This window comes from Melozone crissalis, unplaced genomic scaffold (assembly GCF_028551555.1).
Source record: "Melozone crissalis strain CALT ecotype California unplaced genomic scaffold, PUWL_Pcris_2 ptg000033l_1, whole genome shotgun sequence".
Classification (NCBI taxonomy): Eukaryota; Metazoa; Chordata; class Aves; order Passeriformes; family Passerellidae; genus Melozone; species Melozone crissalis.
Genome location: NW_026535811.1, coordinates 13,291,375 through 13,435,553, shown reverse-complemented (window position 1 = coordinate 13,435,553; position 144,179 = coordinate 13,291,375). Strand labels below are relative to the sequence as shown.

General features: G+C 40.1%; 1 protein-coding gene across 1 annotated transcript; it reads right to left on the bottom strand.

The window, feature by feature from the left end:
* Nucleotides 1–25,834: 25,834 nt before the first annotated feature.
* Nucleotides 25,835–109,303, bottom strand: CHRM2 (cholinergic receptor muscarinic 2). The gene is made up of 2 exons (XM_054282021.1): nucleotides 109,118–109,303; nucleotides 25,835–28,222 (listed from the first exon to the last, which is right to left on the bottom strand). The coding sequence occupies exon 2, from the start codon at nucleotides 28,181–28,183 to the stop codon at nucleotides 26,786–26,788; it is 1,398 nt and encodes a 465-aa protein (XP_054137996.1). The 5' UTR covers nucleotides 28,184–28,222; nucleotides 109,118–109,303; the 3' UTR covers nucleotides 25,835–26,785.
* Nucleotides 109,304–144,179: the final 34,876 nt, after the last annotated feature.

Here is a 144,179-nt window from a genome sequence, read left to right as displayed (position 1 = left end):
TGTGGGGCTGAGCTCTCCTCAAGGGTGAGCAGGCAGGAATCCTTTGTGGTGTGTGCCCAGTGCAGGGCATGGCCCACAGTCCATGTAAAATGTGTCTTTTTGGGCTTAGCATTTCTGTCTTGAAGCAAAATTTATTTACAGCAGTTCAAAAAGGACACAAAAAGTTCTTTTTAATATGTGTCAATAATAATTGCATCTACCTAATATAGACTTAGGTGCATGTTCAGTCTAAAACAGAGGTAAATAACTCCTGTTTTTCCAGGGTATGAGTCCTTGTTGAGTGTGCTGGAGGAAACTGGAAGTTGAAGCATTCTCTGCCCTTACACTGAATTACCTGGGACTCTCAGCCCCACAATGTAAATGCAATGTACCTGGCTGATTCACTGTCAGTTCATTAATTGATAAAGAGCTGACTTCTTACCCAAAACTGAGCTTCTGCAATTTTCATGGTTGCTTAATGGAAGGGACCAAAGAAAAGCCAGCCAAGGCCTGTGGGCTATTTGGAATTTGAATATGACTAATTTTTCATTCACAATTGAATTAATGCAATGCACTCTGCACGAAGAGCAAAATCACGTGTTGTCCCCAAAATAGTTTTTAGATGACTTGAGGGCAGACAGTTTTGTTCTTTGATTGTGTAAACTTAGGACAATAAAAGCCCCAAGGGATCCTAGAGGGGACATGGCTTGGATACTTTGTGCTCACTAATTCCAAGTGAAGTGTCATAGCTGCAGATTAGAAGCATTCACTAAGTTATCAAGTTGTTTTAAAAAGTTTGTGCTATTTCTGTGTTTTTCTCTTACTTGAAAATTCAAAGCTTCACTAAAGCAGAATATAGAACATTATTTTAAAGATTTGTAAATGCATAGGAATATATGTTATTTGAGATATATCTTCCAGAGTAGAGTAATTTTTGTTTATGTGTTGTTTTTTTCTTGTAGGATACTGAAGATTTGCCAAGATGGCACATCAGACTGAGTAGACTTCTTGTCAAAGTGAATGTGTTCATTAGTAAAGCCATCAATCAATACTAAGCTTTTTGGTAAGTCCTTCTAAAGTGTAAGACCTTCTAAAGGGCAGTGTAGGAAATAATATGTGGAAATCATTATGGATGGAAGATAAAAATGGTGACAGTAATTTTACATAAATGGGAAACAATAGTGGCCACTTATTGCCAGAATAACTTACTGTATTAGGAAGTTAAATAACTGGGACACTTTATGGACACAGGTCAGAAGAGTTTAGTCTGTTCAAAAAGCAGCTGATTTAATTTTATAACTTGCCTCAATTAAAATAAAAGAGTACTCTGATATTCTGCCACCTTAAATAACATATTTATTGATATAACTTTATGCAAATAATAAAAATAAAAGAAAGACGACCATGGAGAAAATTCTGTCCTTCTACTAATCCCATGCTCATTCAGCAGAGGAACAGATTCTCATCTTTTAATACCTTAAAAACACCTCTGTGACTCCAGCTCAAGAATTTAAGTTGCTTGGGTAAGGTTTCTGCCCTAGTACATTAAATTCTTTAGAAAGAATCTTTGCATTTACATTGTATAATCTTTCACATCACATGCACTTTCCAGTGTAATTGTTGGCTGCAAACCCTTTATATCTCTGTGAGACAGGATATGGATGAGGTACTATTTACTTATTTAGTCACTGCATTGCAGTTTGAAACAAAAATTCTTTTTATCTCTTACAGTGGCTTGGGGTGGGTTACTTGAACTCTCTTGGTTCTCAGCTAATGTCAACATGTGGGAGAAACAGAACCTGTCTGGTTCATGCTCTTTTTTGCTCAGAAGTTAATTCTGCTGCGTGTGCAAGGAATGTGCAGGGCTGCCAAATGGATAACCCTGTGGAGACTGACATTACAGCTTGCTCTGGGGTGCTTGTGCCTGGGATGAAGCAAATTCCAGAGCAGCAGGGACCTGAACATCTCTGAGCACAGTCTCTCTGATTTCACCGAGTGTCTCACAGAGTTCTGGCCTTTCATCCAATGCAGAACGAAAACAAGGTATTTTCTAAAAATGGAATCCCTGTTTGATATTAATCTAGTCCCAACATATTCCACTGATCAGGAGAGCATTGCTGGAGGAAATGAACTACCTCAAGGCTGGATTCCACCCCCTCCTTAGCTCAGTCTGCCCAGTAATTTATGTAGTGCTTAGAAAGAGCAGCCAGGCATTACTTTAAATGGAGGGAGACCTGCACTTGTATTCCTACTTAAAATTCATCACATTTCTCCCTGAGCCATCACCTGCTCTCTGTGAAAGCTTGGAACAGGCTGTCTGAAGTAAACAGGGTTCATTGGCTCAGCTCAGCTGGAGTGCTGCTCTCCACAGACACCAGAACCACTGCAAGCTGCTGAGCTGCATGGCAGGGTTTCCACTGCTCTGCTGCCACCCCACCTTTCACAACATTGCCAGTATTTTACTCACCTTTTGTATTCAGCCTAACTCACACAGTGTTCATTTTCTGCAGCTTGTCAATACCAGTTTTAGGGGTTGTTTGTAAAAGAGTCAGAAGGGAGTACCTCAGTAAAAAAAGGAAAAAAAATCTTATTTTACATTTTTATCTGTTTTAGGAGCTGAAAATTGAGGGGGAAAAAAGGATGTTAGACTTGAGTTTAACACACTTTGCTTTTTCCCAGAATATGATGCTAGCCTTTGAAGATTTCCTTCCTTTGGGGATTGTGTCTTCCCCCTTCCTCAGGAGCCTGGATCAGAGCTGTTTGCCCTTGAAGGCTGCTTCTGGTTAAGAGGAGTTGTCCTCCCACGCTCTCCAGAGCTGCTCCTGCTGAGGATGAGCGAATTAAAAAACCAAAAGCACTGTGAATGTCAGAAATATTATTTTCCTTGTGATAGTTTAATGAGGTTACAGCTTATGGTAATCAAGAAATTCCCCACTCTGCGAAAGAGAAGGGGTTTATGCTAATCTGCTGTGATGCTGATTGTTTTGCAGAAATGATGTTGTGCCTGTGCAGCTGCAGCCTCAGCCTGTGGCCCGTCACTGCTGGGCAGGGGGGTGCAGGGCTGGGGTTGTGAAAGGGGTGAGAAAGTCACCCCTGTTTGGTACAATCTGTACAGGTGTCTCTTATAGGCACTTCATCAAAGTTCTTCCCTCTGACCATCACCTCAGGGCAGGTACAGCTCTCTGTGTGATCTCTTTGCATGTGCAGTGAGTCGTGAGACCAATAGCAAATCACCCCCCTTTGAAAGAAACAATTCTATCTAGTGAAAATCTTCCTGTTGAAATATAATTTTATGGGTATGTTAGCTCTCTCCCTTAAATATTGCTTTCATTAAAGCTATCTGTTTTCCCTGGGAATTTTATTTGCATGTATTAAGAAACATGTAAAGCGAAGAGACAGAGCTTTCACTACAGTTAAAAAGTAAGAGGGTTGAGAAGGCTGAATAGAAATATTTCAATTGTGAGATTTAAAAAAAAAAATCCCAAATATCATGACTTTAAAATTTGATCTCTAAAACTAACCAGGAACATATTTAAGAGAAAAGTGTAACAGTTTAACCAGTAGAGATTGAGATAGCCTGGATTAGCCTGCAATCACAACCCTTGTGTACATGGGAAACACTGTCTTGTTTACTCACAGTGTGCTTTCCCATGCAGGGATAAACCTGCTCCTTCTGGCTGGGCTCTCTTGGCCCTGAAATTCTGTTGGCTTAGGGGAGATGAACAAAAGGCAGAGGAGAAAACACAGCTTGTTACTAGCTGGCAAAAATGAACTTTGGAGAAGGCTGTATTTCCAAGAAAAACTTTTTGGGTGTCTATAAGCAAAAAAACCCCAAAACTGAAAGTTATTGTCTTCTGAAATGGAGGGATAATTCAGGAGTTAGCAGCACTGTAAAAGTTTCAGGGATTGCTCTCTTGAGGGATGGAGTTTGCTTCTTGGGAAAAGATGTGGTGTGAATAAGCCTCCTGTGCATTCAGAGCTAAATTGGAAAAAAAGACACTGATGAGAGTCCTTCAAGCTGACAAATTACAAGTGTTCTACTGGGTCACAGAATCACAGAATGTTCTGTGTTGAAAGGCACCCACAAGGTTCATCAAGCCCAGCTCTGCAGGGAATGGCCCACCCATGGATCAATGCCACAACCTTGGTGCTGTTAGCACCATGCTCTGACAAAATGAGCCAGGGGGATTCTGTACTGAAAAGAGAAACTCCACAGAAACCTGCATGCACAAGGTGTAATCCTACAAGACTGCTCATGTACACCCTTGAAAAGCTGCACTGTATAGAGAGGAAATTGAGACTAGAATTTCATAAAGTACATGCCAAACAGAAGAGATTCCTTTGTACACCCATGTGACCTGGGGTGTACAAAGGAATCTCTTGCTCCATATTAGCAACAAGTACTGCACAAGTTGGACAATCATAAAAAAATCCACATCAAACTTTAAATGCTAATATGTGCTTGAGACAAATAAGAACCTGGCTCTCATGTGATTTGGGGCATACAACAGCTGAAAAATGCCTTTACCTAAAAGAATTGTTTAGGACTTGGTGTGCTAAGTGCCTATAGGCACACATTCTTTCTCTATGCCTGAGGCACAGAGATTAAATCTGTATTTTGGGAAAACATAGGCAGACCCTCCTCTCAGACATAAAAAATCTCCTGTCTGGACTGCTTTTTGTTTCTTGTCACAGAGAGAGGGAGAAGGCTGTGACTCCTTTCAAAACTGCCTGCCTGTGTGAGGAACTGAAGCTGCAGGAGGAAAGAATGGTATTAATGCCAAGTTCCAGAGCAAAAGAGGACTTTAGAAGATGTGGGATGCACCACATTTCTCAGAGGCCTGGTTTTCCTGAGTGGAAAAAACAGGAGGTAGGTGATTAAAAATAGAAATCTTCATGGAGATTTTGGGAGCTGCCTTTTGATATGCAGGTAAGGGCAAATCTCCCTGGGTCTCCCTGGGTTTCCTGGTGACCTGCTCTTTGTCCTGATCCCTTCCCTTTGCACAGTTCCCTCAGCCACAGCAGCTGTGGAAAACTTGTCTCCAGCTGGAAGGATGAGGTGTGTGGGAGCTTTCCAAAGCTGCCCATTGGTGATGGCACAGGGGTCTCAGCTGAACAGCTAACCCATTTTTTTAATACAGCTAAATGCAAGGTTGTTCATCTAAGGGATGAAAATTTTAGGCTTTACCTAAGTAAGATAAAGGCTGTGTTTAGAAATCATGATTGAGATAAAGGGCTGAAGCATCAGGGTGAATAATCTTTGCAACATGAGCTCTGAGCAAGACAAGAGCCTGAGCAGTCCTTTATTGTGTATATAAAGATCAACCACAAGCAGAGCCACTGCTACCACCACTTGCACCAAGACTGGACGCAGCTTTTAGAGCACGGCTGGTATTGGCTCAATCCCTTGTGTTACTGTGATATTTTATGAAAAATCCCTTTGCCAGGATCTTTTCTCCTGAGAAGCTGGGAAGCTTCAGCTTCTCCATGTTTTGCTACTTTGGAATGTGATGTGGAGAATTGTTTACCCAGCATGTGAATTGTTTTTAATTAATGGCGAATCACAGCCAGCTGTGTCAGACTCTCTGTTACGAGATTTTATCAGTCTTTGCTAGCCTTCTGATGTCTCCTTTCTCTTTCTTTAGTATAGTTTTAGCATATAATTTTCTTTTAATGTAATATAATATAATACTATAATATATATCATAAAATAATAAATCAGCCTCCTGAAACATGGAGTCAAGATTCTCATCTCTTCCCTCGTCCTGGGGACCCTCAAACACCGCCACACCCTTGGATTAACAGAAGTAACGATTTGAGATTCATGCTTTGAACTTGGGTGATTTGTACACATATCAGCCACGTTCCTAGAAAATATTTGCATTGTTGGTTTAATCTCCTGTAAATCCATGTTTCCATGGAAAGCTTTGTTTTACATTGTTTTACATTGAGAAAGATGTTTCAAATAAAACAGTGTTCCAAGTCAGCTGTGTTTCATATTTTTAAAAGCATATTGACAAACTGAGAAGTCTAGGAAAGAGCTACAAGGAGTACTGGAGTCCTGGAAAATCTTTTTTACTGTAAAATGTCTTTTTCGTTTATCTTTAAGGGTAAATGGTGCCTGTTCACTGTAGATAAGTGCCTATGAGAGGAGCAGATTTACTAGGAGACAACATTTTAACCTGAAAGTATAAAAATCTGCAAATGGCTCTAATGGCTGGGAGTTGAGGCTACTCAAATTCAGAACAGAAATCAATGGCAAATGTTTAAGCTAAGAATAGTCAGTCACTGAATCATCTTTAAGAGAAATTGATTATACCTGCCAGCAAACCTCTCACTAAACCAGGATTATTTTTAAAATGTCTCAAGATTCAGCAGAAAGTTTTTCTATAAAACCAGTTGTAATTCAGGTGGAATTTCTGAACTTGCAGGGTGGTAACTCATGGTATCTTCTCTGCAGAAGATCAGGGTAGATGACTATTGAAGTTAAGGTTTTGCAATTCTTTTCTGCCTCATAAGGTAATCTAAAATTAATGATAATAAAAAATACCTGGTCAAACAAAATGTTTTCTCTCTAGATATTCTGTTAAAATCTACTGAAATGAAACAAGGCTTGTTTTTCTATTCCTTTCCTTAATTTTCCCACTTACTAAACTATAATGTAGGTAATTTTTCAAAGGTATTACTTTCTTTTTTACATTTTCTTTAAAATATTTCAATTATTCATTTAAATTTTTGACTTTCTTTTTTTCCCATGTATAATTTTTGAGAAAAAGTTGACAAATAGCTCTGCTTGACTCAAATACGTATTTTATTTATGTCACCCCTAAAAGAAACTGTGCCTTATCATCTGAGCTCAAATGTTTGTTAGGAATTTGAGAAAAGAATCTGAACTCACACTCTGGTACATTTCCTCACACTGAAGGGCATGCAAAGCCTGGGTTGACATGTCTCTTTTTTCCCTTGAAGATTAGTTAAGTAGCAGTCTAAGTTCTAGAGAGATGACAGAAAAAAAGTTGTAGATTCTTGTTTATATGGATATTCAGTAGTTATGGTTAATAAAGAGTAGCAAATTGCCATGATAAAGGCAGATAAGTAGCTGATGAAGGCTAATTAGTATCAGACCACCTCTGCTAAATAGGGTTATAGCTGGCTAAAAAAGAACACAAATGCTGAATTTCACCAGTATTAGTGATGATTTCAGCACAGGAAATTGATTATCCTGTCCAGTTTCATTCTTTTTCTAGTGAGAATTTTATAATTTTATTTTAAGCTCCCTATACTCATGAATGTTTCCACAGAGATGAAAGGCAAAGGTTATGAGAAGATTTTAACCATAAATATGATTTTCTTTCAAAATATTTTTTTCTTTGTTTCCTACTAAGCATGGCACAGATAAGGAAAGCTCCCAGGGATATATGGAATTTGTGCACCTAAAAACACAGAGATGGCATTCTGGAGTGGCATCCCTTGTGCTTTCTTACTGTGTGGTGAATCCAACATGCTGTTAAAAATGCAGTTCCTTGAACACTCCTTCACTTAGTGTAAAATGAGGAGCTTGCAAGTGAATTAAGTTTCAAAGAAGGTTCAGTATGTGCTTTTGATTGTCTCAGTGTCTGTCTGAATCACTTCATTTCTACAAGAAATAGTGACATCCAAAAAATGTCTCAGCTGGATGACTGTAGTAATCACATTTTATTACTTTCAAAAATTTTCGTGTAGGGACTTCAGAAGAGAAAAAGGGTTTAGAATCCACCTTCATTTGTGTTGGCATCTCATTACAGATAGTCCTAAAAAGGAACAGGTTTCCAATAACCCCTGAAGCTTAGTTTCAAGGAAGATTCCTGCCTGCAAGGAAATGAGCTCATGTTCAAATGCAGTCTCTTGCACAGTGAGAGCATCACCACTGGGATCTCCGGGATTTCAGAAGCCTGTGGCCCTGAGCGCAAGGCAAAAATCTTTCCTGAAGGTGAAAGCTCAGAGGTAGAAGGAGTGGAAAGAGGAAGGGCAGGGCTGGGGAGGGTTGGGTGTGATTAAGAGCTCAATTTTTATTCAAGAAATACTGCTGAGTGATTTATCATCTCAGCTTCCAGACCTATTTTTGTGTAATTCTGATTAGTCTGTGTTGTGTTGGTGGTCAGCTGTTGGATCAGGTTACAGAACTGCATTTGTGTCCTGGTTTCAGCCAAGGCAGAGTTCATTTCTTCTCCTTACAGTGCTGTGTTTTGGATTCTGAATGCCAGTGGTGCTGATAGCACATTGATGTTTTGGAGTTTTTGCTAAGTCATGTTTATGCTAAATCAAGGACTTTTTTTTCCCCTTTGTCATGCTCTGCTCATGAGGAGCTGCACAAGAGAAACTGGGAGGGAGCACAGGAGGGACAGGTGACCCAAAGTGACCAGAGGGATATTCCATACCACAGATTGTCATGCTCAGTGTATAAACAGGGAGGAGTTACCCAGGAGGGTGGCTGATCTGGGCTGTGGAAGGAGGGCAACAAGGCTGGTGAGGGGCTTGGAAAACAAGCCATGTGAGGAATGACTGAGGGAGCTGGGGGTGTTTAACCTGGAGAAGAGGAGATTCAGAGGTGACTTTATCACTCTCTACAATTTCCTGAAAGGAGGTTTGTAGTAGATTGCAAGGCAGTGTGAATTCTATTTGCCATGTGTTAGAGGTGTGGCAGTTATCTTCTGTTAATTGGGCAGTTTTCCTTATCTCTTCCATAAACCAGTCCTCCCTCCAGGGAGAGATCTTCTGTTAATGGGCCATTGAGTGTCACTGCACGACTGATAAGAATTACATAATCCCATTGGGAGATGCGCTGCCCAGGGGGAGGAGCCAAGCATTCCTAACTGGATATAATCTGAGATTTGGGGGCAGCAGAGTAGCTTCTCCACTGGATTTCCCAGAGGAGCAGCTGCCTCTTCCACTGGATCTTCAGAGGAAGACTACACCTTTCTACAGGATCCCTGCTCCAACAGAGCCACACCTGACACGGCAGGAGGACTGCAGCCACAATTCCAATTGGACTGCTACCAACACCCTCACCCACAGGGTGTCAGGTTGTGTTCTGACTCTGTCAGTGTTTTGATTTACTGCATTGTTTATTTTTTTTATTTTCTTCCCTAATAAAGAACTGTTATTCCTGCTCCCATATTTTTGCCTGGAAGCCCCTTAATTTCAGATTTATAACAATTTGGAGGGAAGGGGGTTTACATTTTCCATTTCAGGGGAGGCTCCTGCCTTCCTTAGCAGGCACCTGTCTTTCCAAACCGAGACAAGGTTGTGGTCAGGTGGGGTTGGTCTCTTTCTCCAGGCAGCATCTGACAGAACCAGAGGATACAGTCTCAAGCTGCACCAAGAAAAAGAGAGGTTAGATATAAGGAGAAAGTTTTTTACAGAAAGAGTGATAAAGTTCTGGAATGGCCTGCCTGGGGAGGTGGTGGAGTCACCATCCCTGGATGTGTTGAAACGAGACTGGATGTGGCACTGGTGCCATGGTTTAGTTGAGGTGTTGGGGCATGGGTTGGACTGAAAATCTCCCTTTGTAAGGAGCTGGGTGCCTTGGAGAGGAGGACCTGAGTGCTGCTTGCTGGGAAGGAGTTGGTTTCTTGTTTAACTGGAGGCAGTGAGGAATAAAAGAGGGCTTGAGAAGACTGAACCCTTTCCTCTAGTTTGTATTTCTAGGTACAATTTTTTCCCCAGCTTGCTGCTAGTTTCTTAGACTTGAAACAATACTTTAGTGGACCAGGAATCCTTGTCTACCACTAGAAAGCCTTGGTTCTTATCTCTGTCTGTCATGTCCAAGAAGGCTGAATTATCCATTTCCATTTAATTAATAAGAGAAGCAGATTCAGAAAACATATTCTTTTTTTGTTGTTTTTGATTTTGTGGTTTTATTGTTTTGTTTCTGTTTTTTTTTGTTTTTGTTTGGGTTTTTTGTTTGTTTGTTTAGGTTTTTTTTTTTTTTTTTTTTTTTTTTTTTTTTTTTTGCTCAACAGAGTGGCCACTTTTCAGTTCAGAGCACTGGTAAAAAAAAATAGGGGGAAAGTCAGTGCTCACAGTTCTCCCTGGCAATATCTGAGGCCCCCACAGGTATCTTCTGCCATGGCTGAGTCTCCTAACAGCAGGTACCCAGCAGGTAAGGAGTCATTCTTTTGTTCCACGCTTGTAGTTCTTAAAAAATAGGAAAAGTTTAGCCAGGAGATGTGAGGAGACATTGCTGACAGCCCCTGCTGACTGCAGGACTGGGAGAAGAACTGGGAAAAAAGTGAAAACTCATGGATAGGAACAGATGAATCATTGAAACAAAGCAAAATATGATACAAATATATATATATATATATATATATATATATATATATATATATATAATACCAAATACCAATTATAAAATGTGGCATTCACATTCTCTGGAAAAATCCCTTCACCCAGGATTTTTCTCCTGGAAAGCTGTAAAGCCTCAAAGAAAAATGAAAACAATAATTATCTGATTTGCTTATCCTGTGTTTTGCTCCTTTGGAATGTGTTTGGAGATTGTTTACCCACAGGTGATTGTTTCATTGGTTTCAGCTGTGAGTTGTTTGAACTCATTGGCCAATTGGGGCCAAGCTGTGTCAGGACTCTGGAGAGAGTCACAAGTTTCCATTATTCTTTTTTTTAGCCTTCTTTAATTATCCTTTCTGTATCCTTTAGTAGAGTTTAGTATAGTATTCTTTAATATAATATAGTATCATAAAATAATATATTAGCCTTCTGAGAACATGGAGTCAGATTCATCATTCCTTCCTGCCATGGGGCACCCTGCAAATACAATATAACAATGCTAATAATTGTAGTGAAAAGGAAAGAGAGGGAAATAAAGCCCAAGAAAGGCACAATTCAAGTGATCACCACCTGATGGCCTGTCCCTGGGCAGGGATGGCCACCCCTAGCCAGTTTCCCCCTAGTTCATGTACTGAGCAGGATGTTCTGTGCTGTGGAACGTCCCTTTGGTTATTTTGGGTCAGCTCTCCTGGATTTGATCCCCTCTAGCTTTTCTGCACCTGCTTTCTGAAAAGTCCTTGAGTTTGGGTAAACACTACTTAGCAACAACTTAAACATCAATGTGTTAACAACCTAATTCTCATACTAAATCCAAATCATAGCCCTGCAACAGCTCCTGAGAAGAATATTAACTCTGTCCTAGCTGAAACCAGGATGGACATGCAGAACAATATTTTTTTATGAGTTTTTGAAAGCCAGCAGATCTTGTGGATGAACAGAGACTCTCCATGGTCAGCACTCTGCAGGCAGAGGCAGCTCTAGCAATGCAGCTGTAAGGCTTTAGGCACTGGGGATGTTTTACCAGCTCTCTACTTCTTCCCCTACCTCTGCTCCTGTCACTGCACAGGGAGTCTTGCAAACCCAGAGTCCTTGCTCAGCTACCATGTAAGTTCTTATCTCATTTAAGTGTTTTTCTCTGACATTTTGTATGGCTGTGTCCTTATGGCTAAGAGCTTGGGTATCTGAGGAATGTTTTGTTGCCTTCCTGTGTCATAACTTTTGCTGAAACTTTTGGACTGTTTGTTTGTTATGTCAGAAGAGTGGGCACAGGGGACTTGTGGGGGCACATTGCTGACTTCTGCTGATGATGTTAGCTTACTTTGTCTCCTTGCTGTGGTCTAGTGACCTGAAGTCAATCCCCTTTCTCTTCTGCTTTGTTCACTACAATCTCAGGATGAGGGATGTCATAAAGCCAGGATGGAAGCTGCTTTACACTACAGAACATAGCTACAACTATGAAAAAAAAACCACTAAACTTGTATATTATTAGGAAAAACAATCAGAAAAAGAAGTCATGTATTGTTTTCTTTTCTGAACATAAATGTTATATCAAACTCTTTTTTTTTTTTTTTTTTTTTTTTTGTTGCTGGTCTTAAAATCAGTTTTATTTGCAATGTGTTTGCTACAATTGCCTTTTTCACATACACCAGCAGCAAGCTGTTCAATTAAGCAGTGAAAATGGGATAGCTCACTCAAGTTTCCTCATATTTCCCTTGGAAAGCACCCAATACTTTGGGCTTTTTGACCAGCAAACAGGATTTTCTCCTGGGAGCAAAGACACAGATAATTTTTTCTGTGCTTTGTTCTCCATGTTCCTTTCAAGCTGTTCCAATTTCCTCTCCTATTCCCAAGGACCATAGAGCAGCCAATGCAGGTAGCTGAGCACAGAGGGATCAGGGAATTTGGGGGGTCTGTGCAGCATCCATTCTGCAGCAGGCAGTGCCCACGAGGGGCCCCAAACCCGCTGCAAATTCCTGATTAACACACAGCAGCATCTGACACCTGATGGCTTTGTGTGGGAGTTCCCAGTGAAACATCCTGATGTAATAACTTCTGCAATTGATGGCACCTCTTGGAGCCCTTCTGGTTGCTTTATTGATTGCAGGCTGGTGCTAAGAAAAACGCAGCTCGTGGGTGCTGGAGCTGTTTATTAGCCATTAATAACCACGTGGGTGGACAGCTGCATTGTGCTGATCAATGCACAGAGCTCTGCTCCTGAGGCAGGGGTGCAGAGGATTTGGCACCCAGGCTGTGCAGGGAGAGAGGAGACTTCTCTTCTTGCCTACAGAGGTTCTTCTTGCCCTTGCTCAGCTGGCCTAAACTCTTACAGGAGTTGATCCCTCCCAGGTGTTTGGAGAGGTGTTTGTGCCAGGCATGAACCACAGGCTGTGTGCTGATGCTGCACCACGTCCTCCCAGCTAAGGAAATGAACAGGACAGCAAAAATCCCCATACAGATTTTGAAAAAGTACTGCCTTTCACTGTTTCATTTTCAAATTTATGAGGTTTAAAATAACAGATTTTTTCTTTTGCTCTGCTCAAACCACACTCATTGCACAATTACTTTGAATGCAAATTTTAAATATTGAGAAATGTATTTGTACTGAGGAGACAGTAGTTATTTATACTTCAGCTTCTGTGCCTGATTTTATGATGTCTAGTATGTCAACATCCTGGCCTTCAGGTTTTTCAGTTGCACATCTGTGTATGCTCATGAGGCAGACACACAAATAGTAGGGACATTGAAATAGTTTTCCAACTCATGGAAAACTAGGAAAATATTTTGTTTGTTTGTTCCAATCTTGGAACAAAAGCTTGTTTCTACAACTTTCCATGAAATGAGAAATCCTGAAAACGGCTTTCAATATTTTATGTTATACAGAGCATGAATTTCATTATTTATTACAGCATCATTTAGAAATGCATATAATAATCAAGCAAAACCATGACATACTCAAAGAATAAATGATGGAATTGTACTAGATGAAATTTTAATTTTGCTGAATTTTTCATTTCTAGTTTTGAATTGCTTTTCTGATGCCTATGTCACTACAAGTATAATACTACACCCACCTCTCCCTCCTCTTGCCACTTTCACTCTAGAATCATTTACCGACAAATGTATGGGTGAGATGTATTCACAAATGGTCACTGGGCTTGTATTTGCTTTGAAGATTAATTTTGAATTTATTTTCAGATAAGCTACTGACCTCATGAAAACCAGCAGAAATTAAAGATAAAATTCATAATGCTCTTTCTATAAATTCAGTATTTCATCTAGGTTCTTCCTTTAAGTGCTTTTCTTTGGGGCAGCAGTACCCACAGATGTTAACATATTTTGTCATCAACAGGTTGGGATCACTCCTAGCCATGGAGAAATTGGAGGTGGTTTCACTGGCCTGGAGATGAGGGGAACTTTATCTCATTAGAAGGTAATCAGCACTGTCTGGGTCCCTGAGGAATTACTATCTCATGATCAGGTCCATAACCTGATAGACAGAAAGGCCCTTGGAGGAGGTTTCCTGGAATAACAGGCAAAAGGCAATAGAGCAGGAGATAGGGCGTGCAATGGAAATTACTTTAAACCAGAGAGTAAAAACCAGAGTCCCAAGGCTCCTCCTGGCAAGTTAACAGCCAAGGGTGTATTTTTTAAATTCAGTATATTTATTGCTTATCCATCACAGTCACAGCCTGTATCCAGCATAACAGGAAGAGCAGTGGGAAATTGAATCCAGATCAGTTATTTTCCCCTTCTATAAAAAAGGCAAACTTAGAGAGGAAGGGGTGGATGGAAATGGAAGAAGTGCGTGTAAACTACTGCCTGTCCCTTCCTTTGGGTGATTGTCACATTGGGCCTTTGCAATCAGGTTCTCAGTTCCCTTTGTAAGGCTCCTCTCACTTCAGGTTAGTATTCATGTGTGGTGATGTTATTGTGAAGTGGCTTTGGGGTGATGTTACTGTGAAGTGGCTTTCCTGGCACCTTCAATGGGGTGCATGCTGATAGGGAGTGATGGAGAGGAGAAAACGTGATGGGGATGTCAGATGCTGTTAACAGAGCAGTCCTGCTCTGCCCTTTCCAGCTCCACTGCACCAGGCTGGAGCTCTCTGCCTTATTGCTTTGTTCTCTTCTCATGAAGTGCCTTTGAGAGGGATGAGAAGGGCAGGTCCATGCCAGCCATGACCATTGCACCCAAAGCACCATGGCTGGCATGGTCTTTCCCAAAGGAAAGAAGGCTGTTCTCCCATGCCCTCAGGAAACTTAGCTCAAAGGTGGCTCTGCTGTGCTCAAGGACATGCAGAACTTGCTGCTGTAAGGACCAAATGCTCTCCCAGAAAAAAAGACCATAAGACCATAAGAACCAATCAGTTTTATTTTTTCCCCATATAGTTTGCACCTTTGCATAATGGATTTCTCTTCTTTCCTCCCCATCTCATTTTTTTCCCAGCATAACACCAGTTATTATAATTATTGTTACAGCTGCATCTACAAAACCTATGAAACCCTGGGACTGTGCACACGTGGACTGAGAAGCATCTTGTCTAATGTAGCTGTTCAAATGAGGGTTGACTGAGCCTGTCCCCCTGGCTCTCCCCATCATCAGTATAGGCAGAAAATACTGTATCCAAAGAGGCCTTCAACCCATTTAAATAAGGTTCCTTAAATAAGGGAAAATTATGTTTCTACATTGCCCCTAGGAGGGTGTCCTACTTTTGGCAGATGAAGCGTGACATGCCCCATCTTCATTTCTTGCTGTGGCTTCACTGTTCTTTGCAAACACCATTGACTTTCACTTTCCAGCCCTTTCCACCCTGTGTCTGCCAAGGGATTAATACATATTTTAGTTTGTCTCTTTTAGAGTACATATTCCTCTTTGCAGGGTGCCAGGCATTAGAGGAGCACCTCTGTAAGTGTTCATAAAAGCATAATCATGCTGATTGTGTGCTCTGGATTAACCCAAGCATGCCCAGAACAAAAATCGTGGTCATTCTGTGACAGTGCTCACAGGGGTTCTTGGATGAGGCAAGAGACAAGAATGTTGACTCCATGTTCAGAAGGCTTGATTTATTATTTTATGATATATATATATTATATTATAACTATACTAAAAAGAAATAGAAGGAAAGGTTTCCTCAGAAGCTAGCTAAGCTAAGAGTGGAAAAGAAAAGAATGATGACAAAAGGCAGCTCTCTCGGACTCTGTCTGAGATAGCTCAGTCCTTGATTGGCCATTAATTATAAACATCCAAGATGGGCCAATCACAGATGCATCTGTTGCATTCCACAGCAGCAGATAACCATTGTTTACATTTTGTTGCTGAAACTTCTCAGCTTCAGCAGGAAAAATCCTAAGAAAGGATTTGCACAAAAAGATGTCTGAGACATCATTCCTGTTCTCTATGCAATGCTATGGAAACCTGCTTATATCTGTTCTAGCCTGGTGCATGCTTCTGGTTGGCCACTGCTCAAGGCGGTGCATAAGCCATAAAACTTATCCCTTTTTTTTCCTAGAGCATTTCAAACCCAGAAATTCCTTTGAAATCACAGAATAAGCTGAGTTGGAAGGGACCCTCAAGGATCATCGGGTCCAACTCCTGACCTTGCACAGCACCATCCCCTAGAGCCACACCATGTGCCCAAGAGCATTGTCCAAATGCTTCTTGAACTCTGTGAGGCTGGTGCTTTGACCACTGCCCTGGGCAGCCTGTTCCAGTGCCAAATCACACTCTGGATGAAGAATATTTTCCTGATATCCAACCCAAACCTCCTCTGACACAACTTCATGCCATTCCCTCGGGTCTTCTCACTGCTCACCACAGGGCAGAGATCAGTGTCTCCTCTTCCCCTTATGAGGAAGTTTTAACTGCAGTGAGGTCTCCCCTCAGTCTCCTCTTGCTTTACCCATCCCTCTAAAAAAAATTAACAAATCAGCATTTTACAGCAGGAAAAAACTTTCACTACAAAGTTCCCAACCAACTCCATTATTTTGTAGTTGCCTAGTTCATGTCTTCTCATCATGAGCAGAAGACTTCAACCCTCCCTTTTATAAAATAATGGTGACTTTTTTTCCATATAAGGAAATTACATTCCCTGTAATGGAAAATATACCGATTAAAACACTTGGAAACTTTTGGTTTATTTGTTTCTCATTTTAGAAAGACAGCATGACGAAATCTGGGATTTGATCTCCATATTTGATAAGTCTTGTTTATATTTTCTGTGGAACATCCTGAACATCCACTATTTTAATAACTAAGCCTGTATACACCGAATTCTGCTCTCATCTTTATCTCTTGGCTACTGGCAGGAATGCTGAAGCCTAACCCTCCTGTTGAAAGATATTCAACCTTGGCAGAAGCTTAGCTCTTCCTACCCAAAATGACAACCCCAGAGTATCCTAATTTGTCCCAAATAGTGCAACTTTTACAGATTTTTTGATCCTTTTTGCTCCTGGCACTGCTTGGTCTTCCCGTCTGTAATGGGAGCTAAGGTAGGTCTGTGCTGGAAAGGTTTAACTGCTTTGACCTTGCTTCTATTCTTTCATTAGGCTGCATATTAGTAGGATGAATTTTGCAAAACCACAGATCCATTGTGTCTCTAGTTCCAGAAAATGATTTGGTGCAGCTGCCATTGGCAATGCTTCTGTTTAGGAATATTGCTCCTGTGCCATATGGATTTAATAATCTCTGCTCAGCCCTGTTTATAAGTGTTTTTCAACTGCAGGCAAAATGATAGTAGTGATTATGGGGGGAGTCAGGAAAAACCTTTGGTTCCTAAACTAAATGAATTTACTCCAGAGTTTTTTGAGGCATTCCTTCTTATTTCTTTCCCTCTTACATTGCTTTGCATTTTTAAGCCAAAGGCTTTGATTTCACAGTGATTTATTTAGCATCTTTAGCAAGCTGTTAATGAGAGAGAGAAACCTGGAGAGGTAGATGAGACTTGTCAGAGGCAGGTGAGGAAGAAAGGGGCAGGGAGAGGGAGGAAGGATCAAAACAAGGAAGTAGAGGGTGGCAAGACAGAACAAAGATTGAGAGCAGAAGGAAAGGGGTATTTTTGTCTCTCCAATTCTTGGATATCATTCTTGCTGATTTTATTCTTTTTCCCCCTTCTGTGTATTGGCAGAAGTGAAGTTGGCAAGTTCCATGGAGAAGAAGGTGTCAATGTCCTGGTGCTGCCAAGTAGGTTCCCATGTCTAGATGGTGCATTCAATGCTTGGCAAAAGGCCAGAAACAGTGTAATGGATTTACTAAATAACAACATTTCTCTGTATTGATTTTCTTAGGGTGCTCCCAGGACTCAGGGTGAAGTAGGTAGCTAAACTTTACCTAATTTTTTCTGCTAATAAATGGTCTCAAAGAGAAGCGCTTTATAAAGACACTTCTGGCCTGGTGGCCATTGTCTCAAAATGTCTCTCCAGAGGGGAGATGATGTGCATTATTAAGTATTACATTAACTGCAGATACTACTGGCTGTACTTGAAGATTGAGGTGGTAATTTTTATTGTGCTAAGCATAATCCTACTCTTTTAAAGAAAAAGGTAACTTTGCTCACAGCCTGGTGGTGAAACTGTGAGTGTGAGTGAATGGCTCAGGCAGGTAATCTGACATATCCATGTATTTTTTCTACTGTCTACAACCAGCACTGGCAAAAAAGTATTCAAAATATGCGTGGGAAGACAAACAAAAGTTTAGCATCAGTGCTCTGAATTTACAGGTAGCCTTAGATATGTGTTTCTGCAATGTGGATCTTAAATACATGTGCAAACAAGAAATGTGCATGCTGAATATAGTTGTGCCTTGGGAAAACAGATTTCAGGTACCTGCTTGTGTCTCTGTTGTAAATCTTACAAAAAAATATCTTTTGACCATCAGAATCTACCCCTTAAAATTTTCCCACCTTGCAACCTTTCAGTAGAGTCCCTGCTCTTCAGGGTGCAAGGGGGCTTAGATACAGGACAAGTACAAGTAAATAAATATATTATAACACATCAATTTATCTGATTTCTCTGAGACAAAGGCAGGTGGAAAACTGGCTTTTCTAATTTTCATTGTGGAAAGGTGCAGGTGAAGAGGGATGGTGAAATGGCTGAAGGTGAGCTTGGGCTGAAGAAACAGTAGAGCAAATGGCAGAGGCAGAAAGTCTTTGGCAGAGAGGCTGAGACAGGTTTAAAGCCCTGTAAAGCTGGAAACAGTGAAGATGCTCAAATTTTAGAAAGGAAAAATTAGGAAAAGGAAGCCAACATAGGGCACTTTATAAAAATGTCTTTTTTGGAGCAGGTGGATGAAAGTATCCTGACCCAGACAGAGCTGATGCATCATGCCCAAGAGATCCCCCTCTTCAATCACTTGTCAAACTGATGGGCTGAGTGTGCTCCAAAAACCAGATTTACCTGGGCAGTCATGGTCCCCAGTCACCACCATTGGATCCCTTTGCTGCTTCTGAGCCCTGTCTGCTTCTGAAGCGGGGATGAAACAGTGTCCTGGGACCCCGAGAAGCTGAATATGCACCTGATTTCTTTATTTCTTCTCCTAGATTATTTCTGAGCGTGCCATGCAGACAGGTTTGCATTCATAAGGCAAAGGGAGCTCAACAAGTCCTTGGTTTTTAGTGGTGCCATCTCCCCTCAAAGTTAAAATTTTATTTTGCTTGAATGTAACAGGACAGCTACAAAAGAATCTTACCTATTCCTTTTCAATACTGGGATGACAGAAATATCTGGAGGAATGTTTTATTGGAGGTCCTTGTCAGAATGTTCAAGAGACATTGTGGTTAAAGTGACATTTTCTGAAGGAGGAACAAAGATGTGGACAAAACAAGAAAAATTGAAGTTGTACTTGAGATCCTTCTTGAACTTCACATTTGCCAAAGAAGTCAGGGAAAATAAGCTTAGAATTTTTTTCCTGATTACTACAGACATTCTCAGCCTTTGGCTACTGTAGGAAAACCATTTTTCTCCATCTATCACCATTACATTTCACAGAGTAGCTCAGTCAGTAGAAAGATTAAATAAATAGAGATACCACATACAAACACATTTTTACTATTATAATTCTCTGTTTAATGCAATGCTTTAACTAGGAATACAACTCAGCAGAAGTACATACATATATATTGCATGTAATTTTATTTGTCACTTCAAAATGTTTCAAACCCTCATAATCTTATTCCTTCATGGCTTGTTTTGATGAAATACCTTCTTTCTTCATCTTGCATAACAAATACTGCTGAATAACACAGACATTTTTCCTCCAAATGACACACAACATTACATCCAAATTCCCAGTTAATATAACTTAATCAAACTTTGCTTCCACTGTATGAATGTTGTGTATAATATATGTTTATCTATACAGCATATATAAATATATATCTATAATGTATATATAATCAAGTGGGTCAGCTTTACACAGCTAACCATAAACTTGTGCTTATCTTAGTCATATGAGATCAAATGTACGGCATCAAGAATTTGACCAGTCCCCTGCTTGTAGGATTCTCAGTTCCTGGTTTTACCACATGATTTTGTAGATCACATACATGTAATGCATTCCTTCTTTCTTGCAGTAGTATTTTCTTTTGAAGAAAAGAATGCAGGTTTTAAATATATATATATATATATTTATAAATGAATAACAAGTTTTTCATATTGTTAAGTTAAAAAAGATCTCAAGAAGAGATGAGGTTCTTCCTCATACATAGAGCTCAAAGCATAATTTGACATTCATTGTAGATATATTTACATTATAAGCTTATCTGGATAGTATTACACATAATGTATTATTTTTTACACAGTCAAGATATGGTGTTGGTCATGTTAAAACACACTATCTAAAGGTATTTACAAACTACTTGTCTCTAACTTACCAACCACCTCAGCTAAGTGGCACCAGAAATAAGGGATGGGACAGAAGGATGTCTGTTGATTGGCAATCGTGGCACTCCCACCAGTGTTTTCATTACTTTTGCTGCCACTGCTGCCAGGGTGTGCTTCAGGGAAGGGCTGTCTTTGGAGTAGAGTGGAGAGACAGAGTCTCCAGAGGGGCAGGAATCCCCACCTCCTCCCTGAAGCCTCCAGCAGCAGAAAGGCAATCCAGCTGTGACTTGCTTGTCCCTTCACCAGTCAGAACACACCAACCTTGCTGCCCTGTGCTCTCTGCAGTGCTGTCAGGTGAGTCAGCCCAGGTATTGAACACTCAGTGTTTAATATCTTAAATTCTTAAATAAATTCTTCCTTCCAAGGGCACTGTAAGACAGGCTGTGATCGCACTGCCTCACGTACCACACAGGGCTGCTTTTGCCAGAGTCAGAGCACTTTGGGACATCTCAGGGAATGGTTTCTGTGTCCTTCTCGGCAAGTATGATCCAGGAAAAAAAAAAAAAAAAAAAAAAAGAGAGAAAAAGAAAAGAAACTCACAGTGGAAAGACCAAGAAGAGTAGTTACTGAGTGGCACTCTTCAGGTAATGCAGAACTTTGGAAGGCATAAAGACACCAGAATTTATTTTCTTTTATTTGGTTATCACTGGAATGAAATGTGTTTAACAAATCTACCCAGTACTCTGAAATATGAGGCCTGGGAGGACTGATATGCTCATGTAACCCACTGGCTCCACAGTGCAGCAAAAGAGGCATTGCAAAAGGAGGGAATAAAAATATAGGAGAAATAATTGCATTGGTTGTGGTAGATGTTCAACTCAGCCTTGCTGTAATTACATTCTTAGGTTTGGGCTCTCAGTGAATACTCTGCCAGTAAGCTCATGAATGAAAGGGGATTCAAGGGAAGGCAGGGCTGCCTTTCTGTGGCACAGAGCAGAAAATTAATCCGTGCATGTGGCAGGATGATATCCCACTAAGAGCACATTCACTCTTGGACATTGTCCACTGTTGTGCCTAACACAGAGATAGCACAACTGGGGAGCAAAGGAACTGATTTGGCTTTGTTTCATTGAAGGGTTTGTTTTACTTCCAATTTAAAACCTATGCAGAAAGGATTTATGGAACTTGCCAGCCCACACAGTAGCTTGGGCTTCAGTGGAGGAGGATGCTGCATGCTAGGGAAGGCAGTTTTTGGGTGGGGTTAGAGAGGTTAAATACCAGCATTCACAGTGCCTGAAAGGCAAGTGAAACTACAAGCCTGAAGCTGTAACACAGGTGACACTTGTTAAAGTAAGAAGGAAAGATTTTTGGTAGAACTGTGGCAGAAGAGGCACAGTTCAGGCAGAGAAGAGAGGCCACAGAAAATTAAAGGCCATCTCTGAGGTTCCTTCAAGGCAGGGTTCTCTACAAACTTTAAAAAAGAAAGATTCCTTAAAAGTCCAGAGTGTTTTGTAACATACCAGAACTGAAAGAGCAATATTGTATAGAAATCATACCCTTGTAAGTGTCTGTAGTGAAAGAAAAGCTAAATTCTTTTAAGCCTCTCAATTTTTACCACTTGCACTGCTGTCATCTGGGACTATTAAACTCCAAACTCACTGTTAGCAAACACTCCCCATGCACAGGGCCAGAGTTTGTTTTCCTGCCTTTTTTTAATGTAAAACTTTGAATTCTAGCCCCCAGAAACTCCACAATTTGTCAAAAAATGAAGATTTTTCCAAAGAATTTTTAGGGGAGAGAGAAAAAGCAACAGCATGGTTCTACTCCACTCCTGCCCCCAAGCTGCATTCATGCCAAGTTTCCAGCAAGTTGCTGTCAGGATGCTTTACCTATCCAGTCCTGCTAGGCCACTGCCATGATTAATTTTGGGGCATAGAGTGGCAAGGAGAGATGCTGTCAGCAGAGGTGAAAAATTCAAAGTGTGCCACCCCAGCACCAAAGGAGAAACTGGGAGCTATGTCCTGAGGCAGCACTCGCTCATCCTTAGGAATTCATTCATTGGAATGAAGAACAGAGATCAAAATCAGTCAAAATTAGGGAAGGGGACAGTGAGTTTGTTAGCAATTCCCATAGACAGATGGACACATTGAAATCTATAAGGAAGTAAAACATAAAAACAAAAGTCACTGCCCTCCTGCTCCTATCCCTGGATGAGAGGCCAGGAGCTGCTGGGCCACTTCAAGGGTCTCTTCAATGGTGTGTGGGCTGTTTTCACCACAGCCGCACTCCTTGAAGGCACCTCTTCTTGTCAATATGTTTTTCTCCACCAGGAGAGTATAAAGCAGAGGGCTGATAGATTTAGCACTTGCTTTTGTCCCCTTCATGCTTTGTGAATGCCAAACAACTGATCTCTCTGGGCTCTGCTTGAACACTCCCATCTCTGTGAGCTTTTGTACAGCAAAAAAAAAAACAACAAAAAAACAAAAAAAAAAACCAAAAAAAACCAACAATGAAAGAAAGCAAGAAAAAGCAATCTGACCTATATAGATGTGCTTGTTGTCTTTGGACTGCTTTTCATCAGGCAAAATTCAAATACAGTGCTATCTTTCAATAGATCCTATGATTCCAAATAAATCAAATGAAAATCTCAAACAGAAAGAATGCTGACAAGTTTTTCTTGGATTTTGTTCTCACTGGAAAACGGATTTCAAACATTGCTTCAGCTTTCTCGCTTTCTTTCTTTCTTTCTTTCTTTCTTTCTTTCTTTCTTTCTTTCTTTCTTCCTTATTTTTTTCCTTTTCCTTTTCCTTTTCCTTTTCCTTTTCCTTTTCCTTTTCCTTTTCCTTTTCCTTTATTTTCTTTCTCCTTCTTTTTATTTCTTTCTTTCTTCTTTTCTTCCTTTCTCTTTGACCACAGACTTCCTTAATACCCAGAAAAGTTGCCCACTGGATTGATGCATCTCCAAGTTGCTGCTCTCTTCCTGGAGCATGAAGGTAGGGCTGCCCCATGAATGTAGGGCTGTCCCATGACAACACAAATCACTCCCTGTGGGCTGCATCTTTTTGGAAATAATGAAAGAGGAAGAAAAGAAGGGGGCAAGAAGTTCTAGCTGCAGTTTTTTGTTGTCGGTTATAATTTTTGGGGTGTTTTTGCTTTTTCTTGTTGTTCTCATGGGTCATATGCACAGTGTGCTGGGTTTCTATGTGAGACAGAAGTGGCCAGCACAGCACATGGTGTGGATGTGCTGCTGGGATCCTCTGGCCAAGCTGAAGGTGGAGATGAGGCAGCTCCAGCAGCAGGGCCACCCTGGGGACCACAGGGTGCAGGTCCAGGGAAGCCGAGGTTACCCAGGGAGAGCTGCTCTTCAAGACTGACATCTACATCCTGCAGATCTATCACTCAGGAGGAAGTGAAACCTGGGGAACGTGGTTTGGGACACAAAGGAAAGACATGAAAGCTCAAAGGATATTCAAGAAGAAATTATTTTGCGGTTCTGGACCATTAGCACATTTTTGTCTTACTGAGCCACAACCACCTGAAGACTCAAGAACTTCCCAATATCTGAGGGGATGTTCTGCCTCTTCTCTGCCTTCAGGAGGGGTGACACAGTGAAATAAGTGTTGGCTCTGCACCTCCCAGCAGCTGACAATGCACACTAGGCAGACAAGGCTCCATGCAATACCTTGAATATTAGTTGGTTATTTTTCATGTATATAAACCGTGTAGGGGTGTGTATTTGCATGTTTGTATCCATACATAGTTGCACTATGTCATCTATTTTTACACTGTTTAATTGTCTGCAAATATAAGTGTACCATAAACTGTTACAGGGTGGAAACACAGGACTGTGTGTCCTGCAAGCCTTTTAAATATACTATAACACAAATCAAAACATCTTCTGAGATCAAAAGTGAGGGTGGTGCTGGGGAAAAGTGCTGGAAAACTTCCAAATTATGTTTTTCCTTTGCTTGTATTTTTTTCATGAATGCTGGCCCCAAAATACTTTTCTTCCTGTGGTATTTTGAGTGTCATCATATCACATGATGAAGGATTATCATTTCAATCTATCTGCCAGAATTCTTAGCCTGTAGGAGTGTCCTTATCTGTTAGACTAATTCATTATGGACAAGTGATAGCTTCAAATGTGAGAATAAGGGATTTGCAGGCCTGCCAGAAAACCAGAGTTTTAAGATTAAGTATGGCTATACAAACCATTATTTCCCAGTTTGAGTACCTGAACTATTGATACCCACAGCACTTGCTGAAGGAAAGAAGCAGGTGTGTTTCTTTTATGAAACCTTTCTAAAGAAGTCAGATGTAGAAATTGAACATATTTGATTTTATTTTATCTTGGGATTTTATCTGGATTTTTCTAACACTCTAAGAGACTGAACAACCTAGGAATGTGTAAGTCCTTCCTTTGACCTGTCAAGATAAATAGTGAATGAAGTTTTAAAAGGCAAGCAGTGCTCATTTTGGCAAGCTTTGTCATGTAGTTATTCTTTCTTACAAGCAGGAAGATTAAAACAGTGATAGTAGATATGACTCAAGGCAAGTGAGGGTTGCAAAATTAGATCCCTGGCTGTATAGAGACAGTTATATTAGGATGAAATCACTAGGGGTATAAATTCAATGACTTCATATTAAGACATGTTAATCCGGAATTTAACATGGCCTTCATTTACTGCAGTTTAATCCTCCTCATTTTCACTTTCTGCTGGGAACTTGTGCTGCAAAACATGAAAATTGTCATGATACCAGAGTGCTTTGACACTGTCTTCCATTAAGCTTGTCAAATGTAAAACTTAATTCTGCAAGATTAATTTCTCTGTAATCTCAGAGGCTGCTATTTTGAGGCGCATTTTGGAATACTGCAGTTGTTGCATGAAATAAAAAAATGAATTTGTGTCCTGTTTGGTGGGTGGCATTCACTTCAGAAAAGAGATCCTCAGGACATTGTCTATGCTCTTTTTGGGTAAGCATTGTCTATGTTCTTTTTGGTAAGAAAACATATAAATGTACCTTTGTTAGGGCCTGCAAGTTAGAGGTACTAAGAAGGAGTAAATAAAATGTGCATGACTCCCAGACAATCCCTGTTTTCAATAATCTGATACCCTCTGACCTGTCCACAAAATGTTTTGTTTTGCTACAGTAAATACCAAATATTGTAATACTAAATTCTTTGTTAGGCAGAAATGATCTAAATTTCACCTGGTGTCGAGTAGCAAAACATAATTGAACTTACCCCTTGCCAAACTCCCATCAAGACTACTTTAATATCTGTTTTTCTATAATCACAGTTTTCCTGTCTGCATTTTTATTAGTGTTACCCCTTGCCTTACAGTCAAAATATGGCTCTCATGTAATACAAGGCAATGTGGCCAGTATCTTTTCCAGAAAGCAAACATCTTGTGCAGGATTCACCCAGAAAGGACCCCAGTTTCATACTAAGGGCTTAGCAGAGCTTGATCCAGGTGGGTATGTCAGTCTATCTTAATTTTTACCTCAATAAATTAATCATAGACTTATTTTCTGACAGGTTAAGAGCATGGTCATCTAATATTAACTGTTGATTCTGTGATGCCTCAACATACCTCTTCATCTGTACATCCAAATTTAAATGGATATAGCTTTTCATTTTTCTAGTAATAATCTTATTTCTGTTCTTTAGCTGAGACCTTTTTTTGACCACCATGGTGGCTGACTGGATGAGACCTTTAAATTTACAGCTTCTTTTTTTTGATGTTCAGTCTTGCCCTGGACAAGTAAGGTACAGAAAGGAAGAAAAGGCTGATGAAGGTAAAAGACAAATCCACAGGTTGATGTCACGTGATGAATAAAGTGAACAAAATTGTCTCAAAAGCTTTGGTTTACATGGATGCTGAAGAAGTCTTGGCATGTAGCAATCTGGACGAGACCAAGTCTTTTCACTTTGATCTTGACATGATGAGGAAGTCACAGAACAAAAGCCCCTGGGATGGGGCAAGCAGCAGACTTGTAACAATATACAATGATTACATGTTGTGCATAAGAAAACTTTCAGAACTGATGTGGTTTTGGAAATGGTGGTGTCATAAACAACAGAAAAAACTTTCATCATGATTTACCTAACATTAAGCTTCTTACATGACAGTGGCAAAACAACTTTAGACAACTTTGAGCTTTAGAAAATTTCTGCCATGATTGATTTGGATTATGCAATGATCTTCCAAACTCCTATGCCTCTTCCACACAGTTATTATTAAAATTTTTTTTTTTTTTTTTTTTTTTTTTTTACCTGGATGAAGACATAATAAACACACACAGGAAAAAACACAAGAAAAAGAGAATGAAAGAACAAGTATTTTACACAGAATGACCAAAAATCATAGACTTTAAAGCCCTTCTGCAGAATACTCTCAGAAAGTAAGGAACTGTGCCTCCAGTCCACATACTTGAATAATTTCTCAAACATCCCCGTGTCCCAAAGATTTATTTTCATTTATTAAAAAAATGTTTTAAAGTGTAGTCCTCAGGGGTACAGCCAATGCCCCTTATCAGTATTTCCACTAACATCCTGGATTGCACATTCCATAGAAGACCATAAAGTGCTGTAGCATCAAAGGGTTTTTTTGAAATTTAATTTGGAACTTCTCCACCCTTTCCATAATTATTTTCATTATAATTTTTACCTTGTAGCTCCTATATTCTTGTAATGACACATGAGAAGGTCCTTAAAGGTCTTCTTGAAGGTGGCGTTGCAGAGCGCGTAGCAGGCGGGGTTGACGGTGCTGTTGATGTAACAGAGCCAGTAACCCAGGGTCCACACGGTGCCGGGGATGCAGGATGTGCAGAAGCTGTTGATGAGCACCATCACATTGTATGGGGTCCAGGTGATGATGAAGGCCAGGAGGATGGCCAGAATCGTCCTTGTCACCTTTTTCTCTCTAGAAGGGGGTGGTTTCTTTTTGGCTGGCTGCTTTGTCATCTTGACGATCTTCCGGGCCACGCTGTTCTGCTTCTCCTCCCCGTTCGTGCCTACGATCTCCACGGTAGTGTTGGTAGGGGCACAGCAGTCCCCCTTTTGGGACTTGGTGACTATCCTGATGCATGTCAGCTTGGAGTTCTCTGCTTTGACATGGTCTTGGGAGGCAGAAGCTTGCCTGGCATCTTTGGTAGCTTCATCCTCTTTCAAGTTGGAAGCGACTGCACTGATGGAGGTGGAGTCATTGGAGCTCTCCTTCTCCCCTTGAACACAGTTATTGGTCACAGTCTCTTCACTGGTTTTTCCATTCTGAATTTTGCTGTGCTCCAACCCATCCCCGCTGGTCGGGATATTGTTATTGTTTGGTTTCACTATTTTACCTTGGACAAGGCTGGGGGAAACTGTTTCTTGGTTTTGGGCAGCTTCCTTTTTTCCTTTCTTTATCCGACTCTTACTGGCTCGGGAGATTTGCCAGTAAAGGACAGTCATGATGATAACAGGCAGGTAGAAGGCTGCAATGGCAGTGCCAAAAGTGACAGCAGGGTTGGAAAAAAACTGGATGTAGCAGTCCCCATCTGGGACAGTCCTTCCTCCCACAATGAACTGCCAGAAGAGAATTGCAGGGGCCCAGAGGATGAAGGACAGCACCCAGGCGGCTGCGATCATCATGCCGGCCATCTTCGTGGTCCGCTTCACGGGATACGTCAGGGGCTTGGTGACACAAAAGTACCTGTCAAAGCTGATAATGAGCAGGTTCATTACTGAGGCGTTGCTGACCACGTAGTCCAGAGCCAGCCAGAGGTCACACACCACGGGCCCCAAGGGCCAGTAGCCTATCACAGTGTACAGGGTGTACAGGTTCATGGAAAAGATGCCGATGATCAAGTCAGCGCAGGCCAGGCTGAACAGGAAATAATTGTTGACAGTCTGGAGGTGCCTGTTGACTTTGATGGACACCATGACCAGGATGTTGCCAATTATGGTGACTAGGCTGAGGGACCCTGCCACCAGGACGATGAACACCACCTCGACAGTTTTATAGCGGCTCTCCAAGGCCATCACATTTTCAGAGGAAGAGTTTATGTACGTTGAGTTATTCATTTCGCCTCTGGTAACAAGATACCCACTTACAACTTAAGCCTGCAGAGGAAAGAAAAGAAAACAGATACCATCAGGAAGTTAGCCCCTTTGCCTTTAAGGAATGGATCCAAAAAAGCACGACTTGGCAAAAGTTTAAAGCTGGAAGATGAATTCAGGAAAAACCAGTCAGCTTTGGCTAAAGGAAACACAGTGTACAGTTTAGGAATAATAGAACAATAGGCTAGCTCTAAATATGTGAGAAAGGCACACTTTTGGACTGAAAACTACATTAAGTTCTCAGATGTCTTTTTCTCTTTGTTATTTTTTAAAACTAATATTGACCTGAATATTTTGGAACTGAACCTGCATATTATTTTCTTTCTTGCTGACAAAATAGTTCACTTTGCTCATTTCAAACCCTATTCCAGACAAAAAGTCTGGACTGGAGGGAGTGTAACATTGTTATAACCCAAAGTGAAGCTGTGATCTACTGAGAGACAGATCACGGGAAGGAGATTTCTGTTTCTGTCTTTAATTTTCCACCTGGGCATGCTTCTGTGAGGTTTATGGAATGGTTTTTTATCATATCTCCCCCCAGTTTTCTTACCCTGCAGTTTCTTTTTCAGGCAGGACTTACAAAGATTTTGTCACTTCATCAAAATAATTAGTTTGTCAATAAACGGTCTGTTGAACTTAACAAACTTCATAAACTCACCTTAGTTGATAATTTACCTATCTAGTTAGATGCATATATATTTGATTTCTATTTTTTTTCAATTTCAGTAAGATTAAAGTTATTTTTTACTTACTTTTGAGTATTTGTACCTGGATAAGGGATTGTTGTTTGTTTGAGTGTTTTTTAAACATGTTATTATCTTTTGATGCTTACTTGATTGCACTTCTCCCATTATTTTTCAAATAACAATATTTTTAATCTGCATCACATAAAGCTAAAGCAAAAAGTCTGAAATAGACAGCAGGGTAATGCTAAATAAAGAAACAGATATAAATAAGTTCTGTTTACACATAGCAATTCCTTTTGTACCCCTTATACCCTACTGACAGTGCTCAATAAATAGTAATTAAATTGCTAGTGATACACATTTGATAGAAGACTAAGAAAACAGTGCATGCTTTTGCCTCCAGGATATATTCTATCCTTTTGTGCATCCCCTGGAAGTCAATAGAATGCACTAGAATTGGACGGCATCTGAGTGCTCATTATTTATGAGCTGTGCTCAAGGGATTATTGAAGCATGAAGGCCAGATGTGACAGGGAAGTTTGAGTTTTTTTCTAATTACAATATTCTGCTGTTTTCCCCCTCACACATAAGGCATCACTTCTTTAAGGAGTCTCTAAACATGGTGGTGCAATCAAAGGAAGACAAAAAAATAATCTATGTATGGTTCCTCTATACACCAGGGATTAGAAAATTCTGCTCTGGTCCCTCTGACTAACCTGCTGATGCACAGACATATGCAGTCCACGTCACTTCAAAGGAACAATGAATTTTTACTGTCATTTCAGAACTGTGCTTTTTATTTTTTTTTCACTTTTTTTTTTTTCCAGATGCAAAAGAAAGAAGATGATGCAAAATGTCAGCACAGTGGCAAAACCCCTTCTGAACTCTGGGAAAAATAAGCAAGCCTGTCTCTGTGGAAAAGTCAAAATGCTAAACCAGGGTAAAAGGTTTTTTGTCTGAGGAAACTTTGTAATCTTGAAATTTATACTTAGAGAAATACAACTGGCAGAGGGTGGGGCTCATGCATTTGCCTTTGCTGTCAAAAACAGCTAAAATTTTTTTGCCATTTCTATGTTGAAGTGAATACATGAATAAATAGAGGAACATAAGGCTCGACAGACATTTATTTATTGCTATCTATTTACAGGTACAACACTAAAATCCTTGAGATCAGGTCCAAGATAAAATGAGGAAGAAGAATGCTTTAGTTAAGTGTGTGCTTTGTACATTAAGAATAGGCTGAGTGGAATGTAGCAGAATTTCTTCTCTGTGCAAAAACATGCACAGGACACCTTTAATATATAGGACTGACATTTCAGCAATTCCCAGTCTATTTTTCTCCCAAAGCTTCACTGCTGAGCAGCTGGTTACCCAGTTAGATGTGTAAGGCATCAATTTTTTGGACAAGCTAAGAATTTCTCCCAAGCAGAATTGTTTATGGAATTGTTTATGAACATTCTTAGGAGAATGCATTTTTAATGAAGAGGAAAAATCATGCATAGAGATGTATTGATAAAAAAAAAAAATCAGCTGAAGAAGGTTCATGATCTGGTGCACTGCAGCTACCTCTGGTGACAGAAAGTGAGTGTGGGAGCAAAATGGAAATGAGTAAGAGTGGATTAGAGATGAAAAAAGTATGCTTTGTTATAAGGAAACAAGTGTTTCTCTACAATATATTTTTGAAAAACTGTTCAGAAGTTCTATTTTCTTTCCACTGAATAACAAAATTAATTTAAAAAACTTGAAACTTGTGAAACCAAATTACCATTTCCCAGCTGACTTTATTCCTGAGTCATTTCAGGTGAAATTTTTACCCATTTTCACTAGAAATATTGGCAATTCAGTAACAATTCCCTTGATTTTATGGGGATCTGTGGGATGCAAGGAGATGGATGAAAGCTAAAAGCTGATCTTACTTGCTAGGAATAGGATTTCATTGTGTTAATATGAATGGAAGCAGAGCAAAGGAGTCTCTTTCTCTCTTTTTTCATAAAACCTTTCAGCCCTTAAGAACTCTGGTAACTCTGGGCTACAAATTACAAGGGCAGTCACAACTTTCTGAGGTACAGGGAAACATCTGCTGTAAAACATCCAGTAAAAACTTCCCTTTGCCTGCCTCAGTGTGATTGTAAAGTGAAGCATATTCTGCTGTGCGTGTTGATGAGAGGGTGTAGGGCTGGAGAGACAAATCTGATTTCCACTGACATACATGGTCACTCCTCAGAGTACTAAATAACCCACACAGAGGCAGGGGTGTGCAACCTTCCTAACTCAGGAGCCCCTGCAATGCTCTGGGCTCCCTCCTGCTGGCTCCAGCAGGGCTGGTGTTGGAACCCAGGGAATTCCTCTGATTGTCCTGGATGGCTCCAGCCCCTACCAGGGGGCTCAGAGGCCTTGGCACAGAGCCCACGACCCCTGTGCCTTTGATTTTGACCCATGGAGCAAATTACCACCTTTATATGAAGAATTACAAGCCAAGAAAGTTTAAGAAGAATAATAGTTAGTCTGTCACAGGGTGAAAAATACATTTTGGGATTTTTAGAATGGGGTTCAGGAGGCAAGATGGAGGTATTTGAGCGTGTCCAGTCTTTCTCCTTCTTCTTCTTAGCCTCCATCTTCGGGGTGATGGTGGCCCTTTTGGATTGGTTTAAGGTAGAAACTCCCTGTCTAACATAGGTGATAGGTTATTGGGAAGTTATGGTAAATAATGTACATGTTGTTTTTAGTATAAAAAGATAACACTGCTTCGAGGGCGGGCAGTGTGCCATGAGCTGACCTGCCTGACAGACCTCAGCAGGTTGGAGAAAGACTGTATTAGATAAAAAATAATAAACAACATTGAAAATGAGAACAGAAAAATCCTGACTCCTTCCTTGACTCCAGGCTGGGAAAAAAAGGCTTGTAGGTATCTCAGAGTCACTGTGAGCAGCAGAGATTCTGAGAGCTGGCACCAGGTGCACAGAGAGGGCTCTGTTTCTCGTCGTGGCTGCAGCACTGCCTGTGCACTGCTGCTGATTCTGTCCTGCCAGAGCCCATCTCCTGCTGCAGAGGCTGTGGTTATGGGAGCAGATGTTATTCATCAGGCAGACCTACGGGGCAGAGGCATTTTAAGGTAATATGACCTCCTGTGTGAGAAATACCAGATCTTATTCTTGAACAAACAGAGCTCTCCTCTGCAGGCCCATGGGTGTTTGTGTGAGTTGCACAATATGGCACTGGCTCCCATGGGCTACCATAATTTATCCTTCTATACTAAGTGCATTCTTGCTGAACAGAGAATACCCAGAAAAGGCAAGGAATGTCTCTTGTGACCTTAAAAGCAACCGAGACAATTTTCTGAAATATACTTCAAAATATATATGACTTTTTGGAGTGGAAACACCATAATCACTGCACAGAAAATGTACGAAGCCAAGAAGTCCACATACAAAATAATTAATTGTTTGATATTTGAGATGTTCTTAGGAAACATTCCCAGTGCAGTAGTTCCTCCCTCTAAAGAACTCACAGTACTGAAAATCATTCCCTTCTATTGACTGGGCAACAGTTTAGGGCAGAGCTGGGGCATACTTAAGCATTGCATCCTGCTGAGTTGTGCTTTCCACTTACCCTGACAGGAACACATCCATTTGGTGCAGGCAAATTTTGTAGCAAACATTGTAATTTTAAATTTAAAATATATCTCCAACATCTGCCACAAAATAGACTGCAGAAATGTTTGGTATATTGAAAAAAATGGCTGATACATCACGCCTGTCAGAGTTTGTTAGACAAACTCTTCTTCTGTATTGTGCGTTTTGACAAGTTAAATTTAATGGATTTGAATTTAAAGGATTTCATGTCTTCTTTGAATTCTCTGAAACCATATAAAGGTCAAGACATGAAAGAGGCAACAAATGATCAGCACCTGAGACTTATATTTGTGATTTAAACAGGATTACCCAAGAATGTATGTGCATTGCCATTCTGAGGGCACATCTAAGCATCTAAGTCTCAAGCAGAAGGAAATATACTTCTTTAATTTTCTTTTTTTGATCTAGTTCCTCTTCAGCCCCAACCTGTGCAAAATAGATTTGATGTTTGCTGTAGTAATAATGGAATGTTTTTTTCCTGAAATGATTTTTATCCTGAACTGATTTTGATTCTAAATTTCTTCTTGGTACGATTTTAAACTCACGGTGTGAAAAGAAAAAGAGAGAAACAAAATGCCTTAATCTGTAATAAATATCCTAGGTCTGTTAGTCAGAATTTATTGCAGACCTTAAGAGAGAATACATATATATATATATATATATATATATATATATATATATATACACACACATATATATACATATATATATATATATATGTATGTATATATGTATGTATGTATGTGTGTGTATATATATATATAGTCTGGACTTTTGGTAAAAATGCATTTCAGAAAATACCCAAACACCTGAAGACTAAAATCTTCACCATATTAACTATCTTCTGCAATCCTTTTGAAACTAGAAACATCTTTGCTAAGTGTTACTGTCTTGGTGTGGTCTGTTATTTTTTTTTTTCATTTTCATGCACTTTTGTTTATCTCAATCAACACATGTCCTACAAAAAAGTTATTGTGTGGGCCTGCTTGGTTCTTCTTTTCCCCATCTACTTAAGAAGGATACCTAAGGGCAAAATTAAAAATTTCTGCACAGATCTTGATGCAACAGGTAGATCAGAGTCAGAAAATATTTAAAAAAGCAAACCAGCAATGTGCCACAAACAACAACTGAAACAAGGCAAAAATGAAAATATTCCCCCAAAATCAGCAGGGGACTGAGTAGGTGCCAATGCTGGCACCAAAATGCTGCCTCAGGGCACGTTTGGGTCTGAGGGTTTGTAAAGCTGTAAACTCCAACTTGTACACTGCTGCTCCTGTAGGCTAAAACTGTAGAGAAGGGAATACAGAAAAACTATATAGAAGTAAATACAGTGTCATGAGCCCAACTTGTTGATATTAAATATGACATAAGAAGAAGTGTAGACAGCATAATAAAAAAAACCAGCCAAACAAACAATAATCTCTCTATTTTGAGGAAATAAATAAAAATTAAAAAGGTAGCTTTTCCTCAAAGATCTGATAACAAAGTATTTCTAATATATTGGTACCACTGTTGTGATAGTCACCCACTGGTACTAAGGCACATGGAATATTACCTTTCTGATAGTATAGCTTTGGCTGCAGATATGTTTTTGTTTTTTGGGACCTGTGTAATCAAGAGAGAATTTGCATTCTGTCTTTGGGCAGCTGATACCATTACAAGCTAAACTTTGCCTTCCACTGCGCTGGGCGAACCTGAAAAATATGCTTAATACACATGGCTCAGTCTAATTGGTTTTGATCCACAAAAAGGAATTTTTACCTCCTGGACTAGAGAAGATATTTTCTCTAATAATAATGTCATAATATGAGTACATGCCTCCTTATTCTTGCTAGGATTATAATAAAAAAAGTTGGTTCAAAATTAGTGAGAAAATAACCAATTCTCTTGGTGAAGTTATGGGAGGTTTTCCTCTCTGTTCTTGTGGAACCATGAGGTTTATCCAAAGGATAAAAGTGACTGAGCACAATGGTCCATGTGATTCCTTCTGAGGAATGTCATTCCTTGAGTCCCACCTGCAATCCTGTGCACCTCAGCTTGTCAGAGGTGTTGCACAGTAGAGGGAGTTTTCAGAATAGCAATTGGAAAGCAGAAGGTTTCAGTATTACATCTCAGGCAGAGTAAATAGTTAGGGATGCTCTTGCTGTTGAAAGCTAGAAGAGAAGAGCATTTTTTATGTTTTGTTATGTTTTCTGGTTTGTTTTTTTTTAGGTAGCTGTGAAATATGTCTATTGCTTAAGATCAAAATAAATTTATAATCCAGAGAAATCAGAGAAAAAAGAAAAAAATATTCTTTACAGTGTGAAAGGCAAAATGGAAGCATCCCACAGCTTTCTCTAGAGGGCTGTTAAATGGATAGGATCTCCATCTAGAGGCACAGATAAGCAGCTGCCACATGAAACAGTCATTTCCAGCAGTAGAATGGCTTAAAAATATTTTAAAAACTTTTTAAACTCTCAGGCAAAGGAGATCCACATTTTATTGAAATTTAAATTTTGTTATAATTAATGAGAAGAGATATAATTTGACAAAAACTTGAAGCCATTACAGTTAAATATTCCTGGAGCAAGCAGTCTGGATGGAGAAGTATATGACCTGGGATAAGCTCTGTCAGTCAGAGCATGGTTCTGATAACACCACAGTTGTGGTTGTGATCCCTGGATGGACCATTCACTTAAGACCTGGTCTTGGTGATCCTTGTGGCTCCCTCCAAATCAGAATATTCTGTGATCCAGTTAGACTGGGGCAACCCATGCACAGAAATGTACTAAGGCCTGAATTTATCCACTGCAACCACCATTATCACCATTATTTAGTCATAATTTGGGGATGACCCAACTCAAAAAGTTGTTTCACAGAACACCATAAATGGGTTGGAAGAGTGTATGATGCCATCAAAAGGTAAAAACTGGGGACTAGCTCATGCCACCCACATTTCATCAGTGCACCTATACTGATTTCTGCAGGCAGAGGTTATGGGACAGATAGAAAAGGGACATAAAAGTGAGGGATTTCAGGAAGTGGCTTCTCCTTTCTGCCTCGTGCTGCACCACTGCTGCTGGAAGTTCACTGAAGCTCCTCACACCCATCAACCAAACCAGTTTTATCTGACTATAGCTATCTTTTTCAAGCATTTTAGTTAAAATAGTCATGCTAGAACTCAGACTGCAATTATACCTATCCTCAGCCATGAGAAAGGTTATGTCAGCAGAAGAGTTATTGAAGTTTCTGTTCAGATTGAATTGAAGATCATTGGGTTCAAGGGTATCTCTTCTGAAGAAAAAGTGTGGTGCGAGTTAAATAGTCCCTCTGCTGCCCAGCACAAATTGGAGGCACAGAACTTCATAATCCTCAGATCACCTATCACACCTGTGCTGTTAAACACAAAAACCTTATGAGAGCTCTTCAAAGTCCCTGAATGAGAAGTGGTGAAGCTGGTGAAAGAGGAGAAGGATCAGAAAGCTGATTGAAACCAACTTAACATACAAGCAGACCTAAAAAAATCCCCCCAAACCAAACCAAAAAGCAATGAACCAACCCCCTAGACAAAAAAAAAACCCCAAAAAACAACAACAACAAAAAGCAAAACAAAAAAAACCCCAAAACCCAAGCCAACAAACCAACCCAAAAAAACCCCCAAAACAAAAACAAAACCAACAACAACAAACAAAACACCCCTAAAACGAACAAAAAAATCAAAAACCAAACCTCAGGCTTTCTACTCTTTCCTGGTTTATTTTTTTTCTTTTTTCTTTTTGCAAGAGCCTGTAGGAATATTGGTCATGAAAAACCCCCAGAGAACTGCAGTACAGTACAGGGAGGGTCTTTCAAGGAACCAGGGATTAACCCTCTCAACCTGCCAGTGAGTCCAAAAAAGGTTCTGTGATATTTCCCTGAATATCTGCAAATCCCTCCAAGACATAAGGAGTCCTTTTGGGATCATGAATAAACCCATGGAGACTCTCACTGTGTTCATCAGACAGAGTCAGAGTAGAGGGCTTCTGACAGGAATATTAACATATGAGAGCCCAAAGAGACTCTTACTGAAGCTAAAGAAAATCTTTCCTTTTCCCAAGGTTGTAAATGGTGTAAGTACCTGGTTTTTGCATGGGATTTTCTTATTCACTCACAAAGATCTATCAGATAATCCTCAAATCTGCTTTGGAAACTACCTTATTTTTTTTACTCAGCAAATGCTTTTAATATTCCTTTAAATACCATCATGGTCAGTCTTATATGAAAGTCTCAAGAGCCTGAAAATCTAGTCTGTTCTTCTGTGTCCATAAATTCTGGGGCTTTTTACACATATTCCATCTTACTTAACAGCTTACCTAAGATGTAGATTAGGAGCACAGGAAAGAATGGTGACTCAGATATAATAGGGAATGGCTCAAATTCTTTGCAAGGATTTAAACATATATTGAACAGAAGTTCAAACTTGTTTCTGAGAGGGCAGCTAATTTTTTTTTTTTTTTATGCCTGTATTGCTGCAGTCTGCATTTTAAGCAGTGAAATACTGAAGGAACTTAATTAGGTCATTTCCTTACCAGAAAGCAGTGATATCTAAATTTCCAAACCAGAATCTATACTTCCAAGCTCACTCTGCAGTCTGAGAAAAGTTTGTGAAAGATGAAAAGAGAGGCAATGCCTAACAAATTACTCATAAAAACATTTAAAAATCTAAAATAAAGTGTTTGCTACAGCTAATTATAAATATGCTGATCACAACCATGATTGTTTACTGTGGGACTCCACAATCATCTCTCCTTTTGTGAACAGAGAATCTCAAAGATGACATAGTTCTTGCCAAAGGAAGGAAAGATTTATTTAGTAGTTTTTCATAGCTGCTGCATTAGGGTAGGTTCCCTAAGTCTGACTGTGCTGTGTTTCACTTTATGACTGCTACCAACTTTAATTACACAGACTATAGCTACAGACTAATTGTGTTTTGACTCTATTACAGGTTTAACAAATCTGTGTCTAAATCTGGCTCTGATGCATGGGTTCAGATATTGGTACTAACATGCTGCAGCTACTCTTAGCAAGGTAAAATACCTTAGCTTTGCATTAATTTACCAAGCCTCTGTTAAAAAGTAATGTAATGTATAGCAAGTTTAACTTAGTAACAGGAAACTGAGGGACTTGTCTCTGACCATGCACCTTCTGTAAAAATTATATTAATCATCGCAGGGTCAGGTAGACCAAAATTTATAAGCAAATACTCGCAAGCTCTCTGCACGTTTTGGTTTTTAAAGAGATGTTGTAAAGTCTGTTTGCATCAGATTTTGACCACTCTTAAATATTGACCAAAATAAAATAATGGGAACATTTGAAACACAGGGTTTAAGAAAGATTAAACTGGATTATTTGAAGCCAAAAAATTAAAAACCTGGGGGCCATTTACTAGCACAGGATGGAGAAGAGCAGGCCATTACTCTGCGCACAGATCTGCAAACTTCACAAACTCATCTTGTCACTTCAGCAATGAAAAAAATTTCCACTGAGTGATGGTGATGAATGTATTTGATGTCCCTTGCATATTCCATTAAATTTCAAACATGAGTTTTTAATTAAAAGAGAGAAAGAGGTTGATTTTAAAATTCAGAGACCATGTCATTGTATTTACCACATGGGAACCTCTTTTACATTGTGGCAAAAGCACCATGTCAGCTTCATCACAACTGTTGGTATAATGACTTGCTGATAAATCAGCTCTTCTGCCATTTGTGGTGTTGAGGATCTCAAACTCTTTTTCTTACAGTCCTGAAATTCCACAGTTTTGCTGTGCATTACTCTCTGCCCTTCTTTGTCAGACTTATCTGTTACTGTCTGCAAGTTTCCTGCAAGTTTCTGCTTCTACCTCTCCACCTTTCCACAGCACACATCTAAGGAAAAAAAGACTACTGACTAATATATTTCATTTTTTGAGGTCTCACTTTACCCTATTCTTCTGCAGCGGTCCACTTCTCTCAACCTAAATCCATCTTTACATAACAACTCTTTAAATTGGGACTTAGTGGTAAAGCAAACTTATGGGAAGTAAAATTAAATAGGAATAGTATCTAGCAGTGTACCTAGGGAATAATCTCCTCCATCAATCTGCTGTGTCCTGAAGTGTCATGTTGGAGATTAAATCCCTCCCACTGTGCCAAGCAAGAGCAGCAGAACCACCCAGCAGTGTTTGCTGCATTGCAACGTGCCTCCACACAGCACCTACCTGAAGAGCAGACTATACCTAGGGAAAGACACACAAGGATGTGGGGCAAGAGAAAATAATAAATGGGATGAATGTGAGAAAGAAAAATGGGAACAAGACTGAGGCATGTATAATAAGTTGATTAGAAGAAGGCAAGAAAAAGACTTCTGCAAGGGCATTCACACAGGCTCTTCAAATTGTCACCCCTTAATGCCTGTTTTCAGTCAGAATTCCTCACTGACCTTAGTTTCAGTACCTGTCTGTATTATCCCATGACAGCCCACAGAGAGGTAGGGTAACATTTTTTCAAGCCTTGCACTTTGAACAGTATTATGGAAACACTGAAGTGACTTGAAGTTCTGAAATCACACCTCAACTGTCATTCAAATATTTAAGTTCTCAAATCCACTGCCATTAACTGAGACTTGGCCTACATAACCTCTTCAAGGAAGAAATTATTTTTTTCCAAAAAGTTATAGTCTTTTTTCATAATCAGAAATTCCAGTGTATTTATTATACTCAATTATGTGCTCATAAGCTGGTCACACCAACACAGCCACTGCCCAGAGGGGAATTGGATAACCCCTGTGGGAAGGCGGGATGAGGATGGGAGGTGATTTTCCCCTGCTGAAATCTGTGTCTCTGTGCCTCTCTCGGAGTCAGAGGCTGCAGGAAGCCTCAGTGAGCCCACACTGATTTGCAGATGATGTGTTCCCCACTCGTACACTCCTTGTGGAGCTCTTTGAGAGATCTGTGGCTCAAAGGCTCATTTCACAGCTCCTTGCTCTCAGTCACTCACGCTGTAAGCCTGTGACTTCAAAGGGACAGCTGAAAGGAAATGTTTGCAGGGAAAAGGAAAAAAAAAAAAGAAAAAGATTGTCTGCTGGTCCCTTTTTTTCTGTTCATGATATAACAGGCTTATGATGTTTTGGTATAACTGCTTCTCAGTGGGTTATTTTTCACTTCTTTCTATACAAAAACCACAAAAATCCCTGGCAGTGAGAAGGAAAACAGCTGTGTGATGCTTTCATCTTAGAGTGGGCTTGTCAAAGAGCGGGCAAATGACTTTCCATTCTCTAGGCAGGCTCCTTGGGTCAAGCTGGACTGATGTCCAAGCCAGTGTCCCCCAGTTTTTCAGTTTATCCCTTTCAGCAGCAGCACATGCTGAAGCACTGCTGCTCCCTGCTGCAGACCCAGTCACAGAGTAAACAGAAAAATCTGTGAGGGCTCCTGGTGCCCTTTCAGGCTGTGGGCAAATCACTGTCATGACATTTTCTCGTTTCATAGTGTAAATGAGGTTCAGCTCTAAATTCAATACTTTTTAAGGCTTTAAACATGTTACCTACAACATCAGTGTCCTCCACATAGGTAAAGTCCTGAATGTCTTTAATGAAATTTCTAAAGCATTTTTTGTTTGTTTGGGTTTGATTTTTGCTTTTTTTTTTAGTATGTATAAAATTATATTGAAGTAGGATTAGATTTTTTTCAGTTTTTAATTAGTTTGGATCTGTTTGTTGCCCTGCTCTTGATCTGTTGTGACATGCAATGCAATCCCATTGAATGTTCGAGGCACTGAGCAGCACTAAATAATTAAAATGCAGACACTCTTATTTGTAGAAAGACATAGTGGAGGGATTTACAGTCAGGTTAATGTTCAACCTCTTAACCTTTCTAATGTTAGGGTTGGAAAATGTCCTTTAAATGTAATTATCTGCTTCTGTACATTTATTTTGTAAAAGAGAATTTAAAAATGCAAGTTTTCTTCACAGAGGTCTTTCATAATTTTACATTCACTCATAATGATTCTGGTCCTCCTAAACAAATGCTATCCAACCCACCCTGCCACTGACATAGACATTTATTCTCTTCCTAATTGTGTAAGTTTTGTATATCTCAGACCTTGTGATTCAAGGGATAGTGTGCTTTCTCCTTAACCTCACCAAAAGCATTTCCATGGTAGCACATCTGCATTGCATCACCTTTGCAAAGAGGATCAAGCATCCAAAAGATGGCATTCACAAATAATGTAATTATATCTGGTAAGAAGAAAAAATGGATCTTGTGATTTATTCAATTCATACCTCCATAGCTCTGCACAATCTCTTTATAATTGAACATAAGAACACAGTTCATAGCTATTTTCAAATACAGGTGTGGAAGAGAGATTAAGAGAGCTGAACTCTTACACTTTCTCTGGAAGAATCTCTTCTTGTTGCCCAGTAATCCTCACAGGTGAAGAGAGGTTGTCTCTCTACATCAGGCAGCGAGAATCTGATGCTATTTGTCTTGTGAAAACCAGAGTCAACATGACTTCAACTCCCATGTAAATACACATGGACTTCAAACACAAACAGAAATTTGAGTTTCAGGCATTCTAGCAAATTTGTCATGACCTGCAGCACATGATTTGTGATACTTTCTGGTTTTTTCAATATTGGGTAATGTTTTAGAGCAAGTAAATGGTGATGTAGCTTGTTCTGGTGTCTGGCTGAGAATAAAGATGATGTAGTAAAAAGAGGAAAAAAATCATACATTTCCTAGCTTCTCTTTCTAAATCTTGTGATGCACATGGTCTTCTGTGGTCAGGAAGTGGTTCATTCTACCTGCCTTTGTTAGGGTCAGGATAAAAATAAAGCTTTTGTAGTGAATTTGTATAAGTGTGCCAGAAGTTTTGGTTTTGCAAGGCTCTATGCAAGAAGTGACAAGAGACATTTGAGATTTTTCTCTGTCTTAAAAAAAAGTTCATGAAGTTTTGAGACTGACAAGGTAGTACTATTAATGATGGGGAATGTCAAGTAGTTTAGTGCTTCACCTTAGACTTTTTGTTTTCCTTTTGTCCTCCTATTTTTATTTGAGGAGGTGTTATATCACCAAGAGTGACTGCAACTACTCCAGCAAACACAGAAGTTTGTTAGAGGTAATCACAATTCAAGTAATCATTTTTCCTGCTTCCTTAAAATGGGTCTGTTCTGCAACAGATAGAAAATCAAAAGCTCATAATGCCTTCAAAGCATAATCTCTCTTTCTCCATGCGTGTATGTAAAGAATAAATATTTATGATCTGTTGTAGTTTTATTATTTCCTATCTTTTAAATTCTTTACTAATATATTTCTCAACATGCTTGATCTGCATTGCATTTTTTCCTCTTTATCTGTTTTTCTTGTCATTGTGTGCACAAGGGGTTTGGGCAGAACTGTGAATATTAGACAAAGGAAAATAAATCCAAAATGATCAAAATTATATGTGCTAATCAACAATAACCAGTGTTTCTGTCAGAACATGCACACCCATTGAATGTACAGTGTGTTTATGTCTCTCCTCTATATTGTTTGGGTATGAGATTCACAGAATTAATCTGAGCTCCCTCTGTAGCTAACAGAGCTATCTATTCATGACAAAAATACTCAGATAATATTTGCTTGTGCTCGATTCACTTCATCTGCTCTGCACACAAGCTACTTTTGTGCAGGTTTAGAATTAATTAAATATCAGGCTGCTCCTGAAAACAGCAATCACTGGAAGGATATTAGAGAGTGTTCCTGGATTGAGCTGTGAAATTCCACACATCAGCACTGGCCCTGGAAGCCTGACTTCAGAGATTGCTGAGAGCAGGGCTCCACTGTACAAGCTGCATTACTCATCCACACTCCAATTTCAGAGCCTGAAATCTTATGGTAAATTGCTCTGAAAAAAAATCAATAGGTCAAAAGCCCTGTGTATGCCAATGGCAAAATTTCTGTTGCTTTTGGTAGGCTCATGACTATTCTATGAAATAGGCAAGAAACAGGATTCGTGTCTGGGGACTAGTCCTAGTTCATTGTTTTATTAGATCCAGAATAATTTTCTGCTCTTCCCTGCTGTCAACTGTCCTGGGATCACCCTTGCTATTCATCACTTAATAGAAAACTCTGCCTTCAGTACCCATTTGTAACATTACAAGTGCCCAACCAAGCATTTCCTTTTTCTGAAGGACAATATTTCTCTTTTCTCTCCTTAGCACATGGTCATGCAAAACTATCTGGGGCTGTGACTCTTGCCAGTCATATATAGTAAACAACATGACTGTTATTGGCATATATATCTTAAAAAATTTTTGCAAAGAGTAACATTGGTTTCAGGTTTGGAACCTAATGAGCTTCTGATGTTCTGGAGCAGCAGATACTCAGCTCTGCTTTGCAGACTGCTTTTCCAGGTGTATTTGCTGGATAGTGCTCCCCTACTTTTAAGCACCTGCTGCAGTTCACCCATCCTGTTTATGCCCCCATGGATATAACTATTGTAAGTTCATAAAGTAACATGGAACCTTACCTGATAAAAGGACTTGGTAAATGGCAGAGACTAGTAGAATCATCATTTAAAAAAAGAGTATAATAATTGTCCTTTGATGATTGTGATAATCAGCAGAACAACTGAGGAATTAAATACCTTTTTTTCATTCACCTATTCTATGGAGGAGATGTGGCCAACAGGTTTTCTTTATAAATTGGAAATTCAAACTCTGGGAAAAGCTGCAGGGAAAAGAGCTACTGGGATGTCATGGGATGGGATGACAAAGACAAGGTCATCACAGTACAAACAGGAGGAGAGGAAGGAAATTATATGACTGCCATGGGCAAGTGTTCAGACTTTTTGTTCAAGTGAACAAAATAAAATAGACATAAGTCATCACCATTTTTACTCATGTCTTGTCCCTTAAGTGAATAAGACAAAGGAACAAATAAATAACAGCAAAACAAGATGAACTCCCCCACGTTTGTTCTCTCACCTCCTAAACAAAATTTCCTGTAGTAGAAACATTAATACAAGACCTTTGGTACAAGTACTGTTTTTCTGTAGCACCTGTATGCCACTCCTGTGGTTTAAGGTAATGGAAAAACTCCCAGGTAACTGAATATTTCCCCCTGCTGTAAAATCTCTGGGTGGCTTAGACCCAACATTTAAAAACACTTCCAAATGTGAATAACCTCAAGATACCACAGGCGGCCACATCTAACAGTTTAACAAAAGGCCACTAATTAAAGCTCTCTCTGTGCAAAAGGAAAGCAAAAAACAGAGCTCTTTGCTCCTTCTCAAAAGAAAATCAATGGAGACTACAGGGAATTTCTTAGAGAACTGTTGGATGGAAGACTGGTTCTTTCAGCTCAGTCACTGAACCCACACAGAGTGGCTGAAGTGGTGCAGGATTCCCTAGGGCAGCAAGGCTGGGGATAAGAATCACCATTGTGACAAACACGGTGTTTCCTCCTTCTACTCACATTGCTTTTTGCCCTGATCCTCCTAAGTTGTACCACTTTAGGGGCAGTGGCTCTTGACCATTGCTTTAGAATATCTCCTGATTTCCCATAGAACAGAGAGTATGTCCAGGGATGACTGTGCCCAGCAGATCAGAAGTATCTTTAATATAGAGAATTTTAATTTTTTTAAAAATTCTTTTGTTCAGTAACTGATGCATCTTGGAGAGTAGTTTGAGAGCAGACCATATGTCCAAGATCAATGACAAAGGATGTACTGTCAGACAGAGTGAAGCATGGGACCTGTGAGGGAAGGCTGAGGACAGTGAGAGTGTTTAGCCTGAAGAAGAGATGACTGTGGTAGCCTGCCAATACCTACAGGGAATACCTAGTTAGAAGATGGAGCCACTCTTTTTATAGTGGTGTATAGTGGGAGGATGAAATAAAGAAGACAAAATGTTTTGATGACATTGAAAGGAAAAGAATTTTACTATGACACCAGCAAAGCCTTGGATGCAGATTTGTGTACAGGCTCCATCCTTGGAAGTTTTTCAAGACACAACAGATAAAACCCAAAGCAACCTTGTCTGAGCTCAGCACTGACCCTACTTTGAGTATGAAATTGGAGTGGAGACTTCCTGAGGCTGTATTCACATGAATTAATCTATGTTTCTGTGATTCTAGCATATGCCATGAAGTTTGAAGGTATTCTGGATCAGGAAAGCAGGAACACAAATACCTTTAATATACCTTTAATATGGAATCAGACATGATGAAAACAACCCATGTGATTTTGCAGAAAAAAGCCTGTGAGAAAAGCACAATGGAGACAAAAAGGAACCAGCATCATGCAGATGCTTGGCTTACTCAGAGTAAGTCAGCATCTGATCTGCACCAGAATTAAATGCCCTAAAGTTTGTCGAAAAGGAGTCACCTGCCTGCAGTTTGCAATCTGCTGAGAATTGCCCAGAACAATTCCCAGGAGCTGAAGCTGAGATGACCCAGGGAATCTGAAAGAGAGCCCCCTTGCCCCAATTTCTACAGTTCTGACCTGTTGTTGACCACTAGACAGCCTTTGCAGCCAGTTTGCAAAGAGAGACCCTGAGGATAGATGCAAGGGCCTACAGGGAACAGCTTAAGGAGTAAAGATCAGATCTTAGAGGTCTGCCTGATTACAGCATTTTCCTGGAGAAAGGTTTAATGAGAGCAAAGCTGTATGCTGGCAAAATTTCACCACAAGAGCAACTCCTCAGGTGCACACCTCAGCTCATTCCAAAGCAAAATGGAATCAGTGTAATCATTCACTTGTGCTTCACAGTGAACCATGAGTGAATCAGGCTCCATGTTTGTCCCTACCCCTTATTTCTGTTCTTGCCCTACCACAAGTTCACATAGCTGTTGAAATGAATCACATCAGGAGATTCCCAAGCCCTGCACTGTCTGCCAAACAAGTGCTGCCTTGTTCCTAAGCAAGAGAAATGCCTGTTTTGGCAGGCCCTGGCAGAGCTGTGGAATAGCAGGATCACACAGCAGTAAGCCTTTCCATCTCCATTATGTGATACACATCTTTTGCCTCCCCTCCAAATTGCTTTTACTGGTGAGGGTGGCAGCTGTCCATCTCTGATCCCAAGCATGCAGGTCTGGAAGGAGCAGCTGCTTCCTCTCAGCATAATAACCCTGACATGAATGGAGTCTGCAATGATGATGCAGCTGAGATCCATTTTCCAGTGTAAAGGCTCAGCACAGAAGCATCAAGTGTGCCAACCACATACAGTTCAAACTCAAAGGCTCGTAGGAAGGTAGCCAGACTCTTTGGGTCATCATTTCTGCTGTTAACTTGGCGGTTCTGTTGTTCATCCATTGTTGAAGAGGATGAGGGTACAGAGATTCAATCCATTTAAAGAATAGTCATTTCACTGATGCTCTGTGAAGATACCTCCATAATTAGTCCAGCTCTAACTACAACCCAGCCAGACCAGCATTCTCAGTTTTTTGGCTGCCATTATAGTATCAGAAATATACTTTGCAAAATACTTGAGTATGAAAAATAAAAGTAGAAGGATGTGCTTTGGCAGAGCTGTTACATTAGAAGTGATGATGATATTGCACATGATAACACAGAGCTTTTGAAGGAACAGGGTTTTGGCATAAAAGCAATGACTTAGATTGAACTTTTCTGCAATCAGTGTCCATCCCTGAAAAATGTGGGCACAGCACATCATCCCTGACCTCAAAGGCATGTGTGGCACCCAGAAATGCTAATGCTTATGGCAGTCTATTTATCCATTCCAGTCTCTTGTCTGCCCATTTTTTTTCGTCATTTTCCTGCTCCAAGTTTATCTTGCAACTCAGAGCTCAAAGATCTACAGGTGATGTCTCACTCACCTCAGAGCAATTCTGGTCTCAACAGGCAGGCCAAGACATTAGAGCTGGTCTAAAACTTCATGGCTTGCCACAGCTCAAGGCATGGAGGACACCTGGAGGCTTGTTCACCTTTTCATTTTCTTCTCTGTTTACAGGCAATGAACCAGGCAAGCACTGGGGTTTTTTTAAGCACATTTTTACACAGAGCCTGTGCTTGCTGGGAAGTGGCGGGATTTTGGGGCACATCACTGATGGCAGGCATTTCCACATAAACACACAGAGCTTTGGCTAAGGGAGAGTTACAACAGTGCTCAAAGAGAAAGGAGAAAGCAGTGTCTAAGAAAGGAAAAAGGGAAGATAAGAGGATTCATTTTAATGCAGTGGAGCTGAGCTAAAACCTGGATCAAAGCCTTGAAATGATACCATGAAGTTGGTGGAAGCCTGGTAGAACTGGCCCAAGTGAGACTGCTAAATAATAAGTGACTCATTCTTATAATTCCCCCTCTCTTTCATCTTTGTGGGCTGAAGGTAAGTGGATTCTTATTCCATTCCTACATTCAGTGAAACCATAAATAAGCAAGTTATTAGTATTATTACAGCCCCAACTATAATAATAAAATCTGGCAAGGGCCTGAAAGGTTTTCAGTAGTTTCACCAAAAATAGCAGGAACAAAAAAGAAGCCCACCACCTCCAGCTGTCATCAAACTCTTTATATATTAAACTACTCCACAAAGACGTAATATTGCCAATTGTTATATAGTATTGCCTCATGGATACCAGATAGACTGTGTCATCATAACCACATCCCTTTTGCTTTAAAATTTCTGTCAGTGAATCCAGTGACAGAAAAACCCCCTGGAATATCTATACATTCTGACTCATTAATTCATCCTTTTCCCTAACTGCTTCTCTGATGCCATTTGAAATGAAAGTGCTGAAAATTTTCCAAACACATTTTCTTCTCTAAAGATTTGATGCACACCACAGTGTTTTCCATCACTTGCATCCACTAAGCTGTGCTCTGTCTCTGTTCTGTCATTTGCTGTGCTCCCAGGAGATTAACCAAGATAAGTTATTTAAGTTTTGATGACTCTGCAGGGCTGCTTCCAAAGTGGCATTTTTTTTCATGCTAATTTTTTTTTTCTACTTGGAGAAAGTGTCTTTCCTTCTGGAACAAATTTCTGAAAAACATTCTGCCGGGTGTTTTCTTTTCCTGCTAATCTTTACCTCCAGTGTTGTAGACATTCAGGAAATTTAAGAGAGAGTTCTGAGACCTGAAGGGCTGTGGTGCTTAGAAGGTGTTGAAGAAAGGTCTTGTCAGGGGGTTACCCTTTGGCTACAGAGTAAGTCTCTCTATGGTTGGCTGTTCCTTCTGAAAACACTCATGCAAACTTTCTAAAGGCTGCCTTGAATCCAGAAAAAAATCTTCTTTATGACACTTAGATGATTTCATTCTTTCATGGCATCTTAGATAACTGAAATACCACTTTAAAGTATACTTTAAATGGAGAAGCTCACGGCTTTAAAGAAAATCACAGTTATCACATGCCTTGCAAGAAATTGGACATTATGATAACTATTTTGAATCCTGGGAAAGAATTCAAAGTATGGGTGCCCAGAGGGGTATAATTTTTTAGTTATTATTTTTTGATTTCCTGGCATATCTTATAATATTCAATAGAAAAATTACTAGATTTCTGCTAAGAATATTGGAGAGGAATAAAATAATATCCAGAATATCGTGTATAGGAATAAAAACCATGCCAGTATCAAGTCATGTGTCAGTGTGCAGTTCATTACCTGGCTTCTAGTGGTGGTTACAGATTTACTGATTAATTACTACAGAACAGTGAAGGAGGGAGTTTTCACACCTATAGCAGCTGATGTTTAACAGGGGTACCTAAGTGAGTAGCCTCACCTTCAGCTCTTCAGTGAATGAGGATGGGGAGGTTCCTTCACAGTCATTTGGCTTTTCAGATCTCTGAATCAGGCACCCAAATTCTCCCTGCTCTCTCTAAGGCCCCAACCCAAGCATCTCAGCTGCAGCTGAATGGAGCATGAACCCCATCCTGCCAAAGAATTGTGCCATTTATTCTTTGTTATCCAGTTCATTCTTAGGGAGTCTTTCAATATCTCATCCTTGTCTCATCTCTCCTCCACAAATTATTGTGCAACCTGACGTGGAAAAAACAACAGCCAAACAAGTATGTTATAACTGCAATGAGGGGAGCATGGCAATAAAGTTTGCCAGCCAGCCTCCCTCATGAGTTGCTTTTTATTGTGTTCTGCTGTTCTGTCATCCCCCTAATGCTGCCCATTCATCTTGTGCTGGGTTACACACCTGCCTACACCCATGTTCTCTTGGGGCTGGAGAGACCCAGCTGTGCCCACTCATGTCAAATATACTGTCTCACAAAAATAAAAGTGTTCCCCCACAATTTTTTTGCCTTTTTGTATCATTGCTATGGAATAGATGATTGCAACTGGACAGTCCAAAAATGCCTTCCTTGGAATATGTCAGACAGCTAGGCATCATTTATTTGAGACGCCAGGGCAACATCAGAGGGATTGAGGGTTGAGAATGAGAGATATGGTACAATCTAAGCAGTGTGTAGTGGCACTATAACTGAGGGAAGATACAGGGAAATGGAATTTACCTATGAGTAAACCAAGCAGTGTAAATGTGTTGGTACTCCTCTAGTGTAGTAACATTCACTAAGGAAGGAAAAAGCTGTTTGATGAGGTGAGGAGGGGGAAAAAGAGAAAAGAGAAAAATTCAAGCATGTTATTGTAGAAGATTATAGTGGTAATTTTTATGAAAGCAGCCGCTCAATTTCTCAGCCAGAGTCAAACTGAGACAAAAGGTCAGTGAATACAATGATGGCAGTTCAGTATCTACTTCAATAAGCACCAAAGTGACTTTGCCCTCTGCAATCTTTCAGCAGGAAGAAAGACTGCCTTGATTTTTTTTGCACTTAAAGAAAGTAAATCATGTCCACCTCCAGAAAGTTCAATAAACCTTTCTGGTTAACACATTTTAGAAACTCCAGTCAAACCATCCAGTTAATCTGAAATCCTAAAGCAGATGCTTTGACAACTCCACAATATTTATATCTTCTAATCCTGTCACTACAGCAGGCAGAGACTTTCTGTGCTTCACTATAGAAATAGATTTCCTGTTTCTTGTTTTTCTGTTGACTCATAAAAAAATCCCTGCTATAAAAGATCCATAACCAATTTACATCCATCATTTCATATCCTGGTACAATTATGGTTTTTATTAGCTCAAAAGTTACCTTAAATGCTTTGTATTTTCCAAGAAGTAGGTAATTAAATAAATAAACAATTTCACTGCAAGGGAAAGGAAAGCTTCATTCCAGTATTTACCCCAAAGTAGTCTAAAGAACTGGTTCCAAGCTGTATAAAGACTATCCTGGGTTAAGATTCTTCTCTCTGAACATTTAGGATAGAAAGGTCTTTTACCTCTTCTGTCTCTGCTAAGGTTAATTTAGGTGGTCTACTGAGACATCAGAGACTGCCACTGTCTAGCTTGAAGAGAAAAAGGAGAGGATGCAGTAATCACATGAAATGCACTCTGTGTCACAGAGAAGTTGAACTCAAAGCTTATTTTGCCCCAGTCCTCTCAAATAAGGGACTTTAGAGAAATTTGAAAGTCCACAGATGTGAATCTGGTACCAGGAGCTGGATTTTCACATGCTGCACATGTGGCTGCAGAGCTCACTGCCACAAGGGTGGTTTGCGGTCTCAGCATCATTTACACAGGACTTAAGGTGTGGATTCACAAAAAGTACATGTAAAACCTTCATAATACAAGTCTGCAAGACTACATGCACAGGGTGATGGCATTCTGGTTCTGACTTGCCCGTGGCTGGATTTCCAGGACAATTTCTAAGCAAAACAGCTTACACAGACTTTTTTTTGTCTTTTTTTTTTTTCCTAGTTACAGCTATTACTGCTGTTTGTTTGGGACCTTCCTAAATAGCTGATCAGATTTGAAGCTCTAATGCACACAAGCAGAGGAAGGATTAGAAACTCACTGGGCAAGTCCTGTGTTTTCATGGTCCAACCCTATTTGGCTATCACAAGGTGTACCTGACCATGCACATCTTTCAGCCTTTGTTAGACCTTTAGATCTCCCAAATATGGTGGGTTTTTTTTTTAAAAAAAAAGTGCTCCTATGTGCTCCAGGGTCCCTCCTGCTCTGAGGGTGAGGCAGGAAGGCTTGGAGAAGATAATGTATTGGCTTTTGTATCTGAAGGTACTTACACTGACATAATTGCAATTATTAATACTGCTGACAGGATGTGCCCAATCTATAATTTGAGGTAATGTTTGGCAACTTGAGCAATACGAATCATGAATCATTCATTAAGTGAGCAATGCATTTAATGAGTTAGAATTAATTTTTAGATGTCCTCTGTCATTTTGTTGTGTAATTTAAGGTCACCAGCAGTATTTTTTGTATATCATAATTTCATTGAGGCTTATATGCAACCTCCACAGTGAAAATATATTATTTGCTTTAGTTTAAAATTTTTTTTGTTTAGGGGAAAGACTTTGGGAATGGTGCCTGCTTGATATTTCAGATCCTCTTTGGCTCTAAATTGGCACAGCTATATTGAAGTTAGCAGAGCCCTACACTAAAATAAAAAAAAAAGTGACAATGGGTCTTTGAGCAGGGATTTGTTTTCTGTTCAATATGTTTTCAGGCTGCCTACCACTCAACCAGGCACAAATACATTCAAATTAATTACATATTGGAAAGCAAGGCAACCCTGACAGGAGGGAGAGAAATGATGCATCTGACTCCATGGATATCAGAAGGCTAATTAATTACTTTTTTATATCATATTATTCTATACTATATGACACTGTATCTAAACTGAATCTGCCAAGCACCCAACTCAACTCAACTGCCCAGAATGTCGTGACTGTCAGCTGACAGTCCTGACACACACACACTCCTGGCCATGATAATCCAGGGAAACAAAACACCATCACTCTGAGTAAACAATCTCCATATTGCATTCTACTTTAGCACAAACACAGGCACAGCCAATGAGATAAGAATTGTTTTGATCATTCTTTTCTTTGCTTCTCTCAGGTTCAGAGAATGCGAATCCCACAGTTACAGTGTTTTTGATTGCTTCACTAAAAATCCTCAAAGGTTGTTGGCCTTAGGACGTGGTACCATTGCACTGTGTCAGCCCAAAATTGAGGGGTTTAGGCAGAGGAACACTTCTGAGTTATAAGGCACCTTTTTCTCCACTGACTTAGGCTCCATTTTTCTTCTGGTATATCCTAATAAATAACTGAGAAAATTCCCCTCCTTTCTGCACAGTTTTGAAGCTTACATTTTAGTTGTAGATGCTCTGTCTCTGGAGACAGCCATCCTCACACTCCATCACCAGAGGAATGAAGACAAAACACCAGCTTCCTGAGAGACCTCTGAGATGTCTTTAGCTGCATAATAATTGATGTTTTTATGGAGTTCCAGATCATTTACTGATATTGAACACTTCAGTGGTTTAATCCTTCCTCACACAATGTGTAGACAAATAATAGCTTGATAGCATTCATCATTCATGAAAGGCAGACGGAGCAGGCAAGCCAGCATGAAAATATTTTAATTATACTTTGTCAGAAGTATATCACAGGAGATGAGTGCTCTTCTTTCACCAGTTTCATTTGGAGAATTTTCCCAAGTCTAAATTTATTTGCTATTAATTGCACTTGGGTTCAGATGCTGTATTTCCAGAAGGCAAGAAGAAAGTGAGACAAGATAAGAAAAAGTAGCAGAACACTACAGAACTTAGGAGAGCAATTTTTTGCTTGAGACCAGGTTTGGAAATGAAAAAACTTCCTAGAAAACAGCAAGTGGTATAGAAAAGAGGATAAGACAAATCTCACTTTTCAGTAACTCCTTTCTTGATGCAAGTTTAATTTGGGGCAATACTACAGAGTGCCACTGGACACAAATCAGCAGGGCTAATCCACTGCAGAAAATCTGCCCTTTGGTTGATGTTCTTCAGCACAGCATGTATTCTCCAGGCATTCCTTCTTAGCTTCCCAAACTATATTCATAAAGTATAAGTATCTAGAAGTGTAAATGAATCACACGTGGGGTTGATAAGTAACACAGAAAACTGCCATTCTGATAAAATAAAATAAAAGTAAAAAAGTTATGCCATAATTTTTTTTTTTTCTTGAAGCTGAATCCAAGTTTACTAAGCCAGAGGGAATTTTTTTAACTATGTTTCAATAGTTTTGGGATTGAGCCCCTGGGAAACTCTGCAAGACAAAACAGGGTTAATGATCACTATACTGCTCAGCTTCTGCTTATGCAAGTATTATTATTTTTATGTTGTATGAAACAGCATTTGATAAAGGTTGTCAAAATTATTTTTTCTCCTGTGCAAAAGTAGTATTGCTTTTATGTATGACTTCTGTTATGTTACTGGTGGCTTATCTTCTGACAATATGACATGGTAGGAAATACATGAGAGAATCAAAGATAAAAAAAAGGGGTAAAGCATATAAACAATTATATTTTCTTTCTTGTCACTGTTATCATAGCATCATAGACTGCAGAGTCCTCATAGTGCTGAGATAGTTGGTATTGAAGGACTAAAAATAAGACACAAAGTGTTTACCTGGCCTTTGGTGAATGCAGAAAATGGTGAAAGATTTTTCTGTCACCCTGGTTGCCACTTGAATGTCTCAGAGCAAGAACTAAATAAAGGAATTCCAAGATGTAAGATTTCTAGAATTTGCTCTATTCTGCTACCATTTAAAGCCAATAACATAGTGGTGAGGTCAGGGAAGCAGGACAGGGAATTGAAATTCCCATCCTAAAATCTCTACACATTCTACCAAGGTAATGGGATCAAGCCCCAGGTTCCCACCCATGCACCTTGTTTGACAGCAGCTCCAAAACTTAGGCATGTATCCAACATGTAATTCATACAAACACAAACATTTTTTTAGTCTTGCCAAGGTTTTAGTGTCAGTAAAATTTCCCTGCAGTGAGAAGCAACAATTCAATTAAATGTTGCATGAAACTATTGCTTTTCCCTTGCTGTACATTTGCTGACTATTAATGCATCCTGTGCTATTCAACTCAAGGTAGACAGACATATCTATTTAGCTCTATTTAGCCTTCCCAATGTAATTAATTTAATTTTTATAACTCTGTCATGATTGATATAACTATTTTCTTTGCCAAAAAAATTTCCTAGCATCTTCAGTTCCTCCTTACACTGAATGATGTAAAATGTCTCCCTCAGTGGGAGGAGGGAAGATGTTTCCTCAGTGTCTTTAGATCTTCATATTTCTGTATTTTTCTTTCTTAAAGACAAGATAATTGAAACAAAAGACAAGAGAGCTGAAACCACTGTGGCTGAGACATTTAACTCTTCATTTTATTCACTTTCTCCCTCTTCAGTTTTATGTTTCTCATTAACAAGAGAGCCTTAATTGGTTTTTTTTTCCTTTCCCTAAAATGGTTACTTTGATTTTAAAGCTGATGTTTGTACATGGATGCACCTGAGACTGCCCATTACATTTATCAACTCTGTACATAATGTAATTATTTAGGAGTACATTAGAGCCTTACATATTCTATCTTGACTAACCTAACCACTTCCATCAGCTAATTTTGCCAATTCTATATTTCCCTTTTGCCTATTGACTTCATTAGGGTGCTAATAATTGCAGCTAATTAAAAGCAAATATTGCAGGCAGTAATCCATTTATCTGTTCAATCTTATACTGAGGTTTGGCAGTCATTATTTCTGTTGCCTTACTGTCTCTTTGGGAAAGCCTTTTCTTTGAGAGTGTGGGCTCTGAGAAGAGCTGAATAATGGAGGTGAAGAGCCTTAAAGAACATAAACCAAGTCTTAACAGGACTTGGGGGTATTCAGGTACTTCAAAGCCTGCATGCTATAAAAACACATGTTGGTCTGAATAGCTTCTCAGTCAGAGAAATGTGGAAAATTGAATTATCTCCCTGTAGGAAATATTACTAATTTGTTTTCAGCCCACACTGATGAAATTTTGACATCTCAACTATTTGCACATAAAAGAAAGTGGAAAACAATCTCAGTGTGGAAATATTGGACTGCAAAATGTTTTCTTTCTTGACCAAAGAGAAGATTATTAATCTCAAAAGGCTGATGTGTTTGGCATTCAAAAATTTGTGCAATACTACTGACAACTGGATATATGAGTGTTGGGATTTATTTTGATTGAAATGTTTATTTGTAATGTTCTATTACTAATATTACTTGGAAAACATCCTGTTTTCTTTTGTGGTAGTGTATTTTTTTTTTATCTTCTACATTTTAAAGGAAAATAATAATTCAAAAGATTTTAGATAGCTTCTCCGTTTCCAAAAACAAAAACAAAAACAAAAACAAAAAAAAAAAGAAAAAAAAAGAAAAAAAAAAAGAAGGAAGACGTAATATTTGAGAGAACTCTCTTTTGGTTGACTGAAGACACAGAGAACATTCATGCAAGGACATCCATGAAAATGCCTTTCCTGGAATGTGCCAGAGGAGGGGCATTTTGAAGAGGTTTCTGTATGAACTCAGAAATTCACTTGTTTTTATTTGATTATTTTGGGCCATAGATTATTTCTGACATGCTGGTTAACATATTTTCTTAATGTCTTCTATTTTTCATTTTCATGAAAACGTTTTTGATAAATTATGTGCTCTTTTATTTGCTGTAGTTGTTAATAAAATATGGGAGGAAATAGAAGAGAAAAGCTTGTTTCAGTGTGGAAATGGAACCTAAAACCTAGTAGAAGGAAAATCCTCGTTTTAATTTCAGGTAAACATCTGTGCAACTGGAATAACTTGATTTTTTTTTTTTACAACTGCCACCAAAAGAGAAATTTGATGAAACTAAATGTTCAAGTTAGCTTGTTTTATTTTAATTATATTGGCTTATTTGGAAGAGAGAGCTCTGTGGCAAAAAGCATGCCACCTTTCAGATTTCCTGAGGACTCCAACTCCTCTGTGCCACCACAGGCAGGGAGCCCATGGTGTTCCCATCCTCACTGCAGGCTTGGCTCTCAGGAGTCATTGGGAAGAATTGTCAGTCACATTACACATAAATGCTTCTTTTGGATTTTGTGATGACATTAAAGGGGACCAGGGTTTTGTCAGACATTGTCATGTGTGTTTTTTCTGCCTATAAACAATAGGTTTATGTCCTGTAAGCTGATGGCTGATAACAGCAGAGGCTAAATGTCTATGTATTTACAGAGTCTCATTGAATGGCACTGACCTTCTGCCTTCTACCTTTTCTGACAAAAATTTAATATTTTAATTAAACTTTTTTTACCTCCACCTCATTTTTTTTTCCTCCCTAAATTTGGCCTGCATGAACCCCTGAATTGCTTCATGCTGACAGGCAACTTTCTCCTGGAAGTGATGAGTTTGTGCTGGTACCAGTGGGACTGGCGCCAGATGGAGCACAGGAATATGGGTACCACAGTGCTGCCCTCCTGAGCCATCTGAGACAATGGAACTGGATTTTGCATTTTTAGTGATTAAATATGAGGATGCCAGATCAGGGAAACAAAATCAGCAGCGAGTGAAGAATGTGGCCACAGAGTGAGCTACAATTAGTATTTTGTGTTTAATTTACTCCCTACTCAGGTTGGAGCTACTGTGCTTTCAGAACTTACCAAACTGCACAGAGAAATAACATCACGAAGACATTTTATATTTTAAATTAACATTGGCCTTCCATTGACCTTTCAATCCTCTTGGGTTACCCAACTTCACATTACAAGTGTTCATCTGCCTTGCTTCTATCCCCCTTCATTGGTTGTGTAATTGGAAAAATTCAGCCCAACTGCACTCCTGTGGTTTGCCTTTAGTTGCTCATACTGACAACTCTGTGGAATATTGCAATATACTGCAGTTTAGAAAATCACTTGTATACAATGGCCTTTCATAAATATCAGTTTTGAAAGCTCTTCAGAAACTGTGTGGGGTAGATAGGTTAAAATTGATTTTGCAGTCAATCTAAGGAAGCTGGTGAAGGCTAGGGTAACCCATAACGAGTTAGAGGAATTTTAACAACTGTAGTGTAAACAGTTCTGTGCTAAGCTCTACTCAAGCAGCAGGACTTCGTATTTCAAACCATATTCAATCCTTGATTCCTACTTATCGTCTCTCATATCTTGTTTTGGGAAATATGGAGCATTTTTCAAGCAAACTAGACTTTTCAATGAAAACTGGGTGAAATACAAGGTTGTAGTTTGATTTTCTGAAATGTTTGACTGTTGGATTTTAAGTGAAAGCAATGAGAACTAGAAATGAAGAGGTTCTGCCATAGGTTACAAGTGAAAAACTCACACTTTCATAGTTCAAGTCCTGGTACCTCGCTTCTTGCTATGGTAAGAGCAAACATATCTCTGGATGCTTTGCCACTTGAGGAATGTTTTATTAGAGTTAATTAAAATCTACAGATACTTAGGAGACCACTAATCTCCCTCCTCCTTCAAAATCAGAGCTGAATTCACAAATCTCTTTTTATTATGGTCCAAACTCAAGCTAAATTCTCCTCTGTGGGAATTTACTTGAAGAAAACACTGTAAATTGGCCATCTGTTGGATTAGACATTCACAATCCCACATCCAGAGTGCTTCATTGTCTCCTTCTTTCTTGCCTTCCTGCTGTTCCTTTTTCAAATGCTAAAAAAGAAGATCTTACCCCAGAAATCCAGTAATATACCTGAGGAGACAGATTCTCCTTTGAGGGCAAGTCCCTTTGGTTCTAATTCCCATGCAGGCTTGTTTTCCATCTCTTCTCCCGCTCTGGGACTAGGTGTGGGCATCCATCTTGTCTCTCCATGGTTTGTCTTTGCCTCACTTTTAAAACCTCGAGTGCTCTTCAGCAGAGGTGAGAGATTTGGGCTCCCTTGCCTGCTGAGCCACAGAGAAATTCTGAATATACAGAACCTGTCAACAGCAGGCACTGCAGGTTGAAGGTGTGTGCTTAATAATCAGCTACTAAACCTGTAAAGGCTTCTAATTGAATTGCTAAAACCGCAGAAGGGAGGGCTGGCCTTTGTAAAATAGTTCCCACCAAAGATGTTTTTCTGCTCCTAGGGCTTCTCTTTTTAAATGTTTTCATTTTTCTGGCAGCAATTCTATTCTCTATTACTGCAGTTTCTCTTCAGTGGTTAATCAGATTAAGCAGTTTGAAAATTCTTTGCTGTTGAGCTCTGGAGTTTTCAGCTGTGCAAATGGTAGGGGATATTGAGAGAAGGGGAAACTCTGGAATCCCTGAAGAGGTGCTGATACAGGGATCAGACCCTTTTCCTCAAAGCATCACTCTTCAACAATTGAACTGCCTTTTTTCAGGGACCATGCTGTAAATAAATGTCTGCTGCTCCTATTTCCTACAGCCTGTGGCTACATTGATTCCAGCACCCCAGCACTGCCTGCTGCTCTGGGCTCTGGGTACCTGCCAGGGCCAGGAGAGCTCTCGTGTTTCTCATGGTGCCAATCATCTGTGTGCCTGTGCATCTCACTCAGAACACAGATGTTCACTTACTCATCCAGTTTGAATATTCAATCAGGTAGATTTAGGGCAGTCTCATCACAAAACACAGATATTTGGTTGAGCTAGGCCTATAAGCCTTTCCCCTCACTTTCCTTCTGCCTTAGGATGAGAGGCCTAAGGGCTCATACATGACAGTTTCAAGGAACTCTTAAAACAAGAGCTAATGGGAGCAAAAAAGACTGTCAGTTATCATAAAATCCACAGGCAAAACTCCAGAAAATGTTTAACAGCAGATTTCAGGTAGGTGTCTGTCACAGACATTTTATGAAAAATCCCTTCCTTAGGACTTTTTCTCCTGAGAAGCTGAGAAGCCTCAAGAACAAAATGTAAACAATGGTTATCTGCTGCTGTGGAATGCAACAAGTGGATCTGTGATTGATCTCATGTGGTTGTTTCTAATTAATGGCCAATCACAGCCCAGCTATCTCAGACTCTCTGTCCGAGACACAAGCTTTTATTATCATTCTTTCTTTTTCTATTCTTAGCCAGCCTTCTGATGAAATCCTTTCTTCTATTCTTTTAGTATAGTTTTAATATAATATATATCATAAAATAATGAATCAGCCTTCTGAAACATGGAGTCAAATCCTCGTCTCTTCCCTCTTCCTCAGACCCCTGTGAACATCGTCACAGGTGTCATCTGAATTATCCGATGAAAGTGAGTGTTTCTCTGCAAGCACATTGCAGGGATGGCTCCTTATACACTTGCTGCTAATATTTTGGCTGCTGAAATCAGATTATTTGTCTTTGTTTTAATTAGGTGATGTTGTAAGCTGTCTAGGAGTGAAAAGTTGCACAATTGCAACTGGTACAGCCATACAAGGGAATTCAGATTGATTTCTGAGACAGAGAATTCTGCATCCTCTCACTGGGAGCAGGGATGAGAGAGGAGTAGGACACACCGTTCTAATGTTATTGCAGAAGATCACCTAATATCCAAATTCTGTGCTCTCTTTGCCTAAATCACCATAGAGAAGGGCTTTATATTGCATTTATCAATAACATCCACTGTGCCTTGTTCACACCTGCTTACACCCAGCTGAGACATATTTTATCTGCTGAGTTTAGCTTTTGAGATCTATGGCAGAAAATTCAGTTGAAGGGTTACATCAGCTCCATGTTTGGAGCTGTACCAAGGGGTAACATGGATTCTGTTCTTCAGCCATTCACTGCTGCCATGCTTGGACATTTTTCCAACTCTACTGGTGAATAAAGCTCACTCAAACTCTATGAATACACAGTAAGCACATACCAGCTTAACATTCAAAATCATGGCACACAGTAATGCATCACCTGGGAAGGTGCCAAAGAACTGAATTACAGTCTCTTTGGTTTCCATTGCTGATACTTGAACTTAAAAAAAAGAGTAAATACTGCACCTCTTTTTAAAGACCAAACTGAGATTAGGATAACAAAATTTAAAAAAATTAATAATAGAATGGTTGAGGTTGGAAGGGACCTCTGAAGGTCATCTTGCCTGCCCTCCCACTCAAGTAGGGTAATATAGAACAGGCGACCTTTATGCAGCTTTAATCAACTTTTGTTTTGAAGTTTTTTGGTTGCATTTGCAGTAAATGACCCTCCAAGTGCTTAATTGAATTTAGATAAGCATCCAACAGCTCAAAATTCTCACTGAATATAAATTTAATTTCTCTGAAACTTGGTAAACAAACCCTACTGAACAATCTCATGAAAATCACTTATTTTATCACACTGGAATAAAATGGAGTAGAAATTAATTTACTGGATTGATCTCCATTTGTTTACCAGAATTTGAAAAGGAGCTGGCCTCATTCTTTAAACTATTCATCACTTCTTTATTTGTTATTTCTAAGAGTTCCTATTTATTCTGCTTTTGGGCTGATTTGATTAGAATAGTCCTTATGTCCCTCTCTTGATTTTCAAGTATGGATAAATAACAAAAGGAAAAAATCCCACATGAACCCAATCTTTTCATAATTGCAAGTTGAGCTTATGTTATTGAGAAGGAGTTGCAGTTCATTAATCTTCTCCTGTATTCACAACCACAACTTTCTCCAAGTTTCAATTGCTTTCAGGTACCAGAGTTCATGGCCAAACAGTGATTGGAACAGAGAGATTAATCTGGGTCTCCAATGTATGCAGACAGCACACCTGCTCAAAATGTGGCACAGGGAGAGGAAAGGCACAGAAACCCATCCTGCCTGAGAACTGCATGATTGTCCTGACCATCATGAAGTGTTATCAGCACGTCATAACCTAATGGGAAGCAACAAGGTGAGGAGTACAGGGTGCCTGTAGAAAATTTTATTAAACACATGAAAGACCAGGGGAGTGCAGCGTTTTCAACACTCTGCTTGTCTGAACTGATGGCAGCACTTTTTAAATCTGTTTCAGGACAGACCAGAACTTCCTTGCTTTGGGATCAGGGACCCAGCAGTCCTGGAGTGTGTGCCTTTAAAATGTTCAGGGCAAAGTCACCAGCTCAGATAAAGCAGTATAACTGCATTGTGGCTTTAATTCAATTATGTCAGTCCCTGAACATCTTGCCCTTGAATAGTTGAAGAAGGAAGCTCTTCCCTCTCAATGACTTTATCAACTAGATAGATAGGCTGGAAGAAAGGAAATATTACTGTCTGAATTAAAACTTAACTTATTATAGGGGAGTAATTAAGGGATAAAATCATAGAGGGCTACATTTTCTTTCTCACCAAGAAATCTCTGCAGCAGGGTAAGGGAAGACATCAGAACCTTACTGAAGGCTGCAGCATTTTAATTTCCATGGTCAGTCACAGACAAGAAGTGTCTTAGAAAAGCTTGTGTGCTTGCTGTCCCTGCAGAGGACATTCCATGGCTGGAAGGCTGGTATAAAAGAGATTTGTTGTCTGTGCTTCCTCCTTGAAGAGGAGAAGAAAGGTGACAGAAGCTGACTCCCATTACAGTTAATTTGCCTTGAGAAACTCCCTTTGAGTATAAACAGTGAGGACACCAATCTGTTTCTAAAGTGGTGTGAATTAAAATAAAAATAAGAAAAGTTTGCTCATGACTTTTTCCAAAGGAAAGCCTAGAAAGCCCATGACAGAGTACATTTTGGAACTCAGGTTTGAGCACAGTAGCTTTCCTGTTCATGAAATTGCCCTCTCTGCATATTTAATTTCTTTTATCTTTATTTCTGGTTAAGGGAACACTTGTCAACCTCTATAGTTAATAATATGTTACAAGAAGAATCCCATTACACATTTAGAGATTTCTTAGCCACTCCTGTGTTTGTGCCCTAACATTCTTCAATGCAGCTTCCCTTTGATTTAGATCACAGGAAAATAAGTTTTGATCTCCTCTCCTTGCTCCTCCTATTGATCTTTTGGCTTGTTTATATCTGCTTATACTTAAACTCTATTAAATTTCCTCTTGACTTCTTTTTTTTTTTTTTGCCTTCTACTTCCAGTCATTGGCTCTGTTATCAGAGGTTACTTTATGCACTGATAAAGGCATTCTTTACAGCTATCTGAAATGCCTCCCTAGAACCAAGCTATATTTTGACTATCCCAATTCTTATACTTGATCTTGCATTTAATCACGTGCTTAAAGGATTGCAACCCATCCCAAAACAGATAAACTCTCTGAATTTCAGTTCACTTGCATCCATTTCTTGTGCACAGGATCTCTATCTGGCATGACATGTCCCACTTCTCAGAAGGAAACCATTCTGTCTGGGGGCAGCTTTGGTAATATTTTTACTGGTTTTTATTCTGTGTTGAAAGTGATCTAGGACCCTTTAAATGTTCCTACAGAAGTGAAACTCTGCCAAAAAGCTATTAGCAGGCCAGGATGCCTTTGATTCAGGAACCCTGCTAAGTATATTACTATTTTTCCTCTACGATTCTAGCGGCTGACATTATGGAGCTATTATGTGACTCTGTGGAGTCACAGAGAAGAAGCATGGTGAATCACAAGGTATTACTCGTTTTCAAATGTGGTCTGGTATGAAAACCATCCTACCAGAACCCCTCACTGCAGTTTGCATGGAAAATGTTTGTAGCAACATCCCTGTCAGCATTCCTTGTCTAAGAAGGTATTTTGTCTTGCTATGAATTACAGGTAGTCTTTATCTGACAGTAAATTTTAAAATATTTTGAATCTGTTTATTGCAAAAATGAACCAGCAATTAAGTTACCCAAAGTTAGGTGTTAGTGGTTCAAGAGTGTTACAGCTCCTTGAGCACCTCTGCTGTATCAGAAACTCACTTTATAAATGACCACACCATATAAAACAGCAAAGGAGAGAAGGAGAAGAGGAGGATGGGAAGGAAAGCCTCTTTCCCACAGGAAAGCAATCCCAGCTAAGCACAAGGATATAATTCCCTGACCCTGCCCGGGACCTAAAATTGTCAGGAGCTGGCTCTGAATTGGAATGGAGTGAAACAAGAATAGTTTATGTTCCAATTTATGCAGACAGTTCCCACTGCAGGAAGGCGAGAGAATGCGTTCATCAAAATATGTTCATCAAAATATGTAGGAATCTTGTAAAAACTGAGGTTTGGACCTGTGGCATTCTCTGCAATCTGTTGTCAGGGGACTGGAAGCTGTAAAAGCAAAGCCCAGTGGGGCAGCCATGGGTGGCTGGTGCTCCTGGATAAGCTGGGGCATCCCTCTGGTGCCTTGTGCCAGCTGTTGGGCACAGCTGCTGCTGGAGCTGCTGGGTGGATACACCAGAGGAGCCAGAGTGGGACATGACACATGGAACTCTCTGTCCAGCTTCTGTTTGGTGTTTGCAGGGAAGGGATCAGCTTTACCAGTCTTCCCAAGTGGTCTATGGTGGAAGAAAGGTTCTTCCTGAAACGAATATGACACCTGACTGCAGTGGTTGCTATAAGAGAGAAGTCCTGTGGTCAGTAAGAAACTCATTGCCTCATTTAACCACTTATGTCACTGGGAATGCCTGCTAAGCTGCCATTCCTTGGGGGGAAATGAATAGCTGAGAAGGAAAATGGCCAAGCTCAACAGCACAAATGATATAATTGCAGAGCATGTTAAAGAGGCATTATTAAGTGAAGTGGGCTGGATGATTTACTTCGAATCTGCTCAGTGAAAATTTTGCACTGAGAGACATGGGGCAGTGCCAAGGTTAATCATCTGCATGGCTTGTCCATGGCAAACACTCCCTGCATGGACATCTATCTGCTCTTTAGGACAGAGAAACCACAGAGCAAGAATGAGAGATCAAACCCTCTGTATCACATACCCAATACAAAAATATATTCTTTTACATTGCCACATGGTACTAATGAGACCACAAAGTTAACAGAGCATGAGGAGAACAGCACACCATCTCCTACATGGAGTTTGCACTTTAAAGCACCCTGGGGCATGTCTTTAGATGTAAGAAAATTTGTAGAACCTAACTAAGATGTGTTTTATAAGTAAGAAGTTTCTGCATGATTACACTGCTTATTAAAGATGCAAAAGATTGAACTGCTCTTCCAGACTGTTTGATTTCTTAAGACAATTTGGCATCACTATTTATGGCTGGTTTCATGTTTGTCAGGGAAAATACAATCAATACTTGCAAAAGTTTCTTGAATAATAAAATTCAGTACAATTCCAGAGATTTAATCTGGTCAAGAAGGGAAAATATATCAGCTGGATTCTTGACAGTGTTAGGGAAAAAGAAGAGTTATGCAGCCAATTTCACAGAGACAAGCATGTTAATTCCATTGTTTATAGTAATTGTCAAATTCAGCTCTGGTTTATGAAGGCTTAAGCATTTGTAATTCATTAAGTGTCTGCAACAGTTAAGGTGTATTTTGCAGGTTATCTTCTCTTCAGAAAAATAATTGTATTAGTCACATTTCTGCACAATTGATATTCATACTATAAGAAATGCTATCTTACAATAAATGAAATATTTATAGTATTTTGAAATATTCATTGGTCATGAAGAACAGAAGGCAAGAAGGGACAAAGACCTTGGATATTTCTATGACAGAATTACTGTATGCATTCAGAAAGTATTTTGAAGTCATTTTAAGAGTTATTGCAGGTTTTATTTTAATATTCTAGATGTACATAAGAATTTATAACATTTTAATGTAAATTTCTTGTTTACAACAGTAAAAAAAAACAGTTTAGTTTTAAAATATATTAGAAAAACAAATAGCCATACAAAGCAGAGCATTGGAAGAAAATATCCCACTGAATTGGATTGAAAATACTGCTGTTTCTATTACTTTTGAAATATTCACCAAGATGCAGAATTCAGGACTTTTGATAATGCAAATTATGGAGCTTGCTTGGCATGTTAGGTCTGTGTGTTTGAAATCCCCTTCTAGAAAATACAAGGGTGGAAGAGAACTGTGAGGAGGAAACACCTTCCCTGTGGGAAACAGAGCTCCCTGTGGAGCCTGTTTTTCCAAAAGAAATGATTCTCAGCCCTCATACCTTGAACACGCATGGGCTGGTCAGGCAGGGAGAAGCTACACGCTAAAAGCAAGGAAGCATTTGGGAATGATTTGTTCTTTCAGCCTTTTGCTATGGAGGATGATAAATGGGGACATTTAATGGTTAGGGATCCTTGACTGTGTAATACACAGACTGAGACATAGCTGAACCCTGTTTAATGACATTTCTAGCAGTGGAGGGCTTGTCCCACACACTTTACCTTTGTGCAATCCTCTCAGTTGCCAGTTTTCCCCTAAAATCCTGATGGTTAGCAAGGTTGGCATAGTTCAAATAGGTTTCTGCTTGCAATTTCTAGCATAATTTTGGCTTTCTTCTTCCATATGAATTATACAGAGGGGATTCCTCCAGAATGTGGAGCCCTGCTGCCTTCACACATGAGCCTGATGGACACCTCTGCCCAAAGTCCTGCCCTGGGTGCTCTGCTGAAACAACACTATTTGAACATCAGGGTCATACTTTATATAAAGCTGATGAAATGAAATTATAGTTTAGGCTTCATTATAAGCAAACTGTTGATTCCTTTGTCCCTTTATGTGTCCCCAAAAGTCATCAAAGAAAATGTGGCTGCAACCAACACCAGCTCTAAAGAAGGCAAAGAATTTCTTTTTCAATGAGCAGTGATGCCTGGAAGAGGCAGCTCTTAGCCATGCCCTAGGAGATGTGTGGTGCTCAATCATATCTGAACTTAGTGTTTCTGGTCACAGACCCCTTCCTCTGGATACCTGTGTGATTAAAGACCTAATTACATTGTTTTCCCTATCCTTAGTCTGTATGCCCCAATCTGACATTAGAAATCTCATTTGTTTAAGCAAATGAAAGATGTCTGTCCCAGCTAATTAAGATTTGGCAACACTGCAGTAGACATTTTTCAAAGAAAACATCACTCCTGTCTTCTTGCCAGAGGCAGGTGAATGTGATCTGAGTGACAACCTGACTGCTGATTCTGGCTTAAAATTTAAGAGAGTGTTGTGAGCCCCTACTGTGGAAGCACAGGGGACAAAATATCTTGGCAGTGACAAGCCTTTTGCAAACTCTCTGCACCAGCAATGCCAATGTTTCAAGACTGTATAAAATTCAAAAATAAAGGTCACTAAGGAGCAGCTGATTGCAGAATTTGAATAGTGCTACTCTGAGAAATGGAATCTCACAAAAAAGCTTATGTTTCTGTTTGAGAGTTTGTAAGTGATATTATAGTTGGCCATTTTTCTTCTCCTCTCTTGCCTGACAATAAATACAATGAAATTCTTTTAAATTCCATTATAATTTCCCTACCAGTTGTGGCAACCTCACTCTCTGCCAAGTCTGTTGGCAAAATTCCAATATGCAATTGGGGAAATCCATCACTTATAGCAGCAGAAATCTTGGTAATGCCCACTCATAAATAGGTGTAATTGCTATTGATGAGGTGTGCTCAAGATGAAGACAGCTATCAAAAGTGCAGCACTAGAAACAGTGTGGTTATTTTAGATGGGGATTTTAACATCTTTTGTCCAGTCAAACCTAGTAGGAGAAGATAAATAAGTAGATATTTGAAATTCAGAAGCAGAAAACAAAAGGGACAATCCTTCTGGTTTCATGAAATTGAACAAGACAAGGAAATCTTTTGAGAGGGAGAGGGAAGGAAATGTTAACTGTTATTAACTGAACTGTGAATTACCCCTCTTAAGAACAGAAAAGTGGCAGGTCTGAGGAAGAAATCCTTTCAGAAAGTCCACACATGCTGAAGCACAGAATTTAGTTACAGTTTAATGCCCGGATATGTTTCAAAATGATACAGTACTGGGAAAGAAATAAAAACATCACTGAAGAAAAATGAACAGAAAATTATTCTATAGGCCATCAGACTCTAAACTGTCCCTGTTATTTGCACTGGTAGAATGGTGCAATAAAAAGCATCTAGATTTGGAAAGGAGCACAGAAAAAAAAACAAACAAAAAATAAACCAAAAACCAGAGACTGCACAGTGAGGGTAATTCAAAATTTAGGTTTCCAAAGCTGGTAGAATCATTAATTGGGAGTGGGAGAAAGGTGCAGATGAGAAGGAAGAAGCAGAAGAAAAATGGGTGTCTATGCTTTGTACAGGTTTTGTGTCACTGTTATCTGAACACTCACAACCTCACCATGAGATGAATTATTTCATCCAATCACACTCCTGAAAATTGAATAATGAAAACTTTCCTGGACAGTGGAAATGAAAAAAACAAAAACAAAAACGAAACAAAAAAGCAAGCAACCAAAAAAAAAATCCAACCAAAAAAATCCCACAAAACCAAGGAAAGCTAGTATAGTAAACTATTTATTGCCTTTTTGTGCTTTAAGTAATTAAATTTTGACATTATAATGCATGGCTCAAATAAGCAGTTGGATGATAATTTACACCTGGTATATTCTGTTGGGCTGTGTTCTACTGGGCTCAGTCTTCTGTGGAAGAATCAGCAAGGAATTTTTCTCCTCTGCTTTCTAGACCTTTTCCCCGACTCTGCCACTTACTAACACTCAGATTCCACATTTGGTCTCATTATTCCTGGGGCCACAGATGAAAAACCTTTAATCTTGTGAAGGCAGTGTGGAGGTGCCACAGCCTCTGAAAAAGCCTGTGAGGGTTGGCAGCCCTGGTCCTTCCTCCTGAGACCCTCAGTGTGGGCACCCTGCTCAGCACCAGCTTTGTGCCTGGTCCTGCACCTCAACTGTGGGACATCCATGACATCCAGGAGGGGACAGGAGGGTCCCTTCCACTCTGGGGACATGGGGACACAGTGCAGATAATTCAGAGATAATTCAGCTGTCTCTCAGTTCATTCCATGCCCATTTCTGAAATCTCTTAGGACCAAATTGCTGCCTGGGCTATCTGCTCCTATGGCCATGCCCTGCCCAAAGGGTTGTATGAAGACTGAAGCATTTGCAGCTTATATGGAACTGGTTCCTATCCCAGATGGAACAGGAGAATTGGGAGTCAGATTATCCTTGACTTTGAGGATTGTCCCTGCATGCAGGTTTGAACCTGCTGGTCATGCAGTGCTGCTAAATAGGCAAAATTGTCCTGCACTGATAATGCCTATGCTGTGAAGCAGAGGACTTTGTTTCTCAGAGTCATCAGCCCAACAACTTTCATCAGTCATGAACAACCTTGAAGGAGAAGTGTAATTTCTGTATCTTTTTTTAAAAAGATTGTTACCTTAAGGGTATTAGAAGACAATCAGTGTCTGACTATAGTAATCATCTTTTACAGGAGAAGTGACACGTCCCAATCAGACATCCTTTGGGGGCATGACCTCTTTTATCAGCACACTTATTACAGCAGACCACTGGTCTTAGAGGCTGCCTAATGAATACAAATCTCCTTGCAAAGTGAAAACATTCCTGCTGAAAGCCTCAGTAAAAACATTCCTGTTGAAAGCCTCTGCAGTGCCTGGTGGGTTTGAGCACACACAGGTTTGCTCTCCTGCAGCAAGTGGAATTTTATATTTACATTTCTGGGGGTTTCTGTGTTTATTGGATACTAAAACCCCACACCAACATCCTGGGGTCCTTGCTGGGTGAAAATTAGGGACAGAGAATGAAGTGTCTGGGGGGTCTCTGGGGTCTCAGAACTGAACTGCAATGAATGGATCCCCAGTCCCAGATGAGCACTGGCAGCTGAGAGATTCTCTCATACAGCATGCTGGGTGTTTCTAATCTGTGTGTAAAACCTCCTGTGAGAGCATCTGCTCCATCCACAGCCCACAACTGAAACCCTGGCAGGAAAGAATGAAGGCAATGGGAAGTGTCTGAAGATAGAGGAGTAAAAAGAGGGACAGCAGAAGGAAGACCAAGGGAAAAGGGAGAAAAATGGGGAGACTGAAAGGTGAGAAAATGAAAGGCACAAGAAAAGGCAAATGAGATGGTCTGAAGCTTTCACAGAAATGGCACAGGTTTTCCCTGCAGGATGTGTACAGGAGTTGTAGTTGGTGCAGAATGGTAGAACTACCCCATGTTTGAGGCTTCAGAATCTTTAGTTGGTTTCTGGACGCACAATAGTTGGAAGCAACCTAAGACTGCTGAATATCCTTCTTCTTTTCATGTGTAATAAGAAAAGTTTGAGTCTTTTGACAAAGACCAATGATTTTTTCTTCAGATTTTTTTCAAGCTAGCAAAAATGAAAGAAAAAATTGATGTTGCAGGCACATCATTAAATACCAGAACTCTGCCACCTATCTACTTTCATCAGATCGCCATAAATTCTACCTTAGGAAAGGTATACAGTGAACCTTGACAGAGGATATTGAGGGAAGCATGAAATAAAATTAAAAGCCTGCTTTTCTCACAGTGCTTCAGGATGCTTCTGCTCATCCTAATGCTTTTAAGCAAAACTCAGTGTAGCACTGTATGAATATCAGATAGTAGCTGGTAAGAGGAGATTGCTGCTGCCCCCAGAGCACTTAGCAGTGTTGGGCTGTCTGTCTGTCTGTAAGTGATCTGAGCCAGCACATGGCACAGAAACATTGATTATTTTTTTTTCATTTTTTCATTTTTTTTTCTTTTTTTCTTTTTTTTTTCTTTTTTTTTTTTCATTTTTTTTTCATTTTTTCATCAATTATTCCAGGCTTGTTGCACCGTCACCACAATGAGGTGCAGCCCCACGGTGCTATCACATTGTTGAGCTTGGCCCTGAAAATAAACTCTCTAAAGGTTGCAGTTATAAATAGAGCTGGTACACTGCTTTATCACCTCCACAGCCTCAGCTGAGGGGTGAGCTCTGGGACTGACTGCATGTTGACTGCTCTGAGTTATGTGCACCAACATCCTGGAGTTTCACTGCAAGATCACAAAGAGTTTAATGAGTACCAGAGCCCTCGGTTGAGTAACTGCAGGAACTAACAATAAATGCATAATAGATAGATTTTTTTAATTTGCATCCCTATCACATGCTCTATCTGCATCTTAATTTTGCAGATAATGCTCTAGAAGACAGAATATCAAATTGTTTTCTAAAGTGGTGTAATACTACATTAAAGTATGTAATGTAGATTTCTATGAAATGTTGCTATCCTCAGAAACCCCATCTGACTTAAATAAGAGCACTACTGTCTGTGAACTAAGAAAAAACAAGAGACTGCAAATAAAGATAACAGTTCTGTGATATGTCTGATCTGGGGAGTGATATCCTCTAATGTGGCTACTGGGATGGCTGTTTGATTTAATTTTATTTAACACAATTTTTAATTCAAGAACATAAACAGCTTAGAAATGGAACAATATGAATATATTACAAGAAATAATGGAGCAGATGGAAAATAATACAAATTAACTTGAGCTCTGATTTAGGAAAGCACTTAAGCAGGCACTTAGCAAAATTTTTAGAATGGAATATCAAATTTTTGGAATAAATCTGTATTATTGGTGGCAAGAATGTTGATGGAAGACATTGCACAGTGATATCTCTTTTTGTCATATGTCCTCATGAGTGCAGGAATGAGAGGAGGGGAAGAGATTTTTCCCATAAGCTGTGAAATATGATGTGCAATTTTGAATTGAAATTAATTTAGTCTTAAATGTATTTTCAGACTTTAAATACAACTTAAGGTTTTTGTTCAAGGAGATATTTTTGTGAATTGAGTGTTCAGAAGATTTGGAACCAGAGCAGGAGTAAAGCTCTATCAAGAAAAATTGTCAGAGTATTAATTTACAATGAAACTGAGATGAATTATTATATTTAGAGAGGTTTGAGAAATAAGGAAAAATTGTTAGGCAGTGTATTAAACTGCAAGATGGATATCAAGGAACAGTATTAATTAGAAGTTTGTTTAGAAAGCTGATTTATCAACCAAAAAGCAGCAGCTGGCCTCCCACACCACTGTGCTGATATCACAGCATGGATGAGCACATTTCCCTCAATGGGCCAGGTGGAGACAAACTACAGGGAGTTCTGCAAAGCTGATAATCTTTCCTCAAAAACATCCTGATCACCCACAAACTTTGCCAATGTTAATATGGAGTTATGAATGATAAGCAACTAGCACAAGAATAAGAATCTCAAGTGATCCAGTACACTGCAAAAAAAAATTAAATCAGAAATAAAAATTTGATAAAGGCAAGAACAAAGTCCTACATGAAGGAAGTGGAAATTAGATAGACAAAAAAATGGAGACTATTGTTCTTGTGGAAAAGATCTCCATATCAGTAAGATGCAATATGCAGTGTTGCTATGAAAAGATAAATATGATTATGGAACATGCAAATCTGCAAGTTGAGGAAAATAATTATTTCAGCACCTTACTATAATGAGCATTCAGCTGTAATACTACATTCTGTTTCGCACACCCCTTTCAGAAATTCCCAAATGTATTATCAGGGGTCCAAGGCAGTAGAATTAAACTGAACAGAGGACAAGAAATCCCGCAATAGACTGAAAATTGGGAGAATTGGATTTTTTTCATTCTAGAGAAGTTTGAATTTCAAAAGTCTGTTTCAAAGGATGAGGAAATGTTCTCTACGCTCATAAGCAATAGCACAAGGAATCATCACTTTGATCTTCAGGAAAAAAGAGATTTTGATTCCTAGTTAGGTAAAAGTTCTAGCTAAAAAAGAGAGTTAAATGCTGCATCAGTGTACCAAGATAGTTTTGTAGCATCTCCATCCATTGAGGTCTTTAATATCAGGGTTTACGGATATCTATCAAGGATAATTAAGATATCCTCAGCACTGCTCCCATAGAGTAAGGCTAAAAGCATCACAGGCCCTTTTCTAACATTTTCTGGTATAATTTTTGAAATGTCTGATCAGGACACCATTACAAGGCTTGCAGGATAATCCTGAAGAGAGGGCATGCACCAGTGGGTGGTTTGATAGCTCTTTTCCATTTTTACTCTCTGTTATTTTCACCTTTACCTAATGGAGCTTGTTTGGCATTCTGAAGAATGGCCATCAAAGTCACATACAGTTTTAGTGAAGGGAATGTCTATGATGCACAGAGCAGCAGCACCATTCTGTATCAGGGTGGGATAAGTTGTATAAAAAGAATATTAATTCTTCCATGTGACAAGGGATTCTCCACAATAACACCCAAATCTGTGGGAAGAAGCAAAGAGATCTCTTTCATAATTTCAGCGTAGCTATGTAACACAATCTATATGCACCTCTCCTTCTTAAAAAGTCTGGAAGGAGCTCAGAAAGAACAAATTGGAGCGATCAGTAGTAAAAGACTCAGATGTGTGGTGGTGGTGTTGGCTGTAAAATTAGGGAGAGGGGGGAAAAAAATATTCCTGAGTGGGTGGAGTTGAATCATTAATTCATATTGACACAATTTGAGGAAGTTGCTTGCACCCACCTTCTAAAAGGTGAGCTAAATGACTTGCATTCAAATGGAAGAAGAATTCTCTGCACAGGGCTCCCTGTAGTTTCTGAGCTGCTGGAAATATTATGACTGTACCAAATTGTCCTTCTATTGACTGTAATGAAGCTGTGTCACGTAACAGTTGCTGAGACACTGACATTAGAGCTTGCTAAAGATAAAATGCCTTTTGACTTAATGGGAGCTCTATTTACAGTCATTTGTCTTTACATACAATCTAAAAATACAAGCATTTATCTATGTATGTTTTCTAAATCAAGTCACTTCATACTTCTGCTGGGCTCCCTTAATGATTCTGCCAAGATCAAATAAAACATTAAATGGGTCAAAGAATGCAAGTAGTGGTGTAAAACTTCCTGAACAGATCTTTGGTATCTGAAATCAGAATCCAGCTTCCAATACTTATAAATTGCTACAGGGCAGGACAACAAAGGTGAGTGACCTCAGAGTAAAACAAACCTGCTCAGTATTTTTATTTTTTAGGATTCAGTCCTTTGCTGACAGAATATCTGCAAACATATTCAACTGGGCATTAGTTTCAAATATATGTCCATTTTGGAAAGGCTATCAGGAGAATTAGGAGTTCAAAGCAATCCTTCACAGCAGGACAGAAGCTGTTAGCCCCAGTAATTCTCAGTGTATGTACATTAAGAAAATGCATGGAACTGAACTACACTATAATTTAAAATCTGTCTAGCTTTGTATCATGCAACTCACCTGTTCTGGAGTGTGCAGAAGAACTAATTTTGTAGGCTTTAGTGGTTCTGCAGTATTTTATTTTACAGCAATTTAATTTTGTGATAACTTAAAACCACATAGAGAAAGAGAAATCTGAAATCTTAACACTGATGCAACTTGTGGCTGATTCAAGAAAATGGATAGATGGAAAGGAGACTACACAATGGTATTTTGAAAACTCTACACTGCAAAAAGAAGAGCATTACTCACTCCCTAGTTGTGTTGCCTAGCATCAGAAAAAAAACAAAAAAACAACTCAAAACAAAACTAAAAATCCCAATTTAATTGCCTGAAATTCTGCTTGGATAGATTTTTTTAAATTAAAATAAGACCAAAGTAAAATATTTACATGGGGTTCAGTAATTTGGAATTCAATTTTTCTGCTGGGAAAAGAAATTGTTTGACACAACAGAAAGATTTATATATAGGTAAATAAAATAGTAATTGATAAACAGTGCAGTATGTTGTAGTTTTAGAAAGAAATATGAGTTAGAAATAGAAGAAAACCTCCAATGAAACAAAACCCCCCCACAAAAGAACAAGAACAAAACCAAAAATCTCACAACATTTTTTCCCACTTCAGATACAGAGTTTTCACTTTAAAAATTACAGAGACACAGAGAATATAAAGTTGGAAAGGACACTAAGATCATTGATAGCAGTAACTTTATGGAGCATTGGTTATCTACATTTTTTCTGAAAATAATTTATTTATGAAACTTCAAGAATCAAGCTGTCTGGAGCTAAGTCAGAACTCACTGTTTATTCAGTATCTAGAGCAAGGGGAATTTTCATGGAAACACTGAATCCTCCTCCAGTGGCACCATTAATTAAATAGGAATTAGGCATGGCAACTTTGGGCATATCTTTATTTGTCAGAAAAAACCCTAATCTACAGAAATAGCTTGTTCTGTACCTTACAACTAAGGCAGAAAATGACAAATATTGTGCTGGGGGTTAGGGTATGTTCCAGGCACACAGTCCCAGATCATAGACATTTTCTTTTTCAAACCGGAGGCTGCTGAAATGATTGACAGTGTGCAAATGCACAACAAGTTCTTCACAGACACACCTGCTGATAAAAATCCTGCTGAATTCAATGGATCTGCTCCCAAGAACTTCCACAGAAAAATCTGAAGTCTCAACAAAGTAGGCAGCAAGGGAGAAGAACAAGGAAAATTTATTTTTCAGTACCAAGGGAAAGAGGCACCAAGTCTCTGTCATTGGGAGATTTCACCCTTTGTTCCTTGTTCTTCATATTAATCAGAAGCTTTATATCAAGGGCTGTAGGAAGGTACCCCTTTCTGGTTGAAACAAAGGTTCATAGGGTTTGGAGGCTGGAAAGAGGAAACAACAAGCAGAGCAGACTTCAGAGTGATTTTCCTCTCCTTCCATGGGACACTGTTTGCCTGATTTTAGTGTTCTGAAAGTTAGGATCCTTAACAAAGCTATTTAGGATCCTTCTACAGCAAAGAACACCACGGAGAAGGGAATCCAGAAGGGAATCTGCCCTCTCTTCATTATCCCCATGGTAGAATGGAATTAAGTGCCACCAGTGGATACTTCTTTACTACACAGGAACACTAGTCAGACCTGGTAGACTAGAAGGCCATCTTGTAACTGGATTTTGAAACCTAACTGGGAGGAATCCCCCATCCCACACTGAACTGGAATATCTCACTGGACTGAGTAAATTTCACTTGGGAAGCTTCAAGAAAAGATGCATCATCAAAACTGTGCTATGGAATTCTCAGTGCCTATTAAGTAGTAAAGCTATTATTCATTTTCCTCCTATTATTCATTTTCATGCTTTTTTTTTTTTGGCATTAGAAAGGGCTCTTAAAGCACATAGATTTCTTTGGCTATTGTTAGGTAAAATGTCAGTCCTCTAGCCTGTGATTAGAAAGCTTTCAAGCTAAAGGTGTTATTTCCTTCTTTCCATTACGTGTGTGAGACAGAGCTCACAGTTGGTGGAAATGAGCTGGAAGGGAGTTCTGAAAACAAAAGAGAGTAATAATGGGATTTTTTTTTTTTACCCTCACTGCAAAGATTGTAGCAACCACAAAAGCCACACTGTGAAAGTTCCAAGTAGGGTTCTGGTTCACGTTTGCTGCCTTGTGTAGATTTTTGTCATTTTAGCTCAGTGCACAAATAAAAAGTCAATCTGAGTGTCTACAAGGCCTGCAAAGCCAGCCTTGTGCCTAAACCCTCCTATAATAAAAGTGCAGTGACTAAGGCAGAGCTGACAATTCTGCTGACAGGGCACACAGCAGATCTGAGCACAGCTCATTCTTCCAGATTGTAATGGCTCTGCATTGCTAACAATAGAAAGTCTTGATCAGTAAACTAGGCAGAAGTCTTCAAGGACACATACATAATGGGCATCAAGAAGTGTCTGTTTCTCACTTTAGACTGAGGCTACATTAATTGTGTAGGTTTGTGCTCTGCTGTTGCTTCACAGCACCATTAATGGCATTGTTCCACCACAGCCCATCAAAAGCCCCTGCTGAGGAGAGCCTCATAATGAAGATCTTTGATGCAGAAAACAAGAAAGCTCATCCTGTTGCTTTCAAGAGGGCAGCAAGCAGTGTTGATGCAAGAATCCTGATATTAGCTGGGAATTTAATGCAGGATCTCTCCTGTCTCCTGCCCTCAAAGAAGGAATCTGGGTCACAGGTGTTGTCATTAGGGGTAGGAAGGCACAAGCAGGATGGTCACAGTTTCTATTCTCTGAACAGAAACAAAGCAGTGAGATGGCTACATCCTTCAAGCAACTATAATAAGAAAAGGAGAGCAGTAATCCAACTAGTGAACAGGTTCTATTCATATTTAAAACTGGCTTTCACCTTACTGAATTCCTTCATCAGATTGTTAATTTCCTTGTCCAATAAAATAATATTGATTGACAAGATGAATTTTTTTATCTGCGTTTTTGTTGTTGTGTTTTTCTTTATGAGTTTGCTCTTTTTTTTTTTTTTCTCCCTTTTTGGTCTTTGTTGGTTTTTGTTTCTAAAAAATGACAATAATAATGTACTAGGAAGACTTCCCTTCTAGCCTAAAAGCCTCTATAAATTAGATGCAAAATATAGTACTGCCAGATCCTGTAATTTTAATGCCTCATATGTTTGGGTTTTTTATTTTGTTTCTCTCCCTTAAAATCCCAGTTCTGCGAATCAGGTTATGATAGCATCCAGTATTTTGAAAGGAAGTAAGTTTCCAATTATCAAAACATTCCAACATCTGGAAGGAATGGAGAACAACCCAAAGGTTTTGTTTTAAAGGATGCTTGTTGAGGAATGGCCTTCCTTGAAACCTGTCTGGGGAGATTTACAGGGTCGAGGTGAAGGTGATTCCATATTTGTTGTTTGTAGAAAGGAAGCACAAAGGAGCCCAATGAAACCTTAACACTAAAATAAAGGTTATTTCTGTCTAGTGCCCTGTATATGAAGTGGCTTGGGCTACCAGTGAGGAAAGACAGAAACCCTTGCTGTGCTGAGGGTGGCACAACTCAAAACCTCCACTCCCTTAGCTTAGGTGCTGGAAGGTGAGACTTCCTTCACTTGCCTCTACTCCTTTCTCTTTCCATGTGTAAATGACTAAAGAAGGGAAAGGAAAAAGGAAATTCCAGCTCATACTGAGGTGCACTACACTGAATAGATTTAGAAACCCCTCCCAGTGCAATATTAAACTGTATTAGTCTGATGGATTTTTAGGAGCTTGTGGTACCCAGATTCAAATAGCTGCTACATTGTTTATCCAGCCACACCAGAATGGGAAGCATGGATTTATAACTCTTATGAAATCAGCAGGTTGAAAAGGACAAGTTGATTAGCCAGTTTGCAGTACACTTTACACTTAGTAAAATAAACACACCAGCTGGGACTAGCTACCCTGCTAGCAAACATCCATATGCCACAAAATTTCATAAACAAAGAAAATTGGTCATGTTTTTTCACTTTGGTTCAAAATATAATCTACTTTTTAAGTGTGTTTGCATTTTAAAGAGATGTTGCAATGAGACAGAGAGCAACTGAAGCTAAAGCTACAGCTACAAACGTGAATAAGCAGCTGTCATGGTGTGTTGCAGTTCAGCACCAATCACAGTCTAAAAATATGAGCCATAAACATGGGGATAAAAGCCCAAAACCCATAAAAAATGGTGAAGAGTTTCTTAAGGGAACCTGAGTGAATAGGAACACATTTTCTTTTTTAGAAGACAAGGGAAAAACAGGGACAATGAATACACCCTACTCTCTAAGGGCATGTCCAGACCTACCAGTACAGATAGTTTGGAGCCCCTTGGCCTCAGCAAAGTCCCACTCTACTCCAGGAGTTGTTTGAGGACAATGAAACATGCATTACTAGATTTGTCCTCAAAAACATCAGCGATCTCCTTAAGTATAATCCACTCACACAGCCAAAATTTAACATGCTGCATCACAGTACCCTTTTGAATAAGCAGGAGCATTCATTTGTTCCTGATTCAAACTGTTTTTGCTTAGTAACAATATCTGGTGACTCCTGGCCACTTTGGAGTTCAAAAAGTTGTTTGAGGACAATGAAACATGCATTACTGGGTTTGTTTTCAAAAACATCAGTGATCTCCTTGAGTATAATCCACTCACACAGCCAAATTTTGACATGGTACATCACAGAACCCTTTTGAATACGCAGGAGCATTCGTTTGCTCCTGATTCAAACTGTTTTTGCTTAGTAACAATAGCTGGTGACTCCTGGCCGCTTTGGAGTTCAAAAAGTTTCTTTCATGACATTAGATAACCAGCACAGAAGTCACACCCCATGTGCTTTCTTGCTCTCTGTCTGCTGGAGGCAAATGGCCCTAGTGCAGATTGCTTTGAGAGGGCTGTTCCCCCAGCCAGCTCAGCAGTGCGATAACAGGGCACTGGAAGTGAGTAATACACTCCCTCCACTCTTCCCTAATTACCAGTTCCCCACTTTTCTTAGTCATTATCAACAGCTCTAAGGGCTCAGGTAAAAGGGTGAAAAACAGCCCCTCAGCTGTGGGTCCTGTATCAATTTATACACATGAAACAGCAGAGAGCAAGGGAGCTTGTAATCCGTGTAAGTCACGGCCGTGTCACAATCAATACTGTATAATACAGGTGCATTGTTTGTCTCTGGAAGTCATTTTATCTCCCAAAGAACTCTTTCACTCTCTTAATCTCTTTTCCTTTCTTTTTTTGCCCAAGGAAAAGAGAAATGCCTTATGGAAAGCAAAAGAGGTCTCTGAAAATCCCATCACTTTTAGATTGCGCGTCAGTGGCAGACCAAATATACTTAAATCACAGCTCAGTGAAGCATGCATAAAGATGCATCATTCTTTACAGAGCTCTTGCTCATGTCTATTCTCTTGCAACCTCCTATTCTACCCTCAGTTAGAAATCCTGTACAGCAAATAGAAAATTTCTAAACAATTGGAAATCTTGTACAGTAAACAGTAAACAAAAAGTCCAGTAAGCAACAGCCTAAGCTTTGCCACTGACAATTCCTGAGAGCAAAAATTCCTGGTTTGCAACAATCCATTGCCAATATCCTTGAAGAGCCTTGGTGCACTCAGGCAAAAAGTGAGTGACCCAACGGTCCCAAGATCTTCGACCTGAGCAGCTCCAAGGCAATTCTGCTCCAAGGTAATTCCCCTCTTCCAGAATGACAAGGCTTGGCTTTACCCAAGTGAACCATAGAGGATTCAGTATTGAATTACATCAATGTACATAAACACATACCATCATGCACAAGACATGATCCTCTACAGGTATGTCTACACTTCCAGGTGTAAAGTGGGCTCAAAAAACAGGTATAAGGGTGCCATTCCCCATGACCTCAAAGCTTTCCATCCACACTGGCATTTGTAGCTCAAATTTCCAGGAAAAAGGAAAAAACTCTGCCCCTCACACATCTGCTGACATAGTGGGAGAGTAATATGCTCTGCCCAGGCACAGCCTGATCTGCCTAGAACACTTCAACAAGATTTGGGTTCATGCAGAGGTTGGGAATGGGCTCAGGCTGTCCTCTCTCAGAAGAATCATAAATAACCTGAATTCAGAGCTGCTACCACCACCACAGGTATTCATTGAGGATGGAAGGCATCCATCCGCACTTGTTGGAGAATGGCCTCATACCCATGAATTTTTGACAGTGTAGGCATACCCCTTCAGAACATGCCTGGTCTCTTTGCTTTAGACAGTTACCCACTTAACTACTTTAATGGTTTCACAGAGAACATCATCTGCCCGTTCACCTCTCCCTGTGACAAAGAATAGGTTTGCAGCATTCACAGCAAGAAGGAAGAAAATCCACTTTGGAAGTGTGCACATGCTCTCACTTGGTAACAGCCCCAAAATCTCCTTAGCTGTGCATCAGTATTGATTGTGCTTTAGTCCCCAACAGAGAGAGAAGGTTTGCTCCGTCTCCTCAGTGCCAGAAGGTTTTGGGTTTTCTCCACGGGGAATTTCCTCCAAAGTGAGTCAAACAGTGCAGCCAGAAGAGCTCCAGAGGCAGGCAGGGAAAACAACCACCAGGCTGAGAGGAGTTTATTGGCTTCCGCTGCTTATGAACAGCTCGACAGCATGGAGTCCTCCAGGTTGGTGTATCTCTATAACCTTGACCCACCTGGAGATCCATGGTGTCGAACCATGAACTCACAAAGACAGCACTGCTCCCAGGGTTCATCTTCATCCTCATCCTCAGTGCATCCAACAGGGAATTGCTGAATCCTCTGCCAGTTCTTGTAGGACAGGCAAGTTCCTTTGCTCCTTTTCAGCACCCCTTTCCCACCATTGTACAGTGTGATACACATGGGTAAGGGGTCACACACGCCTTTCCTTTCAGCATTTGGAAAATGGCAGCCACTCTACACCTTCCATACTCAGCACCTTCTGTATCAACTAGAGCATCAAGGTGGAGACCTACATCAGGAATTACAAAATCTGGGATTCCTTTCATGTCCTAACCATCTCTGAACAAGTCTTTTGGGTGGCTGCTTTGTTTTGCAGCAATGCTGAAGAATGTGCGTAACAATGTGAGAAATATATTATGGTCAGCCAAGAAAGAGTGATAAAAGGAGAATGACAGGGGAGTTTTGAAAAGTCCCTGTATCAAGGTAGGACTACTTAAGGCAAAGAGATCATTCCTCAGTATTTCTCAAAGATGAGCGGAATCTGAGTTGTGTTTCCAGTCTCAAATCACATGCTGGTGTCCAAGGAAGAGTACATGCTATGGTGATCATGGTGATCTTAGAAATTCTCCTACCATTTCCAAGCACAGTGCCAATGTGCAAGCAGTGTCATAAACTGTTCTTTATCTCCACTGACTCAGTACTTTGGTGCCTCTAATGAGACCTTGCTTGCAACTTATTATTTTCAAGCTTTCTGCCCAGCCCATTATTCTCCTACACTTTGGGTTTGATGTATAAGTCATAAATAGTCAGCGTGATGGCTATAGGACCTTTATGGAAAAGCATTAAGAAATCTCCTTTCTATGAAGGTTTAGATAAATTAATTTTGCTTAAAGAGCAAATTTCAGCTGACTGCTTGACATTAATTAGCTTAGCCTTACAAAACTCCTGCAAGGTATTATATGAATTTTACAACATGCTCTGTATTTTACAGATAGGTATGCTGAGGTTCACAGAAAGACTAAATGCCACATTATTATTTCATGCAAACAGGTGACCAGTGTGGTGATTAAATTATGTGGTGATGTATTCTTTAGCTTGCTTCACTGTGGAATGATAGCAGGACATTTTGAACAAATAGGCATCTATTTTGGAACTCACCTCCTCTACTGATTTGTAACCTAGCTTTCTTAACTTTTCAGTGCCTATGCAAAAGCAATCTGTTTAAGCTGTGCTTGGATTCTCCCCCCCCCCCCTTTTTTTTTTTGACTGAATGATAATTACAAAAAAAAAAAAGGAAACAATCACTCCAAAGGATAATTTCTGGAGACTTCATGTCCTATAGATATCTCTGAGGCTATAAATACATGAATGGAGAAGCAGACCTTGAGAGCTAGACTCAGAATAAACTGTGCAGCTACACACAGAAAAGTGAACCACACAAGAAAAAGCAGACAATAGAGAACCCCAGTACTTGTAGGTTGGCAGGTAGGTTTGCCATTCATTTTTCTGCCACCTAAATGATTTTTCTTTCTTTTCAGGGGGAAGAGGCTGCAATTATTCACTGCTGATATGCAATGACAGTACATGGCAGCATTTCTTGGCTAGAGAAGACACAAAGACAAGATTCCTGCATGCCCCACCACTATGCACAGGGGAGAAGAACACACAGGCACCCGACTCTGCAAAAGCCTGATAACCCAGGAAAAGCTTAAGAGGAGACTTTGCACAATTTAGGCTCCTGTTCAACAGCACAGGAAAAGTTACTCTTTAAACTTTCCTTTTTCTAGAACCTTAAAAAAGGAACAAAAAACCATATCTAACATTTAATATTGATATACATCCTTAAATATATATAAAGAGATGCCAATGACAATTCAGTTTTGAAAACTCCCCTGTATCAAGGAAGGACTATTTAAGGCAAAGAAGTCATTGCTGCATCTCACATAACTGTCATGAAAGCATTTGAACTAAAGAAATTTTTGGTTTCTACAATGGGCGTATTTGGTGTTTATTTTCTTCTGCAATGTATTGGCATGATTTTTTGCTCAGAGTTAAAATACATGTGCTAGAGCTGAGGGGATTTAGGGATGTATGTGTGTTCTTGCTGCTTTATCTTTATTTCAAATTGCAATGCTGTTTGTGCCATTAAACTTGGTTGCAGCAGAGGTGCTGATGATGTCAATGCAGGGGCAAATAATGAGTATAAGCAGAAAGGACAAATGAAATCTTAGTCTGCTGTCATGCACTTGCCAACTGTCATTTCAATGCACAGTAAATATATGCACAGTAATTCAAATTATGTGGATGACATACACTTAGTTTATGGTGAATAGTACGTTACTCCCTGAGTTGCTGTGGGGAAATACATGGGATTCCTGCTTAGTAAGACATTATTCCTCAAATAGCCCAGCTGGAATATGTGAACTGCTGCTGAGTAAACCCACAGAAATGTGCAAGACTGATAGGAAAACTAGCTCTTCTCAGAATGAAATAATGCTTCAGGATCTAACTGCAAGGAAAAAGAAAGTAAAAGACATAGAATCTGATACATAACTAAATTACAAGGCTGTGTTTCAGCAAGTTTTCTACAACTTATCAGCAGCCCTTTGATCCCTTTACTGTGTAATGGCACTGCAGATTTCTTGTTTCCTGTTTCATTTCCATCAAACATGAATCTGAATAAAGTTTTACTAAAGAAATTGTCACGAGAAGATCTTCAACGAACAAGGATTGGGAGCTGCCAAAAGGTACTAAGGAAGGTGACAGGAAAATTAAATGTATATTCTGACTTTCCAGTGTCCTTTTCATTTTCCCTTACCTCTCCTGCCTCCTTCCCTGCCCAGGTAGGGCTGTAAGCCCATGCCTCAACCATGCTGCAGTGGTGACTGACAGCAATGATGCTAAAGCACTGTGGAAAGATTATTGATGTTGTGTTCTGTCAGTCTCCCTTATGATATTATCACTATAACAGCATATTTCACTGCACCACCATTAAGAACTTCTTTGCTGTCAACAACAGAGCAGACTGATAAGTGTGCCAAAAATAAAAAAAGTAAAAAGAAAAAAGAAAAAAAAAAAGAAAAAAAAAAGTTTGAAACGTTCTTTGTTGGCACAGAAAATATTTAGATTTTGTTTCTACTTATGTCAAAGTTCCTGGCTGGGGATCTGCTCCAAGGTTTCTTTAATGTGCCTGATTATACATATATAATTATATTATATTCTTTAATATTATCAATATTATATCCTTTAATGTGCCTGCTGATCACTGTCCAGGTCCCATCCAAGCAGAATTTGACACAACGGAGGAGGGGAGAAATCTCTTTTGCAGGTATCAAAAGATGACCTCATATCTGTGATTTCCTCTGTCCTCAGAAAGCAAAGAGGAATTTTAAGAAAGGCAATTCCTCCCAAAGGCCATGAATACTGTTAGAGGTTTTTTGGTTTGGAGTTCAAATTTGTTGTTATAATACTACACAATAATATTAAAATATTATTAACGTACAACATGTAAAATATTAGATCTCAGCTGCCTGTCACTGCAAAGTCTTTCAGTGATTGATTTAAAGGCATGTGAAAGACATTCCTCAAAGCAGCTTTTCTTCTATTCATCACTTTTTCCTTTAAACAGCTCTGGTTTGGGGCCTCTTTTAACATTACAAGGGCTGGATAAAACTACCTCTAGAGACCACTGGTATCACCAGCAGTAAATTACCAGCAATTGTGCTATTCTCTGAAATGATAATGAGCTGGATTAAAGCAGATAGAGAACTGCTACCCTAATACAACTTGGGTAATTAAATTTCAATATGTAGAATTCTATCTGGCATTGCAATGGGACACCATACTCCATTTCCTACCCTTTGATAAGGTGTAATTCTGCTAAATACTCTGAAGCAGCTGGCATATTTCAGCCCAGAAGTGTGCTGAATATGATGCATTAGAGAATTTTTAGTGTACTGGAGTTGAATCAATTGGTAATATATTTTATTATTCCCTTAAGGTGATAGATAACATGAAAATGCAAACCATTTCCAGTAGTACTTGATTGTGGAGAATCTAGCATGATTTTTGGGAGTGTTGAGCTCTAACACTTCCAGTGGAAGGCTATGAAAGCAAAGAGATTCCCAAAATCTCAGTAAATCTGCCTCATGGGCTTCCCTAAAATGCTACAGAAGACTTTCCTGTAATTACTGCTAGTAACATGAGGGAATGCAGCAGAGACAAGATGATAGCTCTGGACAGTAATTTTTATAATTACCAAGTGGAAGTTCCTGGGTAGAAGTTATAAGATGAAAGTCCTGCTAAGTCAAGGCTTTTTCTGCCTATGTAAAGTTACTAGTCCAAGGGAAACGTCAAAGAGATTGATTAGTATTTGTATAAAATTTATGTGATGGTAGAATCTGTTCCAAGTGAATTTGAGTCAAAAATTTCCACTAATTTTTTTGGAGGACTTGATCATGACAAATACCTGTTTTATAAAGTTGCAGGCTTCTCTCAAGAATAAAAAATTTTCATATCTCTTAGCATGTCTGGGGAAGTTGCTTCATTTTAATTTAGAATAAGATGTTGTCTAATACTACTTGGCCACAAAGGTGTAAGATGAAATTTTACGACAACTAGGAGAGAAAGAAGATCTACTTTGACCCCTGTGGAAACAAGATTTCTCCCAGTCCAACTGTTTGTGAGCTGAGATTTCTAGATTTTTACCTAATGGGCAGAATTAATTTGATGTGAGCTGTGTGTTGTGTACTATTGAACTAATGAATAGTTGCTGATGGATGTGGTATCTGCAGGGCATTTCACTCTGCTGAGTCACATAGTTTTTGCAGTATGTCAAAAATGAAATGATTCTTCTAAGGGCCAGCATTTTTCTGAAGACAAACAAAGACTAACATGCAGCTAAAATCTTTTTAAGGGATAGAACAATCCATCATTTCAGACACGATTTTGACATTAGCCAATATCTCAGCAACTGACCATGCAAACTGCCTGTCCCCAAGTACTGCCACGTGCCCTCTTCCACCCAAGAGTTATAATCAATACTGAAATGATGAACAGCTTGCTATAATTGCTTTAATTGCCTTGTTAATCCCAGCAGCATTCTGATAAGTACAGGAGGTGATTGTCCTGCTTTGCTCCAACTGGGCAGCCTCACCTTGAATCCTGTGTGCAGTTTTGGGTGCCACAATAAAATAAAGATACAGAGCTGTTAGAGAGCATCCAAAGCAAAGCTCCAAAGATGATGAAGGGCTTTGAGGGGGAGACATACAACTGAGGTCTCTTTGTCTGTTCAGCCTGGAGAAGAGACTGAGGGGAAACTCACTGCAGATACAGCTTCCTCGTTAGGGGAAGAGGAGGGGCAGGCACTGATCTCTTTTCTGTGGTGCCCACTGACAGAACCCAAGGGAATGGTCTGAAGTTGTGTCAGGGAACTTAAGTTGGATATTAGAAAAAGATTCTTCACCCAGAGGGTGGTTGAACAGGAACAGGCTCCCCAGAGAAGTCATCACAGCAAGAGTTCAAGAAGCATCTGGACACTGCTCTCAGGCACATGGGGGGATCCTTGGGGTGTCCTGTGCAGGGCCAGTGTCGGAACCCAGGACTTTCCTCTGACTGCCCTGGAGGACTCAAGACCCTGGCAGGGAGCTCAGAGACCTTGGCACAGAGTCAGAAACACCTGTGCCTTCGATTTTAGCCCATGGAAACAATTACCAACTTTGTGTGAGGAGTTACAAGCCACAAGGGTTTGAATAGAATGATAATGAATTTATCACAGGGTGAAAAAGTAGAATTTTGGGGTTTTAGAATGGGGGTTCAAGAGGCAAGATGGAGGAATCTGGGTGTGTCCTGTCTTTTCCTTCTTCTTCTTGTCCTCCATCTTCTGCTGTGATGGTGGCACTTTTGGATTGGTTTAGAGTATAGACAAACTGTCTAACATAGGTGATAGGTATTGGAAAATTATTGTAAATAAAGCACACGTAATTCGTAGTATAAAAAGATAACAGCACCCTGAGGGCAGTCAGTGTGCCATGAACTGACCTGCCAGACAGATCTCAGTGGGTCAGAAAAAGAATGTAATAGATAAGAGAAAATAAACAACCTTGAAAACCAGAGCTGAGGAATCCCAACTTTTTCTTTGGTTGCGGGAGTGGACAAAAAGACTCTTTAATACCTCGGGAGCCATTTCAGCAACAACAAACCCGAGAGGCCAGGAGCTGGGCTTTGATGATCCTTGTGGGTCCCTTCCAACTCAAGGATATTCTATGAGTCTATGATAACACTGTGGCAGAAGCCAAGAGAAAACACACAAGTCTGAAAAAGTTTCATCTGCTCCAAGGTATGCAATAAAGAGATCATAATTTTGAAACACTTGCTCATGAGATGTGTCCATAAAAAGGGAGAGGAGAACTTGAGTCCTGAAGAGTGTTGCACAGGACAGTATGCTAAAACATTACAGAATTCTTTATAGGAATATCAGAGGCTTCAGTCATTAGAGAAATTTGCTTGAAAACTAAGAGACCACCATTTTTTCCAACTAAGAGACAATCTTACCCCAGTCCACAGGAGGTCATTCCCATCAGGGATTTAAATCAGACAACTCTTTGAAAAAGATTCCTACTGGCTGTACCATTATACATTGAAAACAAATAGCCTGCTGAGCTTTGCCTACAAAATCTTGCCTCTTTGATGAGTTTAGCTTCTGCTGTGAGGAACATGGGATGTTTTAATCTTGATCAAATGGGCCAAGGGACACCTTGATGTCCCTGGCATTTTCAAAAGAGATTATCTTTCACATTCAGATTTTTAACTCCTTCCCAGCTCTCTCCTCAGTGTGCTAGTCATTTGCTTAATGCCAAAGAATGAGCCATCTAAGCACTGAAAAATCTCAAGCACATCACAAGCCATTTCTTGCACTAAAAGGCTGAACTTCAATTCAACGTAGTCGTGGTATGTACACAAATTGCACTCTATCTCTTACAGTATTAAAAAATTAGCCTGGCAAAAGTAGTCTTTTTTTCAAATTGCCGTTTTATAGCTGGGCTTTAGGTAGGGCATCAATCCTCACAAGTAGGAGATAATTTTTCACAGGAGTGTAACCCTGGTGTCAGAAAACCCAGTATTTTCAAAAGGGTTCTGTTCTATTAAGAACTGAGCACAAGCTTTAATATAAAGCTAAATCTTGCCTGAGGAGTGGCTTTAATAAGGCTTTGGTGTTTTATTTCTAATGTTACTTTTGGTGTGTGTTTGTTTGCTTGTTTGTGCAGGTTTGTGTGTTTGTGCAAAACTCATGATGCCAGAAGGAAACTGATGAGAGTGAAAGGTAAGAGAGCACTTCTCATTCTCTCGTGTCCCAGCCTTGTGTTTCTGCTGCAATGCCAAACTCAGGAAATTAGATAATCTTCAGGGAGACACTCTGCTTTGCCAATATCTGAAAGCTCCTAAATTCTGTAAGTCTGCTACACATCACTCATGACAGGTCACAAAGAGAAAGAGCACTGACCAAAGAGAGAGAACAATCTGAGGGGCAGCAGTACCACCCAATAAAGCTCAAATGCTGCTTACTACACCATACATTACATGAAAAATGGATATACAGTGTATGATCTCTTCTCCTGTCACTGACACTGACCAAACTAAACAAAAAATCAGACATTTATCTTAAAGGAAAGTTGCTCTTTCGAAACAGAAATATCTCCAGCAGGATGTTCTCATTTTGAGATGGTCTTGCTTAGAGATCCAACATTTTGGCTTGGTCTGTTTTTCTTTTGGTTTTTCTGCTCTGTAATAATTTTGTCTAAAAGCTAAAGGGGAAAGAGAGGCAGGCAGAGAAATCTTTTAGTTAAAGGATAAACTGATTAAAATGAAGAAAACAAAATTACATTAAAGGGCTGTGATGTGTTGCAGGACAAAAAGAAAAAAACCACCAGCAGCAGAATAAAACCCTGGAAGATGAGGAGTTTATTACTTTTTGCTTTCAGAAAATTATGATTGCTCTTTGGACCAGTTGAAACATTGCTTTAGAAGAACGGATCTTTCCCAGGTAAATGGAATGAAATCTGATTATCTCTCTTACTACTGAAGCTCACAAGAAATATGGTATTTTTGGAACAGGCTGCTGTGTATATCAGAGGTAACTGGATAGAACAGCCCAGTAAAGTACACAAAATAATGAAAAAAAATTTAATTTAACTCAGGTCAGCGTGCACCAACATAAAAATCAGAGCAGATATCAATTGCTTCTGCTATTTCTTCTTAATTCTTTGAAGAACTGCAATGCACAGAACCAGTTAACTAATACCAAGAAATAGTTTGCATCTTGTCAGAAAGCAGGTGGTAATTGACAGTAAGCATCCTCATGGTAATACCCTGGAGAAAGAGACTCTTTAAAGATATTTTGGTTATCCTTACTTTTTTGGGGCTTTTTGCTATCCCAGACTTTAAGTAATTTTCCAGACTTCTTGCTTTAATAAAAGCAGAATAATGTGTCATACAGAAGTGATATTTACCAGTTGCCAGGTAATTTCCCAACACAGCTCAAAGCTGTTCTCCTCAGCTGAAGGCTTCCTGTAATTCTGTGTGGCTTTTCATATTGCCCACAAACTCCAGTTTTCTTGTGAGCTCTTTCCCTTTTCCAATTAAAAGACAGAACTACTTTCTAAGCAGTTTCAGGGTAAAGTATAAGACTTGTTCCTGGATAAAAGGATGCCAGCTGCAAGCAGCCATACATGACAAAAAGATTTCTATTCAAACATCAGCACTAACAAGGAAAAGTCTCCTTCTGAAGAATGCTACTGAGTTGGAGCAGCAAGCAGGGCTTTCTAATTAAAGATTTTACTTCTTCAAAGTCTTTCAGGAGCTTTTTCAGTAACACTTCAAGGAAATCCACGCAGATATGAAAATAAGATATGAAAATAAGAAGATAATAATAATAGTAGTTAGAAGGAGAAAGATAAAAGAATAAGATGGTTTCTTTGTGTTTTTTTTTGCTGTCTTTGTTTATAAATATGTCTATAAATTATCTTCTAGTGTAGGAAAAAAAAAGAAAATTGCAATTGTTAAAATTATAAAGAACAGAACTGTCTTTTTGTTTTTATTTCCAAAGCAGCCTGGGTTTTGAGAATAATTTATTTTCCATCTTTGCAGCTGAAAGATGCTTTTTTTAATATCAAGGGGCTGTGACTGAGACAAAACCCACCCTCTGCCTGCTCTGCTGGGGCACAATGTGAGCAGCCAGGTGACAGAGATGCTCAGAGAGGCACACACAAACAGGTGTGTGTTTTATATCCAGGGTTCTGGAGGCACCCTGGGCTCCAGAGCTCCGCTAAGGCAGCATGGCACAAGTGAAGCAGACACATGTGGGCTCTCATGTCTGCCCCAGGCACAGGCTGCCCTTCAGGGCTCTTTATTAGGTGCTTCATGCAGGAGGCCTTTGAAGTCTCTCTGCAATTGCCAGTCTCTCCTAATTTAGTGTTCCTGGTGTTATTGAATTTGAGGGCACTGCTGGTAGGTGACAGTGCAGGTGTGAGGGTGCTGGGGGCAGGCAGGCAGAGGCTGTTTGTCTGCTCTTTATCTGCTGCCTCGCAAATAATTACTGTTACTGGTAGCTGGCAGCATGGAGGAGACACTGCTCCTACCTTCTTCTTGTATCCAGATATTTTCAAAAGAAATACAAATGCAAGGGCTCTGACACTGCAGCGTGGCTGGGGCGAACCTGCTCCAAGCGCTGTGGAAATGAGAAATACCAGTGGGTTTGAGGCTGGGCTCTTTTCTGCCAGCATCTACCAATGGATATAATGGAAACTCACAGTAAAATGCACCAATCTGGCAGGCAAGTTATAAATTATCCTGGGATAGATCTCTTTCAATCACCCTGTGTGACAGGAGCTGGAATCCCAAAGCCCTCCACGCTGGTAGAATAAAAGAGAGGCAGAAAATGAAAATTAAGTTGGTACTGTACCTTCTAGAGAATGCATTAAAAGTAAAATAAAAATCAAGCCCTGCATTTGTGAACCAAATTCCAGCTACTTTAGTCGGTTTTAGAATTCCCTCTGTGACACTGAGAGCCTGCAAAGGATGGGAGGAGAAGATTGTGCCATCTCATTTACTCTGCAAATGTCTCTACAGATGAACATACAGGGAATTAGATATCAGGTGGGGAGGTGGAAAAGAGAAAGCAGAGGCAGGAAAAAAACCAGGAAAATCCCTGTGTATGAGTATTAAAACAAGCTCCTGAAACATGAAAAGGATGAATGGGAAAGGATCATACGCCAGAAATATAACAGAAAAAAAACCAAACAAACCAATCAAACAAAATCAAACAAAAAACAAACAAACAAAAAAAAAACCCTAAACAAACAAACAAAAAACCCAGACAAAACCTCCCAGAAAATAAAAAAGAAAAAATCCCAAAACCAGTGAATTAGGTAACATATTCAAACTCTTTGCGAACCCCAGCCAAAAATGTAATCCAGTTTAAGAAAAATGGGTAAGGAGGAAGACAGCTGGAGAAGAAATGACTGACAGCCAAACTGAGTTTAAGAGACAAACAAGAGTTTGGCTTAGAGCAGTGGGATGTATCCATCCCCAATCTATTTATCTAAAACAACTATCTTTGTTTGCTAACACTGTTCATTTCTCAGTCAACTGATCTGTCTGTGCTTTGCTGCAAGGGTACAGTGGTTATCTCAAATTGTCTTCTAAATCCATCCCTTCATCTTTAAATTACATTCTCCATGGAGCAAATATTGGGAACTATTGTGATGTTTTGTATTTATTTTCCTGTATATTTTTTATACAATAAAGATAAGACACACATTAGTGCTCACTTTAGCTCAGAACAGAGAGGCCTAAATAATTGGTTTGGAATCATGTTTAAGAAACTGTGTAAGCTAGATAATTTTACTGAGGTGGAATTTTTTAAAAATATCTAGCCAAAAAAGGGTTTCCTCAGTGTTATTTTCTCCAGTGCTATGGTCTGTCCTGTCCATGAATTTCCCAGGCTCCTCCAAGTCTCCATGTGGTAAAAGAAACTGAACCAGGTGACAATTTGAAGGAATTGCCTGGAAATCAAAGCCCTGCCACAAACTGTGATCTCATTTCATCCCAAACAAGCACTGATGTTTTATGGTGATATTGATAAAAAGGCAATCATCCTACAGGACTTTCAACAGGAAAATATGGAACAAGGGTTGCTTTCAAACTCATATCTAACTTGCTCTTTGCCTACTTTGCTCAAACATATGCAGAGCCCACAGCAGGCACAAAAAAAAGTATTTCTGTTCAAAGTAGCAAATGAAGTCAGTTCTAAGAAATGCTCCTAGTGGCCTAGTCACAAAAAAGAAAAATAAAAACCAACTAAAACCAATCAATAAAAAAAATTTCAAAATTTAAATGGATCCAATCAAACCAGAGGCATGTTCTATTCTCCTGTAGAAAAATAACAAATTTTAAGGTCATAAACTTATTTTGTAGTGGGCTACGTCACTGTAGTAAAAAGTATATTTTTATAAAACAAATTACCATTGTCTCCTCTGGCTTATATCTCCTCATTCTCCTTTTCTCCACTAATTGGATTTGTCATTGTATTTGGTTTCTTCACATACACCTTGCACATTGCTGAGCTGGTACTTTGATCCCTCAAAACAATATTAACCAAAACATTCAGCAAAGTTTTTAAAGCTTTGTTTTAAAATGAAAGTAATTGAAGGCAAATAGTTTCAACAAGTTGCGGAAACCTGAGAATATAGATTTGCATTTCTTTTTTTTTCCATTTCTAATGAAGGAATTAGTTGTTTTTGTTGTTTGTTTCTTTTTAATCTAGGCTGATGTTTTCCACTAGAATTTTAGCTAATAGAAAGTCAAATATTTTACTGAGGAAACTTCTTTAATAAATTTTTTAAAGCAATAACTTTCTTGAGCTTCTATAATTTTTGGCAGTCATTGCTTTTTATTACAAATAAATGGCAGGTACTGACAGTTGGAGCTGTTCTTTTTTTTTATCTTCCTTTCCCAATAGGTCTTTTCTTGTTCTTAAGCATAGGAAATTACTGAATCTGAAAAGAAATAAACCCTCTCTGCTCTAAAATACTGGTTTTCATTAGAGACAGCATTAATTCTATAATATACATACTAATAAGGAAGTTCAACACATAAAGAAATACTATAAAGACTGAAAATGAAAGAGCAAGACTGTTTAGAAAGAAGACTCAGTCAGAAATGGAAAGCTCCTTGCAAATATTGTGTCAGCTCAGAGTCTTAAAAATTAATTAAGGAATGTTAAGAGAAAGGGTAAAAAAATCACTAAAATGGTAATACTTCATTCTACATCTGGACTTTCAATAGAGAGAAGCATAGCTGAAATCTAACTCTTCAATTCCATGTAGACACTGAAAATACATCTCAGGTGAGAAACAGGTTCATGAAGCAAACCTGGTGTTTTTTTTTTTTTTCCTCCTGTTATGGCAATGAGACTTCACTTTGGCCAGGTCAGTTCAGGACAATTATCCAGTCAATGATCCTGACTAATGGGACTGGGGCACAAAACTTCAGCATTAAAGTGCAGTGTCAGAGCATAACTATAACCCAACCAGACTGCTCATTGCCAGCTCTTACAGTGAGCCCACCTTGAATCCCTGCAGATTTTCTCATGCTTGTACAGGTGCCCTTCCATCCTGCATGTTTCAGAAATAACAGTTCCTGTGCCGTGCCACTGGCAGCCTTCCTGTGCAGAATTGCAGCACACAGGTGGGAAATCAGACCTGGATCTCTCCTTCACTGTTTGGAGACAGTCAATGAGAGCTCCTCATTCCCAGCTCAGCACTTAAATCCTGCAGTAAATGCCAGTTACTCATCCAAATCTCCCAACTTCTTCTGAGGGACCACTTGTGAGAGTGACAGTGTCCAAAGTGTCAGCAGGAGAAAGAAGGGCACTCACTCTGCCTCAAACTAAAAACACAGAGGCTGCTTTAGAGATGGCAGCCACCCAAAAAGTACAACTCCAAGCACTTGGCTGTCAGGAAGGATAAGCCAGCCCATGAGTTTGTGAGCAAAGCTGCAAATGGGGCTCAAGTTACCTCCAAACACAACTTCTATAAAGCAAACCTGGGCATACTGTGCTGGCTGTAAATAGCAGGTCTAACAATTACAGATGTTGTTAAAAAAAAAAAAAATCAGTTATTGTTTTACACATAAATCTTAGAATAAAAAAAATTTCTTTATGGCTTTACCCCCATGGAAAAGTCAGTATGGTGATCTGCTCTCAACACACACTCTTAGCAAAGAAAGGTCCAGAATTAAGGGGAGAAACTGTCTTTACCTCTTTCTGCTCCAGACATTTTTTTACTGCTCTCTTGAAACCTGAAAGCCCCAATGACATGCTGCTGAAATCCTCAGGTTTCAACCTGGTGTTACAGAATTTCTTGGAATAAGATTATTTTTGGATGGTTCCTTGGTTGTTTTTTCTTCTTCTTTTTTTTTTTTTTTTTCTTTTAACTAGTAAATAAATTAATGAAAGAAAGTTTTAAAAATTCAGTATTGCAGTATTTTGACCACTTGTATGATTAATGTCCAGACCTGATTAAGGAAGCAGTTTATATTGTTGACACTGCATGGAAACCCTATCACAGTTTATCCTGCCTTTTGATCTGCCTGAGTTCATTCCCTCTCAGTCCCACTGCAGCATGGACCTGTAAAAGCCCCTCTGTAATTCTCAACCTCTCTGCTGCTGCTCTACAATAAAGATACCAAAAGTATAAAATCAGATTTTACTTGAAAAAAGTGTTGGCAAGTAAATATTAAATGTGATCACAGCTAGGAGATTTATAAAATAAGCGGATGGCTGGTATTTTATTTCAGATCAAGATCTCCACCAGTCAGGAGCTGGGAAATAAAAACAGTTTGTGACAGGCAATAACCTGTAGTGATGGTAGAGCAGCCCTTGTAATGAAGCTGCAATCACTCTTCTGATCTCCTGCTGCCTTGTTTCCTTCTCTTCCTTCTTGAGGAACTGGCACTTCCAATCTGTTCTAATTCTCCTGATTCTAGCCTTTGATTTATGCTGCTCTGGCTATTGTACATCCTGTCAGAGGAAGGAGGAGTTCAGCCTTCGAGGTGGGAAGAGAGGCAGCAGTGACAGAGGGTGAGTAAGAACAGAGAATAATACCAGCCATTAGACAATGCTGATGGGTGACGTATGAGCCTGCCTGGCTCTGTAATTATACATAATATTTTTGCTTCAGTCTTGGCTGATGTGAACAAATACAATGTACCACCACCCCCCAACACCCTGGGGGAAAGAAAAAAATAAAAGGAAAAAAGAAAGAAAGCGCCATGTAAAATTATAGCCCAATAATAAGAGCATGGTGCTGAACTCAGGGTCAGGACATCTGGGTTCTGGCCCCTTGGCATCAGCATGAGACTAGACAGAACACATTTATTCTTCCTGCTGCCTTTGTTTACTCTGATGCATTGAAATAGATTTCTAGAAGCTCTGCTTTGCTAACAAAGTGCAACAAATGAAGAACAGACTCTTTAGAAGTGACGTCTCAAATAGAATTTATCTAACCCTGCCACTTATCACACTTGGCTGTCTATTTACAGGTCCCTGGGGCCCTGTGAGACTCCCATGCCCTTTTTGGGCATTTTTTAATGGCTCTGAGACATTTTTGATACATAAGAACTTCCAAGTAGGCAGACATCACTAATGCCCCTATTCAAGACTACAGCAATCACAAGTTGACTTTTATTTATTTATATTTTTATATATATATATATATATATATATATATTTATACACACACATATATATTATATATATATATAAATTATAATAAATTATGTATTAAATAAATAATACTATTATTCACTTTAAATCCAATATAAAATAATATAATAGCTATATTTAATTCTTTGAAAATCAATTTCCTCAATAATCAACAGCCTTTTATTAAGTAGAAGGATACCTCAGTAATCAATGCAAAATCAGGCACATGAGGTCTGATACCACTAGTAATTTTAATCATAGATACCACTAGTAATTTTAATCCTACTTGAGAGTGATGTCTATTTCCACATGATTGACCAATACTTCTTAAAAGTGCATTGCATTTCTTAGTTCAGCAGCTGTCTATATTCTGCTGCTTAACAGTAAGAAAGTCACTGAGCAAAATATACTTTGCAAATATTTTCAAATATGCTGCCCTGTATTTTCAGCATGTGTGAACAGGTTTTCTGTGTAAAAGAGGAGATGCTAACAAATGTGGGTGAAGAGCTAATGAAAGATTTTGCAGTCTTTGCTCAGACTAGATACTATTTCATTCCTTTAACATTTTGTGCCAGATCCAGGGACTATCACTCACAGCATGGAGCAGTTGATGTGACAAACATTTCTGGGGTGTTTCAGTGGTGAAATACAGCCCAAAGCAAATAAAAGAGCAGTTGCCTCAATCCTAAAATGAGCTGAAGGTAGTATAAAAAAGGCAGTGCTAAAGCAGCAGAAATGTCATAAGACAGGAATACCTTTGTGTCACTATAGGACATGAAAAAACACAAGCACACACTGCTTTTCTCAAAGTGAAAGAAAAAAGAAGTTTATTTTCTGACTCTAACATTTATAGTATTCCAAAAGTGACAGTAGATTGGAGTGTGACAGTGCCACCTCTCCAATGACACTGGACAGACCAACAGTCCATCAACTCTCTCTTCCTCCATAAAAGAATGCAAAACAATGAGTTATTTACAGAAAGTGTGTAAGAAAGTTCACTACAAGAATGTCAATATCAGGAAGCTTCGAAAATCTTAAAAAAACAGGCTGACACCTTTGTTTGCTGTGCAAGTTTTTGCAAAGTTTTCAAGAAAGCGGATGATGGAGCAGCCAATGCTGAAGTGAAGGAGACCATGAGACAAAAATTAACTTCCCAGGGAAGGCAAGTCTGTTTTAAGATCACACATTTTCCTTGGGACACACAAGTTTGCACTTTTGGAGTGGACTGAACTCTGTGCCTCTTCCAGGATGGAGGAAATGCAGCAGAGTTTCTGTCTTGGTGTGGATGCAGTCCTGGTGTACTCAAGGAAAATGTGCCCAAAGGGAGTTTCTGCTGCTACCCACCATATAGACCTGCAGTTTAATATCTCTTTAAAGGCACTTGCCTTTAAAAAGACAAGTGGATGATGCAGAATAATTTTAAACCATAACAGATCAGTGTTATGTTCACAGGTATTGAACCAAAAGATCCTCCTGCAAGGTGTGATCAAGAACAGGCTGAGGTATGTATTCAGCCACCAGTGATTTGCAATAATTATCTGATGTGGGGAAAGGAACAATAAATACAACCCCTGCTGAACAGCCCATGACTTTAGGTTTGTCCTTTCTCTAAGATATTTCTGGTTTGCCATCTCTCCCTTCAGCTGGAGCCCTTCCTAGAGCACAAGGGAGCAGCTCTTGTCCAGCCTGTCCAGAGCACCTTCAGCTCCTTCCTCCAGATATCAGGCCATTCATTTAGAGGTGGGAAGCTGGTTCATATGTGTTAAGTGAGCAGTCACACACAAAAAGTACCAAGTTCTCAATACTGAATGTGAAAAGCTTTAAAGAATGTCTTGGCCTTGACATAATAATTGAAACTATTAATCAAGACTGTGAAGCTTAGCCAGCACACTTGCAGATGTACAATTTAAAATATAGGGGGGAAAAATCCAGTGGACAAATTAATGACAATTAACAGATTGTTCAGCATAGGTCATTTTATTTTCAGTGATCTGAAAGCAAAAGAAAGCATCAGCTGTCTGATGAGACCAGTGACTGATGAGCCCCAGACTGAGGGGATGTCTGTGCTCAGAAAAGCCCATCCTCACACAGCCCTCTTGGAGGCTGTTGGGAAGACACAATTTCTCTCACAAGCCTAACACTTTTTTTGTGTCCTGCCCTCTCTTCCTTAGGCTGAGAGGGCAGAGATAACAGTCAGACAACCCCACAGAAGGGACAGACTGCAAACTGCTCAAAACAGCAATGTGATCCTGCAGTGAATGTGCAAAACCAAGAAAATCAGCAGCTCTCTGTGTGAATGGGGCTGGTTAGGTGAGCATAACTCATTGACTCAAAGACTCAAACAGCAGACAAAGTCATTTCGTGACTGACAAGGCTGTGTCTTTGAAAAGAGGGATGAGAAGTGCATGTTGGAAGGAAGAGGAGTATGGAGGGTGGAGGAGTAAAAAGGGAACTCAACTGAAGAGTTCTCTGTTTTCAACCTGCTGGATGAAGACCAAAGAGAGAAAGTTTCCTTTCTCTTCTCCCAGTCCAAAACAGGGCACTGCTTTCCATATAATAATAAATCTTTAACTTGTTTTTGTAAAAATGTTGCTCTCTTCAGCTAGATGTTTAATTAGAGTAATAACAGATTATTCAAAATAAACGTGGCACAGCTTTGGCAAAATCTATCCATAAAGGAAAGAAGTGTTTGATTTTCAGATTATTTCTCCAATTAATCCTTTCATTCCTCACTGTGGAAGATAACATAATCATCTATGTATAAATAGTGATAAGAGCAACTGCATGTACCTGCTGTGGAGGGGTTCTTACAGAATTTTTTTTCTTTTAGCCTTGAGGGACTGTAAGTAGTCATTTCAGCAAGCAGCAAAAGAAAAAAATAGGTATTGTACCAAATCCCAGGTATTCCTGAGCTGAGGGAGCTGGTTCTGCTCCTGCACCATTCAGCCTGCAGGATGCATCCTAGCCCAAACGACAATTTCCTACAGGAACACAAATAGCTCTGTCATTGTTTTGTTAATTTACTTGAGAATGCTTATCTAAGCAAAGATCAACTCTCATTTTCCTCACTGTGCAATTCAATTCAGAGTTTAAGGAATGGTGGGAGATCAGACAACATGCAGTCCTCCTCCCTTTTCCCTGCTGAGACATGCCCACCACTTTAAAGCAAAGACAGTGATGTTCTCACTTTCTGGCTAATCGATTCCACCTCTGAAAAGAACTCACATCTTAGCAGCACTGAGGGGTGGCTGGAAACACACCTTGGCTCCTACCAGAGCAGAGTACATCTGAGTTGCTGTCTTTTAGCACCTCTCCTCCTGCTTTCATGTCCATAAACACCCACCGAGCCGCAGCTTGTCCAGCCCTGGTGTCAGGGGGAACAGAACGTGCTGCCGGCTGACAGGGCTGCATTAGGCTCCCTCTGAGCACCCAGGGCGGCTCGCTGCAGAGCAGCAAGAGCCCTGGCACTCAGCACCCACGCTAATCCTCTCACATCATGGCAGGGAACACAGGCTGAGCAAGAGACAGCAGCCTTTACAATCCCTGTGTCTGTGCTGGCTCGGTGATGCTGTGCGCCCTTCCTGTGTCCAGCATGCTGTGAAAGCAGCTGGGCTGTGCACAGCCTGAACCCCCCCCAAAGCCCACCTGTTAAAGAAGAAAGTTAAAGAAGACTGGGGGAGAGAGTTGGCATGACGACCACAGGAGGCTTCTAGGTGGCCTCTACAAAACTAGTTATTACCCAGGAAAGGGTGATAATTACTCCTTTAGGCTGCAGTGCAGGAACTGGCTTCATGGCAGAGCACAGGTTGGAGAGATGAGGGTGTTAGCACAATAAAAATATGTTGCTGTGATCCCTAATTAGTAGATCTTCCAAATAAGCAAGTGATTCCCCTTTATTAAGTTATCATCTCTATGTATTCAGTTGCAAAAAAATTTCTTCTTTTCTCGTTGTTGTGCTTTTAGTTTTGTTCCTTTGTTAAAGAAGCAATAATGTACAATAAATAAAATGTTGATCTGGAGCTATTCTTGTGAAATAAGTAAACTATTAAAGAAATCGTTTTTTTTTAAATGAGAGCTCTCCTGGACTTTTTTTCCTTGTTCTTTTTGCTGTATTGCATTAACACCACTGCCAGAGGGTTAAGAAATATGTTTAACCACAGCTTCCTCATGCCTTGAAGGAAAGGGCTGAAGACCTTTTTGTTTGTTCCATCTACTCAAACTGGAATGAAAGTGAAATTGAGAACTTTTCACCTGCTAAGGTGTGCAATCTGAAGTCGCTGAGCCTCCCAGCTGACTCAACCTGAACATATCCAAAGAATATCAGAAAATGCAGAGGATGCATTTTTCCTTTGCTGTAGGTATTTGTTATGCTGTCATCCTTAGCACAAAATTCAAGGCACCTTCAGCTGGTCCTGTCCACTTACCTTCACTGAGGAAACTTGGTGTTCCCACTCTTAAACAGTGGAGAAGAGAAAGGTGCAGAGAGGGCAAGGGGCTCATTCTCATTCAAGTCATAGCATCACAGAACATGCTGATGGCCAGAAGATCCCCTTTGAGAGAGAGTGCCCAGCCTGCCTGTGCCCCAGGAAAAGGTGATTCAGACAGTCTGCAGTGGGACTGACTGTTTAGAAACTTCACCTTTTGTCCACAGCAGCCAGAGCCAATGACTCTCCTGTCACAGACATCTTTTATGAAAAATCCTTTCCTTAGGATTTTTCCTCCTGAGAAGCTGAGAGGCCTCAGGAACAAAATGTAAACAATGATTATCTGCTGCTGTGGAATGCAACAGATGGATCTGTGATTGGCCCATGTTGGTTGTTTCTAATTAATGGCCAATCACAGTCAGCTGGCTCGGACTGAGAGTCCAAGCCACAAACCTTTGTTATCATTCTTCTTTTTCTATTCTTAGCTAGCTGTCTGATGAAATCCTTTCTTCTATTCTTTTAGTATAGTTTTAATGTAATATATATAATAAAAAAATAAATCAGCCTTCTGAAACATGGAGTCAACATTCTCATCTCTTCCCTCATCCAAGAACCCCTGTGAACACCACCACACTCCCCCTGAAGAGCAGCACATTTGATATCTGGGCTGCCACTGCATCCTCAAAGTAGATAAATCCTGCTGCTGGTTTGTGGGGCTAAGTGCTTTCTCTCTGCAGCTTTGCACCTGCCTTTCTCTCAGGGAAACCTTCCAAAGTGTCTTGTAGTAGTTTTAGTTAGAACCTGGCCAAGAAGGACAAAAAATTTCTGGTGAGCAGAAAAAATAAAGCAGGCGGAGCATTCTCCAAAGAAGAGGGATCACCTGGTGATTCTGGCTGCAAAAGCAACTCTCCCTAAGCCAGAATTCCTACATTTCTCTCTCAGAAGTGTGTGGCAGCAAAGGGAACAGGCACACAGTGGTACCACCACCCCAGCATAAACTGGGATGCCATTCCATGTGTATCTGCCTGTGCCAGCAGCACCAGGGATCAGTAGAAAGGCACTTATTCTCCAAAGGCCTATTGGATAATTTGCAGATGGAATAAAAAGCAACTGAATATTTGAAAGACAATTTATCATTCATTTCTTTCTATGGATGCCCAAATTTAGGTATGTTTAAGGGCAAGTTTAGTGCTGACTGTTCCAGAAATGCTGCCAAACACTTTAAAAATCTAAACAGGAAGAGCAGACAAAGCTTGTGGGAATGAAAATGTTATTTTATACTATTTCCAGGTTAGAAGCTGAGGTACAGGAGGTTACTGAGCTTGTCCAAGGCCATGTCAGCAACCTGTGGTGAAACCAGGAATGCAGCCTTTGTCACTACTTTCTGAAAGTACTAACAAGAAAATGACTCCTCGTCTTTTTAGCTATGTGTCATTTCCACACCCTACTTTGATTTTTAAGAGGAATTGAAGACAATAATGTGGAATATTAATTGTCAAATCTGTCATTCAGAAAGGATGGCAGTGCCTGACTTACCTGGGCTTTTTTAAACCTGATATTTTGCATTTCCCTTTGCTTCAAAGTAGGAGATAAATAGTCTCACTCTTTGCTAAAGAAATAGAGAGAGATAGTTACAGGCTTTCTTCAGACAAAACATAACAAAAGCTTTTGTTCAGCTGCTTGCTTTTTTCTTTCCTTACTTTTTTTTCCCAATTGTGTACTTTTGGGATTTTTCCCCTTTACTGAAGCACATAGCAAAATAATTAATAACAGTAGGATATTTCTTTCAGGAAACTGCTTCTGATGTCAAAACCTTTCAGTAAAAATCCCTACATTTACTCTCAGTGGATCAGATTGTGGAAATGACTAGCAGACATCAAAAAGACATTTTTAATGAGAATTTAACAGTGAGCCCTTCATGTATCCTTCTAGTGGCAGTTGAGTGTGCTGGCTATCACAGATGTCAAAAACAGAAGGGTAACTTATTTCACCTTACTTCTTTCCCACTTTTCTTCATATTTAAGAGCCTTCTATGTTTGGCTAAAGGAAGAGGCTCCACAACCAAGATTCCCTGTTTAGTTTCTCAGTGTTAGGGCTCAAGGTCATACTGAGAAGGCATGACATTGCCAGGTTAAATATAGCACTTTGGTGGTAGCCTCTCCTTTCCTGTCATTCATGCTCTGACAGCTTTCATCAGCTGAATATACACTGCTAGAAAAGTGAAATTATGTGGGTGAAAGAGGCCAGTAATGGATCAGGGGATCAGATTGAGCCTGGAAAAGCAACAGCAGAGAAAACAGCTCTCTTTCACTTCTCACCAAGATCTGCAGCAGCTGCAGCTTCAGTACCTTTTTGTTGGAGGGACACTGAACATTTTTGCTTCTCCTCCTTTCCTGAACACAAACTTTCCCACTAAGCATCTCCTAAAGGCTCAATTTTCCAACACTCCAGTGCAAAGAAAAGCCCTCCGTATGGAGTCTGTTCCTTTTTTTTCATTTGGCAGCACCAAAGCTGAACTTCACTATCTGACAATCTGCGGGAAGCAAATCCCTACAACCCCGTCATGGGACCAGGAAGAATTACTGTCCCTGCCTCAGGATGCCAAGCCAAAGCCTACCCAAGGTAACAAGAGTTGGTCTGTGTCCTCAGCAGGCTTTGTGTCAGGCCACAGGAATGTGTCAAAAATCATGCAGCAGGTGGGTGGTGTGGTCAGGAGCTTATCTGTGATCAGCCTGGTCTCAGTCCAGTGTGCTAAGTGAAAAAATATCCTCGCTGCTTCAAGCCTGATGCTTGCACAAAGCACTAGCACCCTTATTCCAGGAAATGTCTGGGGCATTCAAAGGGTTGTTATGGAGAGAGATCAAAGGGGTATGAAATGCTAATAAAATGGTATGAAAGTCTAATAAAATTGTAACCATCAGTGAGTCCACCCACCTGTGTGTTGGTAAGTCAATTGGTACAAATAAATCAAAAAAACCCACCAATTCCTAAGTGATTTTTAGAATAAGTGAAGAACATAAGAGCAGGTGCTCTTAACTAAATTGCTGAAGACATGATACAGTGAAAATACTGAAAAATAATAAACTTATTACTGCATTAAGAGCCCAAGACAAACTGCTTATGATTAGTGAACTGCTTAAAAAGTACTGAAGGCAGAAGTAAATGAAATTAAAAATAAAATAGAACCAAAGAGAAAGTAAAATCCATGGATTCAAAACAACAGACAGTTTCTAATTCAGTAATGTCATGTGGAAAGCAAACTGGAAGGTAAGACAGGAAAAAAGTTATTGAGAAATGTGAAGGTCCGAGAAATGTGAAGGTCCAAAAAATGCTTGAGCCAAGCAACCACATTTGTGGAAATGACACTTCATGTCTGGTGAAGCCCATGGCTAAGGGAGGGAGTTAAAATAAAACACAAACAAAATGTCAGCTGTAAATGAAGAGGACCGAGGATGCACAAACTGACAAGAGCTGGTGGGGTGTGTGCAGAGAGGGGAACTGCAGGACATTTCTCAAAGCTCTTAAATTCACCCAGTTCAGGAGGGAAGCAGCAGGACCTTCTGCACATCAAGGGACTATTTGTGAAAATGACACTTTTCACAAATAGTACATGTCACTTTTTCGCCATGAATTATTTGGAATAATTCATGAGGAACAGGACTTTGCAGAGGTACTGAATTATTTTTTTTGTTAAATCTTCTCTGCAAATGATGCTGTGCTGATATCCATGTTAGACCTATTTTTTTTTTCAAGACAAGAAAGCACATGAGCTGTCAGAATGTGAAACTCTGAAAGGGGAAACATTGGAACAAATTGATAAACAAAACAGCAGCATATAAAAAGGACCTCATGGCTATATATGCAAGGGTTTGGAAAGCATTTGAAATTGAAGTGGCTGTGCTGATAGCAAAAATATGCAAGTTGTTGCTGGAGTCAGATACGCTGCAGAAGGACAGGAGGGTAGCAACAAGCATTCCTATCTTTAGGACAGGCACAGGATTAATCTTAGGTATGATATACTGAAAAGCCTCATTCTACTTCCACCTTAATTGACTGAAACTAACAAAAACTAGATTTACATATAGGAGAGGATAAAAAAGAATCATAGATTTTTTAAAAAAAATGTTGTCTGATATATGTTCTTTGAAGCATCAAGCTAAAAGACCAAGAAAAACAACTTGACAAGTCTACATATCTAAGTATTTATATTTTTTATTAAATTCTTTGACAGATTTAAGTTGTGATAGAATAGGTAAATTACTATTACAAGCTGGAAGCTGGTTAAGAAAGAGAAAACAGAAGCTACACATGAATGATCCTTTTGCACAGCAAAATATTAACAGTCAAGTTGTCCAAGAACTTAAGAACTTCTTTACTGAAATTATTGCTCTTAGAAAAAGAGAATGAGGATTAAAGTATTTCATAGTATGTTAATTAAGTTGGGAGAACCTAACATTTGGGCAGCTAATGGAAATTAATATTGGCTGAGGCAGAACAGTCACAGGTAGCGTGAAATATTTGGAAGCCTTTCCAGATTCTAAGCCTGCTGTGACCACTCATTATGGCATTAAAGTGAACAACCCTATTCTGCTATATTACAGCAGTGGTCAGAAAAAAGAAAAGCCCAAGCCAAAACTTTCATTGGCACGGGAGGAGTAAGAAGTCTTAAAATGGAAATTACTTTATTTTTCCTTTCTTCTCTCATGGGGGATTAAATGAGTGGCACCTATGCAATGAACTGGCTGTTCCAGTTGGTCTTTTCACTTAATATAACAGAGAGGTAAAAATAACACTGAAAAACAACTAATTTAAATAGATCAAAGGTTGTCTGGAATATGATTTTCCAAGGAAAATATTTAATTAACCTACTGAATTGCCTGCTACATGCTATCACTAAGGTACTGAACTCACTGGGCGGCAAAACCCGATTAGTTGCTTATCTGGCCAGTGAGTACATCTGCAGCTTGTCTAAAATCTCTAGAGGTGAATTTATCTAAAATCTCAAGAGGTTTTCACCTGGGGAGGGAGGTGAGTAGATCTTTTTGTCATTTGGAAAAGATCTCTGGGTAGAGAGCAAACCCAAGCTGATGGGTATAAAACCTTTTACCTGAGGGCAGTGCGCATATCTAGGGCAGCATTCACTACACCTGCCTTTTTGGTAACCAGCATTGATAAAAACACTCCAGAGGATGAGACAAAACACCTGTCTGATCCAAAGCTGTAATCATTATGTTCTAATGCTCTGTAAGTGGATGACTGATGCCTTTTTGAATAGGAAAATAATGAGCAATGAGAACAAATAACACAAATTCTCTTAATTATTCATGCTAACATTCATGAAAGTTTTGAAATGTGTGAATATTTTCATTAATAAATCAGTGGTCACTGGCTTGCTCTAAAGGATTTCAGAAATAATAGCGGAATAAGCTTGTTGCCATTACTCATGAACAAAGTAATGAACAATTTTCAATATATGACTGCTCTGTTTTCTAATTGACTGAGCGTGAGACAGATGAGTTTAAAATAGACATCAGTAATTCATCGCAAAGCTGAGAGAAAATTTCTCGGGAATCTATGAAAATGCGATGGTCTATATCAGAAACTTAATTTTTCCCCATGTATCATTTTTGTTAATTTTTGTTTCTCAGAAGGTGGAACAGATTACAAAAGAGAAGGATCTAATCTTCATGTTTGAAGATCATCCTATCTGCACAGAACTAAAGACATCTTCATATATTCAGGCTACCTGAACATCCTGAGCCAGAGAAATCACTAAGCAAGAAAATTCTTTTCAATCACTAGGTTTATTTTATCACCTTGGTTTGCAACACTAATTTTGACAATTATTCAAAATAAAGACCTATGGAGATATTTTTGTGTCATACCTCTCTCAGAAAAAGCCAAAAAACCCCAAACAAAACCAAACACCAAACCGTAAAACACAAGCAACCAAAATCAAAGAAAATCCACACATGCCCACAGTTTACTCAAAGCTTTTCTAAGAGCTTGAGGGAAATTCTGGGAAATGCTGATTTACAGAATTTCTCGCCTATTTATGTTGTGACTTCTCACAGAGATCTTTATTGCCATCACTACAAGAGGTGCCCCGTGCTATTCCCAATGCCCATTCTCATGTTGCATTTCCCTTTCAGCAGAGTCTGATGAAACAGAGCTGTTCCAAGAACAGTTGTCAAAACGCTGGCCTATTCTAATTACAATACTTGCTATGTTTCTGTGAAAGTCAAATTTTGAGCTCAATTGCACCAGAATAAAGCAGACACGATTAAAATCACTGGAGGCACCCCTGAATTGAAAGAATGTAATTAAGATCAAAATCTAGCCCATGGAGTCTCAAGAAATACTGGAATGACGGGAATCAAAGAATCATCTTGTCAAAGAGAAAACATGCAGAAGACTCTGAGCAAAGCAGCTGGCCCTAAATGTGGTTTCATTTAACCTGTATCATATCCTTAAAAACAAATACATGAGGCACATGGACTACTGAAATCCCATTGCACATCTTAGTGGCATTGGCAAGCATTCTCTAGGCAGTGCTTGATGGAAATGAAATGAAACTCACTTCACACTATCCTATCCTCCTGGAACTTCAAATTGTGCTATATGAGAGATATTCTTTGGAAGATCTGCTGATGTATAACTCTTCCTATGGGTAACAGATGGTTTTAGACATAGGTAATAATGTAGATTATAAGGCAGGACAGGCAGTCCAAAATGAGAGACAGCTCCACAGCCTAAAGCATTTATACACAGCAGCAAGATCAGGGTGTATGGGAAAAGGAGGCAGCCCTTTAATGCAACTTTAGGAGTGGTCTCAACTTTTAATTCTGCCCACTTCAATCAGGGAAGTGTAGGAAGGTGGTGGGATAAGTCAGCAAGGGATCCCTCCTCGATTTAATGTGGAGAGCTAGGGAATGCAATCTGCTAGGCACAGGTGTTTGGCAGTCAGCTGGTGGGATGTGGACAAGCAAGTAGAGATCTGTGTTTTTTGGGCAGCTCTGACATAGGAAAAGCTGTGGAGACCCTGGCAAAACTGAAATCTACCTTTGCCAAAATACAGAAACTGGAGAATATGGGTAGGTGGTGTGCGCGGAGTCTCGTTTAGCCACAGGAGTTCTCAGTGCTTGGCTCTTTCTGCAGCCCTGTTCTTAGAGATGGGAATCTCTAGGATGGATCTAACAGGGCTTGAAATGCTACCACACGATTTAATGCTACCATACATTAAATGCCAGCATACAATTTTAACTTTTTAAGATTTGAGGCTACAAGCGCTTGTGGAAAAGTTATCCCTGTCAATCATATGAGCTGCATCTAAACCCCTTCAGCTGTCCTTAGCCTGATTATTGTTGCCTATCCTATCCACCCACCTAAACAGCCAGTAGGAGGTCAGGACAGCAGTTTCACAAGTGAGTAATCCTCTTCTGTGCCTTCAAATCTCTCAGAATTAGCTGAGAGTTGCTTCAAGCTGTGAAGCTCAAAGCCAGAGAGACCCAAAATTTCCGAAAAAATGGTCAGACAAAATTTCCGAAAAAACGGTCTGAGCTTCCCAGCTTCAATTTCTTCCCACTTTTTACTCCACAGTTTAACCCACCCAAACCATAATCTGCGAGTGACCAAACCAGGATCAGTTGAATCAACTCAACACTAGCTGCCCTTTTTTTCAGCTTGGGATTTAGAAGGGGGAAGATCTGACTGGCAACAGACACTGGGAAGAATGGACGAATGTCCTTTTCTCACACCACTTTCTTGCCTCCCTGTGCTGCAGTTGGCTATGAAGCCTCACATTCCCTGGTCCCGGGGATGCTCCTCCTCGCCTGCCTCTGGCACTAGAGGGCGCGGGGATCTGGGCTCCGGGATGGAAATAAAACTCTCCGCGGCTCCCTGCTTCGCCTTGAACTGAACTCAACTTTCAAAGAGGTCCTGATTTCACAGAAAGGGAACTGGCTTCATTATTACTGGCTTGTCTGAGTTCCCCGTGCTGCATTGCTATGGAAACAGGACCAGAAAATACATCTTTTGCATGTAGGTCATGATATTAGTGGAGAAGGGAAAGCTGGGTGAACGGGTGAGTGGGTTACAGGAGTGAAGTGGGACAGAGCAACCTCCTGGGATTATATTAACAACAGTGAGGGATTTCATAGTAGATGTCCTCAAAAGACTTCTGAATGAGACACCAAACAGGCTGCAAGCATTTTGCATAGCTGAGAACCATGGCACACACACAGGGATTCAGCCCAGAGGTGACAACCAAAGTGGCAGTGGGCACTGGGCTGAACACCTAGGAGGTAAAAAAAAAAAAAAAAGTTTTGTTTATGATTCTGTTTTTAACTGATGGCCTCTGTTTCCTCCTTTCAGTGTCTGTGTCTCCATCCCGGATGATGAAGGTACAGCTAGAGTGCTGTGCCTTCCATCTCCTCGGGACATCCTTGATCACACATGGTCCAGGTCTCCCTGAGCTCTGCCCAGAGGCAGAGTTACAACCATTAGGGTAGAGGAAAATCAAAATCCTGGGTTTGGATGGGAGAAAAGCATGACCTCTCCTTTTTATAATTTTGCCCCCCATCCAAAACAAGTTGGGGACATCCTAGACCCCCCATCCCCATATATTGTGCCTTGCTCCCAAGTGGACTACAATGCAGAAATCAGAGTGCTGAGGGAGGGAATGGAGGGGGCAGCTCAGTGGGGCACAACAAACCAGTGAGATTACTGCACTTCTCACTCTCCTGGTGCAAAACCAAACAGTCCAGGCTCCTGCAGAGGGGAAGTTCAACCAAACTTACACTCCAAGAGATCCTACAGAAAGGAACAAGTGTATTCTAAGCTTAGAGAGGTTTATAGATGAATCACCGAGAGCAGCTGGTGTCATAAACCACACAATAAAAGCTGGTGTGTATTCAGACAGGGGTTGTGATTGCAAGTGATGCAATACCATAAAGGCAGACAGCATGCATACTTCTGCTCTCCTGTATTAACCTTCCTTATCCTTTTTTATAGTTTGTGGATTTGCTTTATCCCCCAAATAGCTGCAAGAACAGGCTGTCAAGCAGAGGTTAGACCTTCTTTTTTTGTCCTTGCCTTTTCCCTTCTGCAAAGAGAATATCTTCCTTCAGGGACAAGGACAAGCCAATGTGCCAACACACTGGTTGACACATAAAAATGGGAATAGCTGTCATTCTGGCTAGATTTGCAACACGAATTTCCAGCTGGAAATAAAGTCATCTCCTTGCCCTGGGAGGAACTTTAGCAAATCAAAACAGTAAGAATAAACAATCCTACAGGGGTGGGAGGAATTGTCCCTTGTTCTTCACCCAGCAAAGGGGTAAGGACTCACCCCTGGGCTGGTGGGGATGAGCTACAAGCCCCTGGATCTGGCAGTGGGCACAGCCATCCTCCAGGAGCACCTGGCATCAGGGCCCTGGTGCTGGGCTGCCCTGCAGGGGAGAGCAGAGGAGCTCCCAGCCCGCCTTTCCCCATCCCCCTGGTGCTGGGGCAGCCACGGGGCAGCCCGGTGGGAAGCCGCAAAGCCAGGAGAAGTGCCCTGGCTGGAGGGATGGCCAGGATCGGCTTTAGCCCAAGAAGAAGCAGAAAGCACTTTGTCCCTTCAGATCCTCTGATACAGCTTTATTGTGGGGCTGCACCAGCACCTCGATGCCCCAGGGCTGTTTCTAGAGGAAATTTTTCTCCCACAGCTTGATCTGAGTTCCCTCTCAGTGTCAGCTCGCTCCTTCTGGCCCTAAGCACCCCATGGCGGCCGCGAAAGGAAAGGGAACCCGGAGGCACGGCCGGGACCGGGACAGGGGGACGAGACGGCCCCGGAGCATCCTCTCCCGCATCACCCTGCTCCCTGCCTAGAGGAGAGAAGCCCAGGGAAGGATACGAGGAAGCGGGGGCGGAAACGAGCCAGGGAAAGCCCAGACCCTCCCCACCTCCGAGCCCGCTCCCCTCCCCGGGCAGGACACGGGAGATGGGGCAGCGGGAGCTGCTCCCGGGCACAGCGGGGATTCTGCTGCCCTTACAGCTGCAGCTCCCGCCCGGCACCCCTCATCCCTCCGGGTCCCGCAGGGCAGGGACCCCCGCATCCCTCCTGGTCCCGCAGGGCAGGGATCCTCGCATCCCCCCTGGTCCAGCAGGGCAGGGATCCCCGCATCCCCCCTGGTCCAGCAGGGCAGGGATCCCCGCATCCCTCGGGTCCCGCAGGGCAGGGATCCCCATCCCGATCCCGATCCCGATCCCGCCCGTCCCGCCCGGCTGCGGGCGCGCACCGCGGGCAGGCTCCGCTCCCCGGGGACGGCTTCGCTCCCGCTCCCGCTCCCAGTGACATTTTGCAGGAGTCGCCGGCAAAGATGTCACAGCGGGATTTGGGAGCGGTAGCCCGGCAGATGAACCTGTGTCGGAATGTGGCTTTTGTAATAAAACCCCCTGTGTATGGAGCTTTCTCTACCATGTCTCTCCCGCTATACCATGACAGGCTCGGTTCTGGGATTAATATCGCAACTGAAACTCGACAGGCAAGGGCTCTGTGCTGGGGACAATCGCTTTGCCTAATCTCCTCTCGCCGTGACCCATTCAGCAAAAGTTTCCCTATGGTCTGCTCTGCTTCTTCTGCCAGGAAGCAAAAGCTCGTTTCTCAGACATTATTTCCTTGGCGGGAGCTTTCCTATGACAGCAGCGGATGAAATCCTAGGTGCGGCGAGGAAGGGGCGGAGGGTAGAGGACGTGAAAGAAAAGCCAAGAGGAAAAAAACAAAAGACAAAAAAAAAAAAAAAAAAAGAAGATGGAAAGAAAAAAGAGAAAAAAAGGAGAGAGAGGAAACGTCAGTAAAAAGCAAATCTTTCCTACCTGTGATCCAATTAGCAGGAGTTGCATCTCATCCCGCTGCAAGCGGCTCGCTGGAGCGGCGGCGGCGGCAGAGGCATGCGGCCGTCAGCGCCCGCAGCCAGCGGCTTTATCTTCCTCTTCCATATCTTCCACCAGGAGCCAGAGGGGCTGGGCTGGGGGAAACACGGAGCGCTCGGCACCGTGATAGTGCGGGGAAAGAATAACAGGTTGGGAGCATTAAACGAGAGGTGGCATTGTCCGGGCTGAGGGAGTTTTTGTCTCTCGCTCCCTCTCGCCCTCCCACACCCACAGGCACACACATATACACGCACACCCTCGGGAGTCGCTGCTTCGGTTCAGCCAAACTGAGCTTAAAAAAAAAAAAAAAAAAAAAAAAAAAATTTAAAAAAAACAGAGCAATAGTGCTATCGAACCTGACTTAAAGGTTTAGACAAAACTGGAGTAATTAAAAACAGGTTGAGCCGGGACTCGTGAGCGACCCGGTGATAATTCACACTTCCCCAGAGCTGCTGGGGAAATGAGGGTGAGCGAGGGAAGCTGCGCCTAGGTGAGCATGCCGGGTGTGTGTCCCTGCCGGGTGCCGCGGCTGTGGGTCCGCTCGCTGCCCGCCCCAGGGTGTGCGGGGGTGTGCGATGTGTGCCAGCGCCGAGTGGGCTCGATTAGCTGCAATGGGAAGGCAATTTCTGCGGAGAACATTTACAATTTTCTTTCAATATGACAGGATTAGTTGCTGTTGAAGGCTCTCCTCCAATAAGATCGCACTGCTCTCTGATTTGGTGGCTTTGCTGAATAGAAATTACTGGTTCTTGTTATCTCTCAACACACTCTCCTGTCTTCCTCATCAGGCACTCCCCTCTTTCTCATCACAAGTCTTTATCTACAATTTGCACATCAGAACCACTTTTTTTGTTTTTTCAATTACCTTTTCCCCATCTTTCCCGGCAATACTGTCCTCTTTATTTCTGATTATTTTTTCTTTTCTTATTTTCTTCTTTTTTCCCCAACTCCTTGATAGCTGTGAGTGTAAAAGCAATATATGGGAGGAAAAAGAGAGAAAGAGATCTTACTTTTAGATTATTGCAGTCATCGGAGGCTCTGCACATTGTGGAAAAATGTTGTTACACTAAATCTAGTTCAGTTTCTTAAACTGATTATTGTCCTGAAATTTTCATAGGGAGAGGTTTCCTTTGCGCAATGACAAATAAATTAGGGAAAACAGGTACATTCTGAGAACAAGAGTTAATTCTCACAGGGTGTAAAGAATTCCTCTTTAACTAACACTCACTAGGCTAAGAAGTGTTCATTTTGTATAAGAAAACTTGCCACTTCTATGGATGTAATCTAGATATAAAAATCTTTAGATTTTCTTTGCTTTTATTTCCCTCTCTCCTGGACCAGAACTGATTTGTGGTCTGAAGTTTGCTTTTTCCCTTGGGATAGGGCTGTCGGAGTGGGAGGCAAGAGAGCGGAACCCATCTCATCTGTTGTCCAAAGAATAGCAGGGGGGAAGTGCCAAGTGCAGAAAAGAGAAGTGGACTTTATGAAGGCAATAATCCAAGCTTTTGGCTGCTGCCTCCCCTGCCCCATCTCTTGCCTTGAAAGGCTGAAGGAGCTACAGCCCAAACACTCCCTCCCTCTCCACTCCAACCTCTACTCATCCAGATATTTCCTGGGCTCAAGAAGAGAGCTGCAGGAAGAGAGCTGTCTACACGACTCACGTACATGTAGCTGTTGCTCCTGGAAGGGTCTTAGGGGTAGATTTACCCCAAAAAGGGTGATATGCCTTCAGGGTAGAGCTACTGTCTGGAAGGGTACAAAGCCAGGCTGGATGGGGCTTTGAGCAATCTCTTCTAGTGGAAGATGTCCCTGCCCATAGCAGTGGGGTTGGAACGAAATGATCTTTTATGTTCCTTACTACCAATTAAATTTGGAGATGGAGAGCTCTGAATTTTGGAGGTAGTAATACAAGTACAGTGTAGGTGCAGTAAACAAGGCTGTGTTTCTCTACCTGAAAGCACTTTCACATGATTTAAGGGCTGGATTACTTATAGCTGTTCAGGAAAATCAAGGCACCTGGGACCTGACTTCTGCCCCTTGGTTTCTCAGTTTCACAGAAAATTTTGCCTGGACTTCCCAGCAGAGTTGGAAGAAGCCTATCGAGACAATTCAGATGACATTTGGTATCGGGAGGTGGGAAGAGTGCCATAAGCATGCTGCAGCCCCACGGGATTGATTGCTGTCTTCACTTCAAGTGCCAGGGCAGGGACAGCCACCTCCACAGTCTGGGTGTCCCTTCCTTTGCCAGACAGAGCCTCAGCCCCGGCCGCCCCTGCACCTCCCACGGCTTGTCTCTGAGCCCTTGGCGCTTAACACGCTTTAACATTCGCTAATCAGGATGATCAGCAGCCTCAAAAGTCACAACGCCTGCTTCTTCTTCTTCTTCCCCTTATTATTATCATTATTGTTATTCTTTCCCTCCCAGCGAGTGTTTGATTGTGCGCGTTGATTTCTGGAGATTTAATTAGAGTTCAGCGGCTGCGAGCACGACTCAGCCCTTCCCACAGCGGGAGCCGGGAGCGGGCGGCGTCGTCCCTGCCCTGGGCTGACCCCGGCGGTGCTGGGGACTCCCCAGGCTGGGTCCTTGCATTGTAGAACAGGACAGAGGTGCGGGGATGGCTCCAGCAGCACGGCTGGAGTGAAGGCAGGAGGTGGCCGTGCCCAGCTGCAGGGGGCTCCCCAGTGCCACTGCTCAGCGCCGTGCGGCCGTCACGGACCGCTGCAGGGACATCCCCCGCCCTGCCAGCACCTCGCTTCCTCGCAAGGGTGATCTCCCAAGGAAATAGAAGCGCTGTCCTGGAAACCCCCGGAGTGTGACCCTCACCTCCTCCGTGCTTTGTCAGCGGAGATTCCCCCCAGGCACGGACAGGCGTGAGGGCAGCGTTGCCTTCCCGAGCCCGGCTCTCAATCAGCCTCGGCAGGTGCATCGTGGTGGCACCCGGTGACTCCGTGGTAATTGGCACCTCTTAAGTTTGACAGAGCATCCGTCATTACCGGCTCTCCTCTTTATGGATCTACGTGCTAGACACGCCTCCTGAGGGGGAAAAAATGCCGCTTCTGAGATTAAAACACATCCTTTTCCCCCGATTCTCCCCATTCCCCACCCGCTCCAAACGCCCCTCGGCCGCGGCTCCTGCAAGAAGAGGGAGGGCGAGGGAGCCGAGTAATTGACAGTGCTCTAAACCGCAGTGGGGTTAAACTCTTCCTAGAACCCCAGAACAAAGCACTCAGCCCTTGGCTGGGAGGAAACAAAAATAAGGCTGGTGAAGAAGCGGGTGTTTGCTCATGCTGAACTTCCCCTCCCGCAGAGGGACCGACCGGGAGTCGCTCCCGGGAGCGCAGGCGGAGGCAGCAGCTTTGAGCTAGGCTATTCCATGGGAAACCGCATCCGTATCCAGAGATGCACAGTGATCTCTAGCGAGACTTTGCTGGGGGCTCTCCTTGGTTTTGGCTACACGTGTCCCAAATGGCTCCTTCTCCCGGCGTGGAGCTGCCTCGTTGGGGTTTGCTCCGGCAGGATGGGTCCCCTGTCCCCATGGATAGCTTGGGTGGAGAGGGAGCAGTGGTGTCCCAGCAGCCACTTCCAAGGGGAGCTTTTCTATTGTATTCCAAGGGTGATTTACCTCTCTAATTGAGCTCTCATCTCACCTGGGGGTCACAGAGATACCTGCAGAAACTCAAAGTTCCCTCAAGAGAGAGGGAGGCTACCAAGGGGCTGGGCAGGTGGTCCCCATGCTCCTACAGCTCCTATTTCCCCCTTCCCAATGGGGGGAATGCTGCTCCATCCCATTGCCACAAGGCTGGTGTTAGAGAGGATATGAGAAAAGGGCAGACTATGACTTCCCTCTCACTCCCAGAGGCTTTCATGTCCACCTAGAGCCAGGGCTGTTTCCTGCTTGCTAAATTTCCTAGGAGGAGGAAAACAGAGGAGGGCACACTTGGATGTGCCAATTCGCAGTGGATGGGAATCTGATTGTTCAGCTCCCTCAGAGCTCAGAGAGCAAGGCCAAAATGCTTGATTTTCCTTCAGAGGTGTGGTTCTCTCCCTGGTGTCTGCTGTAGGTGGACATGTCACCTCCCAGGGGAAAGAAGTGGCTCTGAGAGCCATGTGTATTGAGAGCACCTCTTTCTTGTGAAGTTTTACCAGCAGTTCTAGGCAGCGAACGGGACTGGGAAGAGCAGGATGAAGCCCTAATTTCTCTGTGCAAGAAAACTCGAGGCAAAGTCCAGATTCTTAGTGCAAATAGTGAAAGGCCCTTGGACTTCTACATTTATTTACTCCCAGCCTTGCAGTGGATAGCTGGGTTTAGTGCAAGGGGGAGGCAGTTGCCTGAAAGATGATGGGAAAATGCTGTGGAAGTGGGACAATGGAACTGCAAATCATCCTGACAGCGTGGAACACTGAAAGAGGAAAGAAAGGAACAAATTCAAACTGAGACAAAGGCAAGCCAGACTATGTGAAAATAAATTCCTAATAGATGCAAATATGAGGAAATTAAATGAGTTAAATAAACTGATGCCCAAACCTTTAACAGAAAATGATGTGTAATCTCTCAGCTATGTTTGGGGCAGTGAATTTCTAGGAGTGTTGTAAAGCACAGTTAGATCTGCCAGGGTAGGCAGTGAAGCGTTGACACGTGGTAGCTTGGATCTCACTAATGCCAGGGAACTAAGAACATCTTGGTTTCTTCTCAGTTCAAACTTTAGAGTCCTCCAGAACAGCTGGCAAGGAGGGGTGTTGCTTTCACCTACCAGCTACATTAAACTGCCTTGTTAATACAAAATCATCAAGCTTTTCTTTTCCATTCCCCCTGAACGATGATACTCTTTTTGTTTTGTGTCCCCTTTGAGTCTCAAAGCCCAACATACTGGGAATTATTCAAATCAGATGAAAATGGACGCAGTGGAAATTCCCAACAGGCTTAGATGGGGCTCAGGGTCTAATTCTAAGAGCCAAACTGATCCTCTCTCCTGTGGAGCAGCTAGGTGGCGAACTGGAAAATCAAATCTGCTCTTTTATTAAGGATAAGCATAGTATCTGGAGACCATTCTGCTAGGCACAGCAAAACTGATGGAGCACTCTTTAACATAAGCATGCACGTAGTTATCATCCTAGCAATAAACCCCTATCAACTGCAGATCTTCACTGCAGTTTTTGTTGGTTAGGTTTTTTGGTTTTAGGTTTTTTTTGTTTGTTTTGTGTAGGAATAATTATTCCTTGCAAATGCTGCAGTGAGCCAGGTGGGCAGATCTGAAACGAGCTGCAGAACAAGCTGCAAAATATATCTGATGAGAATCAGTGTCGACTTTGTACAGATTTGGGAAGACAGCAACTGATAATCATGATATCGCATACGTTCAAGGTTGTCAGACATACTTAAGATTACAGACAGAAATGTTTGTTTCAGGAAAAAGAAAACAAGAAAGAAGTATTTTGCCTCAATTTATGTGATATAGGAGTTAAAAATATTAACAAGGGGACAAGCATGGATATGATTTTGTTTTTAGCATGGTAAGTTTTAGAGCTGTGGCACAAACCTCTTAAAAGGCAAAGAGTTACATAAAATTCTCTCTAAATTGTGTACAGGTGTGTGGAGTGGGTTCTCTGCCTCATAAAAGCTTGAATTGACGTTGACCATAGAAAACCAGACCCTGTTTGACCTGGACCTCAGGGGTTCATATCCTGAAGCGTCTCCAAGGGGGAGAAAAGGGGGAAACCCTGAAGAGGATGGAGGAGTTGGGAGCCTCCGCCTGCAGCACCCTGGAGAGCGGCACCGGCGTGTCCCTGATTCCGGTGTCCGTGTGTCCCTGCGGCCGTGAGTCTGTGCACACACAGACAGACACACAATTAAGTCCATATTTAGGAAATTCCCCCCCCCCCCCCCCCCCCCCCCATCCCCATTTGCACAAACGCCCCTTGCTCCTATTTGTGCTTGCTGCTGTGCAGGCAAACACAAGCCAATATTCAGCTGCATGTCCCTTGAAGTCACATCTCCAGCTATGATTCCCAGAGGATCACTCCCTGCAGGAAGCTGGAAAAGAGTGTTTCTGTGCCTTTCACATACCCATGAGCTGGAGCCAGTGGCTGGAAATAAGGAAGAGTTCATTGTGCCTTTGAGAGTGTCCAAAAATCCCAGAATGGGGAGGGTTAGAAGGAAGCACCAGAGGACAGCAAGTCCAACCTCCCAGTGTCCCCTCGAGCAAGTTAGTGAGGACTGAATTCAGATGTTTCCTGAATATTTCAGGGGAAGTTCAAACACACAGAAGAACACAGTAACCTGAAGCTCAGCACTAGGAAAACTCCTTTTCTAGTATGTTCCTAAGTTACACTTAAGTAAATAGTGGTGTTACTGCAAAAGAGGAATTTTTCTGCAGAGAGCCTCAGTTACTGGAAACCTGCCCATTTCACTCATGTTGTACACAAGGATGATGTGTGGACACAGGAAAGCAGGTGTCAGGCTGGCCATGCACTTCTTTTAATTTTAATTAGCTGGGAAAAAGACCAAGAAGTATTTCAAACACAATTTTCTCTCAGAGCAGCCAGACTGTTGGCAGCTTTGTGTGTGCTCCAGTGACTCCAAAGAGGCACCAAGTACCGCTTGTTAGATGAAGAAGTTTAAGGAGGGTCACAGTTCAGGGGGAAATTTTTTCCCCCAGTATTACTTTACAAACAGACCCAATAGCTCATCTTCCCTGGGCATGAAGTCAAGGGTTCTGTCTGCTTTTTAAGCACTCAAGCCCACATAGGAAGCTCTCCTGCAGTGTAACTCTGTAGCTACCTCCCCTTTGAACTTCTGATTCTGCCACAGATCTGGTACTGATAACTGCTCACCCAAGCACACACAAGGAATGAAATTATCTGAAGCTCATGTGATGCATATAAGTCCAGGATTCTTAAAATAGGAGATCCTGAAAAGTTTTTAGTAAGCTAAAGCTTACTCCAGCAAACAGCTTAGATCCACCCTAAAAAAAAAAAATACAAAGAGGAAAATGAATTCAGTTTCTTTTGGGGAGAGGGTACTGGAAACTTTACCTTCTAGGTTCCTTTTGAGCATTTTTCTATGAGATTCTTGTTTTCTCCTCCTGAAAATGTTGTGTTTTGTGCCTTTTGTCACTTACTGGAGCACTGATGCTTGCAGAAGAAAGACATTGCCTGATTAAATGGTTTAACTTCATGTTGGTCACACTCAGCTGGGATGAGAATTCAAGCAATAATAGCAAAACCTTTTCAGCCATTTTAATAAAACCAAGCATTAACAGTGCTGGATAGCATCTTCTCCTCAGTGTCCAGCGAGTTGCTGATTTGAATCAGAGTGAAAGTAGCTTTATTTTGTCTGTGTTATGGGGCAGACACCACTCCTTATGCTCAGGAATAACATGACATTATTACATTATTTCAGCCTTTTCCCTTCTCCCACTGGTGGTGATAGGAGTGACACCCTCACCAAGGGTTTGCACCACACAGTGCCAGGAGTTCTGTGGTGTCACAGGTGTTTCTGCAATGAGGCACAATATTTTATAAGTATCTGTTCTAAGGATCAGATAAAGCTCCATGTTGTTGGGCCTGCTCTGTTCTCAACCCCTGAACCACTGCCCTCCAGTGTTCTCTGCAGATATGGCCTTAAAAACACATCTTCCATTTGTTTACCTTACTCTTTAACCTGAGTTTTATGTTCTTTTTTTTCTACATTCTTTGCTTCTTCTCCTTCACAGCTTGAATTTCTCTTGAAGTTTTTTACCTTTGTCTCAGGCTCACAGCATGAGTAAAGGAAAGAATTTCCAGTCTGTAGGCTGGCAAATGTAGCCAAACCTTCTCCAGTGATGGCCAGATTCAGGTATTTCTGCAGAAAGAGCCAAGCAGTTTAACACTTAGACATGACAAAATCTGCCTCCTCCTAGAATGCTCCACCAAATCACAGAGAATTATGGTTGCATAAATTCTCCTGCATGTTTTTTCTTGTCTCTTCTCCCGTTTAGCTTAGCATAAAATTCTGTAACTTTGGATATTGCTAATACATCTAGAAACACCCTGTTCTTTGAACCTTGGGAAGTTTTCAGACCCAAGGTCATCTTGGCTTTGAGAACTACAGAATAAATACATGTTCTACACTTCAAAGATCTGTGAAAAAAGTATTTTCTTATATTGGTTTTGAAGTTGATACCTAGTGCCTCAACTGATGGCCCCACAATGTTTTGGTTTTTGGTCTAAAGTGGCAAAACCAGTGATTTCCCATCTTGTAAAAGCAAATTCCCAGACTGGAATGATTCATTGTATCTTTAGTTTTTCTCTATTTTTTCTTATGTCCCTACTCACTAAGGGTTAGAATTCCAGTTTTTTCTTCACCCTCTGTTCAGCCAAGTGTCTCTGTTTTTTCTTTCTTCATGGCAATTATTTTCCCCTTTTCTGTTCCCCTTTTACAGCATGTTTCTTGAGACAAGTTCATTTTCTTGAAGATATTATTCCAGATGAAACCACATCACTTAGATGGTCTGTATAACATCTGTATAATATTCTGATTGCCCAATATTATTTCATAAATCAACATAAACCTTGTTCCTTAACATCCTTCTACCGTATTTACTTAGCTAAGCTTTGAACACACATTTGCTAATCTGTTTTGTTTTATACTTGTGTCACTGGTATGTTTAACTGAAAAACTTAAAAAAAAATACAACAGCATATATTTTTTTCTTGTTCAGCATCTACTGTTTTTTATGTTTCAACACTGAGCTTTAACTGTGTTGTTGTTCAGCCACCAAATTTTTTTAATGCATTTAACTTCCTTCACTTTTTCTATTGCTTCCTTCACTTTTTCTATTGCTTCCATCCCAAAACCCATTCTCAATTCACTGCACTCTTCTGAACTGCTACTGGAGTCCCTTTGTCAGAACCAATTTGCAAACTCATTTATTACTAATGTTTGAGTGCTCAGTTCCCACTCTTACTTCCTTTATCATTCCCATCATTCCTATCTTATCTGCCTATTCTTTGAAAGAGAATAAAACTGCAACCAAATGGACTTCCCCTCCTTTCTACTTCTAGCAGTTGTACTGACTCACATCACCTGTGCACCTACAGCTTCTCAACCTTTTGTAAATCAAGATTAGTAACAGCTACCTTCACATAACCCTTAATTCAATTTTTTATTCTTAAATACTTTTTCTTGTGCAGCTTTGACCTGTAGCCAGTATTGCCATTCCATTAAAGTTAGAAGTCCTGCCATATTTTTTATCTCCTCAACTTCATTACCAACACAAAAAGAACTTCAATATATTCCCAAGCATCCTGGAGAATTTACTTGTGTATTTTGCTGAAAACTACTGCCACCTAGAAAGAGTGAAATGTGTCTATGAAACACGGCAATAAGAAACCATTCTTTGCCTCTTTCTATGGCTTTAGGTTATTTCTTGTCAATAGGATATATTTAATTATGACAATACTAATAAAAAAACAGTAACAAAATTTTCTGATTCACTTTGACTCAACAAACACAACATTTATAAACCCTCTGTCAGTATTTCTACATTGTAATGCTTACAATTACCTGTTTGCACATTCCTCTGCATTAAGTTTTTGGTTGAATTGATTTGCATTGGAAGGAACAGACTCTCATGAGGAAAGACATGACAATAGTTTTGTAGCTCAAGCTGGTATTAAATCAAGTATAAGCAGCCTTTCTAATAAGCTTTTAAATTAGAAGGAGAAAGCTCTCAGATGAAGTTCTACCCTGCTGCAGTGATTATTAAGAGCAATGAATCATGTGGGGTCAAGCTCAGCCAGCAAACTAAATTAGTTTTGGAGCACTTTTAGAATGTGTCTAGCAGTCACATTTTTAATACTTAATACTGTTTGGTGATCCAGTAAGACTGTAGATCACAGCATGTGGCAATCTTACACAGGAACAGAGATTTGTATCCATGGCTGTCTGATTCTCTTGTGAATCCTTAGAATGAGAAATAGCTGAAAATCCCCCTCCTTTCATGCATTTTTTTTCACATTTCAAGTCATCAGTGTGGACTTCTGCTAGGTCAAACATTATTTAACCAAACAGTACTTTCATAAAACCATGTTTTCTGCCAGAAATACTAAATTATTTAAAATTTTACTCTTCTTCACTGTACCACACATTTCAACAACTGAATAGCATTTATTAAGACAGGTTCCTTCTGCATTACTTGCAGAGACAACAGATGATGCAGTGAAACTCTGTATATGCCTTTTAAGAAGAAGAAAGTATGTATTTTCTTCCAGAGTGAATAGATAGACCCTTTTTGACATTAATGACAAACATGGTGAGTAAATTTAGTTGCATTCAATTATTCCACTTGAAACATTAGCATTTCAATGTTTTTTAGAACCTTTAGAAGTCCCTCTCTGGTGCAAATTTAATAAGCTGCTGAGACTGTTAATATTCTGTTCCTGATTTGCCTCCTCAAGAAAAGATATTCCTGAGTACCTGAACTGTCAAATCCAGTAGAGTGTATTTTTAAAGATTATACTTAGCATTGCAGCTGAATTTGTGCTCAGAAACTGGCCCAAGTAAAAAGGCTACCTCTGTAAACCATTACAGAAGACCTTTTCATGCCTATTTCCATATGCAAGATAAACCTAGATATTGATATCTTTTGTAAAATGGTGCCATCAGAATTATTATTCTGATAGTTCATGAAAATAGTTCATGAGAATGCCTGAGTGAGTGCTCAGTGTTCTGCACAAAAGTGTTGGTTTAAAGGACCTGAATGTGATGTTATGTTCTCACCTGGACCTCATGGAGTAAAGAATAAGCTCAGGAGTCGGAGTTATTGCTTTGATACTCACTTGAAGCCACATTTCAGAACAGTTCCTTCAAGTGCAGGTTATACAGCTCCTGTGCTCCAAACAGAACTGCTGAATATCTACTCTGTGTGTGGCTGTTGGGCAGAGCAGCTGCTACTGAGAATCTGGGCTTTGCTTTGTCAAGTTAGCTGTTTAAAACCTGAAGAACTTAGGAAAAATACAGACTAAAATCTCTCTTGGCTTCCTTTTCTCATTTGAGAATTCACTCCAGTGATTATCCCCCTAAAAGGAGTGGTCTGAGGCATTACTGACTGGAATTTTACTGTGGAAAAGATGCCATAGCACAAATTATTAAGAGAGGAGCAGAGAGGCACATATCTATTTCGTGTAATGGGTGGGCTATTTGTTCCTCCTACTTATGTCTTTGGTTCAACAAAGTTAAAATTTACATGGCCAAATATTCACAAAATAACATTAGATTCATGTTCAAGATTAATATTTCATCTCTGTACAGCTGTTTCATTGATTTAGGATCCTTTCACTGTACCAGTAAGCAGAAATAGATCATGTTGTTTATACAGTTCTTTAAAATGAAAGAAAAATACATCAGAAAATGTCATTTTTTTAATGTGTTAGCTGTGGTAGTGTGAGATTTTGTTTATTCCTCTTTTTTAAAGCACATTTTACAGAATTTTTGTTGTTTTCTAATGGTCCTTTCTGTCAGAGATTTCCACCTCTGATCTACACTGAGCTCAATTTTATAGAAAGAAAATGGCAATACCAGAAAAAACTTCCTTATATCAATCCCAGGATTTTTGTACAAGTTGTTACCTAAGCTGAGCCCAAACGAAACATGCTGGAGAACAAGGACCAAAATCTTTCCAATTTCAGGCAATAATAATATACAGGGAAACAGTAACAGAACAAAAACCCTCTTTCATCATCCCAAGCCATCCTCTGGGTCTCTGAAGGATAAGCAACCAGATCTAGCCCTGCAAAATGAACTGGTTTGTTAACTTGCAGTCTCCAGAACTTGGACCTAAGCCCTTGAGTCTTCTTGTAGAGGTTTAAGACTTTGGATGACTAAAAGATGGTTCAGTCAGCAGGCAAGGGCAGCAACTGACTTATGGGTCCAGGCAAAAGATGACCCTTGGTACTCAATCTTTCTGGATCTTTGTACACCACTAGATTAAGTTTCATCCTCTGTGTGTGTCATGAGCAAGAAGATTTGGGACTTCTTGCTGACTAGTTTCTACTCACATAATAAATAATACTAATACTAATACTAATACTAATACTAATACTAATAATATTGGCTTGGTCTGATAAAGTTGATTTTCCTTGTAGCAGCTTGTATAGCGTTGCGTTCTGAATAGGTGATGGCAGCAGCATTGGTAACACATGGATGTTTTAGTTATTGCTGAGCAGTGCTGACACAGAATCCAGGCCTTTTCTACTCTTTATTCTGGGCAACAGTTTGGGAGAGAACATGGCCTGGACCATTGACCCCAGCTAATCAAAGAATTATTCCAATATTCCATAAGATGTTGTGCTGTGCTCAGTAATAAATACAGTGGCAGAGGAAGTTTGCCAGGATTGACGTTGCTTGGGGACAGACTGAGAATCTGTTGGATGGTTGTGAGATATTGGATTTTTTTTGCCCCAATTGCTTATATTGTTAGGTTTTGGCTTCTTGAGTAGTTGGTTTTTTGGTTGGTAGGAAGGGTGAGATAGTGGCTCTGTGGTGCTAAACTAACTGCTAGGAGAAAACCATAACACTGGCCAGCCATAGTTTTTTGGCCAGCCAATGTGATGCAGAGATCCTAAGCTCTAGATATCTGCTAATGCATTTTAGACCATTGAGCTCTGGTTGTCCACAATTTAGGCAGGATATCTGAATTGGTTTTTTTTTTCTTTTTCAGTAGAAGGGATAATCAAGAGGAAATTTGCTGCATTCACAAATTCCCATTTGTTTACTTGCTTTTCCTTTTTTTTTTTTTTTTAACAAAGGAGCTTCTTTTCTTATGGTTAAAATCTGGCAAAACTAAATTTATTATAAAAAAAGGTGCTTGTCCAGGATTTCTGATTAAAAAACTAACATGAACTACAGGTTATAATTTCCTTTGAGAAAATGTTTGAATGTAAATACAACAGATGCCACTTGAGGTTGCCCTGTGTGTGGCAGCTCATGGAATAATGGCCACATAGGGAGTCTCATGTAGATGAATTCACAAAAGACTAAGGAAGTTGTGTGTCCCCTTACTGTGGAAATTAAAACCAGCTGGAGAAGGCCAATTTCATTTTCTGGCACCCATCAACGTTTCACAAGTGGTTGTTGTTGCTCCCTGTGAAGAGGAGAACTCTGAAAAAAGTCTTTTATTTCTCAGAGAAGTGTCAGAACATCAATTTGTGATTCTATGAAGTCAGCCTTAGAGGAGGAGGGCAGGAGAGAGGTTTTTTCTCCATAACCAGTAGACACCAGGGAGATTTCTGTTGCCAAAACAATCTGCCTTAAAAACACCAAATAAAATTCAATAAAATGCTTCAATAAAATAGGAAAAAATATTCTTCCTACAACATTTCCATTAGATCTAAATGGTAGAGTCTGGCAATTAAGAAGATTGAAAATAAGGGTTGAAGAACTGAAGAGCTTTAATAATTCTAATAATTTACTACCCTCAGACATATATATATAAAAGAGTTAGATGTATTAGTACTTCAGAATTTGACATGTAAGAAAGTATAGCTCAGAGCTGGCAGTCCAATTCTGCCACAGACAATAAATCAAGAGGGTGTTCTCAGATGTGACTTCTGTAATGAAGTATGAATTGCTTAGCCACAACACCCCTGTGAAAGATAAATATTTGTCTTCACAAAATCATACAAATACTGCCCATTGCATGTTCCTTTGAATGGTGTAATCAGATTCACTACCACAAAATGAAAATATAAACCTTTGTTAATGCCTCCTAGGGTATAGGAAATGAATGCCCAAAACACAGACACACACACACGAAGGAGAAGGAAAAATACAAACAAAAAGCCAAAGAACTCTCTGTTTTGATGTAATTTATTTCTTTAAGAAAACTACCCACTACCCAAACTAAATGTGAAGTATAGTTGCCTTCTTTATATTCAGTGATCAGCTGATTAGCATCTTTTGAGTTTGGATCAGCTCTTCTTACACTGTGTGGTGAGCAAGGAGGTGGGATGCCCCCAACATCAGAAGGATGGGGACCTGTTGGAGTCCAGACAAGAGCTGTGAAGATGGCCAGAAATCTGGAGCACCTCTCCTATGCTGACAGGATGAGAGAATTGGGATTGTTCAACCTGGAGAAGGGAGGGCTCCAAGGAGACCTTAGGGCACCTTACAACACCCAAAGGGGCCCTACAGGAAAGATGGAGAGGGGCATGTCACAAGGTCACCTAGTGATAGGACAGGGGTGATGGCTTCAAACCAACAGAGGTAAGTTTAGGTTAGGTATCAGAAAGAAATTCTTCACTGTGAGCATTGTGAGACTCTGGTACAGGTTTCCCAGAGAAGCTGCAGATGTTTCATCTCTGTAAATGTCCCAGGCCAGGTTGGATGGGGCTTTGAGCAGCTTGGCCTAGTGGAAGGTATCCCTGCTCATGACAGGGGAATTGGATTTAGATGACCTTTCAGATCCCTTCCAGCACAGAGTTTCTGTGATTCTGTGGTTCTCTCTGATTCCTACAGACATGACTCACAGAAACTGATTATTCTGGGATTAACCCACAGTACAGGGCAACGAGCACTTGCAGTGATTAAGCATTCTGTTCTTTCCTTTAAGTATTTAGGGGGCAGAGGCAGAGCTTGCCACTGCTTTCCAACAGAGACAACCAATTTGAGGACATGTCAAACCTACCCAGTCTGCTCTTCCTGTTGTACAATTACTGTTTGCCTCACTGAGTTACATCCTTGTTAATAGGCAGTCCCATTACAATGGCTCCCTCTCATCCTCAGTGAAAGCAGCAAGAAACAATCACCCCTTGTTTTTATCAGGTTCAGCCCAGCTCTGAGAGAGCAGCAGCAGAGCTATTGTTATGTTCTCTACCAGATCTATTTATACACAGGCATGTGGAACATTTTCCCTGCACTGATACTTGTCTGCTCAAGAGTTATGTTTTGCTTTTCACATTATTAATAACAACAATAAGAGAAGTAATAACAATAAAACAAAAATAACAATAATATTAATAATAATAATTCTATCCCAACAGCGTCTGCACTTTCAGTAAATTTCTGTTGCATCCTTTTTTCCCCAGTTCCCTTGTTACTTGTCTTTCTTCCATATACTGCCAGCTTCCCAATGTCTAGACTGTAAGATCCTAGAGCAAAAATTTTCAAAATTTTGTGTTTAATATACCCTGAAAGAAAATCCTAATAGAGCTGCAAATATAAGACTAGTGAGTACAGATTTATTTTTGTTAGCTATATTTCCTGCCTTCCCTAGAAATAGCCAAATTACCTCCAGGGGGTTGTAGACAAAGCAAAACAGAGGTATAAAAGGTGAGTTTCCCGTACCTTGAGGTTAGAGTCAAGCAAAATTTCAGGTGTTCTCTGCAGAGTTTTAGGGTTTGAGAAAGCTCCTCTGCAGCTCTGGAGGTAGGGATGTGGTAGCAAGATGTACCTTGTGGGAGAGAGTTGATGGAGTCTGACATGCAACAAAAAGAGAGAGAAACAGTATTTTTAGACTAAGGACAATAACAAGTCTTTTTTAATCTGACAGGACCAGATCTCAAGGTAGACAATATACAATAACAATATACAGAATTATTCTTTATTTGAAGAGCACAGGGTACCTTTGGGACTCAGCTCTTCTAGCAAAACAATATTTTCCTTTATTATTTTTTGTTCAGAAAATGTAGTGGAAGTTGCTCAAATAAGTGTACAGAGTTTTAAATGGTTTAAAAATCAGCACTAGTTGATCAATACAGCATGTAATATTTCTTTCATTTATATATTTCAAATTTACATTACTCAATAGAATATCACTGACAACACTAGCTGAGAAATAATACAATGATTATGCCACTCTCAGAAAATGGCTTTTTGACATGGTGGAATAGATTTATGGAAAAGAGAGTGCTTATTGTTCCTATTTCAGCATATGTCTGAATATAAAAAATATTATACTTTTTTTTTCAGAGAGAGTTCAAACTTTAAGATTTAGTATGTCCACAACTCAGTAGAAATTAAAAATTAGATTTTTAGACAGACTCAATTTTTGTTTATACCTGTAATAAAATTTAGATAAATAATTTCAGGCATTTTTAATAATGTCTTTAGAGAGGAAAAATGTATGCATTAAGGGATCCTTGGATTAAATCCTTGTGGAATCTCTATATGAACATAAATATTTATGTTTAGTTGCCTCTATAAGAAAGCATAGATTGTTTTGAGCTGCAACAAAAAAATTAATTTTATGGCCTAAGATTTTCTGTAGTTTTTCTGACTGATAAACCAGTTGCTCTCCCTGTCTGTAACTGTGTTAGATATCTCCAGGTGTGTTAGATATCTCCAGGTTTATTTTCTTTGTGTTATAATCAAATATGCTAAAAAACTACTGCTTTACACTTCAGCTACTGTAGCAACTTAGGTGAATGAAGGAGATAGATTAAAAAAAAAATGCTAAAAACATTGTTCCTTCATCTGCCAGAAGAGTCCTCCCCACTGATGTTTTTAGGCAGCTCAGAAAACCTAAGGGAAGCCCATCTTTATCTGGTAAAAAGACCTCAGTCACTGGAATGGTAATGGATTTGGGTTGGTTTGTACTTCCTATTGCTTATCTCTCATTGACTGCACAGAAAAGAAGGAAAAAAAAACCAGGAAAAAATAATATTCTTTAGAGCACTAATTCTTGAGTGGCTAGACTAAAAGAGTGCTTGATTGTATTTAGTAAGCACTAATCCTATTCTTGCTTTTAGCTAAAAACCAAAGGTTTTGGTCTCTGAGCCAAAAATCAGTGTCAAGCATTGGGCTACTGAAGAAGAAGGTGGTTTCCACATCTCAGGTTGTCACTGTGATATTTTAAGAAAAATCCCTTTGCCAGGATTTCTTCTCCTGGGAAGACGAGAAACCTCTGCTTCTCCAGGTTTGGTATTCTGGAATGTGGCCTGGAGATTGTTTCTCCAAACATGTGAATTGTTTTTAATTAATGGCCAATCACAGCCAGCTGTGTCGGACTTTCTGAGTATGTCACGAGTTTTTATTATTCATTCTTTTCTAGCCTCCTGATGTATATTTATTCTTTTTAGTATAGTTTTAGTGTAGCATTTTTAATATAATATAATGTCATAAAATAACAAATCAGTCTTCTGAGAACTTGGAGTAAAATTCTCATCTCTCACCTCGTCCTGGGGACACAACACCACAACATCAGGTGTCCTCCTTGCTTTCATTTCTCTTCTGCTGCCAAAGCTGGAGGTGTGCCATTAAACAGAGCAGCTTGATCTACTGCCTTCTTCTGTTTTAGCAGGGCCTCTAAAAATGCTGAATTATGAACAGTGATTTCTGAGGTCCAGAGACCTGGTCCTTCAGTCAGCTACAAGTTCTGGGGGGCTGCAGCTCCCATCTGCACCTCCTGGGTGGAAGTTTTGCCACTGGCAAAGGGGAGTGGGCTCAAACCTGCCAAGGGAAGAATGCTCCAGCCCACACCCCCTGAGCAGCTCTAGGTTATGGGGCAGGCACAACAGGCTCAGTTTGGAAACTCAGATACACCTGAAACCCATGCTGCTAAACCCTTCTCTGGCAGTGCTTGAGAAAATTGTATCAAGAGGCTCAATTTGAGTGTTTGACCCTCACCACACATCCCACGCCAGTCCAGAACTCTCTACCTTTGCACACAACAGACCAGAGGCTTTCAGGAGCTTTCTAGGACTCAGGAATTGCAATCATGACCAGGTGTAGAGAAACTTATTATGGTCTCTTCCCTGGGAGGAATGTGTTTTAATTTCATGGAGCTAGAGGGGTCTTAACTAATCTCTGCTTTACTTAATTAAATGTGCTAGTAGAAATTTCCATGCCACCTCTTGAGGAAACAACAGGAGGGAATTTGAAAGAGGCTGTTGGTTAAAATGAGTAAAGATGTTATACACACCTCTTCTGCCTGCCTAATTACTCATGACATGAACACACACAGCTGTGACTAGGATGCACCAGAACAAACTGTTCTGTAAATTCACAGCAGCTTCCTGTGTATTCCCGAAAATACATAAGGACCTGCAGAAAATGCAAAGTGTCAGTGGTCTCTTGGCAACTCTCTGTTAAGTAAACTCATATGAGGACTGTAATAGACAATAAAAGCATTCACTTACAAAAGGTTTTCATTCCTTCTAAGATGTTGGATACTTATCTCCTGAGGGATTAATTTGTTGGAGGCAGATACTGAATGTTCCCAAGGCCTCTTTGGGAATTCTCTGCTGAGTGTGAAGCTTCTGCAGCTTGTGCTGAAGTGAAGATCAGTTTAAGGAGCTTGTAGCTGGGTATCTGAGGAAACATGTTGGTTCATTTTCTTCCACCTTTAAAAACAGAGTCAGAATTAAAATAAGATCAAGCAATTTTATTATAAGGGAATAAACATAAATCTGTGGAGCATGATTTCTCTGCCAATTACAATGGTTTTGCACTAGGGCAGCTACATGTGTTTTAAGGTAATTATTCTCATTTAGTGAAAGGAGAACCATGGCCTGTGGTGTAAGAAGAGAAGATTGTAATGAATTCCGGATACTCACCATAGACAATATTTTCATAGGTTCAAAGAAATTCCCGAGATACATCTGGTTCCATTTTAGCTTCTTCTTAACTCCTCCTGGTTACTTCAATTTGCAAGAAGGTTTCTGCAAACCCAAACACCTTTATGAAGGCTCATGAAAATAATAACTGTCATGCAGACTGAGTGAATGAAGTAAAGAAAACTCTGAAGAACAGATGTTTAAAGATTTATTAAAAAAAGAAAATTTATATACTGCTGAAGATATTAGTCTGGTATCATCTTCAGATGTTATCAGAGATATTTGCATGGTGCCAGGGACAAACTCCTCTTGTACTTGCTACCATATCATTACTTTGTATATGGAGAGGAGAACAGGTTCCACTTCAAAACATACCCAAAAATAAACCTGAAGAAATGGTGTATTCTATTCAGAGGAAAAGAGGCTAAAAAAGATCATGCTTTGTTTTTTTTTTTTTAAGTAATTTTAAAGAATATTCTATTTTCCCTTCTTTGCCTCCGTTGTATGTGTGTTTTGCAGGTAAGCAGGAAATTTACTATACAGAAATAATATGACAAACTTGTAATAACTTTTCATGACTCTGTGGTCAGAGGGCCAAGTCCTTGCAAAAGTATGATTGATTTATACAGGGTGGTGTTCTCAATGAGACTCATAGTGAGACTCAATGCTTGACTTTTTACAAGGTTTGCAGCAAAAGATTACTTTCAGTTCACTTATCTTCTCATTCCTTTGTTTCAGGTAGATATAGATTGGAACTTTATAAACCCAGTCTTTTTATTTTTAATCTCACAGTGTTGCTCATACAGGAGAACTTAAAATTTATGCAACCTTTTCAGCAAGTTTCACTGTGTTCAGTCTTCTTTGTTCAGAAAAACATTGCAAACTTTTCATGGAATTTGACTCACATTTTCAGAGCAATAAACCTACCCAGAAAACCAGGTGAATACATTCCTTAGAAAAAAAGACAGCATCATGCTGGGACTTTGAGTTTTTTACTTTAAGTCATACTTGAGATTTCTAGAGAGACTTTCCATAAAAAATATTATTTTACACTCATGCATATGCTGAGAAAAGCTGGTCAAAAGTACTCATTGTACACATGTAACAAGTGTCTGCTAGTCACAGCTCTCAGCACATAGTTTCTAGCAGTAAACTTCAGCATATGGCAGCTCCACACACAGTTGCCTTTATTTAATGTTGTTTTTTGCTTGCAGTGGGTGAATAGTTACATCACATGACAAGGTTTCTGCTCCCCAGTTGAATTAGTGAACATTTTACAACCAGCAAATGATGTGAAGTATATCAGAAATCAGAGACTGAATGCTTCTATTTGCACAGAAAGATCCCAGCTCACCTGTTTGGATGGGTATGAAATGCACCAAGGACAAGAAGAGCAAACATGACTGAACTCTCTATTTCAAATAATTGGGATGGTGCTTAGACAGCCTACAGCCAGTTCTAACACAGAGCTGAACAGAACAGCAAAACCCAGCTGAGAGCCCTAGAAAGAGCCTCCCTGGAAAGAGCTCCCATCTTGCACTTGTTGAAACAGGGGTCACTTACAGCACAGCTTCTTCACAAGTGTCAGAGCTTTCCATGGGAAAAGTGGGTTTGTTGCCACTGTTGAGGGGAACAGAAACACATGGTCATTTTAATGAAGTAGCAGGCAAGCCTTTGAGAAATGTTTTTGAGAGGCCAGGAAAATGCTGTGGAAAAGCTTGAGGTTGAGTAACACTGATACTGCTGGACTGATGGGAGAGCCCTTGTGATGGTCAGGTTAGAGAAGTCACACACAAGGAGGAGACCTCAGGGTTGTTGGAATTGTGTGCTATTCCATAGTTAATGAAGACCATGAGATTTCCATCTTTTATTAATTTTAAAGCTCAGTTGAGAGCTAAGAAGGAATAATACTTGTTGTAGGAGTCCGAGTCAAAACCCCAGATCAACATGTCCCTCATCCTGAGGCAAATCTGGTTCTAGAGCCAAATGCTGCTGCCTGGGCTCAGTGCCAGGGATGTGGTGGTGATTCATGAGCAGCATGGCCAGGGCAAATGAAGGCTTCCTGGAGGTGTGAGCATATTGACTAAAAGCCCAGTAGTGCCAATGGAAATACTCCCTTCCAGGAGCTTTAAATCAAGCTGTTAAAACTGGATTCCTGGGGATATTATTAAAACTCTATTATACATCTTGGGCTCCTGAAGAAATGTAGCCATATGTCTACTTGATGAATCACTGAGATTTCTGATAGAAACATCTCATCTGGTACTGATCCTGCCAATTTCTATCTATTTTAAGTTCCAGAAACCAATTACAATGCAAAATTTTATAAACTGAGCAGGTATCTCAGACACGTCAGTGTTGCCGTAATAAGTTTTTCTGACAATTTACATTTATTTTCAAAAATTTCCTCTGTTATTGAAGAGGTTGAAGCAAGGATCCATGGCATCAGGAAGGCAGAAAGCATTTGCAGAAACAGCCAACTTTGCTATTGCTATTTGGGATACAAAAGACACATCCATATCACCTTCATCTTCTGACAAGTAAATAAGTCAACAGAAAAAGTGTCTAAGAGAAAACTCTTAGCAATTAATCACACACCTCAGAGACCTCTGATTCCAAATGTAGGCACAATGGCATTGAAAGTTGAATTTATAGAAGCAAATAATTAAATATACAAATTATTAAGTTTATAATTGAAAAATCAAAGTTCCAACATCAGCAAAACTTGGGGAAAAAAAGTAGTTGCCTCTGCTTTGAAGTTTAGGTAACTTTACTGGATGGGCTGCAAAGAAATTAAAACAAAATACTTTGAAGGACCTATTTATTGCTGAGTGATGCCGTGGATCAAAAAAAATCTTCTGTAAATGTACATGAAAATGTTAAAGTATGTTAAAATTTTATGAAATTAGGAGGTGAAGATAAGAGTGAAGAAGGACATGACTGTATGAGCTCCTTCTGACATGTTCGTTTATTTACTCTCATAAGAAGGAGCATCCATGAGCCCAGTATAAAGGAGTTGAGAGATTTTTTTAATCAAATGCTCTACTTGCACTTTGTGACACCTTTTTTTCTAGATTTCCTCTCTGAAAAAAACAGTCATATTTTTTGAATAACTTTGGTGTTTCTTGGAAAGCTTGAGAAAAGTGTAAGAGTATGTTTTGATGTTTTCTTGGTTTTGATAAATGTCTCAATTTGAAGGGAAAATAACCTCTTAAATTTCAAAGGCATAGAAATATTTCCTAAAAAACCTAATTCTGAGAAGAGATTAAAATTACTTCTAATTTAAAAATTCAAATTGACATAGCTATAACTACTTTTAATAAAACATCTTGGAAGCACACATGGCTGAAATGTGAGGTATCTATTAGCAGCAATAAGAACAAGTAATTGATTTCTATGACTTCATAAGGATTTATTACCCTTGAATAAATTTGTTAATAGCTTATTAAAAACAATATAAGAGAACGGGACCTTAATGGTAAAATACAGCAAATGAAATATTCAGATTGCAAATTAAATGAGAACACAAAATGAGGCAAATCTTCAGAGAGCATGAATTAGTCAGAGTCCATTTAAGTCAGGGGAGATGGAGCAGTTAATGCCAGCTGACCATTGCAGCTCCACAAACTTCAATCTGTTGTCCTCTCATTAACAGTGGTGCAGCCAGTGATCTTAATGCACTGGACTGTGCAAAGCCTTTGAATAGTAAAAAACCACATTATTCTTCTGGCTCATAAATGGAATTTGGAGGTGTAAAGAGGTTAAATGATTTGCAAAGGTCACAGGACAGATAAGTGGCAGAGCCAGGAATAGACCTGGCATGTCATGACTTCTTGCAGTAACCAAAGGACCATCTGGCTTGTCAGAATAAATCCACATTTAATTAGGTGATGTTCTAAGGGCAAACAAAAATGCCAACATAGGTTAAATGTCATCTAATAATTTGTCCTCACAGCAGTTCATCTGTAACAAGCCATTGTGAAGCCCTATTTCTAATCTGTTGCATCATAACTTCTGCTACATGACTGTTAAAAAAATCTTTCATTTTTGTCCTCAAATACAAATTCAGAAGATGTAGTGCTGATTAGGCTGTGTTTTGTCTGGAGATATAAGCAAGGAAATTTCTTGATTTATTCCATGCAACACTGAATACAAATATCACATCAGTGCTCTTACTGCTCTTTTATTAATTACATGTGTTAACCCACTGCAGAAAGAAATCCCACCTGGTTTTATTGAAGGCAGTTCTCCTAAACTGAAATTGTTTGGGTCCTCCTTAGCAGCAGTGCAGCACTGAGTAGAGTGAGGAGATCTGTCACCTGTAACAAATGGGGCAGCTCAGCCACATCAGAACCCAGGACTGGCCAAGACACTGGCATGTCTCTCGCTTACTTTGGCTGAGTTTGTGTTTCACCTAAAAGTCCTAAATTCCTTAACACCAGTCTTTCTATCCCTTCTATTTCCCTACTTGCTGCCTCCCTAGCAGCACCAGATACAGCCAATGGGGCTGTTTTCTCCACCCTTGGCTGCAGACAAAAATTTTATAGTGGGATAACTCTTAACACCTTCACATTAATACAATAAATGTCAGAGCATGTTTTACCCAGATATTCTCTTTGGCTGCAATTTAATATTTTCACATTTTACTCCTACACCCTCATTTCTAGAAATGTTGCTTTGATGAGTGAAGTTTTAAAATTTTTTTTCTTTTTTAGTTTTCCTGAGCATCTCATAACATCTCATTTACCTGCAGAACATAAAGTGGCCATAAAGTATTCTGCAAGGTTAACAGGGCAGGAAAGGCAGTACATAAGAAATAGGGAGCAGAGCTTTAGACCTTGTAATTCACTTCCAGTAACCCCAACTTGCAATGACTTGCCTCAGCTGAGGACTCAGAACCTTCAACAACAACTGGACCATGGTCTGAGATGACCTTTCTCCTTTTATTGTAAATATTTGAATAAAAATATGCCATGTCTCAGGGAAAGGAGAGAACTGCAGACTCTTCTGTTGAAGCTAGCTATCATTAGCTATGCCAATCATATCCTGCTCCAGAGATAATTACAAGAGTGTGAGAATGTACCTGTAATCATAAGGCAAATTAAACATATAAATAAGCTTCATGCAGGTAATTGCAAGCAAAATGAAAAGAAATAAAAAAATAAAGAAGGTATGAGAGAAACAGAAAGGCAAAATGAAAATGGAGATTCAGAGAAATAATTTTATGAAAGACTTTCAAGTTCTACTTTAACTGATGACTGATATTCATATCTATGCAATTCATGAAAAAAGAATTGGAAAGGAAATGAAAAGAATAAATTTAATATATATATATAAGTTATTCTGCCTGACTACCTTTGCTGTTGCTTTGTAATTATCCAGCTGGGCTGTTCAGTCGACCAGAAGGACAAGATTCATTCCCAAGTTTCATTTCCACTGGGCACCTCATTCCTTTCTGCAAAACCCTTTGTCAATGTATTAAAGGCCTGACACTGCTGTGGCCAGTAATGTGACTCTCCTGTTTTTAGCTGATACTCTGGACATAAAACCTGCCAGGTGGCTTTTGTGCTCTGGAAACTTGGCACCTCCACCATGCTCCTCAAACATGGCCTTGGGAAGAAGGAAGACTTTTGCACTCCTCACATTTCCTCAGTGACGCTGGTGTATCTGCAAGGGGACAGATCTCACTGCAGAGCCTCCTGCTGCTCTCTTCTTTCTCTGTCCCCAGAGTGTGACTATGAACTTTGATTATCCAAGGCCATAAGCCCCTGAGAATGACATTAAATAATCTTTTCCATTTTCTTTTGGTGAGCTCTGTTTCAAAGTTTCATTCTTTCTTTGGACAGCATTACTTTCAGACCCCATCAATTACCCACATTTAACTCCATGAAGTTATCACTGCTCCGTTATTAGGAGCTGCATACTTCCGACTTAGATAAAATTTCTGGGATATTTTGGGAAGGAAAGTGAAAAGACAGAAAAGAAAGAGTAAGAGAAGAGATGACAATAGTACAAGCTCATCTTAACACACTATCAATAATTCAATGCAAGTTTATTTTTCATCACTCCTTTCATGTAAACACGTCTCCTAAAATGCTTTACAAAATAAATAATACAAGACCATAGATATACTGTATAAATTACAGCCCAACAGAGGCAGAAAGATACTGCCTGCAGAACATATTAAAGAGAGACAAAGGCCAATAACAGAGAAGAGAGTGGAAGGAATTAAGAGGTGCAGGCAGAGGAATGAGGAGAGGTTTGCAGATGAGATAAGGGATGGAGAGTTAATGAGGCAGAGATGTACTGGAAGGCTGTTGCAAATGGCAAGAGACTGTGCAGAGGGTCAGAAGAAGCTGGAATTAAACCAGTGGAGGAAGGAGGAGGATTGAGAAATGCAAGGCCTGGAAGTGTGCACTAAGAGGGCAGGGATGATTGGGATGCTCAGGGATTTCCCTGGAAATGAGGGGTTGTGAACTGGTGGGTTTGGTATGACAAGTACAAGATAGTGGACAGTATTTTGCTTGCTGCTAAGATGCAGAAAAGCCTGGGACAGACTGTGTCATCAAGGCAAAGAAACTTGGAATTTTACAGGAGAGGAAGAATAAATTAAAATTATCTATCTTCAGATATAACTTATTTATTAAGTCCAGGTGCAGTTTTCATAGGGAGAGTTTCAGGTGCTAATAAATTCCCTTCAGATCTTGGAGCCCACCCACCTGAGGTGGCTTTTCAAATTCCCTTGCTCCACTGGCTGTGCCCCTGACCTGCCCCTGCCAGTGGTTCCTCTATGAGAACATCCTCTCCAGCCAACAGTAAATTGATATTCTGGAAATATTTTAGAAATGGCTCCATTGCAGCATCTGCACTTTTGAGTGCAAACATGTTGAAAATACAAATTTAGCTGTGCACTTGAGACTTGTGCTCACAAATATGATTGGGATTCTCAAACTGATTTTGTTCAATGCTAGGTTCTACCTGTGTCAAGTCAGGGAATATTAGAAGTTTTGTAATTTCATTTTCTACCCCGACTACTCATAATCCCTAAAAAACTACATTTTGTCTTTTAACACTTTCAGTTGAAGATTTGATGCCACCTTAGTTCTAAAGGTCATGATGGGGTTATATCTGAAAATGGAAGGATATTTTAGTCTTGTGATCAAAGGGTCTATGTTTAAGCTTGAGGCCTTATGAGATTTTTTTTTCCAGAAGTAGTGAAGGGCAAATATTCCTATGTCACTTCCTTCATTCCAAACTCCCAAATTCTACATGAAGTCATTTCTGTGCAAAAGAACAGCTTGAGAAGAATTTAAAAGCGAATTTATTTATCTAACCAAATATTTTCAGAAATAGAATGACTTCTCCAAGAGCTGATTTGTGGGCCAGTTTGATGCTCTATAGAAGTCATTAATGTTAAACCAACTGGCTTTAAATTAAGCCTCTGATTTTGCTCAAAAGAGAAAAAATCTATTATAGACTTAGGAAATTTTTGATTAAATACTCCCTTGATCTTCCCAAAATTTCAGACAGAAAAACAAAACAAGACTAACTAATCAACATATTTTTTTTCTCCAGAGGTTTCAGAGATCACTCATGTGTCCTTCTCAGACCAATGTAAATGCAAGATAAGGAATTGTGCCAAAATGTGCTGACAGCAGATGCAAGTAAGCAAAAGGAACTGAATTCCAACTGGTCTGCAGAAGCCCCCACGATATTAGAGATAATCTGCGCCAAAATACTTTGTTTTGTTAGAGAAGTTAATTTTAATGAGATTTTAGCTAAAATCATAAATCATTAATTGCTGAGCCTTCTATTTGTCAAGTAATTTTGCTAACAATTGTAGTCATACTCCAGTAAAATTAATTTTGAAAATGCTGGCCAAAGTGTGCTATTTTCAAGATCTGTAGCCCTACTTTCTGCCTTCTGTTCATGTTGCAATTGTCCATATTTTGGGCAATTAATTTTGTTTCCCAACAATAACTAAAAGTTACATGTAGTATGCCACTGACTGAGCTGCAATTTAATGAAGACAGTAGTGATATCAGTTGATTTTATCTAAGAAAGAAAAGTATCAGAAAAATTACCTTGGTAGAGTGAATATCTGATGCAGATTTCCTACATGTACAGGGAAATGTTTTAGTTACTATAGAGGTGCAAATACTTTAGTTACTATAAAGGTGCAAATGTATCCACCAGGCAGATGTCAGAGAATGTTTGCATTGCAAAACTTCAACTGTGTTTCAATTGCTGTTTTTTGATTGTTTTTTTTTTAAATGACCTGAATGTACATCACAGGATATACATACTTTTCAGCTTCACTGCTCGTATGAAATAATTAGACACAAAAAATCACAGGATCAACTAGGTTGGGAAATACCTTTGAGATTATGGAGCCAAGCCTATGACCTAACACCACCTTGTCAACCAGACAATGGCACTGAGTGCCACATCCAATCTTTACTCAAACACCTCCAAGGACAATGACTCCAAATAACAGCAAGCTCAAATTTTCATACCTACAAACAGGAACCTGGCTAGAGCTATGAGTTTTGCAAGGTTCCTTAAACACCATGTGGCTTGGTTTGTCACAGCCAATGGGAAAAAAAGCAAATGGAAGAAAGTAAAATAATCCCCACAAGAGGTTTGACTACCAGCTCTCAAGTCTTAGACCAGCAAGATTTCTGATCAAGATGTTGTCAGTTTTCTGATAACTGTTTCCAACATAAATATACATTAATTAAAATACATTTGTGTCTAAATGAAGCAAATTGCCTTTTTCAGAAAAGAAAGCTATGAAGATTCTGATAGGTAACTTGATTTGGCACACAAAAACTAGCTAACCTGTGTGCCTGGTATAGCACTAGAAGGCTTTCAAGTATTGTCTGGTGCAGAGAGCAGAGTACTCAGCCTTTGAAAGGCTGTTTTCCATTAATTAGTGGAATTAGGGCTATTATGTGCCAACCAAGCCCATACAGAATTGTTTTGTTTTTATTTTCCTAGCCTAAGTGCATTAAGTTTAAGGAGAATACAAACCTACCTTCCTTCCTTGTGAATGATAGTCCAGCAAAAATCAATTAATGGCTCTCAAAGTAGGGTGCAAACAAACAGTTGGTGTATCTGCTATTTCTTGGGGATTACTCGAGCCCCTGGATTGTTCTGCCTCTCTCCCCCATTTCCCACTTTCAGGAAGCTTGGCACTTATTGGACTGCTGTATGAGTGATCAACTCATCAGCTGAAGAAAAAGAAAAATCCTTGCAAACTAACAAGAAAGAGAAATCTTTGAGTCTGGAGAGTTTTTTCTGCAGGATTAGTGGGTTGAATTAGATGAGAAAAGTTCTACCAAAGATGCAAAAAGCAGAATTATATACATTTATTCAAGAATAGGTGAGGGAGGAAGACATTTATATGGAGGTTAAATTTTAGTTTAGTTCTTTATCATGTAATTCCTCTCATTCACAAACCACACTGAAAAAACACTGACCTTGATAGCTGTGTTGCTTCAGTTTTGAAAATCCTTCAAGGACAGAAGCAGAAGAGTTGCTGCTAGCAGACCCAAAGATATTCCTGGATCCAGTCTGCAGCAAGGTTTGTATGGCCATATACCAGATCTGTGATTTATTTTTTTAGTGCAAAGTCAATCCTGTTTGGGTCGTTCACAGCAGAGCATATCGACCTGAAAATAAAGAGCAGGAAGATGAGAGCAGTTAATCTATGTCATCTACAGTCTCCACATGATTGGGCTGACTCAGAAGAGACACATTTTTGACTCAAGAATGGAATAGTTACATTATTTATGAAAACACAGTTAAACCAAGCCAGTGTGTGTCACCAGCCCTACCTGCACAGGATTCAGCTGTGAGGAACCTGTCTGACTGCACCATCCTCAGCTCTCCCCATGCTTCAGGGCAGGGACAAGCCTGGGAGAAGAACAGCTTGAAGGGCCAGAATTAATTCCAGCTCCAGTCCTACATTCCTGTCCATTAAAAGCAAATATTCAACTTTAAAAATGCAAATAAAGATATGAAAGGAGACCAAACAAAAGCAGTAGCATAAACAGCTTCTCATAGCCCTTTATAGCTCTCTGGAGTGCTTACATCCTATTTACTTCCACTTCTTGAAGCTCTGTTACTGTATTCTAGCCATAGGGGAAAAAAAAGCCTCTTTAATTATTCCTCAATGCTTTGTTCCAGCCAGGCCCTGTGTCCTGGATTGAAATCAATGTTAATGGCTTTTGAGACTCCAGTATAGATATATTTTTTAATTGATGTCTCCTCTTCCTCCTGCTGACCCAATTCTCATTTTCATTAAATTCAAAAACACATTGATGATCCACTCAGATCTGATAAATTATTTTAGCTCCTTTCTGCAATAAGTAAATTTAATAGTGGTTTGCTGGCACAATTTAATTACTGGCACAAATATTTGAAATTTGTGAACAACAGCTGAGCTGCAGTGACAGAAAACAGGTGTTCTGGTGGCTGTGAGGATCCTAGCAGCAAGCAAACTAAGAAAATGCAGGCTCCTGGGTGGATTCTACTACAGTTTTTGTTTGAACCTCTTCCTTACCCACCAGTTTTAATCTTTATTCCACCTGTCAGTACAGTTGCCATTACAGACTTCCTCTGTGGGACTGTTTTTAATTATAGACTTAAGAATTTGCCAGGCTGGGAAAGAAGGAATGGAACAAAAGCAGAAGAGGTGTTTGGAATGACTATAAAATTATTTGAGATACTGGAATTTTTTTGGAATTTTTTACCTGTGGGCCTCACTGATGCAGCAGAGAGGCAGGGAATTCTACAGCTCAAAAAGAGTAGGCAGTAAAGCTCATTAGATGTCATATTGTGATATTTCTTGGGGTTTTGCTTCTTGGCAGAGGTGAAGGTGGGTACCACCCCAGAAGAGTGCTGGGCTGGTACCCAGTGAGTAATCCCTGCATCCTGTGGTGGGAAATGGGATGTCTGCAGAGCCTCCCAGCTGTGAGCACTGTGCCTGCATGTGGCTGTGCTCACAGCTAGGTCACAAGCTCAGGTCTGGGGATTTTTGGAGTTTGAGGAAATGGGATTGAGCTCAACTGCTGCCCCTCTGCTCTGGGCCCAAGAAGCAAAAACATTCATAATTGTCCACCTGCTTTTTCATGGACAGCATTGCTATGGATCACATCTCTCAAGGTGAGAAATATTCAAACACAAGTCCTGCAGGAATCTTATGAAACACCTTACTTATCATCAATGCCAGGCAGAAGCAGGAGCACTCCATCCCTCAGAGTCTTCCCCATGAAGTTTGCTACCTACTGCAACCATCTACTTCACTTGGAGGAGAAAACAAGCTCAGTAAAATAATTCCTTTTATTCCGATGTACACTTTAGAGAAATTTTCATTGTACTACTATCATTAGATTCATAACTGTGGTGTAGCATGAATTGGTAATGGAAGTTTTCTAAATAGAGGGCAACCTAATCTCTGCTCTGAGCAGCAAAAGACAAAAGGGGAATTCAGAAAGGCAAAGAAAGGAAAACTACAACAGCCTTGAGTCAGTGAGAAAACCTGACCGATATGCCAGAGTCAGTTTGTTGTTTCCTGTTGCTCAGTTGAAAGCTCATAGACAATTTTAAGGAATTTTGCAGATATTTCCAGACAGGTGATCATAAAGAAGGAGATTTGAAGAATCAGTTAGGAGGTCCTGTGGTTTTTAGATAAATTTCTGCTCCCTTTAGTTTGTTACTTAGAATGTTTATTTTGTTACTTAAAATGGTTGTCCTGGATCTGGATTACACAGGCATACCATGATGACTACTGGTTAGAATGGAATAATCATCAGAAAAAAAAAGGATCCTTGATATTCTTAAAAATAAAAGCCTTGCCACAAACTCTCTGTACCTGAAAAAGCTGATGGGGCATTTCCAGTAGTTTGTGTTCCATTCAGAGTTGCTGTTGAAGGGGAAATGTCCTTGCTTGAGGAGATATTATACATCAAAGTCGTGATTCAAAACAGTCAAGATGAAGAGGTAATCAAGGGTGCTAATGGTCACAGTGAGGTGTGATAAATCTGGACAAAAGTGGTGATTGTGGGCAATAAATCCAACAACCTGCTGGGCATGGCACAGAGCCATCTGCGACAGGCTGATTGCCAGTAGTTTTGAAGGTGAGCATAAAATGAAGCATCCTCCAAGTTAATGACACTCACATAATGAATATTACCTTTTATTAAAGCACTAGGTCTATGACCAATGCAAAATTAGTTTGCCTGAGTGCATAAGCACATGTGCTCAGAAGGGGATCTTGAGAGAGGCAAGCAGGATGATGAACACACCTGCAGGATGTTATTTTGCCTTCTTTTGGCTTCTCCAGTCCTTGTTCAGCAGCTGCATTCTCAGAAGGTTGTTTACTCCTGAAACTGTGGTGTCTCATCAAGATTAGGCAGTTTTGCTGTGTTGGAAGTGCATGGAATCTGGCCATATTAGGATTAAATCCCAGGACAGAGGAGGTTCTGGGTCCTGCACTGTGACCCCTGCAGCACTACAGGTGGACTTCAGGATCTTAAAGTTTTTTTTCAGCCTAAGTGATTCTGTGATTTTCCAAGTGGTAGCTGGAGACCTTTCCATTCTTTCTCTTAGGGAAGCACACTGTCAGGAGAGGAAATCCCAGAAATTCTCGCTGGGGAGCTGGTTGTCCTTTCTCAGTCCTGCCTCACATTGAGCTCTCTGCTGGTGATGAGGGATGAGGAACAGCCTCAGGGCTGAACAGCCTTAGAGGTGACAGGATCAAGCAATTCCCTTTGAAACGATATTTGAGGATCTCTGCAGGTAGACAGGCATTGCTGTAATGTATTTGGAAGTGGGAGAAGCTTTTTCAAAGAAGAGTCAGAAAATTACACCTGTGTCTGTGGAATAATAACACAAGATCAGCACATAGTGCTCTTAAGTGATGCTCTGTGGCATCTAAAGCTTAGTTTCTCTTTGAATAAGACTAAATACAGCTTACTGCAAGAAGGAAATTTCCAGCAATTGATTATCAAGAATTGGTAATAACAGTGTTGGTTTTTTTTCCTTCCACCAACCACATAGATTGATTCTTACAATAAAACCAGTACTTAGAAAGCTGAATTAGATATCAGATGAAGTAAACCCCTTGAGAAACTGTATTTTTACAATTCATCATAGAAGGTTGCTAAGTTAGTCCTGTGTTTGATTTTTTCGGGTTTTTTTTTTTTTTTGTGTGTGTGTTTGTTTGGGGCTGTTTGTTTTTGTTTATTTGTTTGGGTTTTTTTCCTTATTTACAGAATAGAGTTTTTTTAAACATCCCCAGTTGTAAGTAGGAAGGCTGCTTCAGGAGCCTCATTAGGCATTCCCTTTAGCAGCATACCCTAGGATCCCACAGCTGGCCTGTCTCTGCAGTACTGCCCAGGGTGGATGCAGGAGTTGTTACACCAGAATGCTGTCAAAGCAGAGTCTCCACATGCAGCAGACTGAGAGGTAACTTTCAAGCCTATGATGTCTATTTCAAGTCTCAATGTTTCCAAATTAACATCACTGTGCCCTATTGTACTTGTGCATTTTGCTTTGTTTGATGTGACATTTATATGCATGCACCCATTTTAACCAGTCCCTCTGTGTCTAACACTACTTAAGCTTTTATTTTCTCAGCTCAGTTGAACAGAAGATGGGCAGAAGATGAAGAGGTCTGGCTCCACAGGTAAGATAATTTGCTGTGCAGAAAACACAAGAAACAGCTGGTGCCATTAGCTAGTGCCAGTTCTGCAATAGAAATAATGGATAAAACTTATTTAGTATTTTTAATTAATCTTTCTTTTTCTTGCTGGAAAAAAGCCTTGTGTATTGAAACAGAAGTTTTTTGGGGGAAAGGAACTACTCGTTCTGGTAGAACTTAGAACTTTTCTCAATAGGCTTTTGCAGACCTAGGGCACATTGCAGATCAGCCCAAGTTCAGGTGCAAGGGCTGGTTCAGCAAGCTGTGGAGCACAGCATTTCCCAGTCCTATCTCAGGAGGATGCTTTGGCTGGGTATTGCACTGTGGGAGGCACCTGAGAGCAGTGATCCCGGAGGGAAGGATGTTCAATATGCTCACCTAAAGGTTGCAGAGATGCTAGCTCCTGACTTCTCTCTGCTGCAAGAGTAGGGCTTATTTTGGGTGCCTTTTTCTCAGTCTCCTTAGTGGTTTTCTTTCCTTTTCAAGAAGGAAAAAAAAAATACCAAACTACCCATTACATTCTTAGTTTTTTCCTACGAAAGAGGAACTTTAAAATATGTGTTAGTGAAAATCCATTTCCTATTTAGTTTTGGATAGTATCAGTGGTCACTTAGATGACCTCAGATTGAAGGACAGTTTCCTTTTTTTGCAGTTTATCAGCTGTGCTTATAAGTCAGAAGCTGTTTTGAGGGCTGCAAACATATAAATCTGCAGGGGTAGGATTTCCCTTTTATTTATGTAAACAGAGTAGAGCAGAACTGAAGCTTATGAGCACAACAGACAAAAAAAAAATTTAAATGAAGGAAAGGAGATGTTTCAGCCAAAAAGAAATTATCCTGGTGTAGCTACTACATACATGCAAGTATAAATATATCTGGACCATGGCTTTTCTTACTAGATTTAGCAATCAAAATCCTATCTTGGATGTTTCATAAAATAAAGCTACAGAAGACATTAATGGGAGTGAGAAGGAATAGGTATGTAGAGCTTGTCCTCCTGGGAAGAGAACAAGGATTCCCCTTCTTCTCTTCTCCCCTGCCCTCCTGTCCTGTGCTGAAGCCTGAGTTTTTAAAGCTGGAATCTTAAACCTCAGCCACTGATCATGTGTTGGACCCACAGCAGGGAATGCACAAGGGATCCTCAGAAACTGCCAGAATGCATCTCTTGGAGCTCCTCATGGTTGGTACTGATGTCAAATAGTCAATTGTGCAGCAACATTTCCGGCATTTAGTTCCAGTGCAATTTCTACATTTGGCTTTTTCTTATTTCTAAGGGATTCTTTCTTATACTGTCCATGTGCACTGTCATGTCAGTTGAGATGTCTGGGATGAATATTTCAGAGATGGTATTTTCAAAAACTATGAAAAAGTTGATTTTGGGCAGTAAGAGTTGTTCTTTTTGCAGGTAGTACAGTCCAAGTGCTTGACCATGTTTGAAGAAGTTTTACTGAAGGCATTGGAATCACAGGAAAGGTGGAAGAAGGGAAAAGAATTAGTTGCCAAGGGAAACTAGTCTGCACACCTAGATGTAAATGTTCTTTCCTGGTACACTCATTTTTCTGTTTACTGGACAGTCTTCCAAGATTATTGTTGGTACCAAGAGAAAAATGAAGTGACATTTCAGCTGCTAATTTCACAAGCTGCTTCAGCATTTTTACCTTGTCAAAAAAGATTCTAGTGTGCCATCACAACTGATATTTACATCAGCAAAAATACTTTTTAAAAATGTAAATTTTTAGTTTTGTCTTTCAGAGCTGAATCTTCTTTAGGAAGAAAATTTTTAGAATTTAGGTAGTCCTATATTTTTGAAAAGGATTAACTGTATGAAAAAAAAATTATAAGAAGCGCTTTTTTCATAATATATGCTTTTGGATTATGGCTTCTTCAGCTAGAGAAACCCACAGGATGAATGCATTCATTATTGTCCTTGCAAACAAAGTGACAGTGAGAAGACAAAGATGTAGCTTCCATTGTAATGTCGAAAACACAATGACCTGCAAGAAAATTTTCTATTTTTGGTAGATAGGAACAATCATCACACTCATGACAACTCAATTATTCATATATATGCACACAAACCAAGGAAAAATCTTCATAGTCTGTACAGAAAAAACATACATTAACTTCATATCAGATGAGGGGTGGACTATATAGTAGCTAAATGTGTGCTGGAGACCAAACTCTTCTAAACACAGACGAGTAGATTAGACCCATCCTCTAAAGCATATCTGAAAAATCCTCCTCTTTGATCTTTGGGATAAATTCTATAGCTTATCATGGCAATGAAATAATTTTGAATTGAACTGAATTGAGGAATGAATGAACCATTGGTCACAAGCCAGCTCCCAGTGTGCAGGTGTCCACTTCAAATAAAACCTCACTACAATGTTTTGGCATCATTTCACGTTCTCTTGTGCAAGTACAACCTGACAGCAGAAACCAGCTTATTTCCTCCAGGACTTTGGTTTTAGCTGAAGGAGATTAAAGCAAATATATATACCAAAAAATCTGCTTCAAGGCACAAAGGTATTATTGATTTCAGTCTGCTCTGACTCACATCCCACTGAAATCAGTTGTGCCCTTCTGTTTTCTTCAGTGTGGTTTGCAGTGTCCACCCTTAGACAGAGCCTCTGACAGTCTAACAATGCTTGCTTTTCAGAGAGCTACTTACTTGAGCATCCAGACAGGCAGGGTGAAAGGAACATCTGAAACAGCTACAGAAGGTCAGTTCTGATAAAATAATTAATGGGAACAATGTCTTTAGAG

Excerpts from the sequence above, each read along its gene's own strand:
- CHRM2 (XM_054282021.1), bottom strand. The coding sequence starts at position 28,183 with ATGAATAACTCAACGTACATAAACTCTTCCTCTGAAAATGTGATGGCC.